The sequence below is a fragment of the Bufo gargarizans genome, chromosome 1, assembly GCF_014858855.1.
Source record: "Bufo gargarizans isolate SCDJY-AF-19 chromosome 1, ASM1485885v1, whole genome shotgun sequence".
Lineage (NCBI taxonomy): Eukaryota > Metazoa > Chordata > Amphibia > Anura > Bufonidae > Bufo > Bufo gargarizans.
In genome coordinates, this window is record NC_058080.1 from 348,955,136 (window position 1) to 349,079,907 (window position 124,772).

Here is a 124,772-nt window from a genome sequence, read left to right on the forward strand (position 1 = left end):
TGCTGGATCCCAGGTGACCCTGACTCCCTCCGTGTCTGGTGTAGGGAGCCGGAGGTCGTGTCCCCTCACTATTGTAGGGTGTTCAGGGGTTATATAGTCGAGGTACGTGGATATGCAACCATCCACCTTTGGGATCTTTGCATAGGCTGAGCAGCCAGGGAAAGTGCCAGGTTTTGTGCAGAGGTCTCCCTTTTGGTTCCTTAGCTTTAGATCCAGTGAGTCATATATGCATGTTGCATTGTCTTGTTTCCTGTACACCGTCCGTGACATTATAGGCCGCCAAAACCGTCTCAAGCATGGATCCGGTTTCACTTTTGGCTGAACGCCTTCAGGGTCTTTCATTGGAGGTAGCTGATCTCCGCAGGACTTTTTCTCAGCTTCAAGTGACCGGTTCAGCTGGCGTTCATGGAGTTTGTTCTGAGCCTAAGATCTCGCTCCCGGATACGTTTTCCGGGGGTAGTGAGAATTTTGTGCGTTTTAGAGAGGCTTGCAAACTCCATTTTCGCCTTCTTCCCCATTCCTCTGGTGATGAGGAACGGAGGGTGGGGATCATTATATTGCTGCTCAGTGGTAACACTCAGTCCTGGGCCTTTTCGCTGCCGGAGGGGGCACGGCCCCTCCATTCAGTGGATGAATTCTTTTTAGCCCTGGGTCAGATATACAGGGAGTGCAGAATTATTAGGCAAGTTGTATTTTTGAGGATTAATTTTATTATTGAACAACAACCATGTTCTCAATGAACCCAAAAAACTCATTAATATCAAAGCTGAATATTTTTGGAAGTAGTTTTTAGTTTGTTTTTAGTTTTAGCTATTTTAGGGGGATATCTGTGTGTGCAGGTGACTATTACTGTACATAATTATTAGGCAACTTAACAAAAAACAAATATATACCCATTTCAATTATTTATTTTTACCAGTGAAACCAATATAACATCTCAACATTCACAAATATACATTTCTGACATTCAAAAACAAAACATAAACAAATCAGTGACCAATATAGCCACCTTTCTTTGCAAGGACACTCAAAAGCCTGCCATCCATGGATTCTGTCAGTGTTTTGATCTGTTCACCATCAACATTGCGTGCAGCAGCAACCACAGCCTCCCAGACACTGTTCAGAGAGGTGTACTGTTTTCCCTCCTTGTAAATCTCACATTTGATGATGGACCACAGGTTCTCAATGGGGTTCAGATCAGGTGAACAAGGAGGCCATGTCATTAGATTTTCTTCTTTTATACCCTTTCTTGCCAGCCACGTTGTGGAGTACTTGGACGCGTGTGATGGAGCATTGTCCTGCATGAAAATCATGTTTTTCTTACCTTTCAGACTTCTTCCTGTACCACTGCTTGAAGAAGGTGTCTTCCAGAAACTGGCAGTAGGACTGGGAGTTGAGCTTGACTCCATCCTCAACCCAAAAAGGCCCCACAAGCTCATCTTTGATGATACCAGCCCAAACCAGTACTCCACCTCCACCTTGCTGGCGTCTGAGTCGGACTGGAGCTCTCTGCCCTTTACCAATCCAGCCATCTGGCCCATCAAGACTCACTCTCATTTCATCAGTCCATAAAACCTTAGAAAAATCAGTCTTGAGATATTTCTTGGCCCAGTCTTGACGTTTCAGCTTGTGTGTCTTGTTCAGTGGTGGTCGTCTTTCAGCCTTTCTTACCTTGGCCATGTCTCTGAGTATTGCACACCTTGTGCTTTTGGGCACTCCAGTGATGTTGCAGCTCTGAAATATGGCCAAACTGGTGGCAAGTGGCATCTTGGCAGCTGCACGCTTGACTTTTCTCAGTTCATGGGCATTTATTTTGCGCCTTGGTTTTTCCACACGCTTCTTGCGACCCTGTTGACTATTTTGAATGAAACACTTGATTGTTCGATGATCACGCTTCAGAAGCTTTGCAATTTTAAGAGTGCTGCATCCCTCTGCAAGATATCTCACTATTTTTGGCTTTTCTGAGCCTGTCAAGTCCTTCTTTTGACCCATTTTGCCAAAGGAAAGGAAGTTGCCTAATAATTATGTACACCTGATATAGGGTGTTGATGTCATTAGACCACACCCCTTCTCATTACAGAGATGCACATCACCTAATATGCTTAATTGGTAGTAGGCTTTCGAGCCTATACAGCTTGGAGTAAGACAACATGCATAAAGAGGATGATGTGGTCAAAATACTCATTTGCCTAATAATTCTGCACGCAGTGTATGATGATCCGGATCATATTGCTCTGGCTATAGACTACGTCTATTATGCCAGGGTAAACAATCCGCAGAGATATACTGCTCAGAATTTCGGAGATGGGCAGCAGATACTGGTTGGAATGATGCTGCACTCCGAAGTCACTTTTGCCATGGTCTTTCAGAGGGATTGAAATATGCATTTGCCTTTCATGAAAGGCCTATTTCCTTGGACTCTGCTATGTCTCAGGCCGTTCGTATTGACAGGCGTCTTAGAGAGAGAGGAGAGATCACTCCTTCCTGTCATACTCAGTCCCAGGACAGTGCAGCGGTCCCATTCTGTGCGCAGGGGTCTCAGTCGCTGTCAGCCCCTTCTGAGCAGGAGCCCATGCAGCTGGGGTTGATTGCTTCTGACAATAGAAGATTCAGCCCGCATGGGAGGGTTTGTTTTTGTTGTGGAGGTATAAATAATTTGGCAAATGTTTGTCCCTCTAGGAGATTCAGGCAGTTTTCTGGGAGTAATAAAGAAACAAAGAGGAAAAAATCTTTTAAAAATGTTCCGTCTGTTACTATTGGCAGGGTTGAGGCGGAAATTGAAGGTTTTCCGTTTGCTTGTAGTTCCCGTTTTGTCCTGCCTGCTAGGGTGGCGCTAGAGAGAAAGAGCATTTTTTGTGAGATTTTTGTGGATAGTGGAGCAGCGGTCAATCTCGTTGATAATCAATTTGCAATAACTCATGGTTTCCAGGTGTGCACTTTGGGAAAGGATATTCCTGTTTTTGCTATTGATTCCGCTCCACTTTCTCAGAAATCATTAAAGTATAAAGGAACAAAAACACGTCCCACGGCGCGAATTACCGTCAGCCAGTCACCAGGATCAAGAAGAAATCTTTTTATTGCAGCGATACAACGCGTTTCGGGGAATCACTCCCCTTCATCAGGTACACAGAGCTGCACAAAGTAACAGCACAAGGCTACACATATTTATACTTACAAACATACCGCCCTTAAAGGGTCACAGGGTCAGAAGGGAGGAGATTTGGGTGTTGCCTAAATGATCAGTGGCAAATATAATGTGCATATCTGCAAGCTCTCATAATGAGCCGCCGATGTGCACATTAGAAACACATTTGTATTATATAAAGCTAGAAAAGCACACTGAAAATAGTCCGTTTTGTAAGTGACCTCAAAACAATACGCCCATATGGGGGCCGACCCTATGAGGTGTGCAATAGCAAACGCATCACAGGTTTCTAATCAAATAAGGCGATTGTAAAGTTCTATCAAGACTCTAGGACCTGTGTCACATGACCGGATCCCAGTCACGTGAGAGCCGTTGCTCGGTCACAAGGTAACAAAAGTGGTGAGGGGGCCGTCCTCTCTAAAGAAGCTAGCTCACGTCACTCAACCTGGTATCACATGGCTCACATCACGTGAGTAAGATCCGATCATGTGAGAGCCGTTACCTAGTTACAGGGACACTTGAATGGTGAGAGAGCCGTCTGACTTGCATTTCTATAACCGCACATCGCATAGTCAGGTAGAAACTTATCAGAGTCGTTTTTATAAACCAGAGGGCGCTCTCACTGGAAATCTACTGTGATTCAACAGAAAAAGAACATTTAGAACATTCACAAAAATAGAGGAGGGGAGGAAAAAGAAAAGCATATATTGTGAAGATCACATACATATAATGTTGCCCTACAGATACAATAACTAGATTCCTGAAAAATAAACAATGTTATTAAACATAAATAGGAAGTGGCATGATACGACCTTAAAAAGATTTAAAAAATTGAAAAATTGATATATATATAAAGGTCTACAGCACCCGCTCTTCCCAGGTGGTCTCCCATCCAAGTACTGGCCGAGCCCAACCCTGCTTTGCTTCTGAGATCGGACGAGATCAGGCGTACCCAGGGTGGCATGGCCAATAAATAAAGGAAGGGAAATATAAAATCTGATACTCCTTTTAAGAAAAGAATTAAATAATTTTAGCCACTTATTAGGTTTCTAATTAAGAAAGTCCTTCTACTAAAAGAATATTAATATTAAGAATTAAAAATATATAAAAAGAATTTTTATGTGATTGGGACGTCATCCAATCAAATCACATAATAAATTGACATTAGTCATGCAGGATTTGGGGGATACAGGTGGGTGCATGCGTGCAGTTGGTAAAAGTACACACGCATGCCACCACTATCCCAAAATACCTGATGATTGACAAACATCACCAATTGGTGGCGTGGTTGTCACCCTATTATTTTATCAGAAAGAAGAAGTTCAAGACAGCAGTAATGTAGTTAAGGGTCTGGATCTAATAGAGAAAAGACAAACATCTATTACTCATATTTTCCCTTTCCAATGATGACAGGGTGTATATATCATCAATTTATAGATTGATTTCAAATGCCTCATTAAGACCCTGGGGGCTCAGGCTATTAAGTTTATAGATCCAGAACATTTCACGTCTTTTGATTGTTTGTGTAATGTTCCGGGTGTCAGCATGAATTTTCTCTATAGGTATTACAAAAATACTTGAAAAAAGACCCTGATGTTTATCCGCAATATGTCTTGATACACTGTGCTGCATAAATTTCTTCTTAGTGTTTGAACGGTGTTTGTTCAACCTATTCCGTAACGTCTGTGTGGTGCGACCGACGTACTGTAATCCACATTGGCATTCCAGCACGTAGATCACATTATTTGACCCACAGTCCATTGGTTGCTTAATATTAAAAATTTCCCCAGTAGTATTACTACGAAAAGAGGTAGAGTTACGTATAGAAAGGCAACATAGACATTTAGATTGTCTACATTTAGTACTGCCCACTGGTCTAGATGGTATAAATGAACTAATGTTCAACCCAGTTGCTTTTTGATGGAATTTACGTAATTTAGTAGGTGCTAACAAATTTTTTAGGGTTTTAGCTCTCCTAAAAGTTAGGGGCGGGTGGCTTGGTAGGGATTTGCCTATGTATGGGTCTTTTTTAATAATATGCCAATATTTGGAAAGGATATTTCTCACGTCCTTATGATTACCACTATAAGTAGTAATAAAGTTGGTACCCCATTTAATATTTTGCTGTTTGTCCTTTGCCTGATCTTTCTGGTTGGCTAATAGGCAATTTTCTTGTGTAAGAGCCTTGGCTCGATTAAAAGCCGCCTCAATAACCCTATGAGGATAACCTTTTTTCTGAAATCTTCTCCGAATGATTTCACTCTGTGAGATGAAATCCCTAGTTAGCGAACAGTTCCTCCTTAATCTCTTAAATTGACTAAAAGGGATATTTGTCTTCCATTTTTTAAAATGGAGACTTGAATACTCAAGATAACTATTGCAATCGACCTTTTTAAAGAACGTACGTGTTATAATTTTGTCACCAACAGCATTCATTTCTAAGTCCAAGAATTCAATTCTTGAACGGTCATGTGTCCCGGATAAAGTGATACCCCAATTAGAGGAATTCAAGTATTGAATAAAGCCCATAATGGAATCAGAATCTCCATCCCATATGAAAAACAAGTCGTCTATATAACGACGATATAATACAATATTATCCGACCACTGGGTGGACTTATAAATGTACTGATCTTCAAACACTCCCATGAAAAGGTTCGCAAAACTGGGCGCGAAACGCGTACCCATTGCAGTACCTTTGCACTGGAGGTATAGTTGTTCACCAAAAGAAAATGTATTATGTGTCAGGATAAATTGAATGGATTTCAATATAAACGACTTTTGATCAACAGGTACAGAAGAATCTTTACCAAGGAAAGAATCAACACATTTTATTCCCAATTCATGATTGATATTTGAATATAGGGCCGCAACATCAAGGGCTATCCACGAATATGTATCTTTCCATGTGATTCCTTGGAGTGTAGTTATTAAAGAAGTGGAATCTTTCAAATAGGAAGGTAACTGAATTACATATTTCTGTAGCAAGATGTCCACATAGTGGGACAAATTGCAAGTCAGAGAGGATATCCCAGATATGATGGGGCGGCCCGGAGGATTCTGGACATCCTTATGGATTTTGGGTAGATGGTACCATCTACCCAAAATCCATAAGGATGTCCAGAATCCTCCGGGCCGCCCCATCATATCTGGGATATCCTCTCTGACTTGCAATTTGTCCCACTATGTGGACATCTTGCTACAGAAATATGTAATTCAGTTACCTTCCTATTTGAAAGATTCCACTTCTTTAATAACTACACTCCAAGGAATCACATGGAAAGATACATATTCGTGGATAGCCCTTGATGTTGCGGCCCTATATTCAAATATCAATCATGAATTGGGAATAAAATGTGTTGATTCTTTCCTTGGTAAAGATTCTTCTGTACCTGTTGATCAAAAGTCGTTTATATTGAAATCCATTCAATTTATCCTGACACATAATACATTTTCTTTTGGTGAACAACTATACCTCCAGTGCAAAGGTACTGCAATGGGTACGCGTTTCGCGCCCAGTTTTGCGAACCTTTTCATGGGAGTGTTTGAAGATCAGTACATTTATAAGTCCACCCAGTGGTCGGATAATATTGTATTATATCGTCGTTATATAGACGACTTGTTTTTCATATGGGATGGAGATTCTGATTCCATTATGGGCTTTATTCAATACTTGAATTCCTCTAATTGGGGTATCACTTTATCCGGGACACATGACCGTTCAAGAATTGAATTCTTGGACTTAGAAATGAATGCTGTTGGTGACAAAATTATAACACGTACGTTCTTTAAAAAGGTCGATTGCAATAGTTATCTTGAGTATTCAAGTCTCCATTTTAAAAAATGGAAGACAAATATCCCTTTTAGTCAATTTAAGAGATTAAGGAGGAACTGTTCGCTAACTAGGGATTTCATCTCACAGAGTGAAATCATTCGGAGAAGATTTCAGAAAAAAGGTTATCCTCATAGGGTTATTGAGGCGGCTTTTAATCGAGCCAAGGCTCTTACACAAGAAAATTGCCTATTAGCCAACCAGAAAGATCAGGCAAAGGACAAACAGCAAAATATTAAATGGGGTACCAACTTTATTACTACTTATAGTGGTAATCATAAGGACGTGAGAAATATCCTTTCCAAATATTGGCATATTATTAAAAAAGACCCATACATAGGCAAATCCCTACCAAGCCACCCGCCCCTAACTTTTAGGAGAGCTAAAACCCTAAAAAATTTGTTAGCACCTACTAAATTACGTAAATTCCATCAAAAAGCAACTGGGTTGAACATTAGTTCATTTATACCATCTAGACCAGTGGGCAGTACTAAATGTAGACAATCTAAATGTCTATGTTGCCTTTCTATACGTAACTCTACCTCTTTTCGTAGTAATACTACTGGGGAAATTTTTAATATTAAGCAACCAATGGACTGTGGGTCAAATAATGTGATCTACGTGCTGGAATGCCAATGTGGATTACAGTACGTCGGTCGCACCACACAGACGTTACGGAATAGGTTGAACAAACACCGTTCAAACACTAAGAAGAAATTTATGCAGCACAGTGTATCAAGACATATTGCGGATAAACATCAGGGTCTTTTTTCAAGTATTTTTGTAATACCTATAGAGAAAATTCATGCTGACACCCGGAACATTACACAAACAATCAAAAGACGTGAAATGTTCTGGATCTATAAACTTAATAGCCTGAGCCCCCAGGGTCTTAATGAGGCATTTGAAATCAATCTATAAATTGATGATATATACACCCTGTCATCATTGGAAAGGGAAAATATGAGTAATAGATGTTTGTCTTTTCTCTATTAGATCCAGACCCTTAACTACATTACTGCTGTCTTGAACTTCTTCTTTCTGATAAAATAATAGGGTGACAACCACGCCACCAATTGGTGATGTTTGTCAATCATCAGGTATTTTGGGATAGTGGTGGCATGCGTGTGTACTTTTACCAACTGCACGCATGCACCCACCTGTATCCCCCAAATCCTGCATGACTAATGTCAATTTATTATGTGATTTGATTGGATGACGTCCCAATCACATAAAAATTCTTTTTATATATTTTTAATTCTTAATATTAATATTCTTTTAGTAGAAGGACTTTCTTAATTAGAAACCTAATAAGTGGCTAAAATTATTTAATTCTTTTCTTAAAAGGAGTATCAGATTTTATATTTCCCTTCCTTTATTTATTGGCCATGCCACCCTGGGTACGCCTGATCTCGTCCGATCTCAGAAGCAAAGCAGGGTTGGGCTCGGCCAGTACTTGGATGGGAGACCACCTGGGAAGAGCGGGTGCTGTAGACCTTTATATATATATCAATTTTTCAATTTTTTAAATCTTTTTAAGGTCGTATCATGCCACTTCCTATTTATGTTTAATAACATTGTTTATTTTTCAGGAATCTAGTTATTGTATCTGTAGGGCAACATTATATGTATGTGATCTTCACAATATATGCTTTTCTTTTTCCTCCCCTCCTCTATTTTTGTGAATGTTCTAAATGTTCTTTTTCTGTTGAATCACAGTAGATTTCCAGTGAGAGCGCCCTCTGGTTTATAAAAACGACTCTGATAAGTTTCTACCTGACTATGCGATGTGCGGTTATAGAAATGCAAGTCAGACGGCTCTCTCACCATTCAAGTGTCCCTGTAACTAGGTAACGGCTCTCACATGATCGGATCTTACTCACGTGATGTGAGCCATGTGATACCAGGTTGAGTGACGTGAGCTAGCTTCTTTAGAGAGGACGGCCCCCTCACCACTTTTGTTACCTTGTGACCGAGCAACGGCTCTCACGTGACTGGGATCCGGTCATGTGACACAGGTCCTAGAGTCTTGATAGAACTTTACAATCGCCTTATTTGATTAGAAACCTGTGATGCGTTTGCTATTGCACACCTCATAGGGTCGGCCCCCATATGGGCGTATTGTTTTGAGGTCACTTACAAAACGGACTATTTTCAGTGTGCTTTTCTAGCTTTATATAATACAAATGTGTTTCTAATGTGCACATCGGCGGCTCATTATGAGAGCTTGCAGATATGCACATTATATTTGCCACTGATCATTTAGGCAACACCCAAATCTCCTCCCTTCTGACCCTGTGACCCTTTAAGGGCGGTATGTTTGTAAGTATAAATATGTGTAGCCTTGTGCTGTTACTTTGTGCAGCTCTGTGTACCTGATGAAGGGGAGTGATTCCCCGAAACGCGTTGTATCGCTGCAATAAAAAGATTTCTTCTTGATCCTGGTGACTGGCTGACGGTAATTCGCGCCGTGGGACGTGTTTTTGTTCCTTTATACTATTATCTTCTTGGGGGCTCCAGGCTTCTCCGTTTGAAGATCTTCTGTGATCCCGTGGCTGCAGACCGCCCTATCCAGACATCCAGGCTTGTTTGATAATACCTACAATAGTGTTGTGCCTATCCTTGCACAACCATATAAGGTGAGCCTTACCATCTCTCTCCATATATCAATATATACCCACAGAATTACCCTATGGTGCGCCCATCTGTGTTTTTTTTACAGATTTTAAACCAGCCTGATATATTACAGAAATCATTAAAGGGCATAGTTCACAATATCCGTTTAATTGTGAGTGATGCTCATGTTGAGGATGTGTCATGTTTCGTCCTTAGCGGTTTGCCTACTCCTCTAGTGTTGGGGCTACCCTGGCTCACTAAACATAACCCCACCATTGATTGGCAAGCGAGGCAAATAAATGGTTGGAGTGACTTTTACAGAGAGAATTGCCTCACGACATCTGTTTCTGAGGTTGCTACTAAGACTGTACCATCTTTTCTCTCTGAATTTTCGGATGTCTTCTCTGAGAGTGGAGTTCAGGATTTGCCCCCGCACAGGGAGTACGATTGCCCTATTAATCTCATCCCAGGCGCCAAGCTGCCTAAATCTCATTTATACAATCTTTCCCAACCTGAAAGGATCGCTATGCGTGCTTATATCTCTGAGAGTCTGAGAAAAGGACACATACGACCCTCGAAGTCACCTGTTGCCGCTGTTTTTTTCTTTGTTAAGAAAAAAGATGGTTCTTTAAGACCATGTCTGGATTTCAGGGAGCTGAATAGTATCACTATTCGTGACCCTTATCCGCTTCCTCTGATCCCGGACCTGTTTAACCAGGTTGTTGGGGCTAAAGTCTTTTCCAAATTAGATCTAAGAGGGGCATACAACCTGGTCAGGGTCAGAGAAGGAGACGAATGGAAGACGGCCTTCAATACCCCTGAGGGCCATTTTGAAAGTTTGGTTATGCCTTTTGGTTTGATGAATGCCCCAGGCGTTTTTCAGCATTTCGTGAACAGCATTTTTTATCATTTGATGGGAAAATTTGTATTAGTGTATTTGGATGACATTTTGATTTTTTCTCCTGATTTCAAAACTCATAAGGAACATTTACGTCAGGTCTTGCTCATCCTGTGGGAGAATAAATTATATGCGAAACTGGAAAAATGTGTGTTTACGGTTCCAGAAATTCAATTTCTGGGGTTTCTTCTCTCCGCTTCTGGTTTTCGCATGGACCCCGAGAAGGTCCGCGCTGTGCTTGAGTGGGAGCTTCCTGAGAATCAGAAGGCGCTGATGCGTTTTTTGGGCTTTGCCAATTATTACAGGAAGTTTATTTTGAATTATTCCTCTATTGTTAAACCACTCACTGATATGACCAGAAAGGGGGTAGATTTTTCTTCTTGGTAGGTAGAGGCGCGTAAGGCTTTTTCTAATATCAAGGAGAGTTTTGCTTCCGCTCCCATCTTGGTGCAACCTGATATTTCTTTACCCTTCATAGTTGAGGTTGATGCTTCTGAGGTGGGTGTGGGTGCGGTCTTGTCTCAGGGTTCCTCTCCTGCCAAATGGCGACCGTGTGCCTTTTTCTCGAAAAAACTCTCCTCCGCAGAGAGAAATTACGATGTGGGAGATAGGGAATTGTTGGCCATCAAGTTGGCTTTTGAGGAATGGCGCCATTGGCTAGAGGGAGCCAGACACCCTATTACCGTGTTTACTGATCTTTGTCCTCCTGGGAGGTTGTTTGTGCCTCTCGCTTTAAGACGCAAGATTTTTAAGGAACACCACGAAACGGTCCTTGCTGGGCACCCGGGGGCAAGAGCCTCACTGGATCTCATCGCTCGGAGATTCTGGTGGCCTGCGCTTCGTAAGTCGGTTGAGGGTTTTGTGGCAGCCTGCGAGACTTGCGCTCATGCCAAAGTCCCTCATTCACGGCCGTCAGGTCCTCTCCTTCCCTTACCCATTCCTTCCCGTCCTTGGACACATCTGTCCATGGACTTCATAACGGACCTGCCTCGTTCCTCGGGGAAGACTGTGATTCTGGTGGTGGTGGACCGTTTTAGCAAAATGGTGCATTTCATCCCTTTTCCTGGTTTGCCCAATGCTAAGACGCTGGCGCAGGCATTTATTGATCACATTGTCAAATTGCACGATATTCCTTCAGACATAGTCTCTGATAGGGGCATGCAGTTTGTTTCCAGATTCTGGAAGGCTTTCTGTTCTCGCTTGGGGGTTCGGTTGTCTTTCTCTTCTGCTTTCCACCCGCAGTCGAATGGCCAGACGGAGCGAGTCAATCAGAATATGGAGACATATCTGCGCTGTTTTGTGGCGGAGAATCAAGAGGATTGGTGTTCTTTTTTGCTTTAAATAACCGTCATCGGGAGTCCTCTGATAAGTCACCATTTTTTGGTGCATATGGGTTTCATCCGCAGTTTGGGACTTTCTCGGGAGAGGGGTCTTCTGGTTTACCTGATGAGGACAGATTCTCCTCGTCTTTGTCATCTATTTGGCAAAAGATTCAGGATAATCTAAAGAGCATGAGTGAGAGATATAAGCGTGTGGCAGATAAGAGACGTGTGCTTGGTCCGGACCTGAATGTTGGTGATCTGGTGTGGTTGTCTACCAAGAATATCAAATTGAAGGTTCCCTCCTGGAAGTTGGGTCCTAGGTTTATCGGGCCTTACAAAATCCTGTCTGTCATCAATCCTGTTGCCTACCGTCTTGATCTTCCTCAGACTTGGAAGATCCATAATGTTTTTCATAAGTCCTTATTGAAACCTTATGTTCAACCCATTGTACCCTCGCCTTTGCCTCCTCCTCCGATTATGGTTGATGGGAATCTTGAATTTCAGGTCTCTAGGATTGTGGATTCTCGTCTTGTCCGCGGTTCTCTCCAGTACCTTGTTCATTGGGAGGTTTATGGTCCTGAGGAGAGGATGTGGGTCCCAGTGACGGACATTAAGGCCTCTCGTCTCATCAGGGCTTTCCATAGGTCCCATCCTGAGAAGGTGGGCTCTGAGTGTCCGGAGTCCACTCGTAGAGGGAGGGGTACTGTCACAACCAGACAGCTGAGAAGCTCTGACAGAAGCCTTTCAGAACCTCCTCCTTGAGTTTTCCTTGTTGTGGTGTTCAGTTCCTCATCTCGTTAGCCTCTCTCAGCTGTCATGTAGTTGGACTGATTACATCCCTTTAAATTCCGCCCCATAATTCATTACTGGGCGGCTTATACTACTTCCTGGAGTGTGTGTGCATGCTGATCCTGTTTCCCAGTCTGCTGCAAAGTTAAGTGCTGTACATTTATCTGTTATTTTCTGTTTGCTGGATCCCAGGTGACCCTGACTCCCTCCGTGTCTGGTTTAGGGAGCCGGTGGTCGTGTCCCCTCACTATTGTAGGGTGTTCAGGGGTTATATAGTCGAGGTACATGGATATGCAACCATCCACCTTTGGGATCTTTGCATAGGCTGAGCAGCCAGGGAAAGTGCCAGGTTTTGTGCAGGGGTCTCCCTTTTGGTTCCTTAGCTTTGAATCCAGTGAGTCATATATGCATGTCGCATTGTCTTGTTTCCTGTACACCGTCCGTGACATCACTACGCTAGCTGCATGCGCCTAACTAACTCACTACCGCTAACAAGTACACGCTACATAAAGGGTACAAATATAACTTTATTTATTAACACCTGACGCACACGATATACAGTAAATACACAGCCTAAACTACACTACACATTCCCAAATTCCACCCATAAACTAACTATACAGTTCACACATACAAGTATATAACAACCCACCCCACCTGACTAATTCTATCCCTAAGGTACGACAAGGGTTAACGGTGGCACTGCAGGGGTGTATGCAGGCCACCGACACAAATACAGTATTGCAGGGCTACACAGTATACCCTGCAAATGTAGTAACCAGGGGTTATCCAGGGGATGCAGGGGTTAACCAGGGGATGCAGGGGTTAACCAGGGGATGCAGGGGGTTAACCAGGGGAATGCAGGGGGTTAACCAGGGGAATGCAGGGGTAACCCAGGGGAATGCAGGGGTTAATCAGGTATAAGGGTTCAGTAGGGGGGTCAGTATAGTGGTAGGGATAAGGGGGTGATACTTAAGGTTTATTTGCTCCAGGGGTCCTGCTCGTTCCTGAGCGCCGATTGCGGGTGGGCCGGCAGGGGTCCTCAGCCGGAGGGGGGGAACCGATCAGGGTGGAGGTCCGGTCAGGCCTCTCTTGTCCGGAGCGCAGGACGCGCTCTGCTTCAAGGTCGGGGGGGGGGGTCCCGATCCTCCTCTCCACGTGTGGGCTCTGACCCTAACCTGAGCGCAGGATGCGCTTTCCTCTAGGTAAGAGGGGGGGTCCAGTCCTAACTAACTTGAGTGCAGGGCCTCCGGATATTTATCCCCGGCGGCCCGCACTCCCGCGCCGCCCTCAAGGGGGAGCGCGCGCCCATTATTCACGTAGGCCGGCGCAGTGATATGACGTCACTGCGCCGGCCCGCATCACATCGGGGATGCGCTTCAGCAGACAGGCGGGAGAAGCCTTTGATCTCCCGCCTGCAGCACCTAGTATTCCGGACAGTGCGATAGTAGTCGCACTGTCGGAATGCGCATAATAGAATGTTTCTCCCCTTCTTCTATCATGCGCAATTATCTCCAGCAGAGCTGGAGGTAATTACAACAAAGGGCTCAGATTCTGTTGAATCTGAGCTCTTTGTATCCATCAGGATGACCGGACCCTTGTCCAGTCATTCTGATGCAATTAGCCAGATTGCATCGGTGTGAATGCTTGGGGCACATTCACACCGATGCACCTGGTTTCAGGTGTAGGGGGGGGGGGGCAACATTGTATAATATACATGTGTATGGATGCTTGGGGCACATCCATACACATGTATACATTAATCATATTCTAAGGGGGATTATAGATGATAAGGGGGCATAGATGACAAGGGGGCACAGTTGACCATATAAGGGGGCACAAGCCCCTACATTATAAGGGGGCACAAGCCCCTACATATTAAAAGGGGTCACATGTATCCCACAGGGGCCTCCATGAGCCCCTGTGGGCCACTAAGGGCAGATGTGCGCAGATGCTGGGAACATCTGCGCACATCCTCCTATAGCGTGATTAATGCATGCATATATATATATCATACATGCATGCACGTGTTTGCATGCATATATGTATATATATGCATGCGTCTCAACCCTTCCTCAACAATCCCCCTGTTGTCGGACTATATAATACGACAATATATTTGGGGAACGGGTTGAGATATACAAACCGGATTCCAAAAAAGTTGGGACACTAAACAAATTGTGAATAAAAACTGAATGCAATGATGTGGAGATGGCAAATGTCAATATTTTATTTGTAATAGAACGTAGATGACAGATCAAACGTTTAATCTGAGTAAATATATAATTTTAAAGGAAAAATACGTTGATTCTAATTTTCACGGTGTCAACAAATCCCCAAAAAGTTGGGACAAGTAGCAATAAGATAATTAAATGAAGTGGCTCACTGCTGATAGTGGGTGGTACGGTGCTGCAAACTCAGTTTGAGGACGCCCCACCTCAATAGAATAAGTAAATGTGGAAATAAAGGAGCGAGCACTCTTTTATGGCACACACTCAGATTTAATGATAAAAATTGCAATAACAAATTAATCAAACAATAAATAACACACTTAAAATACTATAAAATATTACCAATGGTATAAAATAAAATAATGGTCGACCATATATACGCCACTAATTGTAGGCAGCAATACAATGATGTATATATGAGGTCCAATGGTGTCCACAATGAATGTTAGATAAAGTGACAGTGCAATAAAGATTAAACAATAAATATCTGTGCTAATAACATAAGATATTAAATAGCAATATCTTAGTGAACAATAAAGTGATGAATGGGTGCGACAATCTTATGAAAAAATAATCTTATGAAAAAATAGGGGACGCCATATAGGGCCAAGCGCTGGATAATTGTGTGCACTAGTAAACTTGCGTTCCTTCCTGTAGAAATTGAAATTCGGTATATAGTCCGCAATCAACCGCAGTTAACAGTCCAACAGTTGTTTGTATTCGGTTGGTTAATAATATATCCTGAAAACGCAGTCTATAGTAGCTGTATGATTCTCACCTCTGTCTGGAGGTTATTCCTTGCTAGGAGTAAAGTGTCTTACCTCCTATGTTAGCGTGTTGCACGGTCTTTTTCTTGATACGATGCAGGAGTTCAGCTGGAGACGCTGTTACGTCCTCACAGCTCCCAAACTCTGGTAACCTAGCCCAAATCTTGCGGTATTACGGGTGGGACAGCAGTCCGATCTCCGTACTCACTGTGTTCAGGGCAATTGAGTTGTTACAAGGTTGCAGTCGTTACAAGGTTGCAATCTTTAAATCTTTCTGTCTTTAGAGCATGGCCATGCTAGGAGTTCTCTTTATGGAGGTTCCAACAGAGTGTCTGATAGCCCAGACGCGTTTCGGGATAGTACCAATCCCTTCCTCAGTGGTAGGGCTATCAGACACTCTGTTGGAACCTCCATAAAGAGAACTCCTAGCATGGCCATGCTCTAAAGACAGAAAGATTTAAAGATTGCAACCTTGTAACGACTGCAACCTTGTAACAACTCAATTGCCCTGAACACAGTGAGTACGGAGATCGGACTGCTGTCCCACCCGTAATACCGCGAGATTTGGGCTAGGTTACCAGAGTTTGGGAGCTGTGAGGACGTAACAGCGTCTCCAGCTGAACTCCTGCATCGTATCAAGAAAAAGACCGTGCAACACGCTAACATAGGAGGTAAGACACTTTACTCCTAGCAAGGAATAACCTCCAGACAGCGGTGAGAATCATACAGCTACTATAGACTGCGTTTTCAGGATATATTATTAACCAACCGAATACAAACAACTGTTGGACTCTTAACTGCGGTTGATTGCGGACTATATACCGAATTTCAATTTCTACAGGAAGGAACGCAAGTTTACTAGTGCACACAATTATCCAGCGCTTGGCCCTATATGGCGTCCCCTATTTTTTCATAAGATAATTTTTTCATAAGATTGTCGCACCCATTCATCACTTTACTGTTCACTAAGATATTGCTATTTAATATCTTATGTTATTAGCACAGATATTTATTGTTTAATCTTTATTGCACTGTCACTTTATCTAACATTCATTGTGGACGCCATTGGACCTCATATATACATCATTGTATTGCTGCCTACAATTAGTGGCGTATATATGGTCGACCATTATTTTATTTTATACCATTGGTAATATTTTATAGTATTTTAAGTGTGTTATTTATTGTTTGATTAATTTGTTATTGCAATTTTTATCATTAAATCTGAGTGAGTGCCATAGAAGAGTGCTCGCTCATTTATTTCCACAAGTAGCAATAAGAGGCTGGAAAAAGTAAATTTGAGCATAACGAAGAGCTGGAAGACCAATTAACACTAATTAGGTCAATTGGCAACATGATTGGGTATAAAAAGAGCTTCTCAGAGTGGCAGTGTCTCTCAGAAGCCAAGATGGGTAGAGGATCACCAATTCCCACAATGTTGCGCAGAAAGATAGTGGAGCAATATCAGAATGGTGTTACCCAGCGAAAAATTGCAAAGACTTTGCATCTATCATCATCAACTGTGCATAACATCAGCCGAAGATTCAGAGAATCTGGAACAATCTCTGTGCGTAAGGGTCAAGGCCGTAAAACCATACTGGATGCCCGTGATCTCCGGGCCCTTAAACGACACTGCACCACAAACAGGAATGCTACTGTAAAGGAAATCACAGAATGGGCTCAGGAATACTTCCAGAAACCATTGTCAGTGAACACAATCCACCGTGCCATCCGCCGTTGCCAGCTGAAACTCTACAGTGCAAAGAAGAAGCCATTTCTAAGCAAGATCCACAAGCTCGGGCGTTTTCACTGGGCCAGGGATCATTTAAAATGGAGTGTGGCAAAATGGGAGACTGTTCTGTGGTCAGACGAGTCACGATTCAAAGTTCTTTTTGGAAATCTGGGACGCCATGTCATCCGGACCAAAGAGGACAAGGACAACCCAAGTTTTTATCAACGCTCAGTTCAGAAGCCTGCATCTCTGATGGTATGGGGCTGCATGAGTGCGTGTGGCATGGGCAGCTTGCATGTCTGGAAAGGCACCATCAATGCAGAAAAATATATTCTGGTTCTAGAACAACATATGCTCCCATCCAGACGTCATCTCTTTCAGGGAAGACCCTGCATTTTTCAACAAGAAATTGCCAGACCACATTCTGCATCAATCACAACATCATGGCTGCGTAGGAGAAGGATCCAGGGACTGAAATGGCCAGTCTGCAGTCCAGATCTTTCACCTATAGAGAACATTTGGCGCATCATAAAGAGGAAGGTGCAACAAAGAAGGCCCATGACGATTGAACAGTTAGAGGCCTGTATTAGACAAGAATGAGAGAGCATTCCTATTTCTAAACTTGAGAAACTGGTCTCCTCAGTCCCCAGACGTCTGTTGAGTGTTGTAAGAAGAAGGGGAGATGCCACACAGTGGTGAAAATGGCCTTGTCCCAACTTTTTGGGGATTTGTTGACACCATGAAATTCTGATTCAACATATTTTTCCCTTAAAATGGTACATTTTCTCACTTTAAACTTTTGTTCTGTGATTTATGTTCTATTCTGAATAAAATATTAGAAGTTGGCACCTCCACATCATTGCATTCAGTTTTTATTCACGATTTGTATAGTGTCCCAACTTTTTTGGAATCCGGTTTGTATTTGCCCCCCTCCTCAACCCCATCCTGGGTGGAAGTTCAGGAAGAACTGTAGTGCACAATGATCTTTAGGTACTTAGACATCCCTAATCCAGCTTCCTCCGACCTGCCCTTCACCGTAACCTACTCCTCCGTCCACAGGATACACCGTCTTCTTCTCGCTGGAACTTTGATACCACACACCCACAGTCTCTCAGTAGTTCTGCCGATCTTCAGGTATGGCCCGCCTCCAAGGAATCTGGAGCGGGTTCACCCTCGCAGTCTTTATCTGGCCTTTCTTTAACAGTCTTTTAGTGTCGGTCACCCCCACTTTGGAGTGACCACACCCCCACAGTCTCTCGGTAATTCTGCCGATCTTCAGGTATGGCCCGCCTCCAAGGAATCTGGAGCGGGTTCACCCTCACAACCTCAGTCCCAACTTTCTTTAATCACAACTTTCGTCCAACATCTGTTTCCATCTTGACTGGTGCGGTTCTCCCGTGGACAGATTAATAGGTCTTTACAAGGCAGGTCAGACTCTTAAGCGGTGATGTCATAGTACCTAAATTCTACTGCGGAGAACACCTCCGCTACACTACACATCCAGCCCTTCCCTTAAGAACTTCACCGTTCCAGGGTTCAAGGTGGCAAAAGGCAAACAAAGGATGCCTGTCCCTATTGTGACCTAACCTTATCCCCATTCACACAAAATACATGTCCCATCCCTCCCAACACCACCAAATTCCATTATATGTCTGTACCCATAGAGCCTCACGCAACCTGGCATTCCTCTCTACCTCCAAAGACACAGGTAGGTCGTAGACCCCCGTGTCAATGGGAAACGACTATAGGATGCAAATGTGTACAGTCAAATATAGGCTGTCACACATTTGCACCTAGAGTGTCCATGGGTACACAATCGACCGACAAACAAAATCAATAAATACAATGTGCTATGGGGTTTCAGGGTAGTATAGGTTATACGTCCCGAACCCTCATAGGAAACAAAGTGTGTCCATACAATATTTGGCTACAGGAACAATGTTTGAGTTATGTCCTGAGCTTCCTCCTCCAGATAGTTCTGTAAAGTTCTGTCTGGTTCTGGTGTATTTGGTCAATAAGTCCCTTGACCCTCCGATACACAGTCTAATGTAGATGACGATCACCAGAACCAGAAGAAGTTTCACTGGGTGAAACAAGTGATAAGCTCTTCCACCCGAACGTCTCCAAGTCTTCCTCCAGAGTCTGAGATAACGCTCCCGCTGGATTGTGGCACAGTCTTCCATCTCTAGAACACCTCTAGACAGAGGTCGCTTGGTTGCCAAAATCCAGTGGGATCCTCTGGAGCTTCACAAGAGTGTCAGGGGGAATAGCTGGCCTCTTCTGTGGCATCTCCTGGTTTTTTCTTCCGCTCCACATAAAACACACCTATGGCAGAAGAAAATACCAGGCGCTCCCAGGGGAATTTCTCCCCTAACAGTGCTGTTAAATGTACAAAAAATTCTCAGCACCAATACCTTTGACCCATGGGTAGAGAAAGGTATTGGGCTGCCCTTTATCTCACAGGACTCCTCGTTATCCTAACACTGGTGTCTGAACACCCTACCTTGAGAGGATCGCGTCCTCTGCTACACATCCCTCTGCACCAACAGATAAGGATGGCCACCCTACTAGGTTAGGATAACTGGAGTTCTGTGGACAAAGCACCATCTTGTTATTGATGGCACCGCATCCCTGTCCACTCATGTGTACCCAGGCTAATTTCCCCCTGTGATCCCGTCTTGTGGAGGCCCACAGAACCAGTGGTATAGGCATGCCCTGGCTCCCCAGGACCCCACAACACAAGAACACAGTCCACACTCTGCTGCCAAACACTCCGCGTCCAATCCCTATCAGAGCTGTGCTACCTGCTCGGACCAGAATTAAGTGCGCAGCACAACATTACACCAATGTTGTCTGTCCGCCCCAGTCCCTAGCGCAACACAGCCCTAACGAAAACCTTGAGCACAACAGTGTTATCTGTATCGATCTGAAACCCTGGTTGCCCAGAATAATATCACATCATCCTTTGTGTGCTGCATGGAGAAGGTCCTTATGCCTTCTCCCGACCAGCAGGATTTCCCGTGTGAAATTATCTGCTTGCGAACCTATACGTTCTCGATCCACAGTATAACACTGTTCCACTCCAAGGGGACACAGAATGAAACAAAAACAGCAGACAGGACTTACAACACTACATAAATCAGCATTGTGGAACACATTCATAGACAAGGACTACCACCATCAACAAGAACATACAAACAGACAACAAAAACACACAACATGGACATACACAGGGAACAAACTGTACAGGGGTGTCAAATGTTGCCTAGCCTAGCTTGGCCATTCATCCCTCAGCGCCTAATGAGTCATGTGTCGCTGAGAGGTAACGCCTTTATGGCCAAGCTGACTAGACCCCACTGCACAATTTGTTACCTGAATCCCATCACTGGACACATTGCAATTACTTGCACAAGGGCAATTCCTTGCAATGTGTCCTTTGTTCACACACCTGAAGCACCTGATTGGGCTTACTGTCTTGTGTGTTTTGCAGTGTTTTGCTATATGACCCAAGCCACCACACGCAAAACATTTGATGTTTGCCCGGCGTGGCTTGAGTCCGTCCACACTGCAACCGTGCTCCCTGAATTGTTCCATCTTCAGGGAGGCACTTTTCACAATCTTCCTTTTCCCCAAAGTCAGGGAAAAATCTCTGTTAGTCTGGACAGGCTTGGTCTGGTGATTTGGCCTGTCACAGACTACTCTCCCCCCTTTTTGCCCTGCATAGGGCAAAGTTTTGGGAGATTCCGACCCTGACTTTACGGGAAAAGAAAGGGCCGGCATGCCAGTCATTATCTGGGAGCTTACAGCAACCTGAGCCTTCAATTTGGCTACCGTCACATCAGTAGAGGCAGTCTGCTCCTTGAAGGCCTTGACCTCAGTAAAAGACTGAGTCAACTTAGCCTCAATTTCCTCCTTCTGCCTCTGCAGCTCTACTAACTGTGACTCTAACCTAGCCACTTGCGCATCTCGGTCAACAGTAGACTGCACATTCTCCGCCAGCTGTGCCCGCAGTGCCGAAACCTGGTCTGAATTACTGGCACAGCACTGGCAGTGAACGGCCGGAGGATTTGTCTCCGTTGACTGAGACACCAGCGCCACTTCCTTTGGCTTACAGATGCTAGCCTCAAACGTATGAACGAGTTTGGCTAGCATCTGAAGCCATTTGGTGGCCTTGTTCAAGACACTCCTACTAATACAAACCCGGTCATGAGCGTAAGCCTGGTCCAGTAAAGCGGACCACAGCAGCTCAGCGGATTTGTATGTAGTAGGAACAATGGGATTAAAAGTGCTGTTTTTTGTGGAGAAGTTCATACTCACATTTTTCTGAGCCTCCATCTTCTTGCTGGTGCTGTACTTTTCCATCCCTTGCAGCTGCTTGAAAGAAGTCCTTTTCTTCCGGTTCGCTTCTTCCCGACCAGCCGGACTTGTATGTACCTCCAACAAAGAGTTATTCCTTGCTAGGAGTAAAGTGTCTTACCTCCTATGTTAGCGTGTTGCACGGTCTTTTTCTTGATACGATGCAGGAGTTCAGCTGGAGACGCTGTTACGTCCTCACAGCTCCCAAACTCTGGTAACCTAGCCCAAATCTTGCGGTATTACGGGTGGGACAGCAGTCCGATCTCCGTACTCACTGTGTTCAGGGCAATTGAGTTGTTACAAGGTTGCAGTCGTTACAAGGTTGCAATCTTTAAATCTTTCTGTCTTTAGAGCATGGCCATGCTAGGAGTTCTCTTTATGGAGGTTCCAACAGAGTGTCTGATAGCCCAGACGCGTTTCGGGATAGTACCAATCCCTTCCTCAGTGGTAGGGCTATCAGACACTCTGTTGGAACCTCCATAAAGAGAACTCCTAGCATGGCCATGCTCTAAAGACAGAAAGATTTAAAGATTGCAACCTTGTAACGACTGCAACCTTGTAACAACTCAATTGCCCTGAACACAGTGAGTACGGAGATCGGACTGCTGTCCCACCCGTAATACCGCGAGATTTGGGCTAGGTTACCAGAGTTTGGGAGCTGTGAGGACGTAACAGCGTCTCCAGCTGAACTCCTGCATCGTATCAAGAAAAAGACCGTGCAACACGCTAACATAGGAGGTAAGACACTTTACTCCTAGCAAGGAATAACCTCCAGACAGCGGTGAGAATCATACAGCTACTATAGACTGCGTTTTCAGGATATATTATTAACCAACCGAATACAAACAACTGTTGGACTCTTAACTGCGGTTGATTGCGGACTATATACCGAATTTCAATTTCTACAGGAAGGAACGCAAGTTTACTAGTGCACACAATTATCCAGCGCTTGGCCCTATATGGCGTCCCCTATTTTTTCATAAGATAATTTTTTCATAAGATTGTCGCACCCATTCATCACTTTACTGTTCACTAAGATATTGCTATTTAATATCTTATGTTATTAGCACAGATATTTATTGTTTAATCTTTATTGCACTGTCACTTTATCTAACATTCATTGTGGACGCCATTGGACCTCATATATACATCATTGTATTGCTGCCTACAATTAGTGGCGTATATATGGTCGACCATTATTTTATTTTATACCATTGGTAATATTTTATAGTATTTTAAGTGTGTTATTTATTGTTTGATTAATTTGTTATTGCAATTTTTATCATTAAATCTGAGTGAGTGCCATAGAAGAGTGCTCGCTCATTTATTTCCACAAGTAGCAATAAGAGGCTGGAAAAAGTAAATTTGAGCATAACGAAGAGCTGGAAGACCAATTAACACTAATTAGGTCAATTGGCAACATGATTGGGTATAAAAAGAGCTTCTCAGAGTGGCAGTGTCTCTCAGAAGCCAAGATGGGTAGAGGATCACCAATTCCCACAATGTTGCGCAGAAAGATAGTGGAGCAATATCAGAATGGTGTTACCCAGCGAAAAATTGCAAAGACTTTGCATCTATCATCATCAACTGTGCATAACATCAGCCGAAGATTCAGAGAATCTGGAACAATCTCTGTGCGTAAGGGTCAAGGCCGTAAAACCATACTGGATGCCCGTGATCTCCGGGCCCTTAAACGACACTGCACCACAAACAGGAATGCTACTGTAAAGGAAATCACAGAATGGGCTCAGGAATACTTCCAGAAACCATTGTCAGTGAACACAATCCACCGTGCCATCCGCCGTTGCCAGCTGAAACTCTACAGTGCAAAGAAGAAGCCATTTCTAAGCAAGATCCACAAGCTCGGGCGTTTTCACTGGGCCAGGGATCATTTAAAATGGAGTGTGGCAAAATGGGAGACTGTTCTGTGGTCAGACGAGTCACGATTCAAAGTTCTTTTTGGAAATCTGGGACGCCATGTCATCCGGACCAAAGAGGACAAGGACAACCCAAGTTTTTATCAACGCTCAGTTCAGAAGCCTGCATCTCTGATGGTATGGGGCTGCATGAGTGCGTGTGGCATGGGCAGCTTGCATGTCTGGAAAGGCACCATCAATGCAGAAAAATATATTCTGGTTCTAGAACAACATATGCTCCCATCCAGACGTCATCTCTTTCAGGGAAGACCCTGCATTTTTCAACAAGAAATTGCCAGACCACATTCTGCATCAATCACAACATCATGGCTGCGTAGGAGAAGGATCCAGGGACTGAAATGGCCAGTCTGCAGTCCAGATCTTTCACCTATAGAGAACATTTGGCGCATCATAAAGAGGAAGGTGCAACAAAGAAGGCCCATGACGATTGAACAGTTAGAGGCCTGTATTAGACAAGAATGAGAGAGCATTCCTATTTCTAAACTTGAGAAACTGGTCTCCTCAGTCCCCAGACGTCTGTTGAGTGTTGTAAGAAGAAGGGGAGATGCCACACAGTGGTGAAAATGGCCTTGTCCCAACTTTTTGGGGATTTGTTGACACCATGAAATTCTGATTCAACATATTTTTCCCTTAAAATGGTACATTTTCTCACTTTAAACTTTTGTTCTGTGATTTATGTTCTATTCTGAATAAAATATTAGAAGTTGGCACCTCCACATCATTGCATTCAGTTTTTATTCACGATTTGTATAGTGTCCCAACTTTTTTGGAATCCGGTTTGTATTTGCCCCCCTCCTCAACCCCATCCTGGGTGGAAGTTCAGGAAGAACTGTAGTGCACAATGATCTTTAGGTACTTAGACATCCCTAATCCAGCTTCCTCCGACCTGCCCTTCACCGTAACCTACTCCTCCGTCCACAGGATACACCGTCTTCTTCTCGCTGGAACTTTGATACCACACACCCACAGTCTCTCAGTAGTTCTGCCGATCTTCAGGTATGGCCCGCCTCCAAGGAATCTGGAGCGGGTTCACCCTCGCAGTCTTTATCTGGCCTTTCTTTAACAGTCTTTTAGTGTCGGTCACCCCCACTTTGGAGTGACCACACCCCCACAGTCTCTCGGTAATTCTGCCGATCTTCAGGTATGGCCCGCCTCCAAGGAATCTGGAGCGGGTTCACCCTCACAACCTCAGTCCCAACTTTCTTTAATCACAACTTTCGTCCAACATCTGTTTCCATCTTGACTGGTGCGGTTCTCCCGTGGACAGATTAATAGGTCTTTACAAGGCAGGTCAGACTCTTAAGCGGTGATGTCATAGTACCTAAATTCTACTGCGGAGAACACCTCCGCTACACTACACATCCAGCCCTTCCCTTAAGAACTTCACCGTTCCAGGGTTCAAGGTGGCAAAAGGCAAACAAAGGATGCCTGTCCCTATTGTGACCTAACCTTATCCCCATTCACACAAAATACATGTCCCATCCCTCCCAACACCACCAAATTCCATTATATGTCTGTACCCATAGAGCCTCACGCAACCTGGCATTCCTCTCTACCTCCAAAGACACAGGTAGGTCGTAGACCCCCGTGTCAATGGGAAACGACTATAGGATGCAAATGTGTACAGTCAAATATAGGCTGTCACACATTTGCACCTAGAGTGTCCATGGGTACACAATCGACCGACAAACAAAATCAATAAATACAATGTGCTATGGGGTTTCAGGGTAGTATAGGTTATACGTCCCGAACCCTCATAGGAAACAAAGTGTGTCCATACAATATTTGGCTACAGGAACAATGTTTGAGTTATGTCCTGAGCTTCCTCCTCCAGATAGTTCTGTAAAGTTCTGTCTGGTTCTGGTGTATTTGGTCAATAAGTCCCTTGACCCTCCGATACACAGTCTAATGTAGATGACGATCACCAGAACCAGAAGAAGTTTCACTGGGTGAAACAAGTGATAAGCTCTTCCACCCGAACGTCTCCAAGTCTTCCTCCAGAGTCTGAGATAACGCTCCCGCTGGATTGTGGCACAGTCTTCCATCTCTAGAACACCTCTAGACAGAGGTCGCTTGGTTGCCAAAATCCAGTGGGATCCTCTGGAGCTTCACAAGAGTGTCAGGGGGAATAGCTGGCCTCTTCTGTGGCATCTCCTGGTTTTTTCTTCCGCTCCACATAAAACACACCTATGGCAGAAGAAAATACCAGGCGCTCCCAGGGGAATTTCTCCCCTAACAGTGCTGTTAAATGTACAAAAAATTCTCAGCACCAATACCTTTGACCCATGGGTAGAGAAAGGTATTGGGCTGCCCTTTATCTCACAGGACTCCTCGTTATCCTAACACTGGTGTCTGAACACCCTACCTTGAGAGGATCGCGTCCTCTGCTACACATCCCTCTGCACCAACAGATAAGGATGGCCACCCTACTAGGTTAGGATAACTGGAGTTCTGTGGACAAAGCACCATCTTGTTATTGATGGCACCGCATCCCTGTCCACTCATGTGTACCCAGGCTAATTTCCCCCTGTGATCCCGTCTTGTGGAGGCCCACAGAACCAGTGGTATAGGCATGCCCTGGCTCCCCAGGACCCCACAACACAAGAACACAGTCCACACTCTGCTGCCAAACACTCCGCGTCCAATCCCTATCAGAGCTGTGCTACCTGCTCGGACCAGAATTAAGTGCGCAGCACAACATTACACCAATGTTGTCTGTCCGCCCCAGTCCCTAGCGCAACACAGCCCTAACGAAAACCTTGAGCACAACAGTGTTATCTGTATCGATCTGAAACCCTGGTTGCCCAGAATAATATCACATCATCCTTTGTGTGCTGCATGGAGAAGGTCCTTATGCCTTCTCCCGACCAGCAGGATTTCCCGTGTGAAATTATCTGCTTGCGAACCTATACGTTCTCGATCCACAGTATAACACTGTTCCACTCCAAGGGGACACAGAATGAAACAAAAACAGCAGACAGGACTTACAACACTACATAAATCAGCATTGTGGAACACATTCATAGACAAGGACTACCACCATCAACAAGAACATACAAACAGACAACAAAAACACACAACATGGACATACACAGGGAACAAACTGTACAGGGGTGTCAAATGTTGCCTAGCCTAGCTTGGCCATTCATCCCTCAGCGCCTAATGAGTCATGTGTCGCTGAGAGGTAACGCCTTTATGGCCAAGCTGACTAGACCCCACTGCACAATTTGTTACCTGAATCCCATCACTGGACACATTGCAATTACTTGCACAAGGGCAATTCCTTGCAATGTGTCCTTTGTTCACACACCTGAAGCACCTGATTGGGCTTACTGTCTTGTGTGTTTTGCAGTGTTTTGCTATATGACCCAAGCCACCACACGCAAAACATTTGATGTTTGCCCGGCGTGGCTTGAGTCCGTCCACACTGCAACCGTGCTCCCTGAATTGTTCCATCTTCAGGGAGGCACTTTTCACAATCTTCCTTTTCCCCAAAGTCAGGGAAAAATCTCTGTTAGTCTGGACAGGCTTGGTCTGGTGATTTGGCCTGTCACAGACTACTCTCCCCCCTTTTTGCCCTGCATAGGGCAAAGTTTTGGGAGATTCCGACCCTGACTTTACGGGAAAAGAAAGGGCCGGCATGCCAGTCATTATCTGGGAGCTTACAGCAACCTGAGCCTTCAATTTGGCTACCGTCACATCAGTAGAGGCAGTCTGCTCCTTGAAGGCCTTGACCTCAGTAAAAGACTGAGTCAACTTAGCCTCAATTTCCTCCTTCTGCCTCTGCAGCTCTACTAACTGTGACTCTAACCTAGCCACTTGCGCATCTCGGTCAACAGTAGACTGCACATTCTCCGCCAGCTGTGCCCGCAGTGCCGAAACCTGGTCTGAATTACTGGCACAGCACTGGCAGTGAACGGCCGGAGGATTTGTCTCCGTTGACTGAGACACCAGCGCCACTTCCTTTGGCTTACAGATGCTAGCCTCAAACGTATGAACGAGTTTGGCTAGCATCTGAAGCCATTTGGTGGCCTTGTTCAAGACACTCCTACTAATACAAACCCGGTCATGAGCGTAAGCCTGGTCCAGTAAAGCGGACCACAGCAGCTCAGCGGATTTGTATGTAGTAGGAACAATGGGATTAAAAGTGCTGTTTTTTGTGGAGAAGTTCATACTCACATTTTTCTGAGCCTCCATCTTCTTGCTGGTGCTGTACTTTTCCATCCCTTGCAGCTGCTTGAAAGAAGTCCTTTTCTTCCGGTTCGCTTCTTCCCGACCAGCCGGACTTGTATGTACCTCCAACAAAGATGGATCTCTTTCCGTGACGTATCCTTCTTCTCTTACCCCAGCGATGGTGACCGTGTAAAGCAAATACTAAAATATTAGTTCACAGATAGAACATAGATTCTCTGCTAAAGATTTTGATCTGCGTTTGGTACTATATGGAAGAGTCGCGTTACCTGTCCGAATTATCAGGTCCTAGACGCTCAGACCGCTGACCGCGTCTCTCTTGCCTGACAATTCACAGTATAACCGACCTCTAGCCTCAAACACCATAAGGAAGAGTCGCGTTACCTGTCCGAACTATCAGGTCCTAGACGCTCAGACCACTGACCGCGTCTCTCTTGCCTGATAATTTACAGTATAACCGACCTCTAACCTCAAAACCAAACACAGATTTCAAAATCTAAACACTGGGCCTGACTCGCCAATGTAAAGGGGGAATATTAATCACCAATATTTATGTAAATATCGATAATTAATATTCATAAATAGGAGGAGCCGTCTCGTGATGACTCCGCCTATTTATGCCTTTATATAATAACAACACAATACCTTCGCTATACTTTACACTAATCACTACGCTAGCTGCATGCGCCTAACTAACTCACTACCGCTAACAAGTACACGCTACATAAAGTGTACAAATATAACTGTATTTATTAACACCTGACGCACACGATATACAGTAAATACACAGCCTAAACTACACTACACATTCCCAAATTCCACCCATAAACTAACTATACAGTTCACACATACAAGTATATAACAACCCACCTCACCTGACTAATTCTATCCCTAAGGTACGACAAGGGTTAACGGTGGCACTGCAGGGGTGTATGCAGGCCACCGACACAAATACAGTATTGCAGGGCTACACAGTATACCCTGCAAATGTAGTAACCAGGGGTTATCCAGGGGATGCAGGGGTTAACCAGGGGATGCAGGGGTTAACCAGGGGATGCAGGGGTTAACCAGGGAATGCAGGGGGTTAACCAGGGGAATGCAGGCGTAACCCAGGGGAATTCTGGGGTTAATCAGATATAAGGGTTCAGTAGGGGGGTCAGTATAGTGGTAGGGATAAGGGGTGATACTTAAGGTTTATTTGCTCCAGGGGTCCTGCTCGTTCCTGAGCGCCGATTGCGGGTGGGCTGGTAGGGGTCCTCAGCCGGAGGGGGGGAACCGATCAGGGTGGAGGTCCGGTTAGGCCTCTCTTGTCCGGAGAGCAGGACGCGCTCTGCTTCAAGGTGGGGGGGGTCCCGATCCTCCTCTGCACGTGGGGGCCCTGACCCTAACCTGAGCGCAGGATGCGCTCTCCTCTAGGTAAGGGGGGGGGTCTGGTCCTAACTAACTTGAGTGCCGGGCCGCCCATCATTCACGTGGGCCGGCGCAGTGATATTACGTCACTGCGCCGGCCCGCATCACATCGGGGACGCGCTTCAGCAGATAGTAGTCACACTGTCGGAATGCGCATAATAGAAGGAGGGGAGGCTTCTCCCCTTCTTCTATCATGCACAATTATCTCCAGCAGAGCTGGAGGTAATTACAACAAAGGGCTCAGATTCTGTTGAATCTGAGCTCTTTGTATACATCAGGATGACCAGACCCTTGTCCGGTCATTCTGATGCAATTAGCCAGATTGCATCGATGTGAATGCTTGGGGCACAGTCACACCGATGTACCTGGTTTCAGGTGTAGGGGGGGGGGGAACATTGTATAATATACATGTGTATGGATGCTTGGGGCACATCCATACACATGTATACATTAATCATATTCTAAGGGGGATTATAGATGATAAGGGGGCATAGATGACAAGGGGGCACAGTTGACCATATAAGGGGGCACAAGCCCCTACATTATAAGGGGGACACAAGCCCCTACATTTTAAAAGGGGTCACATGTATCCCACAGGGGCCTCCATGAGCCCCTGTGGGCCACTAAGGGCAGATGTGCGCAGATGCTGGGAACATCTGCGCACATCCTCCTATAACGTGATTAATGCATGCATATATATCATACATGCATGCACGTGTTTGCATGCATATATGTATATATATGCATGCGTCTCAACCCTTCCTCAACATGTTCAAAATTATTCAACCCTCACTGAAATTGAGTGTTTTGGCCAGATTGATTTTGATCATTTCAGTCATTTTGTTTACAATTAAATCAAAGAGACACTTGTAAGTCAGACAAATATAACATAACATTTATAATGAAATAACCACAAATGTATTTTCTGTGCTCACATCATTATCAGTTTTATTCAACCCCCAAGTGACATTCAATCTTAGCACTTAGTACAACATCCTTTTCCAGTTATAACAGCTTTTAAACGTGAAGCATAGCTTGACACAAGTGTCTTGCAGCCATCTACGGGTATCTTCGCCCATTCACAATGGGCAAAAGCCTCCAGTTCAGTCACATTCTTAGGCTTGTGCGCTGCAACTGCTTTCTTTAAGTCCCACCAGAGGTTCTCAATCGGATTTAAGTCTGGTGACTGTGATGGCCACTTCAAAATGTTCCAGCCTTTAATCTGCAACCATGCTCTAGTGGACTTGAAGGTATGCTTGGGATCATTGTCCTGTTGAAAGGTCCAACGTCTCCCAAGCCTCAGGTTTATGACGGACTGCATCACATTTTCATCCAATATCTCCTGGTACTGAAGAGAATTCATGGTACCTTGCACATGCTGAAGCTTCCCTGTACCTGTAGAAGCAAAACAGCCCCAAAGCATGATTGACCCCCCGCCATGCTTCACAGTAGGCAAGGTGTTCTTTTCTTCATAGGCCTTGTTCTTCCTTCTCCAAACATATCGTTAATCCATGAGCCCAAACAGTTCTAATTTTGTTTCATCAGTCCACAGAACACTATCCCAAAACTTTTGTGGTTTGTCCACATGACTTTTGGCATACTGCAGTCGACTCTTCTTATTCTTTGGAGACAGCAAGGGGGTGCGCCTGGGAGTTCTGGCATGGAGGCCTTTATTACGCAGTGTGCGCCTTATTGTCTGAGCTGAAACTTCAGTACCCAAATCTGCCAAATCTTTTTTCAGTTCCTCAGCAGTCACACGGGGACTTTTCTCCACTTTGCGCTTCAGGTAGTGCACAGCAGTCGAAGTCAGCATCTTCTTTCTGCCATGACCAGGTAGCGTTTCAACAGTGCCCTTTTCCTTGAATTTGCGAATGATGCTTCCTATGGTGTGACTTGGTATGTTTAACATCTTTGCAATCTTCTTATAGCCATTGCCCTTCCTGTGAAGAGAAATCACCTCTTCTCTTGTCTTCCTGGACCATTCTCTTTACTTCACCATGTTTGTAAACACACCAGTAAATGTCTAGAAGGAGCTGAGTATCACAGTCCTTTTAAATCTGCCTGATTGGTGCTTATTATGCTTGATTGCTGCTCCTTGACATCCACAGGTGTTTTCAATACCTGATCGAAAACACTTGAATGAACCTCTGTTCTTAAGAGTGGTAGTCTTTAAGGGGTTAAATAATTGTGTCAATGAAGAAATCACAAAAAAAACATTTAATACTGTATTACAAAAACAATTGATGTAATTTTAGTTGCATTTGGTTCTTTAAAAAGTCCTTGTAAGGGCTCTTTCACACTTGCGTTCTTTTCTTCCGGCATAGAGTTCCGTCGTCGGGGCTCTATGCCGGAAGAATCCTGATTAGTTTTATCCTAATGCATTCTGAATGGAGAGAAATCCGTTCAGGATGCATCAGGATGTCTTCAGTTCAGGACCGGAACGTTTTTTGGCCGGAGAAAATGCCGCAGCATGCTGCGCTTTTTGCTCCGGCCAAAAATCCTGAACACTTGCCGCAAGGCCGGATCCGGAATTAATGCCCATTGAAAGGCATTAATCCGGATCCGGCCTTAAGCTAAACGTCGTTTTGGCGCATTGCCGGATTCGACGTTTAGCTTTTTCTCAATGGTTACCATGGCTGCCGGGACGCTAAAGTCCTGGCAGCCATGGTAAAGTGTAGTGGGGAGCAGTGGGGCGCTCTGACGTCATTCTGGAGCGACCCCGGGAGCCGCACTACTACTATGGCAACCAGGACTTTAATAGCGCCCTGGCTGCCATAGTAACACTGAACGCATTTTGAAGATGGATCCGTCTTCAAATGCTTTCAGTTCACTTGCGTTTTTCCGGATCCGGCGTGTAATTCCGGCAAGTGGAGTACATGCCGGATCAGGACAATGCAAGTGTGAAAGAGCCCTAAGATTTCATTCTGAACACAATTACAAATGTACACTAAATTCCCTAAAACCCTTTACAGCATTGGGGGTTGAATAATTTTGAACACAACTGTATGCCAAATTGGAGAAATGTGTGTTTTCTGTGCAGGAGCTTCCGTTTCTGGGATATCTGCTTTCTGACTCCGGTTTTCGTATGGATCCCGAAAAGGTCCGGGCGGTTCTGGAATGGGACCGACCGGAGAATCAGAAAGCTTTGATGCGGTTTTTGAGGTTTACTAATTATTATAGAAAATGTATCTTGAACTATTCTACCATTGTGAAGCCTCTGTCCGATATGACTAAGAAGGGCGCCGATATCTCTGTCTGGTCGGAGGAGGTATTGCAGGCCTTTTCGGCTATTGAGGAATGTTTTGCGTCTGCTCCCATTCTGGTGCAGCCTAATGTGTCTCAGCTATTCATGGTGGAGGTTGATGCATTGGTTGGAGCAGTGCTGTCGCAGGGTTCATCTCCTGGCAAATGGGTTCCGTTGCTTTTTTTTCCAAGAAGCTCTCGGTCGCCGAGAGGAATTATGATGTAGGAGATAGAGAATTGCTGGCCATCAAATTGGCCTTTCAGGAATGGCATCACTGGTTGGAGGGGGCGTATCATCCCGTTACAGTATATACGGATCATAAGAATTTGGCGTCTGAACCCAAGACAGGCCAGATGGTCACTGTTCTTTACCAGGTTCAATTTTGTGGTTACTGTTCGCCCGGGGTTAAAAACATCAAGGCTGATGTGTTGTCTCGCAGCTTTCCTGGGGGATGTGATTCAGAGGATCCTGCTCCGATTTTGGCTGGTGGGGTAGTGGTCTCTGCTCTGTATCCCGAATTGGAGATGGAGGTGTTGGGAGCCCAGGAGGGGGCTCCTGTTCTTGTCCCCCAGGGAGGTTGTTTGTTCCTGATGGACTGCGATACAAGGTATTTAAGGAACATCACGATACTGTCCTTGCTGGACATCCTGGTGGTAAGTCCACCTTTGATCTTGTGTCCTGGAGGTTCTGGTGGCCCGGGTTACGTAAGAGGAGGATTACGTAGCAGCTTGTAAAACCTGTGCACGGTCAAAGTTGCTCATACTCAACATGCTGGTTCACTTCTTCCTTTGTCTATTCCGTCTCGTCCTTGGACGCACTTGTCTATGGACTTTATTACGGATCTGCAGAGTTCCTCCGGGAAAACTGTAATTTTGGTGGTTGTTGACCGTTTTAGTAAAATGGCTCACTTTGTATCGTTATGTAGCCAGTCTGCCCAATGCCAAAAATCTTGGTCAGATTTTTGTGGATAATATCCTGAAATTGCATGGCATTCCCTCGGATGTGGTTTCTGATAGGGGCACGCAGTTTGTCTCCAGGTTTTGGAGGGCGTTCTGCTCTCGGCTTGGCATTCCATTTTCGTTCTCTTTGGCTTTTCATCCGCAGTCGAATGGGCAGACAGAGTGTACTAATCAAAACCTGGAGACCTACTTGGGGTGCTTTGTGGCTGAGAATCAGGAGGACTGGTCCTCATTCTTGTCCCTAGCAGAGTTTGCTTTGAATAACCATAGGCAGGATTCCACGGGTAAGTCGCCATTTTTGGGCGCATACGGATTTCATCCTCAGTTTGGTACCTTCTCTGGGACTAGTTCCTCTGGGATGCCAGAGGAGGAGAGATTTTCTTCTGCCTTGTCTTCTATCTGGCGGAGGATCCATGTGAATTTGGAGAAGATGGGTGAGAGGTATAAGCGAATGGCTTATGACTGGTATGACTGGTCTGGACCAGTGTGTGGGTGATCTGGTGTGGTTATCTACTAAAAATATTAAACTGAGAGTACCATCTTGGAAACTAGGTCCAAGATTTATTGGACCTTACAAAATATCTGCGGTGGTCAATCAAGTAGCGTTTCGTCTGGATCTTCCGCAGACTTGGAGGATTCATGATGTGTTCCACAGGTCTTTACTGAAGAGATATGTGAAACCGATGGAACCATCGCCATTGCCTCCTCCCCCTGTTCTGGTTGATGGAAATTTAGAGTTCGAGTTCTCCAGAGTTCTCAACTCAAGAGTTCTTCGGGTTCCCTTCAGTATCTGGTACACTGGAGGGGATACAGCCCTGAGGAGAGGATGTGGGTTCCGGCTGTGGATGTTAGTGCCAGCCGATTGGTGAGGAATTTTCACAGATCCCACCCGGATAAAGTTTGGCCGGGGTGTCGGGAGGTCACCCGTAGAAGGGGGGGTACTGTCATGCCCTGCTCAGGCTATGTGCGGAGGTCTGCCAGATTAGCAGCACATGTGTAGCCTTTTTGTTTTGTTTTGGAGTTGAGCTATATCCGCCTCCCTTCAGGTGCACTGGGTGTGGTTGTTGGTTTGAGTTTAAATTACGCCCACTCCCAGTGTCCTGTGCGGGTTATAGCTTCTGTCTGGCTCTGAGGAAGGAAAGAAGGAAGGAGTTGCTGTTCCTGCTCAGTAAAGATAAGTTGTTTTTTGTTTTCTTGTGGTTGTCGGTCTAGGCTGTTAGAGAGACTTCTGCCCCTCCAGGTTCTGAGGGAGCACGCTGCCTCTTTCCCCCTTTCACCATCTTAGGGATTTTAGGGTATCTTCAGCCCAGGCACAAGGACACGTTATTCCCACCTTAAGGGTCTAAACGTGGGCATAGAAGTCTAGGGAAAGCTGGTAGGGATTTGTCAGGAGCTGACCTGTATCCCCAGCTTCTTGCCTAGACACTTGTTTGTGTATTTTCTGTGTATCTTGTATCCGGTCCGCTGTGACATTGGGGGGCCACGCTATCCCTACGGGGACCCTCACTAATGCCTCAACCCACAGGAACACCCTGATGGTGGATGGCCTGTGGTCTTGTACCTGCCCTACCTTTCCCTCAAATTGCCCTAAAACCTTCCTGTCTGCATCCATTGCTCCATTCTGTGGCCCCGTTTTATGGACAAGAATAGGCATTTCTACAATGGGCCACTTGTTCAGTTCCGCAAATTGCGGAAGGCATACGGGCGGCTTCCGTGCTTTGTGGGTCCGCAAATTGCGGTCCGCAAAAAACTGAACGGTCGTGTGCATGAGGCCTTACTCTGGCTGCAAATAGGGTTGCCACATTTACCAACAAAAAATACCGGTCAAGTTAAGCCACACCCCAACGGGGGTGGGGGTGGGGGGGTTGTGGGTGTGTGGCTCAACACAGGGTGTTATTTAACACCAGGGTGGTATTTAGCATATTGAGTTTTTCACCCCTTTTTGAAAATAAAGCTAATTTTTCACCTGTTTTAAAGTGAATCCGTCACTTTTATTTTGGGCTATTATCTTAAGTAATACATCAGTAGTCCTGCAGATAAGGAGTATTTTTTTTTCCTATTGTAACCCCCCCCCCCTTCATCCGCACAGAAGTACAAAGTCTGGACTGCTATGCTGTGGTAACATAAGGGAGAAGACTAATAACTGCATACACTGCAGTGCTGACAATGTATTTCAATGCAGTTCTTAGCGCTGACAGCAGGGGGCAGGGGGCAGTAGGAAAATCAAAAATAGTGATGTGGGCTCCATATGTGCAATACTAATTATGTATTAATGGTCCAGAATCAAGGTGACAGATTCCCTTTAAAGCGGTTGAGAAGCGGTTTAATATTGATGACCTCTCCCCAGGATCAGCTGGGGTCCATGTCCTATTTTTTGACAAGCTCTACTCCCTGGCTGGTAAAAAAAACACAGCGCTGTGAATAGCCCGATAGACTTTCATTGGTGCTAAAAATGGCCGTGTGCATGTAGCCTTACACAGCCATTCATGTGCATGTAGCCTTAGTCCACGTTCATATCACCGGTTTGTTTTTCCTTCTTCTGATCTGTCAAAAGAACTGAAATATATATTTAAAAAAAAAACATATTCTTTATTTTGAGCATCTGTTTGTCAGTTCTGTAATAATATGAATGCCTCCATTAGTGCCCCCAGTATTAATAATGCCCCCATTAATATTAATGCCTCCATTAGTGCCCCTCAGTAATATTAATGCCTCCATTAGTGTCCCCCATTAATATTAATGCCTCCATTAGTGCCCACCAAAATTTATAATGCCTCCATTTGTGCCTGAGTAATATTAATGCCTCCATTAGTTCCCCCACAATTAATAATACCCCCATTAGTCCCCCCAGGGGCGTAGCTATAGGGGGTGCAGAGGAAGCAGTCGCTACCGGGTCCAGGAGCCTGATGGGGCCCAAAGACCCTTGTACCATAAGAAGACACCCGTATTATAGAAAGTACACACTGGTCAAGTTACACCTCTGGCTGGAGAGAAGGGGTTAGGTCAGGAATTTGGTATGGGGGGGGGGGGGGGCGTTTCAATTTTTGCCTCAGGCCGCATGAAAGCTATGTGCTCCCCTGCCCCTGACCACACAAAGCACTGAGGGAAGGGGGTCCAAGCTGAACTCTTGCACCAGGGCCCATGAGTCTTTAGCTACGCCCCTGAGTCCCCCCAGTACTACTAATACCTTCATTAGTGCCTGCCAGTAATATTAATGCCGCCATTAGTGCCCCTAATGCCTTATTCTCTGCTTGTGCAAAAAAAGGAAAATAACTCACCTTTTCCATTTGATCGTGCCACGGTGAACACTCGCTACTCACTGGAATCTCAGGACAGGACATTTCGCAGGTCCTGCTGCTTCCAGTCAATGCTGTGAAACATCATGGCGCTGGAGTGCAGGTCCTGTTCTGTGCATCCAGTGAGTGCGAGTGTTCACCGTGGCACAATCAAATGGACGAGGTGAGGTTTTGTTTTAAACACAAGCAGAAGAGGGGGGCAAAGGCTGTACTAATGAGCGCTACACAGTGGAAGCGCTCATACATAATAGTAGCAAGTGCACATTGGGAAATACCAGCAATTATTATTGATGGTAGAAAAAAATACCGGCGCCAGAAAGGACATTACCGACCTGGCTGGTGGCAACCCCTAGCTGCAAAACCGGGGTCTGACTCCATATTTATAGCTATGGATTTAGAATGGGATGTCACAAAAGCTCCTGTAGGTGTAATGTATCTCAGTGCTTTTATTACATAGCAGATGGGCCATTATATGAGGAGACACATATGATTATCGGATCAAGCAATGTATTGAATTCATACTCGAGTCTCAATTACACAAGTTTACGCGAGAGCTCAAAAACTGTCAGCAGAAAAAGGGATCTCGCCTACAGTATAGGTAGGTCGTCGGCGCCATTACGGAGTGTGCGCTAGGACCCAGAAGGCGGAAGAAGCTTCCACCAGTACGTGCGCGCTCCCGAGCGAGATGGAAACACACATCTACACCGTCAGGTAACCAACTTTGGCTGTTCACTGCTGTGACCGGACTAAGCAGGCCTCTGAGCCGCGGCCTGGAGTTGCGGCCTTCTAGTCAGCGGATTATGGACGCGGCCTGACACGGAAGTAGAAGCAGCAGCCCGGGTGAGCGCTTTCAGGCATTGCCGTGTAGTAGAGGCACAGATTTCTTCAGCAGGATACGTGCAGTTATCTGTTCTGCCCGGCAGTATGTGGCTGACAGGAATGTGGAAGTGATTACCTCAGCCTAGCACTGGCTGTGTGACCATGTCACTCTTCATTGCCGTCCATTCACATTGTATAGCTCAACAATTGCTGACATATTGTTAGCCTTGGCATGACAACTTGATCCCACACTGTCCCTCTGTAATGCCAATAAAGATTTGCCTAGTGTTCCATTGTGTGCTACCAACTGGGACAACCAATGGTATGGATATTTACAATGATGGGAGTGGTTTTCCCTGTTCTCGTAGTTATGAATCCTGTACGTTGTTGCACCAACATAAGTGCTGTAGTTGTAATAACTTCTGAGAAAAATGTGAGACGAGCCTTACGACTTCTAATAAGAATGACCACAACAGGTTGTGTTGTAACATTGCAGCGTTGCGTCTAATGATTGCCACTGCATCACGACCGCCGCAAAGAATCCAAGACTGTTGGGTCTTCGATGACCACCAGATCCCTATTGAGTATCATGGGATCTGGCCGCTTTCCGGCAGGTTTTAGCCAGATAAGAACCGTTGCATGCAGCAGTTCCTGGTGCGGCTGATAGCGGGAACATCTTGACAGAGTTTTCCAGTCCGATCACAGATCTAAGATAGTCGTGTAACGGCTAGCTGCAGACTCCTCACTAGTGTTGAGCGAACTTGTGGTTTCACGTTCGGATTATCTAAGAACTCTATAACGAATTCCGCTACCATAACTTATGGTCTGTGGTAGCTGAATCCATAATGGAATTCTTAACACTACTCGCCACACGATTTTTTTAAGGTTTGCTGCTGTGCTACACATGTTGCCATGTAGCCAGTCTTAGGGCTCATGCACACAACCGTGTTTTTTTTGTCCGCTTCCGATCGGCAATTTTTGTGGATCGGCTGTGGACCCATTCACTTCAATAGGGCCACAAAAGATTCCGACAGCACACCGTGTGCTTATTCATATGTCGGGCATTCCCTGTTTTGGTCTGTGATGAGGACCAAACATGCCCATTGAAAGTCTAAGGGCCGCTTCACACGAGCGGATGCCGTGCGTGGCATCCGCTCCGTGAAAGAGTGCCAAGACCCGCTGCAGACTGCAGAGGCACGGAGCAGTAACATGACTGATAACGCTCCGTGCCTCTCTGTGATCTCTTTACTACGAAATCACAGTTGTCACTGTGATTTCGTAGTAAAGAGATCACAGAGAGGCACGGAGCATTAACAGTCATGTTACTGCTCCGTGCCTCTGCAGTCTGCAGCGGGTCTTGGCACTCTTTCACGGAGCGGATGCCACGCACGGCATCCGCTCGTGTGAAGCGGCCCTAAGAGTACTTTCACACTTGCGGCAGAGGATTCCGGCAGGCAGTTCCACTTATGCAAACTGATGGATGCGTATGACAAATGCATTGAAATGCCGGATCCGTCTCTCTGGTGTCATCCAGAAAAACGGATCCAGCATTTATTTTTTTTCCACATTTTCTGCGGTCTGAGCATGGGCACACTCGGCATTAATGCATTTCAAGTAGTCTTCTGGCAAGTGTTCCGGAATTTTGGACAAAGATAAAACCACAGTATGCTGCGGTATTATCTCCGTCCTGAAAAGGCAAAAAGACTGAACTCAGGACATCCTGATGCTCTCTATTCAGAATGCATTAGGATAAGGCCTCAGGCACACGGCCGTTCCATTTTTTGCAGTCCGCAAATTGTGGATCTGCAAAACACGGAAGCTGCCCCTGTGCCTTCCACAATTTGTGGTACGGAACAGGCGTCCCATGGTAGAAATGCCAAATCTTGTCCGCAAAACGGACAAGAATAACACGTTATATATTTTTGCAAGGCTACGGAACGGAGTAACGGATGCGGACGACACATCTGTTTTTGATGATCGCAAATTGATATATAATTATTTTTTTCTCCTGCAGAAATGTACTCTCCTTAACCGCAAAACGAACAAGAATAGGACGTTCTATTTTTTTTTTTGCGGGGCAGCGGAATGGGTTTACATGGGTGTGCTGTCCGCATCTTTTGCAGCCCCATTGAAATGAATGTCATCAATATCAAATCGGTGTGGGTCTGACACCCGGCACCCCGCCCATCAGCTGTATGAAGGGAAGGGGCGTTGGGGCTTCTCTTCCTGCTTGCCATAGACAGTGCAGCAGTGAGCAGGAAGAGAGACGGGAGATGGCACCTAACACTTAAACCGGAGCATCTTCTGATGAGAAGGGTTGAAGTAAGTTCACTGCAGTTAGCTGAAGAAGTAGAAAGCCAAATTGGTTGAGTGTTTCCTGTGACACAATATGGTGTACACTGTGGCGGAATGGCATGCATGGGTGTTGCCCACAAAAGAAGCCTCTCCTAAAGCCCATGCACAACTACAATTTACCAGGGTCCATGCTAAAAAAGATGAAGACTACTGGGACTCTATACTCTGGAGTGATGAGACCAAGACAAATATTTGTGGAAGCGGTACAAAGAATAATGCCTGGTGTCTACAGTGATACAAGGTGGTGGCAGGTGGGGTTGCATGAGTGCTGCTGGGGTCATGAATGCACAGATGTACTGCTCTATATTGAGGTAGAAGATGCTACCATCACTCCTTGCCTTTGGTTGTCCTGCACTTGGCCAACATGGCAATGATCCAAAAAGCACATCTAAGGACACTTGCATTTCTGAAGAACAGGGTGAAAATGATTCCATGGCTAAGTATGTCTCCTGATCTGAACCCTATCGAACACCTATGTGGAATTCTGGGGAGACAAGTTGAAGAGCATCACTGTCCATCCAGGGTCTAAGAGGTCATTCTTGAAGAATAGAAAAAGATAGATGTCGCCAACTTGCTCATTCCATGCCTAGAAGACTTGGTGCTGTCCTTACAAATTATGGAGGTCATACAAAATACTAGATGATGTAGTTTTTGATGGGGTGTATTCAATTTTGCATCGGAGTACTGAAAATTTGGAAAGTTATATCATTAACTTAACTTTTATGTAAAGTCTACTTTCACACTGGCGTTTTGGCCAGGGCTGTGGAGTCGGAGTCAATTTTGGGTACCTGGAGTCGGCAAAAAATGAACCGACTCCGACTCCTACTAAATTTAAATTGGAATAAAAAAAAAAAAAAAGCAAGTTTAAATGTCCGAATTCATAAACAGTTATAATTAATGACTTCTCTACTGTAAGAATAAAGGCCAATGCATGCAGTGCCTCACGTAACCGCAAAACAAACGCGTTCAGTGATGTGAAGAAGCATGCTTTTCATATGCTTCACTATATGGCACGCAATGCACAATTTGGAGTGGCAATACATATACTTTCCATTGTGTTGTGTTCTGATGTTACAGGGAACACAATGCCCATGGTTTACCTCGCCTCTCACTGATAAGGGATTAAGTAAATATGTGTTTTGCAGGACTAGAGACACTTGTATAAGTGAAGGGACTGGAGGGTCAATAGTTCAAGACTGAAGCTGTAAACCATTGGAAAAACTGCTGTCATTCAGCTAAGGCCCCATGCACACGGCCGTGGAACCGCGGCCTGGATCCCTCCTGAGAGCAGGAGCGCACGGCGTCACTGGTTGCTATGACGCCGTGCGCTCCCTGCTGCCGGCACAGTACAGTAATACACTGGTATGTTGCTATGACGCCGTGCGCTCCCTGCTGCCGGCACAGTACAGTAATACACTGGTATGATCTATACCAGTGTATTACTGTACTGTGCCGGCAGCAGGGAGCGCACGGCGTCATAGCAACCAGTGACGCCGTGCGCTCCTGCTCTCAGGAGGGATCCAGGCCGCGGTTCCACGGCCCGCACACGGCCGTGTGCATGGGGCCTAAGGCTATAAAACGTGTAAACTCAGAATGTTATCTTAAACTTTAAACTTGACTATGGGATTCTTCTAGGGAAATCATGTTTTAAAATAAATGTCCCTTCCTGGATCCTCCCACTGCCCGATGTTCAGCAGAAGATCAGCACACAAAGGAGAAGGTAGCAGCTTCTGCCCAACTACCTCTCTGTGCTAGAAGAGCTTAGAAGAACTTCTTTCTTTCCTTCAAGGAATGTATAAAATACATTTGCATATTAAATACAGAGGAGTCGGGGAGTCGGAGTCGGAAGTACAAAAAACTGAGGAGTCGGAGTCGGAGCATTTATCTACCGACTCCACAGCCCTGGTTTTGGCTTTCCGTTTGTAAGATCCGTTCAGGCTCTCACAAGCGGTCCAAAACGGATCAGTTTTGCCCTAACGCATTCTGAATGGAAAAGGATCCGCTCAGAATGCATCAGTTTGCCTCTATTCCTTCTCCATTCCTCTCTGGAGGCGGACAGGACACCAAAACGCTGATTGCAGCGTTTTGGTGTCCGTCTGCTGAAACTGAGCCGAACGGATCCGTTCTGACACGCAATGTAAGTCGATGGGGACGGATCCGTTTTCTGTGACATAATATGACGGATGTTCATGACTGATCCGTCTTGGCTATAGAAGACATAATAAAAACAGATCCGTTCATGACGGATGCATGTAATTGTATTGGTGTAACTGATGAGTTTTTGCAGATCCATGACGGATTCGCACTGAACGCGAGTGTGAAAGTAGCCTTATAGAATAAACAAATGTTCTATAAAACTCAGTCATGCTTTTCGAAGGGCGTGTACTCATTAATGCTGAGCGCTGTGTACGCATATGTGACAAGTTGGAATTTCTAATGTCCCTATTTAATATTGTGCCATTGTTTTTTATAGGGTTTTGTTTTTACAAAGTTCCCCATGTGCTAAAACTGACCTGTTCTTTTCATTTTCCAGGCCAATATAATTACTTCAATTCCATATTTATATACAGTAGTTTTTCTAGTTAAAAAAAAAAAACTTAACAAAAATTATGATTTATTTTTTTTGCATCACCATATTCTGACCCTCGCAACTTTTTATTTTTTTCCATTTTGTAATCACTTTTTATTAAATATTTTTTGAGAAGCAATTTTTTGCTTTATTTATTTATTTTTTTCCCCATAAGGCCTCAAGCCCAAGCACATGACCGTAGTTATGGTCCACATTCTAGCCGCAGTTTTCGCGTCTTGGGTGCAGTCCCATTCACTTCACTTCACTTCACTTCAATGGGGCCGCAAAAGATGCGGACAGCACTCCACATGCTCTCCGCATTCGTTGCTCCGTTCCGAGGCCCCGCAAAAAAAAATAGCATGACCTATTGTGGACAAGAATAGGCATGTCTACAACGGGCCGCCTGTTATGTTCCACAAATTGCGGAAGGCACACGGGCGGCTTCCGTTTTTTGCGGATCTGCGGTTTGCGGACTGCAAAAAAAAACAGCACGGTCCTGTGCATGAGGCCTTACGCTGTTGATTTTACTGGATATACATTTTAGATTTCAATAGTACAGTTGTTTTGAGACAGGTGATTAGAATTTATTTATTTTTTCCCCCTCCCATTTACCCAGGATGAAAAGTAAACCAGTATGAGAACGGAATGAATTTTGGAGCGTTCTGTTCAGTTACGTTTTATCCCCATTGACAATGAATAGGGATAAAACGGAAGCGTATTTTTTCCGGTATTGAGACCCTATGATGGATCTCAATACCGGAAAATATTAACGCTAGTGTGAAAGTAGCCTAAGGGGACTTTAAAAAGTAATTGTTAGATTGCTTGCCCCAAATACTGCAATTAATTAACATTCCAGTCTGTGGGAGTTGTGCTGTATTCCTATGGAGCCCTGCCACTGCAGGCCTGGATTGGAACTACTGCTGTAGTAGACTTGGTTCCTTCAGATTGGCTGAGGCTATTACAGGGAACCAATGGCTCCCTGATCGCCACGCAGGGGAGATATTCTGAAAGGTTAAATTTTGCAATTGACGGTATCGCCAATTGCATACATTAACCCCTCCGTGTCTGTTGTGTGAAACTATTGCGCTCTCTTCACTCCGGAGCAGGTTCTTCTTTTAAACGGTTAAAAGGGTTAAATTCAACCCATTAATTTCTATAGGATAAGGTGATACCAATAAAGATCAGAGAGGACATGTTAAAAATAAAATAAAAAAAACACAAACTGGACCTGTGAATACAATCCTTTTTAATGGAGGTTTTTGGGGAGGAAAATAAGAAAAAAAAATATTTTTAACCAAAAGGTGTGCTGTGGGTTTGGAACGGGGGGGTCTGTGGATGACGGACACTGTTATGGGGGGGTCTGTGGATGACGGACACTGTTTATGGGGGGTCTGTGGATGACGGACACTGTTATGGGGGGGTCTGTGGATTGACGGACACTGTTATGGGGGGGTCTGTGGATGACGGACACTGTTATGGGGGGGTCTGTGGATGATGGGGGGTCTGTGGAGACCCTTATGGGGGGTCTGTGATGACGGACACTTATGGGGGGGTCTGTGGATGACGGACACTGTTATGGGGGGGTCTGTGGATGACGGACACTGTTATGGGGGGGTCTGTGGATGACGGACACTGTTATGGGGGGGTCTGTGGATGACGGACACTGTTATGGGGGGGTCTGTGGATGACGGACACTGTTTGTTATACATGTGTCATCCACAGACCCTCCCAGCCCATAACTGTGCCATCCACAGATCCCCCGCCGCTCCAGTATACTAATATAATATGTCTTATTCAATTAATAGTTATTAAATATGCCTCTTTATTCCTAATAGTACCTTAAATCCTAAGCGCTTCAGTACAATGCCGGCAGGCCGGGCGGCCGGCGCGGCGCGTCACTCAGTGACGTCACTTGCCTGCGCCGCCTGCTTCATTCATAAAGTAGGCGGCGCAGGCACGTGACATCAGGGAGTTGCGCTGCCGCCCGCCCGGCCTGCATTGTACGGATGCGCTTAGGATTTAAGGTACTATTAGGCATAAAGGGGCATATTTAATAACCATTAATTGAATATGACATATTTTATTAGTACACCGGAGCAGCGGGGCGGGCCTTTAGTACAGTGACTGCACCGCCCCGCCGCTATTTCCGGCCCCAGCTCCTCCTCCCAGTCCCTCCCCGAGTCCCCGCTCGCTTTACATCGCTGCCAGCAATGTAAAACTGACTGCATTCGCCGTATAAGACGCAGGGACATTTTCCCCCCATTTTGGGGAAGAAAAAGTGCGTTTTATACGGCGAAAAATACGGTAACTAATGTGTCTAACTGCACTCAATTGCTACAGTTTTTTTATTTAGTGAACATCTGGTTAAATTAATGTTAATTCATTTTAATCAACATAAGATCTTTATCTTTGTGAGAAGGGGTTGATCTTTGTTAAAAAAAAATTATACAAATGTATGTTTTCACTTTGTTTTTTGTTAAAATTATAATGTGAGAATTGTTTCTTTACAGGTGGTAAAATGCCAGCTAAAAAGAAACCGATTTTACCTACGCTGACCATAGCACCAACAATAGCTGAAGGACCTTCTCCGACAAATGATGGCTCATCAGAGTAAGTGCGCATAAATTCATGACTTGCAAAAGAAAATTACAAAAGCAAAACTGTTACTTCAGAATATGCTATAGTAACTAACATATTCTGATGTAAATTCTAACATATAATTAAGTATGCAACGATCAGCCTTAACGTTTAAAGTGTTATTCCCATTTGGGACTTTTACGGCACATCCTGTGGATATGCTATAGATGTCCAATAGGTGTGGGTTTCACTTCGGTGACTGTCCCCTGTCTAAACAGTACCCCATCACTCCCTGTGGGGAGTGGAAAGATAGGCGTAGAACTTCTGAAAATACTTCCCCAGTGAATAATAACATCAGGAATGGCAGAAATGTAAATGTATAAATCACACATTTTAATGGATCTTTTCAAACAGATAAGACTATCATTAAAGCGTACAGGCCTCATTACCTGGCCCGATACTCAGTCAGGTTATTGCTAATGAGCCTTCACATGAACGCTTTTTATTGATAATTGGCCATTTAATGCCCCTTGCAGACGAGCATGAGCGGATTAGGTCCGGATGCGTTGCGGATGCGTTCAGTGAAAAATGCACGATTTCGCAAGCAAGTTCATTCAGTTTGGTCTGAGATCGCGTTCAGTTTTTATCGTGCGGGTGCAATGCGATTTAACCACTTACCGCTAAGCTAACGCCGAAAGGCGTCATCTCCGCGGCGCTCCCAGGCTACGCTAACGCCGATTGGCGTCATCTCGCGTGAGCCGAGATTTCCTGTGAACGCGCGCACACAGGAGCGCGCGTTCACAGGAACGCATAGTGCACAAGTTCATCTGCAGCCTGCCGGCCGCGATCATTGGCTGGCAGGCTGTAGATTTTTGAATCGTCCAATGAAATGGTTATGTCAGACGCTATTTTGAAAATAGCGTCTGATATAACTGCTGCCTGGTCTTCTGGTGGTCCCTTTCGCTTGGATCGACCACCAGAGGACACAGGCAGCTCAGTAAGTAGCACCAAACACCACACTACACATTAGATATTACCCTGTCATTTATTAACCCCTTATTTAGCACCTGATCACCCATATTAGACTCCCTGATCACCCCCTTGTCCACCCCCCTGTCATTGATAACCCCCCCTGTAAGGGTCCCTCATCCCTGCCAGGTAGTTAGCTACTTGCTAGGTAGTTTAGCGCCCACCGCACCGCACCGCAGTCATCGCTGTCGCTAATCAGCACTAGTACTATATAGTATCTGTAAGTGATCAATACTGATCGCAATCAGATCTATATGAGTACATTAGGGTCACCTTAGGTTCTACAAAAAACGCAGTGTTCGCCCAATCAGGCCTGATCTTGTGCGCACACTTGCGTTCAGTCCGCCCCGCCGCAGTGACAGAATTTTTTTTTTCTGATCACTGCAAAAACACTGTAAAATCGCTGCGCTGCTATAAAGATCACTTTTGAGCTTTTTGGATCTTTATTAGCGATCGTAGCTTTACTTCGCAAGCACTCCTTTTTACTAGGCAGGTTTGCTCTTTTTCCCGGGTAGTCTCAGAGGAATACCCCCTAAATTTAGTGAACCCAAAATGTCAAACAAGGGGTATTCCGCTGAAGAGGCCTACAGGATTCTGGCCGTGATGGATGAAAGCGATGGGGACGCCTCATCCGCTGAATCCAGTGGTTCAGAATATGAACCTGTAGACTGCAGTGGCACTCTAACGGCTAGTGAGGATGACGAGGTAGAGGTCCCTGCTACGGCCAGACGTACCCGATCCCATGTCAGGGTTCTGCATACCCTGCATGATGATCCTCATTTGCAGCAGAGTGGTGCTAGCGCTGATCTTGTTTATGGTGCGGCATACACCAGCAGCGCAGCACAGCCTGGACCTTCTACCAGCACTGCCGTATTCCCTGGTGAAGTGGCGAGCACCAGAAGGGCAGTTCCAGCTGGTACAGTGGCACGTGCAATAACTCCCCTGTCGCAGCCACCGCGTTCACAGGCCAGTAGAACCCTTAGTCTCCCAGAGGTGCTGGCAAATCCTAATTGGCAATCCCCTGATTCCGCCGCACCCGTATTGCCCCCTTTCACCGCCCAGTCTGGAGTTCGCGTGGAGACGGCTCATTTAGGATCGGCCCTTCAGTTTTTTGAGCTGTTCTTCACCGCGGATCTCTATGACCTAGTTGTGGCAGAAACCAACCGCTACGCCACACAGTTTATTACCGCCAATCCGGAAAGCTTCTATGCCCAGCCTTTCCGGTGGAAACCAGTCACTGTTTCCGAGTTTAATTTTTTTTTGGGCCTTCTCCTCAGCATGGGTCTAACTAAAAAAAATGTATTGCGGTCATATTGGTCTAAAGACCCAATACATTTCATGCCCATGTTCCCTGCTGCAATGTCTAGGGCACGTTTTGAGGCCATCATGTGCTTTATGCATTTTACGGACAATAGCACCTGTCATCCAAGAGGCCACCCTGCTTATGACCGGCTCCATAAAATTCGGCCCCTCATAGACCATTTGTCATCCAGATTTGCAGATGCGTATACCCCTAATCAAAACATCTGCATAGACGAGTCCCTAGTACATTTTACCGGGCGCCTTGGCATAAAACAGTACATCCCCAGCAAGCGCGCCCGGTATGGGGTCAAACTGTATAAGCTCTGTGAAAGGGCCACAGGCTATACATATCGTTTTAGGGTCTATGAGGGAAAAGACTCAAAACTGGAGCCGGTCGGATGTCCTGACTACCTGGGGAGCAGTGGCAAGATTGTCTGGGACTTGGTGTCACCCTTACTCCACAAGGGGTACCACTTATACGTGGACAATTTTTACTCAAGCGTGGCCCTCTTTCGGCACTTACATCTAGTCGGAATTCAATGCTGTGGCACCGCGCGCCCTAGTCGCCGGGGCTTCCCCCAACGGCTCGTTAGTACCCGACTTGCACGGGGGGAGAGGGCTGCCTTGTGTGACCAAGAACTGCTCGCTGTGAAGTGGAGGGACAAGAGGGACGTTTACCTTCTGTCCACCATTCACTCAGACACGACTGTCCAAATTGAACGGGCAACTGGAGTCATTGTGAAACCCCTCTCTGTCCACGACTATAACCTTCACATGGGAGGGGTGGACTTCAATGACCAGATGTTGGCTCCCTATTTAGTTTCCCGCAGAACCAGACGCTGGTATAAGAAGGTGTCTGTTTATTTGATCCAATTGGCGATGTACAATAGTTTTGTTCTCTACAGTAAGGCTGGGAGAACAGGATCCTTCCTAAAATTCCAGGAAGAGATCATTTCGGAAATCCTGTATCCAGGAGGGTCCGTGCCCCAAGGCCCTGATGTATTGAGCTGGCTACATGGCAGACACTTCCCGTCTGTCTATCCTGGTACCCCAACTCAACGTTCCACAAGAAAAAGATGTCGTGTCTGTAGCATGGGTTGAATAAGGCGTGACACCACCTTTTTTTGTCCTGACTGTCCTGACCAGCCTGCCCTATGCATAGGGGAGTGTTTCCGCAAGTTCCACACTCAGGTACACTATTAGCATAGGGATTGCGTACACAGGACAGGCACACAGGGGTCTTAGGGCCCTTTCACACTGAGCTGCCACAAACCTCTCCTTTCACCTGGGACAAAGTGCATAATGTACTTCGCCGCATCTCTGGGCGATTTGCGCTTTGCACATTGTCCCATGGGGAAGGAGAGGTTTGTTCAATAAAGGTAAAAAAAAAAAAAATCACCGGTAAGCAAAAAAGTGTTCTGTTTCAATTCAAAAGTTTATAAAAGTTAATGTTAATAAATTTATTGCGTTGCGGCCTGGTTTTTTTTTTTTTTTTTTTTTTACCTTCTAGGTGGACCAAGCGATCAAGCAGCTGCAGCACTGATGTGCATTCTGACAGAAGCATTGCGCTGCTGTCAGATTACACGCAAGTCGGTGTATGCGGCGCTGCAAGACGGGATTTCTCCTCTGCAGTAACAGATACGTTTGCCAAGGCATACGAGCTGAGGACGAGGCGGCGTTCCTATGCTTTGGCAAACACTTTGGTGGGCAAAGGGGCACACATTCCAAAGAGCACCTTTAGGATTTCACCAGCCATTTTTTACAGATTTTGATTTCACACTACTTCTCACGCATATGGTCCCCTAAATTGCCAGGGCAGTATAACTACCCCACAAGTGACCCCATTTTGGAAAGAAGACACCCCAAGGTATTCCGTGAGGGGCATGGCGAGTTCCTAGAATTTTTATTTTTTGTCACAAGTTAGCGGAAAATGATGATTTTTATTTTTATTTTTTTCCTTACAAAGTCTCATATTCCACTAACTTGCGACAAAAAATAAAAAATTCTAGGAACTCGCCATGCCCCTCATGGAATACCTTGGGGTGTCTTCTTTCCAAAATGGGGTCACTTGTGGCGTAGTTATACTGCCCTGGCAATTTAGGGGCCCATATGCGTGAGAAGTAGTTTGAAATCAAAATCTGTACAAAATGGCTGGTGAAATCCTAAAGGTGCTCTTTGGAATGTGTGCCCCTTTGCCCACCTAGGCTGCCAAAAAGTGTGACACATCTGGTATCGCCGTACTCAGGAGAAGTTGGGGAATGTGTTTTGGGGTGTCATTTTACATATACCCATGCTGGGTGAGAGAAATATCTTGGCAAAAGACAACATTTCCCATTTTTTTATACAAAGTTGGCATTTGACCAAGATATAAATATCTTGGTCAAATGCCAACTTTGTATAAAAAAATGGGAAATGTTGTCTTTTGCCAAGATATTTCTCTCACCCAGCATGGGTATATGTAAAATGACACACCAAAACACATTCCCCAACTTCTCCCGAGTACGGCGATACCAGATGTGTGACACTTTTTTGCAGCCTAGGTGGGCAAAGGGGCACACATTCCAAAGTGCACCTTTCGGATTTCGCAGGCCATTTTTTACACATTTTGATTTCACACTACTTCTCACGCATATGGTCCCCTAAATTGCCAGGGCAGTATAACTACGCTACAAGTGGCCCCATTTTGGAAAGAAGACACCCCAAGGTATTTCGTGAGGGGCATGGCGAGTTCCTAGGATTTTTTATTTTTTGTCACAAGTTAGTGGAATATGAGACTTTGTAAGAAAAAAATAAAATAAAAAATAATCATTTTCCGCTAACTTGTGACAAAAAATAAAAACTTCTATGAGCTCACTATGCCCATCAGCGAATACCTTAGGGTGTCTACTTTCCGAAATGGGGTTATTTGTGGGGTTTTTATACTGTTTGGGCATTGTAGAACCTCAGGAAACATGACAGGTGCTCAGAAAGTCAGAGCTGTTTCAAAAAGCGGAAATTCACATTTTTGTACCATAGTTTGTAAACGCTATAACTTTTACCCAAACCATTTTTTTTTTTTTTACCCAAACATTTTTTTTATCAAAGACATGTAGAACAATAAATTTTGTGAAAAATTTATATATGGATGTTGTTTTTTTTGCAAAATTTTACAACTGAAAGTGAAAAATGTCATTTTTTTGCAAAAAAATCGTTAAATTTCAATTAATAACAAAAAAAGTAAAAATGTCAGCAGCAATGAAATACCACCAAATGAAAGCTCTATTAGTGAGAAGAAAAGGAGGTAAAATTCATTTGGGTGGTAAGTTGCATGACTGAGCAATAAACTGCTTAAGTTGTGGAGTGCCGATTTTGTAAAAAAGGGCCTGGTCACTAGGGGGGTATAAACCTGTGGTCCTTAAGTGGTTAATGCACACGCGTGATTAAAAAAAACTGAATGTTTACAAACATCTCAGCAACCTTCGGTGAAAATCGCATCCTTGCTTGCGGATGCAATGCTATTTTCACGCAGCCCTATTCACTTCTATGGGGCCAGCGTTGCGTGAAAATAGCAGAATATAGAACATGCAGCGATTTTCAAGCAACGCACAAGTGATGCGTGAAAACCAACTCTCATGTACACAGACCTGTTAAAATGAATGGGTCCTGATTCCGTGCGGGCACAATGCGTTTGCATCACACATTGCACCTGCACGAAATACTCGCTTGTGTGAAAGGGGCCTAAAGGTGCTGCCGAATACCCGATGAACGAACTAAACAGAATAGATCATTCGTGTGAGCAGCAGATCGTGTTGTTTAACCTCTAGGATACCAGTGCCCACTCAGTCAGCGTTGCTGACAGCCGAGTCCCTGCTGGATACGCCAGCATCGGTAAATACACAAATGCTGGCGTGTTAACCCCTTGTAGGCCGCGGTCAATGTTTACCACGGCATGCACGGGGCTTGCGGCGGATATGGGCACTCTCCAAAAACATCTGGTCCCCATGCAATGCATTGTACAGGGGAACAGACCGCAAAAGTTGAAGTCCCAAAGTGTGACAAACATAAAAAGTTTGTTTTTCATATATTATTTTTTTTTCCAAAAAGTCCCTTTCTTGTAATAGACAAAATTGTGAAAAAGAGGAAAAAGAAAATAGAAAAACGCACATATTAGGTATTGCCATGTCCGTAACGACTGGCTCTATAAAAATATTACGTATTTCACCCCATCAGGTGAACACCGTGAGAAAAAGAAACTGTGCCAAAACAGCCATTTTTTTTGTCACCTTGTCTCACAAAAAGTGTAATACCGAGTGATCAAAACGTTTTATGTACCCCAAAATGGTACCAATCAATCACCTCATCCCACAAAAAACAAGCCTCTTCATAAGACAATCGCCCCAAAATATCGCTTTCAAAAAATGACAACACATAATATATTTTTTCAAAAATTACATATTGGGTATAGCTGCGTCCATAACGACCTGATCTACCCACTTCTGTTAAAAAAAATAAAAATCCAAAATTGACATTTTATGGTCAACTTGCCCTAAAAAGGTGTAAAATTTAATTAAAAAAAATCATATATACCCAAGAATACTAAAAAAAAAAGTCAACTCTTCCTTTAAAACACAAGTCCCTAGACAATAGCATAATATTGAGCAATCAAAAATCATATGTGTACCAAAATAGTAACAATAAAACTGTCAACTTATCCCATAGCTTCCAAAATGGGGTAATTTTTTGGTAGTTTCTACGGCATCATAGGCAACATGGCAAATTTAAATTATCCCAGTGAAATCTGCCCTCTAAAATCCATATGTTGCTCCTTCTTCTCTGCACCTTGCCGTGTGCCCATACAGCAGTTTTCAACCACTTATGGGTTTTTTCTGTAAACTGCAGAATCGGGGTAATAAATATTGAGTTTTGTTTGGCTGTTAACCCTTTGTGTTATAGGAAAAAAATGGATTATAATTAGAGTTAAGCAAAGTGAGCTTCTGATGCTTAAAGGGGTATTCCCATCAGACAATGGGAGCATATCCTAGCGATATGCCCCCATTGTCTGATAGGTGTTGGTCCCACCTCTTTGACCTGCTCCTACAAGAACGGACTGGGGAGAGCTGTGGCTAGAGGACCCCGGATTTCCCAGGGTCCATTCACCACCAAGCGCTGTTCCCCCGCTGCATAGAAGTGAATGGGAGCGCACGGGCGGCCCCTGCTCCTGTTCGTTTCTATGGGGCAGACGGAAATAGCCGAGCCATTGCTCGACTATTTTCGGAGGCCCCATAGAAATGAATGGCGGGCTGCTGTGCAGTGCGCCCTCCGTTCATTTCCCCGCTCCGTTCTCATTGTAGGTGCGGTCCCAGAGGTGGGACCCGCACCTATAAGACAATGGGGGCATATCCTAGCGATATGCCCCCATTGTCTGTGATGGGAATACCCCTTTAATCCGAAGTCGCGCCGTTCATAACTTTGAAATAATACTGTGCAGAGATTCGCCTCCGTACAGTATTAGAATGTATGGGCTCCGATGAGCCAAAATAAGGTCATGGGGTATTTTTATAGAGGAGATTACCGACACTGCAATACCTAATTTTATTTTATTTACAATTATTTTTATATTTTTTGGGTGTCAAGTCTGAGAACCATTTTTTTTTTTTTTTATCTGATTGTCAGTGGCTAAATTGGAGTATAAATTTATATCCCATGGAAATGTGGTACTCCCTGAAGCAACCGTCAATGCAGAGGCCCGGATGATCGGGGCACGTGTCGCACTGGGTAGTGGTGTCCTTCCGTATCCCCCTCCTGCGACACACTGTACTTTTTTGGGGTTCGTCCCTTCTTTCCAGTGTGGGGGGACCACACCTGTAAAGTGTTGGCCAGGGACTATCCGGGCGCCTCCAGTTCCCGAGGTACTCCGGCCTGCTCTTTCCCGGTCAGAAAAGATCAGGGCCTTGAGGACTGCCTCATAGAACTGAAGGAATGTCCCTGTGTTGCCTGTGCTCCGGGACAGCACAAGAGTACAAGGCAACCTGTACCAAATAGATGGCAACTTTTTTGTACCATGCCCAAGGTGTTAACCACTTCAGCCCCACTAGCTGAAACCCCCTTCATGACCAGAGCACTTTTTACACTTCGGCACTACACTCCTTTCACCGTTTATCGCTCGGTCATGCAACTTACCACCCAAATGAATTTTACCTCCCTTTCTTCTCACTAATAGAGCTTTCATTTGGTGGTATTTTATTGCTGCTGACATTTTTACTTTTTTTGTTATTAATCAAAATGTAACGATTTGTCACTTTCAGCTGTAAAATTTTGCAAAAAAACGACATCCATATATACATTTTTCGCCAAATTTATTGTTCTACAGGTCTGATACAAAAAAAATTGTTTGGGTAAAAGTTATAGCGTTTACACACTATGGTACAAAAATGTGAATTTCCGCTTTTTGAAGCAGCTCTGACTTTCTGAGCACCTGTCATGATTCCTGAGGTTCTACAATGCCCAGACAGTAGAAAAAACCCACAAATGACCCCATTTCGGAAAGTAGACACCCTAAGGTATTCGCTGATGGGCATAGTGAGTTCATAGAACTTTTTATTTTTTGTCACAAGTAAGCGGAAAATGATTTTTTTTTTTTTTTTTTTTTTCTTACAAAGTCTCATATTCCACTAACTTGCGACAAAAAATAAAAAATTCTAGGAACTCGCCATGCCCCTCACAGAATACCTTGGGGTGTCTTCTTTCCAAAATGGGGTCACTTGTGGGGTAGTTATACTGCCCTGGCAATTTAGGGGTGCACTTTGGAATATGTGCCCCTTTGCCCACCTTGGCAGCAAAAAAGTGTCACACATCTGGTATCACCGTACTCCGGAGAAGTTGAGGAATGTGTTTTGGGGTGTCATTTTACATATACCCATGCTGGGTGAGAAAAATATCTTGGCAAAAGACAACTTGACAACTTTTCCCTTTGTATATAAAAAAATAAAAATAAAAAAAAATAAAAATAAAAATAAAAAGGGAAAAGTTGCCAAGAGATTTCTCTCATCCAGCATGGGTATATGTAAAATGACACCCCAAAACACATTCCCCAACTTCTCCTGAGTACGGCGATACCAGATGTGTGACACTTTTTTGCAGCCTAGATGCGCAAAGGTGCCCAAATTCCTTTTAGGAGGGCATTTTTAGACATTTGGATCCCAGACTTCTTCTCACGCTTTAGGGCCCCTAAAAAGCCAGGGCAGTATAAATACCCCACATGTGACCCCACATTGGAAAGAAGACACCCCAAGGTAGCCAATGAGGGGCCTGGCAAGTTCATAGAAATTATTTTTTTCCGCATAAGTTAGCGGAAATTTATTTTTATTTGTTTTTTATTTTTTTTTCTCACAAAGTCTCACTTTCCGCTAACTTAGGACAAAAATTTCAATCTTTCATGGACTCAATATGCCCCTCAGCAAATACCTTGGGGTGTCTTCTTTCCAAAATGGGGTCAGTTGTGGGGTGTTTGTACTGCCCTGGCATTTGAGGGTCTCCGCAATCATTACATGTATGGCCAGCATTAGGAGTTTTAGCTATTCTCCTTATATTGAGCATACAGGTAATGAGATTTTTTTTTCCGTTCAGCCTCTGAGCTGAAAGAAAAAAATGAACGGCACAGTTTTCTTCATTCGCATCGATCAATGTGGATGAAAAAATCTCTGCCAAAAAGTGTTTGCCAAAGCATAGGAACGCCGCCGCCTCCTCAGCTCGTATGCCTTGGCAAACGTATCTGTTACTGCAGAGTAGAAATCTCGTCTTGCAGCGCCGCATACACTGACTTGCGTGTAATCTGACAGCAGCGCAATGCTTCTGTCAGAATGCACATCAGTGCTGCAGCTAATCGATCGGTTGGTCCACCTGGAAGGTAAAAAAAAAAAAAGAGAAAACCAGGCCGCAACGCAATAATTTTATTAACTTTGCAACAGAACATATAAACTTTAACTTTTTTAACTGAACATTAACCTTTTTGCTTACTGGTATTATTTATTTTTTTATTTTTTTTTTATGCACTTTGTCCCATGTGAAAGGAGACGTTTGCAGCAGCTGTGTGAGTGAATGGGCCCTAATAGCCCTGTGTGCCTGTCCTGGTGAGATAATCCCTATGCTAATAGTGTACCTGTGAGTGGTACTTCCGGAAACACTCTCCAAAGCATAGGGCAGGGTGGTCAGGACAGAAATAGCGGGTGTCACGCCTTATTCCACTCCTGCTACAGACACGACATCTTTTTCGGGGTGACGGTTGGGTTGAGGTACCAGGAACGACATTGGGGAAATGTCGCTCGTGTAGACGGCTAACTACACTGGTGGATGGGGCCACGGAACCTCCTAGATACAGGAGGTTCTCGATGATCTCTTCCTGAAATTTGAGGAAGGATCCAGTTCTCCCAGCCTTACTGTAGAGAACAAAACTATTATACAGAGCCAATTGAATTAAATATACAGACACCTTCTTATACCAGCGTCTGGTTCTGCGGGAAACTAAATACGGAGACAACATCTGGTCATTGAAGTCCACCCCTCCCATGTGAAGGTTATAGTCGTGGACTGAGAGGGGCTTTTCAATGACACGGGTTGCTCGCTCAATTTGTATTGTCGTGTCTGCGTGAATGGAGGAGAGCATGTAAACGTCACGCTTGTCTCTCCATTTCACCGCGAGCAGTTCTTCGTTACACAGTGCGGCCCTCTGCCCCCTTGCAAGACGGGTGGTAACGAGCCGTTGGGGGAAGCCCGTGCGACTAGTTCGCGCGGTACCACAGGCGCCAATCCGTTCTAGAAACAAATGCCTAAAGAGGGCCACACTTGTGTAAAAATTGTCCACATAAAGATGGTACCCCTTGCCGAATAAGGGTGACACCAAGTCCCAAACTGTCCCAGGTAGTCAGGGCAACCGACCGGCTCCAGGGTCTGATCTTTTCCCTCATAGGTCCGAAATTTGTGGGTATAGCCTGTGGCCCTTTCACAGAGCTTATACAATTTGACCCCATACCGGGCGCTCTTGCTTGGGATGTATTGTTTGAAGCCAAGGCGCCCGGTAAAATGTATCAGGGACTCGTCTACGCAGATGTTTTGCTCTGGGGTATACAAATCTGCAAATTTCTGGTTGAAATGGTCTATGAGGGGCCGAATTTTGTGGAGCCGGTCAAAAGCAGGGTGGCCTCTGGGACGGGAGGTGCTGTTATCACTAAAGTGCAGGAAACGCAGGATGGTCTCAAATCGTGTCCTGGACATAGCAGCAGAGAACATGGGCATGTGATGAATCGGGTTCGTGGACCAATATGACCGCAATTCATGCTTTTTAGTTAGACCCATGTTGAGGAGGAGGCGGCCCAGAAAAGTTTTAATTTCGGAAACTTGGACTGGTTTCCACCGGAAAGGCTGGGCATAATAGCTTCCCGGGTTAGCGGTTATAAATTGTGTGGCATACCTGTTTCGGCCACAACTATGTCTAAGAGCTCAGCAGTCAAGAACAGCTCAAAAAATCCCTGGGCCGAACCGATCTGAGCGGTCTCAACCCGAACTCCAGACTGGGCAGTGAAAGGGAAAACTACAGGTGCGGCTGAAGTTGGGGACTGCCAGCACCTCTGGGATTCTAGGGGCTCTACGGGCACGTCTTTGCGGTGGCTGCGACGGGGTCACTACTGCACATGCCACCGTACCAGCTTCAACTGCCCTTCTGGTGCTCGCTACTTCACCAGGTTGTACGGCAGTGCTGGTACTAGGTCCAGGAAGGGCCGGGCTGCTGGTGTATGCCTCACCACGTAATCCGACAGCACCAGCCCCACTCTGCTGCTCTTGAAGCGGATCCTGCGCAACCTGCGGTCTAGCGACACGGGGCCGGGTACGCCTGGTGGTATCAGGGACCTCAGCCTTCTCGTCCGAACTTTGGGTCAGAGAGCCACTGCTTTCTACAGGTTCGTATTCTGACCCGCTGGATTCATCAGATGAGGGTTCCCACTCCTCATCTGACTGGGTCAGAAGCCTGTAGGCCTCTTCAGAGGAATACCCCCTGTTTGACATGTGGGCAACTAAATTTCGGGGTATTCCCTGAGACTACCCAAGAAAAAACGCAAGCCTGTCTTACAAAGGGGAGGCTAGCGAAGTACCGGAGGCCGCTGCGGTTGATAAAAAATATCAAAACAGATTTATTTTTTTTTATCGCTGCAGTGCGTGTAAAGTGAATGTGCAGCGATCAAAAAATAATAATTTTTTTTGTCACTGCGGTGGGGCGGGCGTGGGCGAACGCACGTGTGGGCGACCGATCAGGCCTGATCGGGCAAACACTGCGTTTTGGGTGGAGGGAGAACTAAAATGACACTAATACAATTATAGATCTGACCGTGATCAGTTTTGATCACTTCCAGATATTATAAAAGTACAAATGCTGATTAGCGATACGCTAATCAGCGAATAACGGACTGCGGTGCGGTGGGCTGGGCGCTAACTGATCCCTAAACTACCTAACCAAGGGGCCTAAACTATACCTAAAACCTAACGGTCAATACCAGTGGAAAAAAAAAAGTGACAGTTTGCACTGATCACTTTTTTTCCCTTTCACTAGTGATTGACAGGGGTGATCAAATGGTTAATTGGGGTTCAGGGGGGGTGATCTGGACCTATGTGTAGTGTTGGTGGGTACTCACTGTGTAGCCTGCTCCTCTGCTGGATCCAACCGACGAAAAGAACCAGCAGAGGAGCAGGCAGCCATATAACAGATCATATTTACAAATATGATCTGTTATCTGGTGCTCTGATTGGATTTTTTAAAAATCATCAGCTTGCCAGCCACGATCATTGGCTGGCAAGCTGATGACTATTTACTCCCTGATGAAATGCCAGCCCGAACTGCGCGTCATCTCGCGTCTCGCGAGATGACGCGTATATGCGTGACTCTGCGCAGCGATGCCGCCTCTGGACCGCACATCTGCGTTAGGTGGTCCGGAGGTGGTTAAAGGGAATCTGTCACCAACCTAACCGGTTTTAAACCGATCACATAGTTCAGTGGGACACAAAGACATGACACAGATGGTACCTGTGTTTTTGTTTTTCAGATCATCCAAAAAGTCATTTTTATGATATGCTAATGAGCCGTCTCAAGTGCCCAGGGGCGAAGAGTTTGCTTAAAGTGCCCAAGTTCCCCTGCCTCACTCGTGCCGCCCTTCAGTAGACTTCGGCAAGCTCTGTGACTACATCATATTTCCCTATAGGCCGTTCTCACATTGCTGCATGTGCCCGGCAGCGGCCGGCCTGTAGGGAAATACAATGTCACAGAGCCACATGGCTGGCTGGAGTTTACTGAAGGACTGAGTTGGGCGTGAGTGAGGCAGGGGAACTTGGGCACTTTCAGAAAACTCTCCGCCCCTGGGCACTTGTGACAGTTCATTAGCATACCAAAAACAATTTTTTGGGCAATTTGGATGATCTGAACAATGAAACAAAGGTAACATCTTTGTCATGTCTTTGTGTCCCACTGAACTATGTGATCGGTTTAAAACCGGTCAGGTTGGTGACAGATTCCCTTTTAATGTCCTAAAAAATAAAATGACTTTACAAAATGATGCAAAGATAAAGTAGACATATGGGGAATGTTAAGTAATAACTATTTTATGAGGTATCACTATCTGCCTTAAAAGCTGTTTTTAGAAATTTTCTGTAAAATTTGGATGATTTTTATTTTTTTATATATAAATAAAGGTAAACTATATCGACTCAAATTTATCACTAACATAAAGTACAATGTGTCACGAGAAAACATTCTCAGAATGGCTTGGATAAGTAAGTGTTAATTAATGACCTAGAGGATGATAATAGTGCTGTTTCTATTTTTGCAGATGACACCAAACTTTGTAATACAGTCTATGGAAGATGTTAATAAGTTACAAGCTGACTTGGACAAACTTACTGTTTGGGCCTCCACTTGTAAAATGAGGTTCAATATACAGTCGTGGCCAAAAGTTTTGAGAATGACACAAATATTAGTTTTCAAAGTTTGCTGCTAAACTGCCTTTTATATCTTTGTTTCAGTTGTTTCTGTGATGTAGTGAAATATAATTACACGCACTTCATACGTTTCAAAGGCTTTTATCGACAATTACATGACATTTATGCAAAGAGTCAGTATTTGCAGTGTTGGCCCTTCTTTTTCAGGACCTCTGCAATTCGACTGGGCATGCTCTCAATCAACTTCTGGGCCAATTCCTGACTGATAGCAACCCATTCTTTCATAATCACTTCTTGGAGTTTGTCAGAATTAGTGGGTTTTTGTTTGTCCACCTGCCTCTTGAGGATTGACCAAGTTCTCAATGGGATTAAGATCTGGGGAGTTTCCAGGCCATGGACCCAAAATGTCAACGTTTTGGTCCCTGAGCCACTTAGTTAGCACTTTTGCCATATGGCACGGTGCTCCATTGTGCTGGAAAATGCATTGTTCTTCACCAAACTGTTGGATTGTTTGAAGAAGTTGTTGTTGGAGGGTGTTTTGGTACCATTCTTTATTCATGGCTGTGTTTTTGGGCAAAATTGTGAGTGAGCCCACTCCCTTGGTTGAGAAGCAACCCCACACATGAATGGTCTCAGGATGCTTTACTGTTGGCATGAAACAGGACTGATGGCGGCGCTCACCTTTTCTTCTCCGGACAAGCCTTTTTCCTGATGCCCCAAACAATCGGAAAGAGGCTTCATCGGAGAATATGACTTTGCCCCAGTCCTCAGCAGTCCATTAACCATATTTTCCGCAGAAGATCAATCTGTCCCTGATGTTTTTTTTTTTTTTTGGAGAGAAGTGGCTTCTTTGCTGCCCTTCTTGACACCAGACCATCTTTCAAAAGTCTTCGCCTCACTGTGCGTGCAGATGCGCTCACACCTGCCTGCTGCCATTCCTGAGCAAGCTCTGCACTGGTGGCACTCCGATCCCGCAGCTGAATCCTCTTTAGGAGACTATCCTGGCGCTTGCTGGACTTTCGAGGTCGCCCTGAAGCCTTCTTAACAAGAATTGAACCTCTTTCCTTGAAGTTCTTGATGATCCTATAAATTGTTGATTGAGGTGCAATCTTAGTAGCCACAATATCCTTGCCTGTGAAGCCATTTTTATGCAACACAATGATGGCTGCACGTGTTTCTTTGCATGTCACCATGGTTTAACAATGGAAGAACAATTATTTTAAGCATCCCCCTCCTTTTAACAGGTCAAGTCTGCCATTTTAACCTAATCAGCCTGACAAAATGATCTCCAGCCTTGTGCTCGTCAACATTCTCATTTAAGTTAACAAGACTATTACTGAAATGATCTCAGCAGGTCCTTTAATGACAGCAATGAAATGCAGTGGAAAGGTTTTTTGAGGATTAAGTTAATTTTCATGGCAAAGAAGGACTATGCAATTCATCTGATCACTCTTCATAACATTCTGGAGTATATGCAAATTGCTATTATAAAAACTTAAGCAGCAACTTTTCCAATTTCCAATATTTGTCATTCTCAAAACTTTTGGCCACGACTGTATATAAATGTAAAGTTATGCACTTGGGGGCTAATAATCTGCATGCAGCATGCGTCCTATGGGGCAGTAAAACTGAGAGTCACTCGTTGAGAAGGATCTGGGTGTATTAGTAGATCGTAGACTAAATAACCGCAAGCAATGCCAGTCCGTTGCCTCGAAGGCCAACTGAATCTTGTCTTGTGTTAAGTAGTATGGACTCGCGGGACAGGGATGTAATCGGAGGTCGCAATAACGCCTGTACAAGCGTCATAGACGCCTGTTCAGGCCATTGTACTCCCTGGAAAAAGTCTAAGGCGTACCAATGCTACTTTCACATTAGAGTTCGGGGCTCCGCTTGTGAGTTCCGTTTGAAGGCTCTCACAAGCGGCCCGACTGGATCCATCCAGCCCTAATGCATTCTGAGTGTATGCGGATCCGCTCAGAATGCATCAGTCTGGCACAGTCTGTGCTCCGCTCAGCAGGCGGGGTGTCCGCCTGGCCATGCGGAGGCAAACGGATCTGTCCAGAGTTACAATAGAAGTCAATGGGGGCAAATCCGTTCGAAGGTGACACAATATGGTGCATTTTTCAAATGGATTCGCCCCCCATTGACTTTCAATGTAAAGTTTGGACGCATCCATCTGAATAAAATTGTACTTAGACTTTTTTAGTAAAATATAATGAAGACGTCTCTGAACGGATACCATCATTTGCATTATAGGAGAGGTATCGGTCTGTACAAATAATTCGCTCTAAACGCAAGTGTAAAAGTAGCCTTAGACTTTTCCCTGTCATTTATCAGTGCAGCTAGCGCTGTGAACTGCACGGGCAGCATGTCCGGTTAATGAGCGAATCGTTCTTTGGAATTGATTCAGTTCACTGAACCAGAGGCGTCGATTCCTCTGACTGAACTGATCCGTGTGAAGCCGCTCAGTCAGATAGCAGAGAGACGCTGTCAGCAGGGAGGAGCGTAATCTGATCCTAGAGTGGAAGCCAGCCCCCTCCCCTCCCCACCCACCCTGGCCTGCAACCAATCAGAGCTCAGGCAAGCAGCTCTGAGTCACACACTGTACAGGAGGGAGTCTAAGAATCGAATGACTCTAAGAGTTAAAAGAATCTAAAGATCCGACTTAGGCTACTTTCACACTAGCGGTTGATCGGATCCGATCATATTAACCACCTCCCGACCGCTGTACGCACCGATGCGTCCGGGAGGTGGTTGATTAGTTCCTCCTGGACGCATCGGCACGTCTTCTCGCGAGACGCGAGATTACGTCACAGCCGGCCCGCGCATGCGCATCGCGGGCCGGCATTTCGCAGAAGAGTATTTCGTCAGCAGCCTGCTGGCCACGATCATTGGCTGGCAGGCTGCTGATTTTCAAAAAAAACAATCAGCAGCCATTTAACCCCACATATTAGTAAATATGATGGGGTTATATGGCTGCTGTGCTCCTCTGCTCCTTCTTTTGGTCGGTTGGTTCCAGCAGAGGAGCACATCATTACTGTGAGTACCCACCACACCACACTTAGCCCCCAGATCACCCCAATTAACCCTTTGATCACCCCTTTTATCCCCCCTGTCAATCACTAGTGAAAGGGAAAAAAGTGATCAGTGCAAACTGTCACTTTTTTTTTTTTCCACTGGTATTGACCGTTAGGTTTCAGTATAGTTTAGGCCCCTTGGTTAGGTAGTTTAGGGATCAGTTAGCGCCCAGCCCACCGCACCGCAGTCCGTTATTCGCTGATTAGCGTATCGCTAATCAGCATTTGTACTTTTATAGTATCTGGAAGTGATCAAAACTGATCACGGTCAGATCTATAATTGTACTAGTGTCACTTTAGTTCGCCCTCCACCCAAAATGCAGTGTTTGCCCGATCAGGCCTGATCGGTCGCCCACACGTGCGTACACCCACGCCCGCCCCACCGCAGTGACAAAAAAAATTTTTTTTTTTTTTGATCGCTGCACATTCACTTTACACGCACTGCGGCGATAAAAAAATCAGTTTTGATATTTTTTATCAACCGCAGCAGCCTCCGGTACTTCGCTAGCCTCCCATTTGTAAGACAGGCTTGCTTTTTTTTTCTTGGGTAGTCTCAGGGAATACCCCGAAATTTAGTTGCCCACATGTCTAACAGGGGGTATTCTTCTGAAGAGGCCTACAGGCTTCTGACCCAGTCGGATGAGGAGTGGGAACCCTCATCTGATGAATCCAGCGGGTCAGAATACAAACCTGTAGAAAGCAGTGGCTCTCTGACCCAAAGTTCGGACGAGGAGGCTGAGGTCCCTGATGGCACCAGGCGTACCCGGCCCCGTGTCGCTAGACCGCAGGTTGCGCAGGATCCGCTTCAAGAGCAGCAGAGTGGGGCTGGTGCTGTCGGATTACGTGGTGAGGCATACACCAGCAGCCCGGCCCTTCCTGGACCTAGTACCAGCACTGCCGTACAACCTGGTGAAGTAGCGAGCACCAGAAGGGCAGTTGAAGCTGGTACGGTGGCACGTGCAGTAGTGACCCCGTCGCAGCCACCGCAAAGACGTGCCCGTAGAGCCCCTAGAATCCCAGAGGTGCTGGCAAACCCTGATTGGCAGTCCCCAACTTCAGCCGCACCCATAGTTTTCCCTTTCACCGCCCAGTCTGGAGTTCGGGTTGAGACAGCTCAGATCGATTCGGCCCTGGGATTTTTTGAGCTGTTCTTGACTGCGGAGCTTTTAGACTTAGTCGTGGCAGAGACAAACGGGTATGCCACACAATTTATCACCGCTAACCCGGAAAGCTTTTATGCCCAGCCTTTCCGGTGGAAACCAGTCCAAGTTTCCGAATTTAAAACTTTTCTGGGCCTCCTCCTCAACATGGGCCTGACAAAAAAGCATGACTTGCGGTCATATTGGTCCACGAACCCAATTCATCACATGCCCATGTTCTCTGCTGCTATGTCCAGGACACGATTTGAGGTCATCCTGCGTTTCCTGCACTTTAGCGACAACACCGCCTCCCGTCCCAGGGGCCACCCTGCTTTTGACCGGCTCCACAAAATTCGGCCCCTCATAGACCATTTCAACCAGAAATTTGCAGATTTGTAAAGGGCTAAACATCTGCATAGACGAGTCCCTGATACATTTTACCGGGCGCCTTGGCTTCAAACAATACATCCCAAGCAAGCGCGCCCGGTATGGGGTCAAATTGTATAAGCTCTGTGAAAGGGCCACAGGCTATACCCACAAATTTCGGGTCTATGAGGGAAAAGATCAGACCCTGGAGCCGGTCGGTTGCCCTGACTACCTGGGGAGCAGTGGGAAGACAGTTTGGGACTTGGTGTCACCCTTATTCGGCAAGGGGTACCATCTTTATGTGGACAATTTCTACACAAGTGTGGCCCTCTTTAGGCATTTGTTTCTAGAACGGATTGGCGCCTGTGGTACCGCGCGAACTAGTCGCGCGGGCTTCCCCCAACGGCTCGTTAGCACCCGTCTTGCAAGGGGGCAGAGGGCCGCACTGTGTAACGAAGAACTGCTCGCGGTGAAATGGAGAGACAAGCGTGACGTTTACATGCTCTCCTCCATTCACGCAGACACGACAATACAAATTGAGCGAGCAACCCGTGTCATTGAAAAGCCCCTCTCAGTCCACGACTATAACCTCCACAAGGGAGGGGTCGACTTCAATGACCAGATGTTGGCTCCGTATTTAGTTTCCCGACGCACCAGACGCTGGTATAAGAAGGTGTCTGTATATTTAATTCAATTGGCTCTGTACAATAGTTTTGTTCTCTACAGTAAGGCTGGGAGAACTGGATCCTTCCTCAAATTTCAGGAAGAGATCATCGCGAACCTCCTGTATCCAGGAGGTTCCGTGGCCCCATCCACCAGTGTAGTTAGCCGTCTACACGAGCGACACTTCCCCAGTGTCGTTGCTGGTACCTCAAACCGACCGCCACCCCGAAAAAAATGTTGTGTCTGTAGCAGGAGTGGAATAAGGCGTGACACCCGCTATTTCTGTCCTGACTGTCCCGACCACCCTGCCCTATGCTTAGGGGAGTGTTTCCGAAAGTACCACACACAGGTACACCTAGCATAGGGATCACATCTCGCCAGGATAGGCACACAGGGCTATTAGGGCCCATTCACTCACAGCTGCTGCAAACGTCTCCTTTCACATGGGACAAAGTGCATAACGCACTTCGCCACATCTTTGAGCGATTTGCGCTTTGCACATTGACCCATGGGGAAGGAGAGGTTTGTTCTATAAAGGTAAAAAAAAAAAAAACAGGTAAGCAAACAGGTTAATGTTTAGTTCCAAAAGTTAAAGTTACATGTTCTGTTCCAAAGTTAATAAAATGATTGCGTTGTGGCCTGGTTTTTTATATATATTTTTTTGTCTTTTTACCTTCCAGGTGGACCAACCGATCTACTAGCTGCAGCACCGATGTGCATTCTGACAGAAGCATTGCGCTGCTGTCAGATTACACGCAAGTCGGTGTATGCGGCGCTGCAAGACGGGATTTTCTCCTCTGCAGTGACAGATACGTTTGCCGAGGCATACGAGCTGAGGAGGAGGCGGCGTTCCTATGCTTTGGCAAGCACTGTGTGTGTGTGTGTGTGTGTATGTGTGTGTATATATATATATATATATATATATATATATATATATATATATATATATATATATATATATATATATATATATATAAAAAATAAAAATCCCGGCAATGATTTATTCATCCACATCGATTGATGCGAATGGAGAAATCTGGTTTGCCAGGGCATACGAGCAAAGTGGGTATGGATGTAGGGCGGAGCTCCTATGTCCTGGCAGACGCCTTTCCCCTCCATTTTTTTTTTTTGGCAGAGATTTTTTCATCCACATTGATCGATGTGAATGAAGAAATCTGTGCCGTTCATTTTTTTCTTTCAGCCCAGAGGCTGAACGGAAAAAAAAATCTCATTACCTGTATGCTCAATAGAAGGAGAATAGCAGAAACTCATAATGCTGGCCATACATGTAATAATTGCGGAGACCCTCAAATGCCAGGGCAGTACAAACACCCCACAACTGACCCCATTTTGGAAAGAAGACACCCCAAGGTATTTGCTGAGGGGCATATTGAGTCCATGAAAGATTGAAATTTTTGTCCTAAGTTAGCGGAAAGTGAGACTTTGTGAGAAAAAACTAAAAAAAATCAATTTCCGCTAACTTATGCGAAAAAAAAAATAATTTCTATGAACTTGCCAGGCCCCTCATTGGATACCTTGGGGTGTCTTCTTTCCAAAGTGGGGTCACATGTGGGGTATTTATACTGCCCTGGCTTTTTAGAGGCCCTAAAGCGTGAGAAGAAGTCTGGGATCCAAATGTCTAAAAATGCCCTCCTAAAAGGAATTTGGGCACCTTTGCGCATCTAGGCTGCAAAAAAGTGTGACACATCTGGTATCGCCGTACTCAAAAGAAGTTGGGGAATGTGTTTTGGGGTGTCATTTTACATATACCCATGCTGGGTGAGATAAATATCTTGGTCAAATGCCAACTTTGTATAAAAAAAATGGGAAAAGTTGTCTTTTGCCAACATATTTCTCTCACCCAGCATGGGTATATGTAAAATGGCACCCCAAAACACATTCCCCAACTTCTCCTGAGTACGGCGATACCACATGTTTGACACTTTTTTGCTGCCAAGGTGGGCAAAGGGGCGCATATTCCAAAGTGCACCTTTCGGATTTCACCGGTCATTTTTTACACATTTTGATTGCAAAGTTCTACTCACACATTTGGGCCCCTAAATTGCCAGGGCAGTATAACTACCCCACAAGTGACCCCATTTTGGAAAGAAGACACCCCAAGGTATTCTGTGAGGGGCTATGGCGAGTTCCTAGAATTTTTTATTTTTTGTCGCAAGTTAGTGCAATATGAGACTTTGTAAGAAAAAAAAGAAAAAATAAATCATCATCATTTTCCGCTAACTTGTGACAAAAAATAAAAAGTTCTATGAACTCACTATGCCCATCAGCGAATACCTTAGGGTGTCTACTTTCCGAAATGGGGTCATTTGTGGGGTAGTTATACTGTTTGGGCATTGTAGAACCTCAGGAAACATGACAGGTGCTCAGAAAATCAGAGCCGTTTCAAAAAGCGGAAATTCACATTTTTGTACCATAGTTTGTAAATGCTATAACTTTTACCCAAACCATTTTTTTTTGCCCAAACATTTTTTTTTATCAAAGACATGTAGAACTATAAATTTAGCAAAAAATTTATATATGGATGTCGTTTTTTTTGCAAAATTTCACAGCTGAAAGTGAAAAATGTCATTTTTTTGCAAAAAAATCGTTGCATTTTGATTAATAACAAAAAGTAAAAATGTCAGCAGCAAAAAAATACCACCAAATGAAAGCTCCATTAGTGAGAAGAAAAGGAGGTAAAATTCATTTGGGTGGTAAGTTGCATGACCGAGCGATAAACGGTGAAAGGAGTGTAGTGCCGAAGTGTAAAAAGTGGCCTGGTCATGAAGGGGGTTTCACCTAGCGGGGCTGAAGTGGTTAATGCAGACGGAGGCTCCGTTCAGTACGGATACGTCTGCATTAATAACTTAGAAAAAAATCTAAGTGTGAAAGCAGCCTGAGCGGATCCGTTCAGACTTTCAATGGGGGACGGATCCGCTTGAAGATTTAGCCATATGGCGACCTCTTCAAGCGGATCCGTTCCCATTGACTTACATTGTAAGTCTGAACGGGTCCGCCTGTCCGTGCGGAGGCGAGCGGAGCGGAGGCTGAACGCCGCCAGACTGATGCAGTCTGAGCGGATTCGCTCCATTCAGACTGCATCAGGGCTGGATGGAGGCGTTCGGGTCCGCTCGTGAGCTCCTTCAAACGGAGCTCACGAGCGGACCGACGAACGCTAGTGTGAAAGGAGCCTTAGAGACTCATTTGATTCTTTGAGTTAAAAGAATTGTGAGTCACTCAAACCGTTTACACTGAGGCTAATGACCAGGCTGCAGCAGTGATAAGGTTAAGGGACAGAGCAGTCAGCAGAGAGATGAGAGAAGTGACAGGACACACAGTTTAGATTACAGGTTGAATTAATCCTTTAGGGTCAAATTGGCTTCTCAAGGAGATATATATGTTAAAGGCATCCCTTCTTCTGTCTCATTCAGTAGCTATATAACTATTGAGAGATATTATTATTATTATTCATTTACACATTTAACCCTCCATTTTAATTATATTATTTACCCCAGTGTTAAATTCACCCCCCCCCCCCCCCCTTATGTGAAAGTTTCGAACTTCCCATCTCGACAGCGCTGCGATGTGGCTGCTGCCTGAAACAACCAATTACAAAGCTGATTACAGTAAGGAGCTTGGTGATTGGTCAGTTTGAGTGGGCTGCCGGAGCTTAAGGCACACCGCTCTGAAGTAAAAGGAAAGAGGTGCACGCGATCGTCACTGGCGGGGTAAGTGGCCTTGCTGCAGCGCCTTGTTTTAACTTGTTCAGCCTCACATGCTGTATGAGCCTAATCTGGCTATGAACACACAGATATGTGAGCTATAGCGGTGCTCGTCTGCGGTGTGCGCCCTGTCAGGGACCAGCCCTGCTAGTAGTAACTGTTCGGTAACGCCACATTTCGCACAGGTTACCCATAATTGACGGCTGGCAGCATGGTGAGTGTTGTCACCGACAACGTTCGTTTCCCGCCCTTATCTGTAGTGTACAGCTCCTAATGTGCAGGCAGCGTGTATCATGAGGACTGGAGTACAGTACAGCTGTTACCTATAGCAAACGGAGACAGCCTGTTCTGTTATTAGAGGAAACAGCCACAGTCTTCTATTCATAAGTCATAACCCCATCAGCCACATTACCCCCAGAACAGGACAAACCCTTTTAAACCTCATAAAATCACTGTAACACTGTGCCGACCCCCTTCATCGAGCAGTGTAAAGGGATCTTAAAAGAGTTGTCCAGGCTCACAGGTGAACCCGGACATGACCTTTTCTTCACTCCTTTTACCATGAGTGGAACATAGGAGCATTTCTTTCTCAGATGCTCCCCCTTGCCCTGCACTGCAATGAGGGCAAGGGGAAGCATTGAAGAAAGAAATGCTCCACTCAGACATGCCAAATGAGTGAAGAAGAGGTTATGTTCAGGTTCGCAAAAATTGATCAGAGCACTGAATCAATGCAGGCTTTGAAAACACTCCGAAGTAATGGGCCCCTATCCAGAGGAAGGGGGGAGTATACTTATTTAAAATATAACTTTTTATGTATTCTAGAAGTAACAGATTAAAAAGACTCACTAAACGGTAAAGACATACAGACACGGAAAGGACCAACTTAGGCTACTTTCACACTAGCGTTCAGAGCGGATCCGTCTGAGGCGGATCCGCTCATATAATGCAGACGGTGGCTCCGTTCAGAACGGATCCGCCTGCATTATATTGTAAAAAAAATTCTAAGTGTGAAAGTAGCCTGAACGGATCCGTCCAGACTTTTACATTGAAAGTCAATAGGAGACGGATCCGTTTGAAGATTGAGCCATAGTGTGTCATCTTCAAACTGATCCGTCCCCATTCACTTACATTGTAAGTCTGGACGGATCCGTCCGCCTGCTGAGCGGAGGCTGAACGCTGCCAGACTGATGCATTCTGAGCAGATCCGCGTCCACTCAAAATGCATTAGTGCTGGACGGATGCGTTCGGAGCCGCTTGTGGGCCCCTTCAAACGGAGCTCACAAGCGGACACCCGAACGCTAGTGTGAAAGTAGCCTTAATGGTACCCTGCTGGTTTAGATAAAAAAAATCCTGCTCCGTCAGTGAAGACGCAAACTGTCTTACCAGACCCTTGGTAGATGATGGGTGAGGTTCATTGATGACAGGAGGCAGGAAACACTGGGTGTATGCCAGGCGGGAAAGAGGTGCTTCTGCTGTGTAGTCGGGTAGATCAGACAGTAGGAATGGTCCTATATAACCTTATCAAGGTGAAGGGGCTATAATGCTACTACCTGTCTACACAGAGCCCTCGCCTTGGAAAAGGCGACCCTGTCCGGTAGCCTGTCCCTATAGTGGACCTGTATCCTAGAGCTACAAAGAATATACCAGTGATAGATGGATGATGATACTTCCAGTGGTGGGCGGGAAAATGGTGATCACTCAGCCAATATTTAAGTGGTCTGGTGATCACATGGGATGCAAAGTTTATGCGTCTCCTTGGTAACTTAGAAGATAACAATGAAGCCTAGAAACGGCTAGTGGCATTTGATGCAGAGTTGACTGGTGCAGAACGGGATGCAGATAATGCTAGAGATCTTGTTAGCTGGGCCACACGAAGTCAGATATATATGTGGGGGTGCGCTTGTATAGTGAACAGGGATACCAAGTAGGATTAACTAGGGATCTCTGTGAGGATGCACTATATGGCGCAACCCCAGTATAGCATGGTCTGTAGTCAAATAACTGCACCAACCCCAGGGGAATTGTGCCCAGAGTGGCACATGTATATATTCAGACTCAGACATATATGCAAATACAGGAGGGGCGAGGGGAAGGTTTTGCACTATGTGCACTGCGCACAGGCGATTTGGAGGGCATAGCCATCAGTGCACGTGCAAGTGCGACACACCTCCCCAGGGGACCATCAGGGAAAGCACGATTATAAACCCGGCATTATGATGGATGTAAATGTCAGTTTCTTTTTCCCCCCCTTTGTTTAAAGGAAGCAGGCAAAGTTTAGCCTTTCGTTCATGCCGACTGGTGCTGCAGTTTTCAGATTAAAAATCCAGCGTGCTTCACATTGGAGTAGGCTCTTATCCCAGTCCCCCCCTCTTGGTGGTGTCACGGCTGTTTGAGAGTAACAAGAGCATACACAGTAAAAAGAGCTACTGACCGGACCCAAACTAGGGAAGAGAAAGGGTGACCCCTGTCAGACCCTCAAAGCTCTCCCTATGCTGCTAAAGCACATGCCCGGATCCAAATGGTGGAACGAGGCATGCCCGCGTACCTAAGACTGATGACCACTGTAACCCCTACAATAGTGGAAGGGGCACGGCCACCGGTGCCCTACTCAGTATATGGAGGGAACCGTGGCCACCTCAGATCCAGTCAGAAAATAACCAGGTACACAACAATGTCTGCACACTTAGCTGAAGGAGCTGCAGCCGCAGAGAAGATGGATCCAAGGACAGCTGGCAATATCCGGAGTGCTTGCTGCAGCAGAACACAGGTCCAGTGAACTGATAGCTTACAAGTGAAGATGCTCAAGCCAGAGCTACAACTGAAATGAGAAATATAATCCACGCCCTGCAATAGGAGGAGGGGTGATTTAAAGGCAGGGAAATCAAACGCTGGAGGAACAGATGGGAGTAAAGACCTCATCACAGGGGCGGAGAAACAGAACAGTGAGAACACCTCCAAGCTCTAAGTGACATCATCACAGGGGTGGAGACACAGAGCTGTCAGAACGTCTCAAAGCTCTGGTAGTGACAGGTGGGGGTTTCACAAGGTTGATGCCCATGAACTTTAACCGGGCCTTGCCATTATGATTGGTGTGCACATGTTTGGACACAGGGGTGTCCCTCTTATGTGTGACATCTCCCATGTGCTCACCAATCCTCCTCCGAAATTCCCTTATGGTTTTGCCGACTTACTCCAAACCACACTCACATAGGATGCGGTATTTCACACCTCTGGATTTACAGTTAATGAAGTGTGGAATGGAATACGTCTTGCCCGTGACCGATCTAGTGAAGGTTTTAGTGGTCAAGATATGTTTGCAGTCAACACGCCTACCGCATTTGTGACTGCCGTTCGGGACACGAACGACTCAAAACGAGAGGGGCTGCCATTCCAGGTGATGAAAATGTCATCAATATAACGCGCCCACAGCCCAATTCTGGATAGATCATCCGGATTCCTTTCCCCGAATACCAGGGTCTCCTCCCACCAGCGCAGGAATAAATTGGCGTACAACGGGGCACATGGGCTCCCTATCGCGGTACCCCTGAGCTGGTGGTAGATTTTGTTATCAAAGGAGAAAAAATTCCTGTTGAGGGTAAATTCCAGGATCCGGATGATGAATTGGCTGTGGGCGCGGTATTGACACATCTTGATTTCAGGAAAAACTCAACTGCCGCCAATCCTAACTGGTGTAGTATAGAGGAATATAAGGCCTCTACGTCAGTGCTTGATAACAAGCATTCATTCTCAAGGCATAGACCCTCCAATTGTTTGAGGAGGTCTGTAGTATCCCTGAGATGAGACGGTAACGTAGAGACAAAAGGCGCTAGGACACGGTCGATGTAGATCCCCAGATTTTGATTCAAATTGTCTACCCCTGACACTATTGGCCTCCCTCTTAAAGGGGATGTCCCCTTGTGAACCTTGGGGAGACAGTAGAATGTGGATCTACGGGGGAATTGAGGTAATAGAAACGCGTACTCATCCATCGAGATGACTCTGGAGCCTTTGGCCTCATCAAGGATGGATTTTAGTTCACGTTTGTATACGTCAGTGGGGTCCCTTTCCAAGATCTCGTAGGTCTTGTCAGCCGGTTTGATGACGATTTGGGGGTCATTGGCGAGGGAGGAAATTGCGGTGGTCATGGACTCTGTGCAATTGGAGTGGTGTGAGGAGATCTGAAGATTTTCTAGGTCATTGGGGGGGGGGGGGGAGAGAGACACACGACATTTACATCTATCATAATGCCGGGTCTATAATCGTGCTTTCCCTGATGGTCCCTTGGGGAGGTGTGTCGCACTTGCACGTGCACTGATGGCTATGCCCTCCAAATCGCCTGTGCGCAGTGCACATGCACATAGTGCAAAACCTTCCCCTCGCCCCTCCTGTATTTGCATATATGTCTGAATATATACATGTGCCACTCTAGGCACAATTCCCCTGGGGTTGGTGCAGTTATTTGACTACAGACCATGCTGTACTGGGGTTGCGCCATATAGTGCATCCTTACAGAGATCCCTAGTTAATCCTACTTGGTATCCCTGTTCACTATACAAGCGCACCCCCACATATATATCTGACTTCGTGTGGCCCAGCTAACAAGATCTCTAGCATTATCTGCATCCCGTTCTGCACCAGTCAACTCTGCATCAAATGCCACTAGCCGTTTCTAGGCTTCATTGTTATCTTCTAAGTTACCAAGGAGACGCATAAACTTTGCATCCCATGTGATCACCAGACCACTTAAATATTGGCTGAGTGATCACCATTTTCCCGCCCACCCCCTGCCGCGATCCCGCCCTTCCCACATGGTGTCGCCGGCGTATGGCGTCACTGGCTGCGTCCTCCCTCTGCACTGTGTGCGGTGACTAGCTTCAGGTTTTCCTGGTGCTTGGGTCACGTGACCGGGCGGACGGCGGCGCTCCTGGGTGGCGTCGCGCGTCGATTACATCACTGGGAGGGAGGGGCGACGGAGATGGAGCGGGTCCATTTAAACTCACTACTGAGGCACACAATTGCGGCTGGTCTACTATACTGTTACCCCCAACTATAAGGGTTCCATGTGTTTGGGATTACTATATCCCCCAGACCGTCTTGCACAGGACTACCCCTCCTGCGCCACACTGCATCCCATCCTGGGTTAAGCAGAATACAGGCCTTTACAGCTTGTTCCTTTTCCCCAGTGTCCAATTAGCCTTAGGTCAGAAACCTGCGGCTACACTGTTACCTCCTGCAGTCGTTCCCCTGAAGAAGTCACGGACAGAAACGTGCCACGTCGGGAGACCACTGGAAGTATCATCATCCATCTATCTCCGGTATATTCTTTGTAGCTCTAGGATACAGGTCCACTATAGGGACAGGCTACCGGACAGGTTCGCCTTTTCCAAGGCGAGTGCTCTGTGTAGACAGGTAGTAGCATTATAGCCCCTTCACCTTGATAGGGTTATATAGGACCATTCCTACTGTCTGATCTACCCGACTACACAGCAGAAGCACCTCTTTCCCGCCTGGCATACACCCAGTGTTTCCTGTCATCAATGAACCTCACCCATCTACCAAGGGTCTGGTAAGACTGTTCGCGTCTTCACTGATGGAGCAGAATTTTTTATCTAAACCAGCACGGTACCATTAAGTTGGCCCTTTCAGTGTCTGTATGTCTTTACCGTTTAGTGAGTCTTTTTAATCTGTTACTTCTAGAGTACATTAAAAGTTATATTTTAAATAAGTATGTCCGGGTTCAGCTAAGAATCCGGACAACCCCTTTAAAGGGGTTGTCCAAGTTATATTTATTGATGACCTATCCCCAGGATAGGTCATCAATATCAGATCGGAGGGGGTCCGACACCCGGCACCCCCTCCGATCAGCTGTTTGAAGAGAAGGCGTGCGCGGTGTCATCGATGCCTCCTCTTCACTGTTTACCTTCTAGCCGTTGCATCTGCAGTGGTGAGCAGGTGTAATTACACCCAAGCCTTCCTATTGAAATGAATGGGAAGGCTTGGGTGTAATTACACCTGCTCACCACTGCAGATGCAACAGGCTGGAAGGTAAACAGTGAAGAGGAGGCAGAGCTGACACCGTGCGAGTCTCCTCTTTAACCGCCTCCGGACCGCCTAACGCAGATGTGCGGTCCGGAGGCGGCAGTGCTGCGCACAACGACGCATATACGCGTCATCTCGCGAGACGGGCCGGCATTTCGAAGAGGACCATTTCGTCATCAGCTTGCCAGCCAATGATCGTGGCTGGCAAGCTGATGATTTTCAAAAAAATCCAATCACAGAGCCAGATAACAGATCATATTTGTAAATATGATCTGTTATATGGCTGCCTGCTCCTCTGCTGGTTCTTTTCGTCGGTTGGATCCAGCAGAGGAGCAGGCTACACAGTGAGTACACCAAACAGCACACTTTAGCCCCAGATCACCCCCCTGAACCCCAATTAACCCTTTGATCACCCCTTTGTCAATCACTAGTGAAAGGAAAAAAGTGATCAGTGTAAACTGTCACTTTTTTTTTTTTTTTCACTGGTATTGACCGTTAGGTTTTAGGTATACAGGTCATTCTCAAAAAATTAGCATATTGTGATAAAGTTCATTATTTTCTGTAATGTACTGATAAACATTAGACTTTCATATATTTTAGATTCATTACACACCAACTGAAGTAGTTCAAGCCTTTTATTGTTTTAATATTGATGATTTTGGCATACAGCTCATGAAAACCCAAAATTCCTATCTCAAAAAATTAGCATATCATGAAAAGATTCTCTAAACGAGCTATTAACCTAATCATCTGAATCAACTAATTAACTCTAAACACCTGCAAAAGATTCCTGAGGCTTTTAAAAACTCCCAGCCTGGTTCATTACTCAAAACCGCAATCATGGGTAAGACTGCCGACCTGACTGCTGTCCAGAAGGCCATCATTGACACCCTCAAGCAAGAGGGTAAGACACAGAAAGACATTTCTGAACGAATAGGCTGTTCCCAGAGTGCTGTATCAAGGCACCTCAGTGGGAAGTCTGTGGGAATGAAAGTGTGGCAGAAAACGCTGCACAACGAGAAGAGGTGACCGGACCCTGAGGAAGATTGTGGAGAAGGACCGATTCCAGACCTTAGGGGACCTGCGGAAGCAGTAGACTGAGTCTGGAGTAGAAACATCCAGAGCCACCGTGTACAGGCGTGTGCAGGAAATGGGCTACAGGTGCCGCATTCCCCAGGTCAAGCCACTTTTGAACCAGAAACAGCGGCAGAAGCGCCTGACCTGGGCTACAGAGAAGCAGCACTGGACTGTTGCATGTCATTCGGAAATCAAGGTGCCAGAATCTGGAGGAAGACTGGGGAGAGGGAAATGCCAAAATGCCTGAAGTCCAGTGTCAAGTACCCACAGTCAGTGATGGTCTGGGGTGCCATGTCAGCTGCTGGTGTTGGTCCACTGTGTTTTATCAAGGGCAGGGTCAATGCAGCTAGCTATCAGGAGATTTTGGAGCACTTCATGCTTCCATCTGCTGAAAAGCTTTATGGAGATGAAGATTTCATTTTTCAGCACGACCTGGCACCTGCTCACAGTGCCAAAACCACTGGTAAATGGTTTACTGACCATGGTATTACTGTGCTCAATTGGCCTGCCAACTCTCCTGACCTGAACCCCATAGAGAATCTGTGGGATATTGGGAAGAGAAAGTTGAGAGACGCAAGACCCAACACTCTGGATGAGCTTAAGGCCGCTATCGAAGCATCCTGGGCCTCCATAACACCTCAGCAGTGCCACAGGCTGATTGCCTCCATGCCACGCCGCATTGAAGCAGTCATTTCTGCAAAAGGATTCCCGACCAAGTATTGAGTGCATAACTGAACATAATTATTTGAAGGTTGACTTTTTTTGTATTAAAAACACTTTTCTTTTATTGGTCGGATGAAATATGCTAATTTTTTGAGATAGGAAATTTGGGTTTTCATGAGCTGTATGCCAAAATCATCAATATTTAAACAATAAAAGGCTTGAACTACTTCAGTTGGTGTGTAATGAATATAAAATATATTAAAGTCTAATGTTTATCAGTACATTACAGAAAATAATGAACTTTATCACAATATGCTAATTTTTTGAGAAGGACCTGTAGTTTAGGCCCCTTGGTTAGGTAGTTAGCGCCCAGCCCACCGCACCGCAGTCCGTTATTCGCTGATTAGCGTATCGCTAATCAACATTTGTACTTTTATAGTATCTGGAAGTGATCAAAACTGATCACGGTCAGATCTATAATTGTATTAGTGTCACTTTAGTTCTCCCTCCACCCAAAACGCAGTGTTTGCCCGATCAGGCCTGATCGGTCGCCCACACGTGCGTTTACCCACGCCCGCCCCACCGCAGTGACAAAAAATAAAAAATAAATTGTTTTGATCACTGCACAATCACTTTACACGCACTGCGGCGATAAAAAAAAATCAGTTTTGATATTTTTCATCAACCGCAGCGGCCTCCGGTACTTCGCTAGCCTCCCCTTTGTAAGACAGGCTTGCTTTTTTTTTTCTTGGGTAGTCTCAGGGAATACCCCTAAATTTAGTTGCCCAAAATGTCAAACAGGGGGTATTCTTCTGAAGAGGCCTACAGGCTTCTGACCCAGTCGGATGAGAAGTGGGAACCCTCATCTGATGAATCCAGCGGGTCAGAATAGGAACCTGTAGAAAGCAGTGGCTCTCTGACCCAAAGTTCGGACGAGGAGGCTGAGGTCCCTGATACCACCAGACGTACCCGGCCCCGTGTCGATGGACCACAGGTTGCGCAGGATCCGCTTCAAGAGCAGCAGAGTGGGGCTGGTGCTGTCGGATTACGTGGTGAGGCATACACCAGCAGCCCAGCCCTCCCTGGACCTAGTACCAGCACTGCCGTACAACCTGGTGAAGTAGCGAGCACCAGAAGGGCAGTTGAAGCTGGTACGGTGGCATGTGCAGTAGTGACCCCGTTGCAGCCACCGCAAAGACGTGCCCGTAGAGCCCCTAGAATCCCTGAGGTGCTGGCAAACCCTGATTGGCAGTCCCCAACTTCAGCCGCACCAGTAGTTTTCCCTTTCACTGCCCAGTCTGGAGTTCGGGTTGAGACAGCTCAGATCGGTTCGGCCCTGGGATTTTTTGAGCTGTTCTAGACTGCTGAGCTCTTAGACATAGTTGTGGCCGAAACAAACAGGTATGCCACACAATTTATCACCGCTAACCCGGGAAGCTTTTATGCCCAGCCTTTCCGGTGGAAACCAGTCCAAGTTTCCGAAATTTAAAACTTTTCTGGGCCTGACAAAAAAGCATGAATTGCGGTCATATTGGTCCACAAACCCAATTCATCACATGCCCATGTTCTCTGCTGCTATGTCCAGGGCACGTTTTGAGGCCATCCTGCGTTTCCTGCACTTTAGTGACAACACCGCCCCCCGTCCCAGAGGCCACCCTGCTTTTGACTGGCTCCACAAAATTCGGCCCCTCATAGACCATTTCAACCAGAAATTTGCAGATTTGTATACCCCAGAGCAAAACATCTGCGTAGACGAGTCCCTGATACATTTTACCCGGCGCATTGGCTTCAAACAATACATCCCAAGCAAGCGCGCCCGGTATGGGGTCAAATTGTATAAGCTCTGTGAAAGGGCCACAGGCTATACCCACAAATATCGGATCTATGAGGGGAAAGATCAGGCCCTGGAGTCGGTCGGTTGCCCTGACTACCTGGGGAGCAGTGGGAAGACAGTTTGGGACTTGGTGTCACCCTTATTTGGCAAGGGGTACCATCTTTATGTGGACAATTTTTACACAAGTGTGGCCCTCTTTAGGCATTTGTTTCTAGAACGGATTGGCGCCTGTGGTACCGCGCGAACTAGTCGCGCGGGCTTCCCCCAACGGCTCGTTACCACCCGTCTTGCAAGGGGGCAGAGGACTGCCTTGTGTAACGAAGAACTGCTCGTGGTGAAATGGAGAGACAAGTGTGACGTTTACATGCTCTCCTCCATTCATGCAGACACGACAATACAAATTGAGCGAGCAACCCGTGTCATTGAAAAGCCCCTCTCAGTCCACGACTATAACCTTCACATGGGAGGGGTGGACTTCAATGACCAGATGTTGTCTCCGTATTTAGTTTCCCGCAGAACCAGACGCTGGTATAAGAAGGTGTCTGTATATTTAATTCAATTGGCTCTGTATAATAGTTTTGTTCTCTACAGTAAGGCTGGGAGAACTGGATCCTTCCTCAAATTTCAGGAAGAGATCATCGAGAACCTCCTGTACCCAGGAGGTTCCGTGGCCCCATCCACCAGTGTAGTTAGCCGTCTACACGAGCGACATTTCCCCAATGTCGTTCCTGGTACCTCAACCCAACAGTCACCCCGAAAAAGATGTTGTGTCTGTAGCAGGAGTGGAATAAGGCGTGACACCCGCTATTTCTGTCCTGACTGTCCTGACCACCCTGCTCTATGCTTTGGAGAGTGTTTCCGGAAGTACCACTCACAGGTACACTATTAGCATAGGGATCATCTCACCAGGACAGGCACACAGGGCTATTAGGGCCCATTCACTCACACAGCTGCTGCAAACGTCTCCTTTCACATGGGACAAAGTGCATAACGCACTTTGCCACATCTTTGGGCGATTTGCGCTTTGCACATTGACCCATGGGGAAGGAGAGGTTTGTTCTATAAAGGTAAAAAAAACAATAAAAAAACACCAGTAAGCAAAAAGGTTAATGTTCAGTTAAAAAAGTTAAAGTTTATATGTTCTGTTGCAAAGTTAATAAAATTATTGCGCTGCTGTCAGATTACACGCAAGTCAGTGTATGCGGCGCTGCAAGACGAGATTTTCTCCTCTGCAGTAACAGATACGTTTGCCGAGGCATACGAGCTGAGGAGGAGGCGGCGGCGTTCCTATGCTTTGGCAAACACTGTGTATATATAGAAAAATAAATAAATCCCGGCAATGATTTATTCATCCACATCGATTGATGTGAATGGAGAAATCTGGTTTGCCAGGGCATACGAGCTAAGTGGGTATGGATGTAGGGCGGAGCTCCTATGTCCTGGCAGACTCCTTTCCCCTCTCTTTTTTTTTTTGGCAGAAATTTTTTCATCCACATTGATCGATGCGAATGAAGAAATCTGGGCCGTTCATTTTTTTTCTTTCAGCCCAGAGGCTGAACAGAAAAAAAAATCTCATTACCTGTATGCTCAATATAAGGAGAATAGCAGAAACTCCTAATGCTGGCCATACATGTAATGATTGCGGAGACCCTCAAATGCCAGGGCAGTACAAACACCCCACAACTGACCCCATTTTGGAAAGAAGACACCCCAAGGTATTTGCTGAGGGGCATATTGAGTCCATGAAAGATTTACATTTTTGTCCTAAGTTAGCGGAAAGTGAGACTTTGTGAGAAAAAACAATCAAAAAAAAAAATCGATTTCCGCTAACTTACGTGAAAAAAAAAAAAATTCTATGAACTTGCCAGGCCCCTCATTGGATACCTTGGGGTGTCTTCTTTCCAATGTGGGGTCACATGTGGGGTATTTATACTGCCCTGGCTTTTTAGGGGCCCTAAAGCGTGAGAAGAAGTCTGGGATCCAAATGTCTAAAAATGCCCTCCTAAAAGGAATTTGGGCACCTTTGCGCATCTAGGCTGCAAAAAAGTGTGACACATCTGGTATCGCCGTACTCAGGAGAAGTTGGGGAATGTGTTTTGGGGTGTCATTTTACATATACCCATGCTGGGTGAGAAACATATCTTGGTCAAATGCCAACTTTGTATAAAAAAATGGGAAAAGTTGTTGTCTCTTGCCAAGATATTTCTCTCACCCAGCATGGGTATATGTAAAATGACACCCCAAAACACATTCCCCAACTTCTCCTGAGTACGCCGATACCAGATGTGTGACACTTTTTTGCTGCCAAGGTGGGCAAAGGGGCACATATTCCAAAGTGCACCTTTCGGATTTCACCAGTCATTTTTTTTTACACATTTTGATTGCAAAGTTCTTCTCACACATTTGGGCCTCTAAATTGCCAGGGCAGTATAACTACCCCACAAGTGACCCCATTTTGGAAAGAAGACACCCCAAGGTATTCTGTGAGGGGCATGGTGAGTTCCTAGAATTTTTTATTTTTTGTCGCAAGTTAGTGGAATATGAGACTTTGTAAGAAAAAAATAAAAATAAAAAATCATCATCATTTTCCGCTAACTTGTGACAAAAAATAAAAAGTTCTATGAACTCACTATGCCCATCAGCGAATACCTTAGGGTGTCTACTTTCCGAAATGGGGTCATTTGTGGGGTTTTTCTACTGCTTGGGCATTGTAGAACCTCAGGAATCATGACAGGTGCTCAGAAAGTCAGAGCTGCTTCAAAAAGCGGAAATTCACATTTGTGTACATAGTGTGTAAACGCTATAACTTTTACCCAAACCATTTTTTTTTTTTATCAAAGACATGTAGAACAATAAATTTGGCGAAAAATTTATATATGGATGTCGTTTTTTTTGCAAAATTTTACAGCTGAAAGTGAAAAATGTCATTTTTTTGCAAAAAAAATCGTTACATTTTGATTAATAACAAAAAAAGTTAAAATGTCAGCAGCAATAAAATACCACCAAATGAAAGCTCTATTAGTGAGAAGAAAAGGAGGTAAAATTCATTTGGGTGGTAAGTTGCATGACCGAGCGATAAACGGTGAAAGGAGTGTAGTGCCGAAGTGTAAAAAGTGCTCTGGTCATGAAGGGGGTTTCAGCTAGCAGGGCTGAAGTGGTTAAACAGCTGATCGGAGGGGGTGCCGGGTGTTGGACCCCCTCCGATATGATATTGATGACCGATCCTGAGGGCAGGTCATCAATAAATATAACTTGGACAACCCCTTTAACTGCAATTTTATTTTATTTTTTCTTGTGTAATGCACCTGTCGGCACTGATGGTGTAGAGATTGCAGCCAGGCAGGGAACAATATAGCCAGTTTTGGAGGCAGTGAGGGCAGCAGCAGTTAGCCTGGAGCACTTCTCCACAGTTCAGTAAATAGAAGCGCTGCTAGTGCTAAAGGACAATATGGAAAACTTCAGAGCTATTTTTGTAACTGACATGTACAAATTTACTAAAGTATATTACAAAAATGTTCTTTATCACCATCCCTACACTACAAAAATTTTTTACTTTAACAGTTATTGTATATGGATTAGGGTTTGTTCTAGCATATGGAACAAAGGCCTCCATTCACTCTACAGGGGCCTGTTCTACATATGTTAGAACAGAATACAATTGGTAAAGCATTTTTTTAACTTGACTTTCAAATAATGCAATCTGCTATGCTATTGCATACAAGGGAATCCAACACAGTTTTATCCCCCAATGGAAGCGTGTGGGTGACAGATGTCTGTACAGTATATGACATGTATCTACAGTAGAAACTATGAAAGAGACTATACCAAAAGAATCATGGCAAACTGTGAAAATGTGTTCTTTGGTTGTTTCAGACATATTTTGAATTGTTTGGTTATAATGTACTATTGTGAGGTAGATTCAGCAGACAGGGGAGTTCAGTCAGTCAGACTCGCACTGATCTGATGTTGACTTATCCTGAGGACAGGTCATCAATATCTGTAGCCTGGCGAACCCCTTTGCTTGTTCCTTTGGTCACCTCTGGAATCAGTTTTTTTTTTTTTCCTACAGTAAGAGGACATATTGATGATTTGCTTGCAATTTCAAATTGTAACCTTTTTTTTTTATCCTGATGTAGGGCAAATCTGGTAGATCTCCAAAAAAAATTAGAGGAGTTGGATTTAGATGATCAACAAAAAAAGCGGTTAGAAGCGTTTCTTACACAAAAAGCAAAGGTTGGAGAACTAAAAGATGATGACTTTGAACGAATATGTGAGCTTGGGGCAGGAAATGGAGGTGTGGTGACAAAAGTTCGTCATAGGCCATCTGGACTCATCATGGCACGCAAGGTAAAGACACTGTGCATTTAAGGATGTTTTTCCCATTTAAAGGAAATGTGTAATCAGAAAATGACCTATTGTTTAAATCACATTTTTTATGTTTAACATATTTTTTTTTAAGTTATATTTTAAATTTTCCATGTCTGTGTATATGTACAGTTGCAAGAAAAAGTATGTGAACCCTTTGGAATGATATGGATTTCTGCACAAATTGGTCATAAAATGTCATCTGATCTTCATCTAAGTCACAACAATAGATAGACAGTCTGCTTAAACGAATAACACACACAGAATTAAATGTTACCATGTTTTTATTGAACACACCATGTAAACATTCAGAGTGCAGGTGGAAAAAGTATGTGAACCCCTAGACTAATGACATCTCCAAGAGCTAATTGGAGTGAGGTGTCAGCCAACTAGTCCAATCAATAAGATGAGATTGGAGGTGTTGGTTACAGCTGTCCTGCCCTATAAAAAACACACACCAGTTCTGGGTTTGCTTTTCACAAGAAGCATTCCCTGATGTGAATGATGCCTTGCACAAAAGAGCTCTCAGAAGACCTATGATTAAGAATTGTTGATTTGCATGAAGCTGGAAAGGGTTATAAAAGTATCTCCAAAAGCCTTGCTGTTCATCAGTCCACGGTAAGACAAATTGTCTATAAATGGAGAACGTTCAGCACTGCTGCTACTCTCTCTGAGTGGCCGTCCTGTAAAGATGACTGCAAGAGCACAGCACAGACTGCTCAATGAGGTGAAGAAGAATCCCAGAGTGTCAGCTAAAGACTTACAAAAGTCTCTGGCATATGCTAACATCCCTGTTAGCGAATCTACGATACGTAAAACACTAAACAAGAATGGATTTCATGGGAGGATACCACAGAGGAAGCCACTGCTGTCCAAAAAAAAACATTTCTGCATGTTTACAGTTTGCACAGTAGCACCTGGATGTTCCACAGCAGTACTGGCAAAATATTGTGTGGACAGATGAAACCAAAGTTGAGTTGTTTGGAAGAAACACGCAACACTATGTGTGGAGAAAGAGGCACAGCACACAAACATCAGAACCTCATCCCAACTGTGAAGTATAGTGGTGGGGGCATCATGGTTTGGGGCTGCTTTGCTGCGTCAGGGCCTGGACAGATTGCTATCATCGAAGGAAAAATTAATTCCCAAGTTTATCGAGACATTTTGCAGGAGAACTTGGGGCCATCTGTCTACTAGCTGAAGCTCAACAGAAGATCGGTGTTGCAACAGGACAACGACCCAAAGCATAGAAGTAAATAAACAGAATGGCTTAAACAGAAGAAAATATGCCTTCCGGAGTGGCCCACTGACCTCAACCCGATTGAGTCCTGACCTCAACCCGATTGAGATGCTGTGGCATGACCTCAAAGTGATTTCATACCACACATCCCAAGAATATTGCTGAACTGAAACAGTTCTGTAAAGAGGAATGGTCAAGAATTACTCCTGATTGTTGTGCCGTCTGATCTGCAACTACAGGAAACGTTTGGTTGAAGTTATTGCTGCCAAAGGAGGTTCAACCAGTTATTAAATCCAAGGGTTCACATACTTTTTCCACCTGCACTGTGAATGTTTACATGGTGTGCAATAAAAACATGGTAACATTTAATTCTTTGTGTTATTAGTTTAGGCAGACTGTGATTGTCTATTGTCCATTTTATAGACAATTTGTCTTACCGTGGACTGATGAACAGCAAGGCTTTTGGAGATACTTTTATAACCCTTTCCAGCTTCATGCAAATCAACAATTCTTAATCATAGGTCTTCTGAGAGCTCTTTTGTGCAAGGCATCATTCACATCAGGGAATGCTTCTTGTGAAAAGCAAACCCAGAACTGGTGTGTGTTTTTTATAGGGCAGGACAGCTGTAACCAACACCTCCAATCTCATCTTATTGATTGGACTAGTTGGCTGACACCTCACTCCAATTAGCTCTTGGAGATGTCATTAGTCTAGAGGTTCACATACTTTTTCCACCTGCACTCTGAATGTTTACATGGTGTGTTCAATAAAAACATGGTAACATTTAATTCTGTGTGTGTTATTCGTTTAAGCAGACTGTCTATCTATTGTTGTGACTTAGATGAAGATCAGATGACATTTTATGACCAATTTGTGCAGAAATCCATATCATTCCAAAGGGTTCACATACTTTTTCTTGCAACTGTGTGTGTGTGTGTGTATATATGTGTGTGTGTATGTATATGTATGTATGTATGTGTATATATATATATATATATATATATATATATATATATATATATATATATATATATATATATATATATATTTATTATTTTGCAGTGGCCACTAAGCCTAAAAATCACTTTACTGCAGTTCCCTGCTTATCAATACACAGACGTGATGTAATTACAGGTAGGATTAGAATGACAGATAAGACAGGATCCACCATTCTCAATAGGCGATTGTCACAGCTGATCTATTCTTTCATTGTACAATGACTTCTGCACAGGTCACAGAACATGCCTAGAAAACCCCCGAAATGCCCAGGCCCCTCGCACAGTTTATACTTGCCTCGCTCCCCGACACCCGCACCTCTTCTGATGCCTGCACGGCCACAGCTACATCTCCCTGTTGCGCGGATCAAAACATTCGGCGATGTTGGGTTTAGCCAGTAGCGTTGCCGAGATGCTAGGGAGGTTCGTTCCCATCGCAGCCTGCTATTGGCTACTCCCTGCCTGTAGCAGTACTACATCATGTCTTGGTGTAGAAGCACATCTAACATTGTTCCTCCACTGCCTGCACCCTCATCATGTTGATTGACAGGGCCAGGCAGTGTGCACACCATCCTGCCTGGCCCTGTCAGTCAGCATGATGAGGGAGAACAGGGGCAACACCCCCATTGCTCTTAGAGGTTAATTTGCATACAATAAAAGTTTTTTCTTCACAAAAACAGAACCACAGAGACTATTAGCTTCAGCTGACATTAGTACATGTCTAAAGTCAGCCAGTTTAATAACCAATAAACCTTCAAATGTACTTTATTAACCCTTTCAGCCTCAGATTTTTATGTTTGTTTTTCACTTCCTGTCTTTCCAGGGACATAACTTTTTTTTTATTTTGACATTTACATAGCCATATGAGGGCTTGTTTTTTGCAGGGCAAGTTGCACATTCTAATTCAATCATTTAATCTTGCATACAGTGCAGGAGGAGCTGGGAAAAAAATCTGCGAACTGGACTCCTGTCCATCGCTGTGTACTGTATAGATTCCGCTGTGGCGGGACTGAGCGCTGTACGGACCGGAGCATTGCTGCTCCTGCCTGTGCCAGCACTGCTCATCTTGCTCGGTCCACTCTAATTGCATGCAGAGTGGGGTGAGTGCAGGGCACATTGCTGCTCTTCCTGTGCCTGCTCCACTAAAGCTGCAAATGCTATTGATTTTTACCAGGGAGCCAACCAGACACTTCTATGCTAGGCTTGAGAAGAGCAGCGCTGGTAAAACTATGTACGCTCTGGCCTGTACAGCACTCAGTGCAGAAGTACAGGTTGCAAAGTACAGTATGTGCCTGAACTTCAGGGCAGCATAAATTTGCTGACCTGACTGAGGGCAGCATAAATTAGTGACAGAAATGCTGATTTCAGTGGTGTGTTACTCATGAGCTAAAAGTAAGTGGTTGCTGAGAACCAGCATCATAATCATTACAGCCCAGGCCTTGAAAAGAGTCAAATCTACCTGAGAAGAGTCATGGTTATTCATAATCTCCTGCACTCTCACCCATCCGATGATGATTGGCAGTTGTCTCCCAGACAGAACGAGAGAAAACTAGGTAGAAGACTGTCTATCATCAGCAGGTGCACAGGAAGAGCAGGAATTCATGAATAACCATGACTCTTCTCAGGTGGCCATGACTTTTTTCCAGGACCAGTCTGCAATGATTGTGATTAGTGATGAGCGAACTTCTGTTTTAAGTTCGGCGTCTAAAGTTCGGCTTCCGGTTAGCGGAGAATCCCGATATGGTTCCCGATATGGATTCCGAATTCTGTTGTGGTCCGTGGTAGCGGAATCAATAATGGCCGATTATTGATTCCGCTACCACGGACCACAACGGAAGTCGGGAACCATATCGGGATTCTCCGCTAACCGGAAGCCGAACTTTAGACGCCGAACTTAAAACAGAAGTTCGCTCATCACTAATTGTGATGTTGGTTCTCGGCAACTACTTACTTTTAACTTTCAAATGACAGACCGCTGTAATAAACTCGCCTATCTCTACTTTAGACCCCTTTCCCACGGGTGAGAATTCTGTGCGGGTGCAATGCGTGAGGTGAACGCATTGCACCCGCACTGAATCCGGACCTATTCACTTCAGTTGGGCTGTCTAGATGAGCAGTGATTTTTCACGCATCACTTGTGCGTTGCGTGAAAATCGCAGCATGGTCTATATTCTGCATTTTTCACACAAAGCAATACCCATAGAAATGAATGGGGATGTGTGAAAATCGCAAGCATCCGCAAGCCAGTGCGGATGCAAAGTGATTTTCACGCATGGTTGCTAAGGAGACGAGGGAGTTATCCGGCACCCCATTTACTTTATTTTCTGAAAAAATAATGGCATTCTTAATACAGATACAGAATGCTAAGTAAAAGGTCCATTGTGAGGTTAAAAAAATTGAAATAAGGACTATCGGTGACGTGGTGAGCGCGAAGATGTCAGACGGCCCTTTTCTAGCCAGGTCCTGCAAGAAGAAGAAAGACGACGAGCCTGGCTGCGCGATCAAGTGGATGAGACGAGTTACTTAATTTTTTAATTTTTAATTTTTTTTTACCCTACAATGGACCTTTCAGAATTAGAGATATTATTTTCCATTATAACCATGTTATAATAGAAAATAATAAAATATACAGAACACCAATCCCAACCCTGAACTTCAGTGAAGTCTGGGTTCGGGTCTGGGTACCAGTTTTTTTTTTTTTTTTTTTCTCTTGCGCATGCAAAACGCACGATAAAAGCCAAACATCGGAACGCAATCGCAGTCAAAACTGGCTGCAATTGCGTACCTACTCCCTGATCGCAGATGCAATACATCCGGACGCGCTCGTCTGCAAGGGGCCTTATTCTGCTGTTAGTATGGGCAGCATAAAGTTGATGACGGGTTCCCTTTAAGAGCAGATTTTAATAAAGTGTATGTGAAGGTTTAGGAAGGTAATTGACTGGTTGGAGCTAGGCCTGGGTATGCTGCTCAGAATCTGCTTTGTTCATTACAGTTAGGCCCCTTTCACACAAGCAAGTTTTCCACGCATGTGCAATTCGTGACGTGAACGCATAGCACCCGCACTGAATCCTGACCCATTCATTTCAATGGGTCTCTGTACATGAGCTTTTTTTTTTTTTTTCACGCATCACTTCTTCGTTGCGTGAAAAACGCAGCATGTTCTATATTCTACGTTTTTCACGCAGCCCTGGCCCCATAGAAGTGAATGGGGCTTCAGTGAAAAACGCATTGCATCTGCAAGCAAGTGCAGATACAATGCGTTTTTCACTGATGGTTGCTAAGAGATGTTGTTTGTAAACCTTCAGGTTTTTTATCTCGCGCGTGAAAAACGCATCAAAATGCATTGCACCCACGCAGAAACAACTGAACGCAATCGCAGACAAAACTGACTAAACTTGCTTGCAAAATGGTGCGAGTTTCACTGAACGCATCCGGACCTAATCCGTCACGCTCATGTGAAAGGGGCCTTAGAACTAGGGTTGTTACGATACCAAAATTTTGATTCTGTTTCAATACCATAAAAAAGTATTGCGATACTCTATGCCATACGGAAAAAATAAAACGCCAAAAAAGCCGCATACATTCCCCATTTTATGGAGCGTCTGGCCCATAATCTCTCTATCTGTGTGTGTGTGTGTGTGTATGTATGTATATATTTTTTATATTTTAATAGTTCGCACAGTTTTTTGGGCGTGGCGATATGTAATATTTTTATTCATTTATTTTTAAATTTTATATGTAAAATTAGGAAAGGGGGTGATTTAAACTTAATATTTTGATGTTTGTTTTTTATTTTATTCTTTTACTTTTTATTTAATAACTATTAGCCCCCTTAGGGGCTAGAACCTGGGATCTTTTCATCCCTTGTCCTATTTACCCTAATAGAGCTCTATTAGGGTAAATAGGACTTCACACACTCCCTGCTGCCCTGTGCATAGTACAAACAGCAGCAGGGAGATTACCACGGCAGCCAGGGCTTCAGTAGTGTCCTGGCTGCCATGGTAACTGATCAGAGCCCCAGGATTACACTGCTGGGGCTCCGATCAGAAGCTGCCACTGCACCACCAATGAGGAGGAGAGGGGACCCTGTGACCACTGCCACTAATGTTTTTAGTACTGGGGGAAGGGGTGCTGCGATCCGTGGTTAACTAGGGTTGTAGCGGGTATTGAATTATCAATACTTTTGTCCTGGTATCGGTTCGAGACCGGGATTTGCCATTCACTGATAGTAGGCTGCGCAGCCATGTTCCCTCAGCAGCACAGGGGAGAAAGTACTTTTTTTTTTTTTTTTTTTTTTTCTCTCGCTGATACCCGCTACAACCTTAGTTAGAACTGGTTTATGGCGCTCCCCATTTGGAGACACACATTCAAGTCAGTCGTTGACACGTTTAAAAAAATATCTTTTTTTCATGCATGTTCCAGTAAAGTGTTATACCTTCTTCGTTTCCAACAGCTGATTCACCTAGAAATCAAACCTGCAATCCGAAATCAGATCATTAGAGAGCTACAAGTCCTGCATGAGTGTAACTCTCCGTATATTGTTGGCTTCTATGGTGCTTTTTACAGTGATGGAGAGATCAGCATCTGCATGGAGCACATGGTAAAAGAAGTTGCATGTCAAAAGTGATGCACCTTAATGATCTTTGTGCCTTGAACATTTTTAGCTGCTATTAAACGAAACCTGTCACCAGGATTTTTTTTCATAGAGCTGGGGACATGGGCTGCTAGATGGCCACTAGCACATCTGCAGTACCCAGGTCCCCATAGCTCTCTGTGCCTTTATTGTGCTAAAAAAAGTTTCGATCGATATGCAAATTAACCTGATATGTGTCCTGTATCCGGAGAGGAGTCCAGCGGAAAGGAGCCCAGCACCGCCCCGCGTCCTCTGAATCTCCTCCTTGCTGGCTGACGTCACAGAGCTGGAGCGCCGAAATCTCACGATGCGCGAGTTAGCGCATGCGCAGCGTCGGCATCATGTTCATTCCCTGTGCTGGCATCAGCACAGGGAACAAACTACGCATGCGCTAGCTTGCGCATCGCGAGATTTCGGCGCTCCAGCTCTGACATCAGCCAGCAAGGAGGAGATTCAGAGGACGTGGAGCGTGCTGGGCTCCTTTCCGCTGGACTCCTCTCCGGATACAGGACACATATCGGGTCATTTGCATATCGATCAGAACTGTTTTTAGCACAATAAAAGCACAGAGAGCTATGGGACCTGGGTACTGCAGATGTGCTGGTGGCCATCTAGCAGCCCATGTCCCCAGCTCTATGCAAAAAATCCTGGTGACAGGTTCCCTTTAACTAAATGACACTATTGTTTTGGTCAGGGCAGCATAGTTTAGTAACAGACCCGCATTAAATTTACCTCTACATTTTTTTGCTATAATTGTATAACATGAATAATGTCCCTTTTAAAAGGGTTATTCCCATCTTAAACATTGGGGTTATATGGCTAGGATATGTTCCCAATGTCTGATAGGTGTGGGTCCCACCTCTGGTACCTGCACCTATGCTTCGAATAGAGCCTGCAAAGTCCCGGAGAGCGCACCGCTCATGCACTGCCACCCTCTATTCATTCCTATGAGAGCGCTGAAAATAGCAGGCTATTTCGGTCAGCCCCATATAAGTGAATGGAGCGGTGGTCACTCCCATTCATTTCAGTGGGACTTATGAAACTAGCGTGCCGCTCTTCTATTTTCAGAGCTCCCATAGGAATGAACTGAGGGCGGCCGTGCATGCGTGGTGTGCCCTCCGGGACTTTGCAGGTTCAGTTCTAAGTATATGTGTGGGTGCTAGAGGTGGGACCTGCACCTGTCAGACATTGAGGGCATATCCTAGCGATATGCCCCCAGTGTCTGAGATGGGGGGGGGGGGGGGAACATTTTAAGGGAACCTGTCATCAACTTTATGCTGACCTCACTAAGGGCAGCATAAAATAGTGACAGAAATGCTGATTTCAGCGGTGTGTCGCTCATGAGCTAAAAGTCAGTGGTTGCAGAGAACCAGCATTATAATCGTTGCAGAACATCCCTTGAAAAGAGTCAAATCTACTTGAGAAGTCATGGTTATTCAGAATCTCTTGCTCTCCCCACCCATCTGGGAGAGGGAGAAAACTAGGTAGAAGACTGTCTATCATCAGCAGGTGGGCAGGGAGAGCAGGAATTCATGAACAACCATGCGTCTTCTCAGGTGGCCATGACTCTTTTTAAGGCCTAGTCTGCAAAGGTTGTGATGTTGGTTCTTAGCAACCACTTACTTTTAGCTTATAAAAGAGATCACTGAAATCATCTCGCCTGTCATCAACTTTATGCTGCCCATACTAACAGCAGTATAAAGTTGATGACAGGTTCCCTTTTAAGAAATGTGGTAATGCTGCAAATCACTTGGCCTCCGTTATGAAAGTTTTTGCAGACTTTTGTTATGTCCACATGGGACTGATATGCTATGGATTTACTTCAGCAAAAAATCAGCAAATTGTGAAATCTACCCCGAAAACCCACGCCATAAATTAAGATGTTATGTATTTAAAATCTGTACCACTGGTCAGCTTATGCAGATTCATCTGTGGAGTCTCCGGTTTTGGTCAGAACTCTTACCTACTTTGCTAATACTGTAAAATGCTGTGGATTTTCCATATGCGATTACGCAGCAGATTTACATGACATGCATATACATCTTGTGTGGACATACCCAATTAAGTGGAGGACTTGCTCTTGCGACAATGCAGATAATTTTCCTATCCGCACTGTATCATCTGCTGACTTGGTTCTGGTATGGTATAAATAAAACTTGAATGCGTCCTAGGTAACTTGATGCACATATCTTCTATTTTAATCATGCAGACCATATAACTGTGAAACATACTGTGCCTCTTGTGCATGTGCGAACATAAACTGTAGGGACCTTTTTAGCACAACCGGATTCCAGTGATTTTATTTATTTTTCTAGCATTGTTAGAAAATGATAAAATAGGAAGGACTTCACCAGTCTTGGTTTGTACTAGCTTCCATGAAAATAGCTTGTTTGTCTGCTGTAACACTAAAGTGTGTGCCAACAGGATGGAGGATCTCTGGACCAAGTTCTTAAAGAAGCCCACCGTATACCAGAAGAAATTCTAGGAAAAGTCAGCATTGCAGTTCTTCGGGGGCTGGCTTACCTGAGAGAAAAACACCAGATCATGCACAGAGGTAATGAGATGCTTAAAAAAGCACTCCACGGTTTTCTTTGCCTATATAGCGCAGATGCTTTGTCACTGCCTGGCTCTGTCTTATCAAAGCAGCCAGGGAGGGGCTTTCCACAGAAAGAAGTAGAGCTTGGGTGCAACAAAAGCAGCAGTTAAGCCCTCATTGCCTATTTTGCATATTATGAAAAATTTACTCAGGAATGGAGCCTTGGATCAGCAAAAGAAACAATGTTTTAATCAGGTGAACCACAGCTATGTGTCTATGCTAACAGTTTGATAGGGAGGTCGCTGGTGACAAGTTCCCTTTTAATAAGTTGAATACAGTTTTCTTTGTGTTTTAGATGTGAAGCCCTCTAACATACTAGTGAATTCTCGAGGAGAGATAAAACTGTGTGACTTTGGTGTTAGTGGGCAACTCATTGACTCCATGGCCAACTCCTTTGTGGGAACCAGGTCCTATATGTCTGTAAGTATGTCTTTCTTTCAAAATTAGACCTTGTTTGTGCAGACAGAACTCTGTTTGCATTATAGGCCATTAGAATTTCTGTAATGGAGTCAGCATATTCGTATATATTGCTTTTTTCCCCCTAATCAGCCAGAACGCTTGCAGGGCACTCATTATTCTGTACAGTCAGATATCTGGAGTATGGGTCTGTCACTGGTAGAACTTTCAATAGGAAGATACCCTATACCACCACCAGATGGTAAAGAGCTGGAAGCCATATTTGGACGCCCTGTAGTGGATGGAGCTGATGGAGAATCTCAGAGCATTTCCCCTCGTCCAAGGCCTCCTGGCAGACCCATTAGTGGTAGGTTGGCTTATGCAAGCCGCAATTCTCGGTCTCGTGTACTCTTACTATTATCTTTAAAAAAAAAAAAAAAAAGTAATTTCTCTAACGTGGCCCTTTATCTCCCTTTTTATAGGTCCTTGTATGGACAGCCGACCAGCTATGGCTATATTTGAACTATTGGACTATATTGTAAATGAGGCAAGTGTCCTTGGCATGTATATGCATAATGTAAATGCTCATCCCTATAGAAAAATATTGTAGCACATGCTTAGCTATTTTATCTGATATTTTGATTGAATATACCATGGAGATACCAAATGTAGCCTCTAACACAGTAATTTAAGGACAATGCAAATTTTCTGTTTTGTGTTTTTATTTTCTCATCCCTCCTTTCCAATAACCATAACTTTACTTTTCTGTTCACATTTGTTTTTTATTTTTTTTTCCATTATGGTATGCACTGTGAAGTGATACATATTTTAAGTTAGACATTTTCGGATGCAGTGTTACCAGTTACGGTAATTTGTTTAATTATTATATGTAGAGTTGCACTGGGGATCAAAGTTTCAATACCCAGTCAATACTTTTAGACCTGGATCAATATGATACCGGGTCTTACTATTCAACTATACTAGGCTGTGCTGCCTGGTTTCTGTTGGAGAACATGGCACGTGCTGCTCTCAGCGCATGCCATGTTCTCCTGAGCAGCACAGTGGAGGAGGGAGTCCCTCCCCCCCCCCCCCCCCCGTGCCACCAATGGGAGTTTAGTACTGCGGAGGGGGGGGGTTGGGGGGGCTGTGGCCACAGCGCCACCAATTAATATAATTAACACATTAGTAGTTTAAGTGTAGGCAGCGGGTGCCGGCGGCGATGTCACATACCCGGTGGCCTCACTCTGACGGGGTGCTGCGATCCCTGGAGGGGTTAATTGCCGGGGATCGCAGTGTCATGTTATAAGAGGGCGGGTGCCGGTCATGTGATACCGCCGCCGGCTCCCGCTGCCTACACTTAAATTAATGTGTTAATTATAATCATTAGTGGCGCAGTGGCCACAGATGCCCCCCCCCATTGTTATATTCATTGGTGGAAGTGGCCACAGGGTCCCCTCTTCTAAACTGGTGGTGCAGTGGTAGTTCTGATCGGAGCCCCAGCAGTGTAATCGCGGGGCTCTGATCCCTCTACTGAAGCCCTGGCTGCCATGGTTAGTTCCCTGCTGCCATGTGCGCAAAGCCCAGGCAGCAGGGACAGTGTAAGATCATATTCACCCTAATAGAGCTCTATTAGGGCCGCTTCACACGAGCGGATGCCTTGCGTGGCATCCGCTCCGTGACAGAGTGCCAAGACCCGCTGCAGACTGCAGAGGCACGGGGCAGTAACATGACTGTTAATGCTCCGTGCCTCTCTGTGATCTCTTTACTACGAAATCACAGTTGTCACTGTGATTTCGTAGTAAAGAGATCACAGAGAGGCACGGAGCATTAACAGTCATGTTACTGCCCCGTGCCTCTGCAGTCTGCAGCGGGTCTTGGCACTCTGTCACGGAGCGGATGCCACGCAAGGCATCCGCTCGTGTGAAGCGGCCCTTAGGGTGAATAGGACAAGGGATTAGGTTCCCAGGTTCTAGCCTCTAAGGGGCCTAATAGTTAGTAAGTAAAAAGTAAAAAAAATGAACACCAAAATACTAAAAGTTTCAATTGCCCCCTTTCCCAATTTTACATATAAAAAATTAAATGTATTGTATATCACCACGCCCAAAAAAGTGTGAACTATTAAAATATTAAATATCTCTTATGTGGTGAACAGTTTTTTTTGGTGTTAATTTTTTTCACGTGGTATTGAGTATCAACTTTTTTTTATGGTATCAAAATAGAATCAAAATGTTAGTATTGTGACAACCCTAAATATATGTTAACTTCACAAAAGGGGAGGGGACTGATTTGAATAAAAATAAAAAAAAAATATTATATTGTGCTTTTATAAAATAGATAGATCTCTATATCTATCCCTTGTTGCTTATAACATAGTCTTCAATTGTATACTTTTGCAATCTTTGGAAGTTTTACTGCCTGCCTGTGACCGAGCTTTTATAGGCAGTTTGCTATTTCTCAGGGCTTAAACCGACACTGTGCTTTTAAATCACTTTGCAAAAATTAATAGTGTAAGGGAATAGAAACAATTTTTATTCTATTAGTGAAAAATTGCTCTTTTTCTCCTCAACGAAATTGGTGTTAGATGCAGAATACAAGTCAGACAGTGTTGGGGGGGAATTTATACGACGAAGGGCCCTTTCACACCTGCGTTATAGTCTTCCGGCATAGAGTTCCGTCGTCGGGGCTCTATGCCGGAAGAATACTGATCAGGATTATCCTAATGCATTCTGAATGGACAGTCCGTCCTTCAGGATGCATCAGGATGTCTTCCATTCCGGAACGGAACGTTTTTTGGCCGCAGCAAATAGCGCAGCATGCTGCGCTTTTTGCTCCGGCCAAAAATCCGGAACACTTGCCGCAAGGCCGGATCCGGAATTAATGCCCATTGAAAGGCATTGATCCGGATCCGGCCTTAAGCTAAACGTCGTTTCGGCGCATTGCCGGATGCGACGTTTAGCTTTTTCTCAATGGTTACCATGGCTGCCGGGACGCTAAAGTCCTTGCAGCCATGGTAAACTGTAGTGGGGAGCGGGGAGCAGCATACTTACCGTCCGTGCGGCTCCCGGGGCGCTCCAGAGTGACGTCAGGGCGCCCCAGGCGCATGGATGACGTGATCGCATGGATCACATGATCCATGCGCATGGGGCGCTCTGACGTCATTCTGGAGCGCCCCGGGAGCCGCACGGACTGTAAGTATGCTGCTCCCCGCTCCCCACTACTACTATGGCAACCAGGACTTTAATAGCGTCCTGGGTGCCATAGTAACACTGAAAGCATTTTGAAGACGGATCCGTCTTCAAATGCTTTCAGTACACTTGCGTTTTTCCGGATCCGGCGTGTAATTCCGGCAAGTGGAGTACACGCCGGATCCGGACAACGCAAGTGTGAAAGAGGCCTAAGTGTTTTGGGGTCTGCAAACAGCGGATACTGTCCACGTGCATGCAGTGTGGTCCCATTGACTACAATGGTTCCGTGGTCCACATGTTGCGGCGAACTATAGGACATGACCTATCTTTTGTGTTGCGGCCACAGATAGCAGATAGCAATTTTTTTGTTTTTTCGTTTCCTACTATTCCTGTTCTCCCACTGTCAATGCTCAAAGCTACGCTAAAATGCATTGTTGGTACTGCTGTGTATGCTCTCCATTATTTTAGCACAACGCAGCAGTCTATAGAAAGTATTTCAGCACATCTTTGAGTGCTGACAGTGGGGGAACAGGGGGCAATAGTAACATAAAAAATAGTGACCTAGACTCATATATATATATATATATATATATATATAAATGTATGCCTAAATTACTTGTGTGTTTATCTTGTTTGTCTTTTTCATATGTAGCCCCCTCCTAAGCTCCCTTCTGGAGTGTTTACAGCAGATTTTCAAGACTTTGTACATAAATGGTAAGTAAAGTACACAATATGTTTTTAAGAGACTCCTGTGGATGGAACACTGAAAAACATTACTTCCAAACATTGCATAGACCATGGATCAGCAACCTCCAGTGCACTAGCTGTTTTCAAATTATGACTCCCAGAACCCTCCTTTCATTTTCATGAAGAACAAAGTGTGCATGCTGGGAGTTGTAGTTTCACAGCAGCTGGCGTGCTGAAGGTTGCTGATTCCTGGCATAGACATTTAAAGGGGTATTTCCATCACAGACAATGGGGGCATATCGCTAGGATATGCCCCCATTGTCTGATAGGTGCAGGTTCCTCACCTACAATGAAAACGGAGCAGGGAAATGAACGGAGGGTGCACTGCACATGCACAACCGCCCTCTATTCTTTTCTTTGGGGCCACCTAAAATAGCAGAGCGCTGGCTCGGCTATTTCAGTCTGCCCCATAGAATTGAATGGGAGCAGGGGCCGCGCGTGCGTGGTGCGCTCCCATTCACTTCCAGGGGAGCAGCGCTTGGTGGTGGACGGACTCCGGGAAATCCAGGGTCCTCCAGCCATAGCTCTCCCTGCTCCGTTCTTGTTGTAGGTGAGGGTCCCAGAGGTAGGACCTGCACCTATCGGACAATGGGGGCATATCCTAGCGATATGCCCCCATTGTCTGTGATAGGAATACCCCTTTAATGATGCAATACATCACACAAAACTTAAATTCTCAACAATCATTTCTATTGTCACTTGTGTTAAGCTAATCGAACTGGAATTCGATCCGAAGTTTAGGAAAAATTTGATTCACCACTAATCCAAATTTCCTCACGCTTCGCGGTAACTAAAGATGAGCGAAGCGAGCTTCAGATGCTACATTCGAAGCTGCTTCGCAAAAAAAATTGTTATTCTATACGAAGATTCAGCTCGGTACAGTATTAGAATGTATGGGATCTGATGAGCCGAAGTAAGTTATTCACGAAGTCGCACGAGATTTTGTTGAATAACTTCAGTCATTGATTATTACAGTGAAAAACTACTCCAAAACATGGAACCGAACTCTGTTTCGGTTCCGAGTGGTACCTTGGAACTGAAGCTGAGTTCGGTTCCAAAGTTTTTCACTGTAATAATTAACAAAGTTATTCAATGAAGTCTCATGCGACTTTGTGAATTTCTTACTTTGGTTCACTAGAGCTCTTGCATTCTAATACTGTACTGAGTCGAATCTCTGTACAGTATTATGATGAATTTTTTTGCGAAGCGACTTCGCTTATGTCTAACGAAATAGTGTTTTGTTTTGTTTTTCTAAAATGGCGGCTACACTTGTTACAAAGTAAAAATAAGAAGTCTGGGAAAGCAAGATCACACATAATGCCATGCAGCCAGCCAATCCGCAGATAGCCATCCCCTGTGATGTCACAGCCTTATAAAAGCCCTATTCTCCGCAGTCTCTGCTATTTCACTGGGAGCTTAGGGAGAGCCATGACAAGCACTCATACGCTAGGGACAGTGTGGCTACAAAAATAATATTGGAGAAAGCTTGTTCACCTACTGCACCATTCATACTTAATCTGTTCGGATATACATAGTCACACTTGCTGTGCGTCAGACTTGGTCTCAGCAGGCGGTCTAATATGTTGCCATGATTATCTTGTTCACCTGCTGCAGCATTCATACTTAATTGTATGTAGAAAAACGGGCAGCACTCCATGAAGTAAAATGAAAAAGAATTTAATAAAAAAAAAAAAAAATTGGGCTCAGGTCCGGTGACTGTGGAGGCCAGGTCATCTGGCACAGCACCCCATCACTCTCCTTCATGGTCAAATAGCCCTTACACAGCCTGGACGTGTGTCTGGGGTCATTGTCCTCTTGAAAAATAAATGATGGTCCAGCTAAACGCAAACCGGATGGAATAGCATGCCGCTGCAAGATGCTGTGGTAGCCATGCTGGCTCAGTATGCCTTCAATTTTGAATAAATCCCCAACAGTGTCACCAGCAAAGCACCCCCACACCATCATACCTCCTCCTCCATGCTTCACGGTGGGAACCAGGCATGTAGAGTCCATCCGTTCGCCTTTTCTGCGTCGCACAAAGACACAGTGGTTGGAACCAAAGATCTCAAATTTGGACTCATCAGACCAAAGCACAGATTTCCACTGGTCTAATGTCCATTCCTTGTGGTGTTTAGCCCAAACAAGTCTCTTCTGCTTGTTGCCTGTCCTTAGCAGTGGTTTCCTAACAGATATTCTACCATGAAGGCCTGATTCACACAGTCTCCTCTTAACAGTTGTTCTAGAGATGTGTCTGCTGCTAGAGCTCTGTGTGGCATTGACCTGGTCTCTAATCTGAGCTGCTGTTAACCTGCGATTTCTGAGGCTGGTGACTCAGATGAACTTATCCTCCACAGCAGAGGTGACTCTTGGTCTTCCTTTCCTGGGGTGGTCCGCATGTGAGCCAGTTTCTTTGTAGCGCTTGATGGTTTTTGTGACTGCACTTGGGGACACTTTAAAAGTTTTCCCAATTTTTCAGACTGACTGACCGACCCTCATTTCTTAAAGTAATGATGGCCAGTTTATTCAGTAGGACTATCAGCTTTGTATCCACCTGACTTCTCCACAACGCAACTGATGGTCCCAATCCCATTTATAAGGCAAGAAATCCCACTTATTAAACCTGACAGGGCACACCTGTGAAGTGAAAACCATTTCAGGTGACTACCTCTTGAAGCTCATCAAGAGAATGCCAAGAGTGTGCAAAGCAGTAATCAAAGCAAAAGGTGGCTACTTTGAAGAACCTAGAATATGACATATTTTCAGTTGTTTCACAGTTTTTTGTTATGTATATAATTCCACATGTGTTAATTCATAGTTTTGATGCCTTCAGTGTGAATCTACAATTTTCATAGTCATGAAAATAAAGAAAACTCTTTGAATGAGAAGGTGTGTCCAAACTTTTGGTCTGTACTGTGTGTATGTATGTGTATATATATATATATATATATATATATATATATATATATATATATATATATATATATATATATAATCTTATACTGTCCGTTTTTCTACATACAATTAAGTATGAATGCTGCAGCAGGTGAACAAGATAATCATGGCAACATATTAGACCGCCTGCTGAGACCAAGTCTGACGCACAGCAAGTGTGACTATGTATATCAGAACAGATTAAGTATGAATGGTGCAGTAGGTGAACAAGCTTTCTCCAATATTCTTTTTGTAGCCACACTGTCCCTAGCGCATGAGTGCTTGTCATGGCTCTCCCTATGCTCCCAGTGAAATAGCAGAGACTGCGGAGAATAAGGCTTTTATAAGGCTGTGGCATCACAGGGGATGGCTATCTGCGGATTGGCTGGCTGCATGGCATTATGTGTGATCTTGCGTTCCCGGACTTTTTACTTTGTAACACTACTCGCAAAAAGTTAGGGATACTTGGCTCGTTTTCAAATTCCATGATGAACTTAATGTGGCCTTCTCTCAACTTGAATGCACAAGTCCAACTGTTCAATGTTTCAGAACTTTTTGCACAACTTGCTGTTCTCTAACAAGGAGCTTAACAGCAAAATTCACAACGGGTGTTTGATCCATGAATCGCCCAATAAATTTCCTGGTTCACTGGTATTTAAACAGTCCTCCTTATTATGCTGCTCAGATTTCGACATCATGAGATCAAGACGATGCCTAACAATTAATCTATACCTCGCCACTGTGAGGCTTCAAGATGGATGTTCTCAAACGGGTGTGGCCTCTGAGCTTAGAGTGTCATTAGCAGGTTGCAACAGAGGTGCAGAGAAACTGGAAGAGTCACAGAAAGGCACAGAAGTGGACGTCCTTTGGACGCATCCCACACTGATGACGGCTTCTTTGTGAACAATTCCCTTTAGAACTGGATGATGAATGCCACACAACTCCAGGCACATTTTAAGGGAGGTGAGAGGCACCCAAGTGTTATGTCAGACCATTCTAAACAATTAACATTAGTGTGGTCTGTGTGCTAGATGGCCTGCAAGGGTGCCTGACCATACCACCAAGCATAGGTGTCATTATCTTGCATGGGGCAGGGAGAATCTTCGCTGGATGAGGAACCAGTGGGCCTCAGTGCTGTTCACTGATGAAATTTGATTCGCGTAGAGCAGAAATGATTGCTGCCTGTTAACACTGTTGGAGACTTCAAGGAGAGCACTATGTATCAGCCACTCTTGTCCCCAGACGAGCCTTTGGTGCTGGTGATGTTACAGGTGGGCAGAACTGCTCTACACTTTGTGAATGGCACAATGGCAAGCCTATACTACTTGAAGAGCATCATTAATCCAGTGATTGCATGAACAACACAGGCCTAATTTAATCTTCATGGATGACAATGCACCAGCTCATCGAGGTCTCATCATTAGGGAATGGCTGCTAGATACTGGGGTACCTCAAATAGAGTGGCCTGCACTTTCTTCAGATCCAAATCCCATTGAAAACCTATGGGATTAGCTGAGTCGCCATGTAGAGTCTCGTAACGCTGTGCCTCAGTGGCCTGGGGGGCTGCCCTTGAAGAGTGGGATGCAATGCCTCGGCAGACAATATATAGACTTGTGAACAGCATGATATGTCATTGTCAAGCTGTAATTGATGCTCAAGGCCACTTGACAAGTTTTGTGTGTGTATACACACACTGCTCCCAAAAAATAAAGGCAACACTTAACCCTTTCGCTAGAGTGTTGTTTTTTTTTTTGTTGTTTTTTTTTTTTCATAATTATACTTCCATTCACATAGTTGTATGAGGGCTTATTTTTTTGTGAGACAAGGTCTAATGCCACCATTTAATATGGCATACAATGTTGTGGGACGCGGGAATAAAATTCCATATGCAGTGTAATTGGGGGGGGGAAAAAAATGCAATTCCTCCACCATTTTATGGGTTTTGTTCCCACAGCGTTCTCTTTATGGCAAAACTGACCTGTGCCCTTCATTCTCTGGGTCAGTATGACTACAACGATACTACATATGTATATGTTTTTTATGTCTAGTGTAAAAATGAGCAGAAAAAAAAAGTTATGGTGGCTCACCTTTTGCGGGACAATCTGTAGTTTTTATTGATACCATTTTGGAGCGTGTGACTCTGATCACATTTTTATTTTTTGGGGGTAAGGGAAGCAATGGAAAATGGCAAATCTGTCATTTTGACCCTTTTTTAAGTTGCGCTATTTGCCGTATTGTTTTTTTTTATATTTTAATAGTATGGGCGTTTTCCGTCGCGGTGATACCCATGATGTTTGTTTATATTGTTATTTAGGTATCTTTCAATTATACGCAAATTGAAAGATTTGTGCGATCAGGGATTTTTTTTAATGAGTTTTGTCCTGCAGATTGGTCATTTCTTATCCTGGCCTGCCATCTGGTGGCCAAAATAAGAATTGTAGCATGAACACTATAAGCCTCGTCAGTGAGACTAACAGTGTTCAGCGTAACTACCAATGCCCACATTGGCTGCACGGGGCATCAGTAGAAAGACAGGAAGCGTGAGCACTTGATCACGGCATCTAAAGGCTTTAATTACAGCGATCGGCATTATTGCCGGTCACGGTAATAGCCCACAGGTCTTTGTTGTGTGAAACAGCAGAGACCTGCTGGCCATGGCGCCTGCTTCTTGTGCGAACGGGCACCATATTTACACATTGCTCTAGCGCTGTACTTTTACGGCGCTGGTAGCGAAAAGGTTAAACAACACAATGTTACTCCAAGTTAAAGGGCTTCTGTCACTCCACTAAACTCATTATTTTATTTTTTTTTTGGTCTCCCTACAATCCTTATGCTGCGATTTCTCAATATATATAGCTATTACACTGTTTGGTTCAGTAGTACTATCAAAAAACTGACTTTTATATAATGCAAATTACCTCTCTAGCAGCAGGTAGGGCGGCTACCTGCTGCTAGCAGCCGCATCTTCCATTCATAATGATGCCCCCTCCTCATGTTGATTGACGGGGCCAGCGGACGCGCTCGTCCTCTGACTGGCCCTGTCTGCGTTTTAAATCTCGCGCCGGTCTTCAGTTGGCGCACTCAGAGGAGGACGCTCGCTCGGTCGCTCCATCCTCAGTGCGCCTGCACCGATGACGTCACATGTACACCCGGCGCAGACGCTCTGAGGATGGAGCGGCCGAGCGAGCATCCTCCTCTGAGTGCGCCTGCGCCAACTGAAGACCGGCACGAGACTTAAAACGCAGACCGGGCCAGTCAGAGGACGAGCGTGTCCGCTGGCCCTGTCAATCAACATGAGGAGGGGGCGTCATTATGAATGGAGGATGCGGCTGCTAGCAGCAGGTAGCCGCCCTACCTGCTGCTAGAGAGGTAATTTGCATAATATAAAAGTCCGTTTTTTGATAGTACTACTGAACCAAACAGTGTAATAGCTATATATATTGAGAAATCGCAGCATAAGGATTTTAGGGAGACCAAAAAAAACAAGTTTAGTGGAGTGACAGAAGCCCTTTAATCACACTTCTGAGAAATCAACCTATCCAGCTATGAAGCAACATTGACTGACTGTGAATCAATTTGCTGCTGTGCAAATTTAACAGACAACAGGTAGAACTGATAAGCCATTAGCAAGACAACCCCTATAAAGGATTGGTTCTGCAGGTGGTGACCACAGACCATTTCTCTGTTCTCATCCTTTTTGGCTGTTTTAGTAACTTTTGCATTTTGTCATTGCTCTCACCACTAAAGGTAGCATGCGGCGGTGTCTACAACCCACAGAAGTTGCTCAGGTAGTGCAACTCATCCTGGATGGCACATCAATACCACTAGATGAGTCTCAAGCACTGGATCCTAATGCTACACAAATGGAAACATAGACAAAAAAAATATTATCCATATGGAAATCTCAGAATAGGTGAGACCCCATACACCAGACCTTCAAATGAAGGCTGTAAGCAGAACTCATCTATACGTATCTGATGGAGAGTTACAACATACCATAAGACATGATGGAGGGCAGGCACAGGACTGCTGCATCTCCCACCGGCCTGCAACCCCCTCTCCAGCATTAAAGGGACACTGACAGGGCCAATAAGCATATTGAGGTATATATATGGCAGTACAGGTCTTATAATGGGTATTACAATCATCTAAGTATCCCCCCTGTCCACATTATACATACAGTAAACTTAAGTTTTATAACCTGCTCCAACGGTCTTCAATCTGCCCAAGGGGCGGCGTTTCACCTCTCTTGCGCCCAGCCAGCCTCCCCCAACTGCCGCTTTGAAGCGCCGCCCAGCTCATGAATATTCAGTTTGCTGGGCGGCTTCTGCGGTCCCCGCTCTGAAGCACTGCGCTGAACAGTGCCCTGCGCATGCGCCGGATCTTGTGAAGTCGGGGACAGTAAGCGCCGCCCAGCGAAGTGAATATTGATGAGCTGGGCGGCACTTACTGTACCGGACTTACCGTTAAAAAAAAGACATAAGTCCATCAAGTTCAACCAAGGGATAGGTGGGGATTGAATTCCCAAAAGGAAGGGAGACTCAGATTTCTACACGTTTTTATAAGCATTAATGTCATTTCCTTTCAATAATTCATCTAAACCCTTTTTAAAACTTTTATATATTTAAAGAATTTTGGGGGGATTTGTTTTGCTCTTTTGCCACCTGCTGTTTGTTTGGTATTTTTGCTAATTTTATCTCCTTTTTACAGATTCTAGTAAGGCCTTTGTAATCTTCAAATGCTACAGCTGACCCCTCAGATTTGTATTTTTCAAATGCCCTTTTTTTCTTTTATTGCCTTTTTTACAGTAGCTGTAAACCATGGGGTTTAATTTTTGCCGTTTTTATACTTGTTACCTAAAGGAATACATTTTGGTGCAATAACTCAATGTGGATTTAAACTCTCCCATTTATCCTCAGTATTATGTGACAGTAGCTGCTCCCAGTGTCTTTGCTCTGCCTGACAGTTTGCTTTTTATAGTTTAGGGGGAATGCAGTTATATTGTGGTAACTATTACCTAGTGTTTCTCGAAGAGTAACATTTCCAACAAGCTCTGCATCATTAGAAATGACCAGATCCAAAAGAGCATTGCCCCTAGTGTGATCTTCTACAAACTGGCCCATAAAGTGGTCCTGCAGCAAGTTGAGGAATTTGCTCCCCTTTGCGGTTGAGGCAGAATCATGACCCCAGTCAATGTCTGGGAAGCTTAAATCTATATGGTTATACAGTTGCGTTTCTATCTCTATAGATTACACAAAGTATTTTTTTACTGTTTATATTCCTTTGAACTTCCACCCATAAGGTTTCCACATCCTCACCCACAATTGCCTCTTTCACCCCTCTTTCAATCCAACTATGGCTCAGCCACACCAACTATATCTGTGTTCTTCTAGTACCATAACCTCCAGCTCCCCATTTTGCTAGCTAGACTTCTGGCCTGCGCCGTCCCGTTTAGTATTCGGCGCAGTGAGTGAAGGACGCTCTCCTGCTGCCGGCTTCCTCACTGCACCTCCGCTGAAGGAAGGAGCTGGGCATGCCAAAAGGATGAGTAGACCGAGCCTCTGAAGCAACGCCCTACTCGCACCTAGAGGCTCATTAGCATATTTTAAAAGTCTATTTTAAGAGACTGGCAGCAGGCAGGGAGTTATAAAGCATACTATTATGTACTGCTGATATTAGCACATCGCTAGTGTCAGTCAGCTACATAACGTTTTTTCTCATGACAGAAACCCTTTAACTCTGTAACCTTGCGTTGTCATTCTGGTGCTGCTCGTGGCACTAGTAGGGTTTCTGAAAATACTACCTTGGAGGTCCTGGACTTGAGCTCCTCTCCTAGTTCCTTTAAAATAATTTTTAAGGACCTTCCATCTCCCCCAGACTTTGTCATTGGTGCCAATGTGTACCATGACCGCTGGGTCTTCCCCAGCCCCACGCAGCAATCTGTCTATCCGGTCCGCAATATGCCGAACCAGAGCACCCTGAGGACGACACACTGTTCGTCATTCACTGTTTTGGCGACAGATGACCCTGTCTGTCCTCCTAATAAGAGTCCCCTACCACCAGCATCTGTCTAACCTTTGCTGCACTCCTTTACCCATCCTTCCTGCAGGGGGCATCCTCCTGGTTGCTCGGCGAAACCCCAGCTGTAGGCGTATTTACTAGGGCGTTCCAGCTCAGGACTAGCCTCCCTGGTACTTTTCCCTCTACCCCCTTCTTTCTACATTAACCCAACTGCTGACCTGATGGTCCTGATGTTGCCCTCCGTTTCCCACCTCCATTTCACTGACCCCAGTCATTGCCTGCACAGTAAGATCTAAGCCTCTCTCCAGGTTTGCAATGCCCCTAAGTATTTCAAGCTGCTTATTTAGATCCAATATCTGGGCTTCCAAATATGCAACATGATTGCATCTAGTGCAAATGTATTCATCCTCAAATGGTTCTTCAAGGCACGCATACATTGCACAGGACACACACTTAGTAGCATTGTCCATGGAGTACATGTTTAAATTGGGATGAACAGGTGGGCCAGTCCTTGGGTCTCTCAATGTCTAGTAGAGATCATGCCAGCGCTGACGTATGGAGTTACAACTGTGGTCAAGAACAATATATGTCGTTCATAGGTAAATGTGGTTTCGGAATAGGCACACCAGCAACATGGCCAGGTGACGGCAATTCTGCCTCTGCTGAGATTTCTGTGCCACTGTCCTCATCTTCCATCTTGTCCTCATTCTCCAATGTAGGAACAGTTCACAGTGGTCCTCCAGCATATCACCAATGCAAAGCTAGGTGTTGTCATGTGGTTCTGCATGATACAGGCGGTTTGCTCAGGCCCTTTGAGGAGGCCACTTTGTCCACCAGCAGAACCACTTCTTCAGGTCTTGGAGGGGTTGCTGACCAATCTGATTCGTGAGGGGACTGAAAATGTGGCACCTATCTCTTTAATGCCACCTGAGCCCTGAGGAGGAGGACATAAACGTCCAGGAATTCTATACACAACTAGTTGGTTTATCTGCCCAATGAACAGGAGAGGAGCAGAAGGCACTGGAGGAGGTAGGCTACACAAATGACCCTGATCGACTGTGGCAGTTTGCAGTGGAGTTGGAGGATGGAACGACCTCTGAGTCCCTTAAGCAAATTGCCAGATGCATGCTTTCTTGTATGCTTACTGAAAGCCGCATTGTCAGGATTCGGAAGAGGGATAACTACTGCCTATCCAGATTGTTAAACCCTCACTACTAGTCAAAAAGGGGGCATTTTTACACCTTCTGAGAGGGATGCAAAATTGGACTACTACAGAGACTTGCTGTGTAGTCTCTCGTCCTCACAAAGGTCTGATCAGGGGGCCACTTTGTGCTCACTCTCCATCCACTGCCATGACTGATTACTGGTTGGGGCAGGAGCAACACCAACTCCATATTCAGCAACTTCAGTCTGGAGTATATGATGAGCAGTTTTCTTCAGCCACCTACTGAAGAAACCACCCAGAAGCAGGATATGCAGCAGAACCTCAACCAGCAGGTGGTGGCATACTTGGACTGTACCCAGTCACCCATGATCCAAGATCCCTTGGACTACTGGGCATCCAAACTTGAATTGTAACATAGTAACATAGTACATAAGGCCGAAAAAAGACATTTGTCCATCCGGTTCAGCCTGTTGAATTGTGGCTGCAACTGGCTCAGTTAGCCATGGGCATGCTATCCTGCTACTACTGTCACTGGAACTGCCACTGCTGCCACCCTCCCCACTTTGGGGCCACTATTGTCACTTTTGCTGCAGTCACCCTCCCCACTCTGTCATGGGGCCACTATTTGAATCTTGGGGCACTGCACGGTTAAGTCCACAGTGATAAATTAGACCTGATGCTAGCATTGACCTGTAATACTGACACACATTCAACAAGTGATATAAACTGCGATAAATTACAACTGTCTGTAATACTGATGACACAGTACCTACAGAACAAATTAAGGGCCCTTGCATACTACCGTATGCCCTGGAGCAGCATTGATCGTGTGCAGGGGAGCACACAGCATCATAGGTTACTCTAATGGTGTGCACGTCGGGCCTATTGAGTGCATGACAATAGCACCACGGGCAGCCCGATGTGCATCACATCATTGTAATCTATGATGCTACAGCATAATTGTAATCTATGATGCTGTGTGCTCCAATGCGCACGATCAGTGCTACTCTGGGACATATGGCCTGCTCACGGAGGTCATATGGTCATGTGTAAGGGCCCTTGGTTCAGCGAATAGTCCGACTCTAATTTTTCAAAACCTCGTTAATCTCTAGTTGTCACCTTTTAAAGACTATGAACACCTTTTTGGAGGATTTTTCTTTTATTGCATTGTACTCATTTCGAGCTTAACTCATTTTTATTATTTGATCTTTATTAAAAATTGAGCCCCTTTCTCAGTACAGCCTTGATATTTTCTAGTAGCATATTTCTAGTAGCAAAATGAGTAAAATAAAATATTGCCCCCAAAGGTGTACATAGCCTTTAAGTACCAGTGGAATATATTGTTTTTACATCCCCGCATTTAGAGACCTATTACTAAGCCGCCCCCTCATCCCCCGTCGATCTAACTGTGGGGAATACTGCAATTTCATCATTGTTTGTTTTTTGCATCTTAGTTTTAACCGCTGTTAAGGCCTCATGCACATGACCGTTGCGTGTTTTGCTGTCTGAAAATTTCGAATCCGCAAAACATGGACAGCCATTGATATAACTGCCTATTCTTGTCCAGACAAGAATAGGACAGGTTATATACAGACGTGGACAAAATTGTTGGTACCCTTTGGTCAATGAAAGAAAAAGTCACAATGGTCACAGAAATAACTTTAATCTGACAAAAGTAATAATAAATTAAAATTCTATAAATGTTAACCAATGAAAGTCAGACATTGTTTTTCAACCATGCTTCAACAGAATTATGTAAAAAAATAAACTCATGAAACAGGCATGGACAAAAATGATGGTACCCCTAGAAAACACAGAACATAATGTGACCAAAGGGACATGTTAATTCAAGGTGTGTCCACTAATTAGCATCACAGGTGTCTACAACCTTGTAATCAGCCATTGGGCCTATATATATGGCTCCAGGTAATCACTGTGTTGTTTGGTGATATGGTGTGTACCACACTCGACATGGACCAGAGGAAGCAAAGGAAAGAGCTGTCTCAAGAGATCAGAAAGAAAATTATAGACAAGCATGTTAAAGGTAAAGGCTATAAGACCATCTCCAAGCAACTAGATGTTCCTGTGAGTACAGTTGCACATATTATTCATAAGTTTAAGATCCATGGGACTGTAGCCAACCTCCCTGGACGTGGCCGCAGGAGGAAAATTGATGACAAATCTAAGAGACGGATAATCCGAATGGTAACAAAAGAGCCTAGAAAGACTTCTAAAGAGATTCAAGGTGAACTTCATGCTCAAGGAACATCAGTGTCAGATCGCACCATCCGTCGTTGTTTGAGCCAAAGTGGACTACATGGGAGACGACCAAGGAGGACACCATTGTTGAAAACGAATCATAAAAAAGCAAGACTGGAATATGCCAAACTACATGTTGACAAGCCACAAAGCTTCTGGGAGAATGTCCTGTGGACAGATGAGACAAAAATCGAAGTTTTTGCCAAGGCACATCAGCTGTATGTTCACAGACGAAAAAATGAAGCATATCAAGAAAAGAACACTGTCCCTACTGTGAAACATGGAGGAGGCTCTGTTATGTTCTGGGGCTGCTTTGCTGCGTCTGGCACAGGGTGTCTTGAATCTGTGCAGGGTACAATGAAATCTCAAGACTATCAAGGAATTCTAGAGAGAAATGTACTAGCCAGTGTCAGAAAGCTTGGTCTCAGTCGCAGGTCATGGGTCTTGCAACAGGACAATGACCCAAAACACACCGCTAAAAACACCCAAGAATGGCTAAGAGGAAAAAATTGGACTATTCTAAAGTGGCCTTCTATGAGCCCTGACCTCAATCCTATTGAGCATCTTTGGAAGGAGCTGAAACATGCAGTCTGGAAAAGGCACCCTTCAAACCGGACACAACTGGAGCAGTTTGCTCATGAGGAGTGGGCCAAAATACCTGCTGAGAGGTGCAGATGTCTCATTGACAGTTACAGGAAGCGTTTGATTGCAGTGATTGCCTCAAAAGGTTGCGCAACAAAATATTAAGTTAGGGGTACCATCATTTTTGTCCATGCCTGTTTCATGAGTTTATTTTTTTACATAATTCTGTTGAAGCATGGTTGAAAAACAATGTCTGACTTTCATTGGTTAACATTTATAGAATTTTAATTTATTATTACTTTTGTCAGATTAAAGTTATTTCTGTGACCATTGTGACTTTTTCTTTCATTGACCAAAGGGTACCAACAATTTTGTCCACGTCTGTATATATATATATATATATATATATATATATATATATATATATATATATATATATATATATATATATATATATATATATATATATATAATATAATTTTTTTTTTTTTTTTTTTTTTTTTTTTTTTTTTTTGTTGACTACGGAATGGAGCAACGGATGAGAGAACAGCACACTGAGTGCTGTCCGCATCTTTTGCGGCCCCATTGAAGTGAATGGGTCTGCATCCAAGCCGCAAAAACTGTGAGCAGGCAACTATGTCTGTCTAATAATTTGCACCACTTCTTAGTTTATACAGCTCTCTTTACAGCAGTTAACTCATTCTAAGGCTCCGTTCAAACATCCGCAATTCCATTCCGCATTTTGCGGAACGGAATTGCGGACCCATACATTTCTATGGGGCCGCACAACGTGCGGTCCCGATCCGGAATGGCAGACCCGCACTTCCGGGTCCTCCATTCCGATCCTAAAAAAAAAATAGAACACATTCTCTTAGTGCCAGCAATGTGCAGTCCGCAAAATGCGGAACGCACATTGCCACTGTCCGTATTTTGCAGATCTGCAAAACACACACGGATCTGTGAATGGACCCTAATCCTGACTATAATGATATCACCTGAGTATAGATAAGACAGGATCCGCCATTCACAATAGGTGATTGTACAAGGAAGGAATAGATAAGATTTAACAATGACCTCTGTACAGGTCACAGAGCATGCCTAGAAAACTTTCCTATTTAAAGGGGTTATCCGAGTTAATAAATAAAAAAAATATAACCTCTTAAAACCCATCTGGATATACATATAATTTGGTTAAGCTAGATTTCATCAAGTTAAAACCCATATGTACACTGTTTCATGGTTCTTTCATTGCTTTGTTTACATGCTGAGGGGGCGTATAACAACAAAGCCTGAGCCCTGCCTCATGAATATTTGTGGGCGTGAACAACCTGACCTTCCCCCTCACCCTGCTCTGCACATCCTAACTTTGCATAAACCAGTCACATGATCATCTCCTAGCTCACACAGACAGATCATCCTGTCACATTGCAGAAACGCATTCTCTGTGTATCTAAGCTCGATGGCAGCTCTGTGTATCTAAGCTCGATGTATCGAATATACCTTAGATAGATATAGGTGTCATATATGACACCTATATCTATCTAAGCTATATTACAGCCATATCTATGTTGACTATATACTATGTATTTACGGTTGTCGTCCCCCCCCCCCCCCCCATACACAATGCCGTGTCCCCCACCCCTCCATACACACAATACAGGGTCCCCCTCCCCTACCCCATACACACAATACAGGGACCCCCTCCCCTACCCCATACACACAATACAGGGTACCCCTCCCCTACCCCATACACACAATGCAGGGTCCCCCTCCCCTACCCCATACACACAATGCAGGGTCCCCCTCCCCTACCCCATACACACAATGCAGGGTCCCCCTCCCCTACCCCATACACACAATGCAGGGTCCCCCTCCCCTACCCCATACACACAATGCAGGGTCCCCCTCCCCTACCCCATACACACAGTGCAGTGTCCCCCTCCCCTACCCCATACACACAGTGCAGTGTCGCCCACCCCTACCCCATACACACAGTGCAGTGTCCCCCACCCTCCTCTCCCTGGGAAACCTAAGAGCCCAGGCAGAAGCACATGTCTTTAGTCTCCAGTGTAAACAGCAGGGAGGGCGGGTCTTTCATCTGATTGGCTGTCCTGACTTGCCTTCTCCCTTTTTATTGGCTGAGCTGCTTGTCCTTCATTGCTGCTCCTGGATCACAGCAATACAGCGACTGGCAGCACCTGGGTAACCCTTTCCTAATCAGAGCTCTCCTGTACACTTTCAGTGCAACACAGGAGCTTCTGTTTTGCACAGTACTGTCAGCCCTGTGTATGGTAATTACAGCCCTGCTGCTCTATTGATATGCTAATGAGATCGCGGCAGCCGGAGAGAGGGGGCGGGCACCAAAGGCTCTGACGTCTCGTTTACAGAGCTGGGCCACTCCCTCAAGCAGAGAGAAGCTTGTAAACGAGACGTCAATGCTAGAGAAGGGTTGATGACGTCGAGTGTGGAAACGGCGCAAAATCAATAAAGTGAGTACATTAGAAATGTATCTTTAAGGCCCCATGCACACGGCCGTGTTTCACAGCTCCCTGCTGCCGGCACAGTACAGTAATACACTGGTATAGATCATACCAGTGTATTACTGTATTGCGGCGGCAGCAGGGAGCGCACGGCGTCATAGCAACCAGTGACGCCGTGCGCTCCTGCTCTCAGGAGGGATCCAGGCCGCGGATCCACGGCCCGCACACGGCTGTGAAACACGGCCGTGTGCATGGGGCCTAATGATGTATAAAGCAGCCCTAACACGGATAACCCCTTTAAGTCAATTTGTTACATCTGAGTATGCATTTTGGTCCTATTATTATTATTATTATTATTATTATTATTATTATTATTATTATTATTATTATTATTATTTGCCAATGTGATTCCCTGATCATTTATCGAATTCTTTGTTGTACTCTGTATACCAAAGCATTAGTGCTTTTAGGCATATAGCCATTGCAGACCTTGGGTGGCCTTTGTTAGGTTGCCAAGGTGGCCGGGAGCCTATCATTATATCGTACCAATGCAGTGTCCAGCCGGTTAGAAGCAGCAGACAATGGAGTCTTAATCTGCCAGGACCAGATTTCTCTCCAGTCTCTGCCACTGCATGAGTGTGCCAGCTATATTGTACAGCTGATACCTGCTGCAGAAAATGACAACCGTTGTATTACTATTTTTATTTTATTTTTTCCTTTTGTAAAATCTTTTATACCGTGGTCAGGGCTTAGTTATGAATAGAGACCAACTTTTTTTTTTTTTTTTTTTTTTTTTTTTTTATTTATGATACAAAAAATAAATATCAATATAGCCTTAGTAGTGTTATAAATCCTAAAGTCCGTAAATTTCTGATTTATAAGCATAATTAGTACCAATTACATACAAATAACCATACTTATGGAGATAGAACAAATCAAACTTTTTTTTTTTTTTTTTTTTAACAGATATAAAATAGTCCATAAAACCCCACCCTATAAGTTGTGTTTATATACTGATCTTCTGTGCTTTTCTTCAGTCTTATAAAGAATCCAGCTGAACGAGCAGACCTGAAGATGCTAATGGTAAGTGATCTTTGAGTCTATTAAATACAGAAAATTACATAATGGAACCTACACAGCAATTTGACAGCATTCATGTGATTGTTGTGATACCAGGCTGTGGTATTTTACTAACAAAACATGAAGTATAGATGATTCTACTGCAAAATAAACAGTGGGTGGGTACTGCATAAAAAAAAACACTGTTCATTAAACACCTATGTAAAGTACAGTATACGGACACGAAAAGCTCAGCATTTGCATAGTGCAGGGTGGATGGTCATATGTAATAATCTCAAACCCCCCCCCCCCCCCCCCATAGTAATCATGAGTGTTTGTGAGGTTCCACATAGAGGCCATCACGATATGCCCCCATTGTCTGAGATGAGACAACCCCTTTAATTTCCCTCACGCTTTCCTAACGGCACTGACAGAAGCCCCAAATAAATGACTCCTCCTCCCCTGCTTCAGTTTTTGTTTCCTGTCCCTTGGGACGCGTGGAAGCCTTGATCCAGCAGTATCGCTCAGCCTACACCTGCCTTCCCCTTCACTGGGAGACTGAGCAGGGAGCAGAGGGTCTGGGACGGGCCAGTTTACTAATGGGAGATGTATATTTTGTCTTAGGCTAGAAAGGCTATCTTTTCAAAATTCTTAAAACAAATGTGCCGTTTGCAGAAAACAGTTATCTCTTACCTATAACAAACTGCTATGGAAAATTTAAGAACCCTGATTAAGGATGAAGTAAACTTTGCCATAGATTAAGGGAGGAGTCCACCATCTCCTCACCCTCCAGTGTCAAAATCTTCAGATCCCTTCCTTTAATTGCTTTAATTAGGTAAGGATGAAGTATTCTCTGAGGAAGAGTAAGGCCTCTTTCACACCGGCGTCCTGGATTTGCTCCGGAAGCGTCGCGTGTGCATTGCGGGAAACCCACGCTAGTAGGCACGCAATTGCATTCAGTTTTGACTGCGCTTGCGTTCAGTTTTTTCTGCGCGAGTGCAATGCCTTTGCACACACGTGAGAAAAAACTGAATGTGGTACCCGAACCCGGACTTCTTCACTGAAGTTTGGGTTTGGGTTAGGTGTTCTGTTCATTTTAATTTTTTTCCTTTATAACATGGTTATAAGGGGGAATGGCATTCTTAATACAGAATGCTTACTAAAATGTGGCTTGAGGGGTTAAAAATAAATAAATAAACTCTCCTTCAGGACCTGCAAAAGGACCATTTGATGACTTAATCGCACTCGCCACGTGGTGAGAGCAGTGACGTCAGCGCAGGACCTGCTGAATGAAGATGGAAGGATCTTCTATCTTCATTCAGCAGGACCTGCGCTGACGTCAGGCTCACCACGTGGTGAGCGCGATTACGCCATAATAAACTTTAAAATATCTGAACCGTTTCATTCTTTAAAAAAAATATCAAAATGGAAACTATCGAGTCAACAACGAACCTGGATCAGAATTGTTTTTTGGTAACCCTCCTATGTACCCATATAGGGAATTCCAGAAGTTTTTAAAGGGGTTATCAGGGTTACGTATCGTAGATTCGCTAACAGGGATGTTAGCATATGCCAGAGACTTTTGTAAGTCTTTAGCTGACACTCTAGGATTCTTCTTCACCTAATTGAGCAGTCTGCGCTGTGCTCTTGCAGTCATCTTTACAGGACAGCCACTCCTAGGGAGAGTAGCAGCAGTGCTGAACTTCCTCCATTTATAGACCATTTGTCTTACCGTGGACTGATGAACAGCAAGGCTTTTGCAGATACTTTTATAACCCTTTCCAGCTTGTTGTGAAAAGCAAACCCAGAACTGGTGTGTGTTTTTGTTATAGGGCAAGACAGCTGTAACCAACACCTCCAATCTCATCTCATCGATTGGACTTTAGTTTGCTGACCCCTCACTCCAATTAGCTCTTGGAGATGTCATTAGTCTAGGGGTTCACATACTTTTTCCACCTGCACTGTGAATGTTTACATGGCGTGTTCAATAAAAACATGGTTACATTTAATTCTTTGTGTTATTAGTTTAACCCCTTAACCCCGGCGTTGTGACAGGATGCCCGCTGAATGATTTCAGCGGGCATCCTGTTCCGATTAACCCCTGCAGCTCCGCAATCTCGTTTTTAAACTCCTGACATACCGGTACGTCATGGGTCCTTAATGACTCGGGAAACATGCCATACCGGTAAGTCATGCGTCCCTAAGGGGTTAAGGACTGAGAGCTATTTCACCTTAAGGACTTGGCCAGTTTTTGCAAATCTGACCAGTGTCACTTTAAGTGCTGATAACTTTAAAACGCTTTGACTTATCCAGGCCATTCTAAGATGGTTTTTTCGTCACATATTGTACTTCATGACACTGCTAAAATTGGGTCAAAAAAGTTTAATTTTTTGTCATAAAAAAACATATTTACCAAAAATTTTGAAAAATTTGCAAATTTCAAAGTTTCAGTTTCTCTACTTCTGTAATACATAGTAATACCCCCCAAAATTGTGATGACTTTACGTTCCCCATATGTCTACTTCATGTTTGTAGCATTTTGGGAATGATATTTTATTTTTTGGGGATGTTACAAGGCTTAGAAGTTTAGAAGCAAATTTTGACATTTTTCAGAAATCTTCAAAATCCCACTTTTTATGGACCAGTTCAGGTTTGAAGTCATATTGTGATGCTTAGATAATAGAAACCTCCCAAAAATGACCCCATTCTAGAAACTACACCCCTCAAGGTATTCAAAACTGTTTTTTCAAACTTTACTAACCCTTTAGGTCTTCCACAAGAGTTAATGGCAGATTGAGAAACAATTTCGAAATTTCAATTTTTTTGAAAATTTTCCAGTATAATCCATTTTTTCCAGGAATAAAACAAGGGTTAACTGCCAAACAAAACTCAAAATGGGTTGCCCTGATTCTGTAGTTTGCAGAAACACCCCATATGTGGTCGTAAACTACTGTTTGGCCGAGCGGGAGGACATAGGAGGGGAACGTCATATGGTTTTTGGAAGGCAGATTTTGCTGGACTGGTTTATTTACACCATGTACCCTTTCAAGCCCCCTGATGCACCCCTAGAGTAGAAACTCCATAAAAGTGACCCCATCTAGAAAACTACGGGATAAGGTGGTTGTTGTTTTGGGACTATTTTAGGGGTAAATATGATTTTTGGTTGCTCTATATTACTCTCTTTTTGAGGCAATGTAACAAAAAAATTAAATTCTAAAATTGTTTCTACATTCGCTAAGGACTCGGGGAAATAGGGCGTACCGGTACGCCCTGCGTCCTTAAGGGGTTAAGGACCAGGCTCATTTTCACCTTCAGGACTATGGGGTGATGCTGGCACCGATGGACGACACGTGCAGGCAGCTCCTCTATCCTCCTAAGGAGGAGGAGAGGAGCGCTTGCATCATTTGAATCTGCTGCCGGCCCGCCCACAGACCAATCAGAGGCGATCCTGAGATCACCACTCAGGATCGCTGGATGGTGATTGGTGGGGTGAAATCACACCACCATCCTGTTCCGGGTTATCGGGTCTTCAGAGACCCGGAAACGCAGAAAACCGCAGGTCTGAATTGACCTGTGGTTTTCTGCGATCGCCGACATGGGGGGGTCACGGGACCCCCCGGGTACGTCATGTCTCCTTAACCCCTTAAGGACACAGCCCTATTTCACCTTAAGGACCAGGCCATTTTTTGCAAATCTGACCAGAGTCACTTTAAGTGCTGATAACTTTAAAACGCTTTGACTTATCCAGGCCATTCTGAGATTGTTTTTTCGTCACATATTGTACTTCATGACACTGGTAAAATAAAGTCAAAAAAAATATTTTTTTTGCACCAAAAAATACCAAATTTAACAAAAATTTGGAAAAATTTGCAAATTTCAAAGTTCCAGTTTCTCTACTTCTGTAATACATAGTAATACCCCCAAAAATTTGGATGACTTTACATTCCCCATATGTCTACTTCATGTTTGAATTATTTTGGGAATGATATTTTATTTTTTGGGGATGTTATAAGGCTTAGAAGTTTAGAAGCAAATCTTGAAATTTTTCAGAAATTTACAAAAACTCAATTTTTAGGGACCAGTTCAGGTCTCAAGTCACTTTGCGAGGCTTACATAATAGAAACCACCCAAAAATGACCCCATCTAAGAAACTACACCCCTCAAGGTATTCAAAACTGATTTTGAATACGTTGTTAACCCTTTAGGTGTTGCACAAGAGTTATTGGCAAATGGGGAGGAAATTTGAGAATTTAATTTTTTTGTCTAATTTTTCATTTTAACCCATTTTTTCCACTAACAAAGCAAGGGTTAACAGCCAAACAAGACGGTATCTTTATTGCCCTGACTCTGCCGTTTACAGAAACACCCAATATGTGGCCGTAAACTACTGTACGGCCACACAGCGGGGCGTAGAGTGAAAGGTGCGCCGTTTGGTTTTTGGAAGGCTGATTTTTATGGACTGGTTTATTTACACCATGTCCCATTTGAAGCCCCCTGATGCACCCCTAGAGGAGAAACTCCCTAAAAGTGACCCCATCTAAGAAACTACACCCCTCAAGGTATTCAAAACTGATTTTACATACGTCGTTAACCCTTTAGGTGTTGCACAAGAGTTATTGGCAAATGGCGATGAAATTTGAGAATTTCATTTTTTTGCCTAATTTTCCATTTTAACCCATTTTTTCCACTAACAAAGCAAGGGTTAACAGCCAAACAAGACTGTATCTTTATTTCCCTGACTCTGCTGTTTACAGAAACACCCCATATGTGGCCGTAAACTACTGTACGGCCACACAGCGGGGCGTAGAGGGAAAGGTGCGCCGTTTGTTTTTTGGAGGGCTGATTTTTATGGACCGGTTTTTTGACACCAAGTCCCATTTGAAGCCCCCCTGATGCACCCCCAGATTATAAACTCCATAAAAGTGACCCCATCTAAGAAACTACACCCCTCAAGGTATTCAAAACGGATTTTACAAACTTTGTTAACCCTTTAGGTGTTGCACAAGATTTAATGGAAAATAGAGATACAATTTCAAAATTTCACTTTTTTGGCAGATTTTCCATTTTAATTTTTTTTTCCAGTTACAAAGCAAGGGTTAACAGCAAAACAAAACTCATTATTTATGGCCCTGATTCTGTAGTTTACAGAAACACCCCATATGTGGTCGTAAACCGCTGTACGGGCACACGGCAGGGCGCAGAAGGAAAGGAATGCCATACGGTTTTTGGAAGGCAGGTTTTGCTGGACTGTTTTTTTTTACACCATGTCCCATTTGAAGCCCCCCTGATGCACCCCTAGAGTAGAAACTCCAAAAAAGTGACCCCATTTTAGTAACTACGGGATAGGGTGGCAGTTTTATTGGTACTAGTTTAGGGTACATATGATTTATGGTTGCTCTATATTACACTTTTTGTGCGGCAAGGTAACAAGAAATAGCAGCGTTTTTTATTTTTTTATTTACAACATTCATCTGACAGGTTAGATCATGTGGTAATTTTATAGAGCAGGTTGTCACGGACGCGGCGATACCTAATATGTATACAATTTTTTTTATTTATGTACGTTTTACACAATGATTTCATTTTTAAAACAAAAAAATGTTTTAGTGTCTCCATAGTCTAAGAGCCATTGTTTTTTCAGTTTTTGGGTGATTATCTTAAGTAGGGTCTCATTTTTTGCGGGATGAGATGACGGTTTGATTGGCACTATTTTGGGGTGCATATGACTTTTTGATCGCTTGCTATTACACTTTTTGTGACGTAAGATGACAAAAAATGGCTTTTTTTACACCGTTTTTATTTTTATTTTTTTACGGTGGTCACCTGAGGGGTTAGGTCATGTGATATTTTTATAGAGCCGGTCGATACGGACGCGGCGATACCTAATATGTATACTTTTTTTTTATTTATGCAAGTTTTACACAATGATTTCATTTTTGAAACAAAAAAAATGATGTTTTAGTGTTTCCATAGTCTAAGAGCCATAGTTTTTTCAGTTTTTGGGCGATTATCTTAAGTAGGGTCTCATTTTTTGCGGGATGAGATGACGGTTTGATTGTTACAATTTTGGCGTACATGCGACTTTTTTGATCACTTTTATTACCTTTTTTTGGGAAGTAAGGTGGACAAAATTTCAATTTCATCATAGTTTTTTATTTTTTATTTTTATGGCGTTCACCGTTCGGGTAAAGTAACATGACCGTTTTATAGATCAGTTCGTTACGGACGCGGCGATACCAAACATGTGTAGGGAATTTTATTTTTTTAATTTTTAATCAGTGATAAATGTGTTTTTTTGATTTTTACCTTTTTTTCACTTTTTTTTTGACCCAGACCCACTTGGTTCTTGAAGATCCAGTGGGTCTGATGTCTGTATAATACAGTACAGTACAATATATATTGCACTGTACTATATTTTACTTACACTGAACAGATCTATGCTTTCAGCACAGATCTGTTCAGCACCATGGACAGCAGGACGCCTGAGAGGCGTCCTGTTGCCATGGGAACCTTCCCCGTCTGCTCAGTTATGGTCAGAACTGCGCAGACGGGGAAGGGTAAGGACGGGGCTCTGGGGGGGCTGTCTGGGGGCTCTCTCCCTCTCCATCGGGGGGCTGCAAAGGCACTGCAGCCCCCCGATCGGAGAGGGAGGGAGCTCCCTCTTACTGTTAACTTTTTCCATACAGCGGTCCGTACGGACCGCTGTATGGAAAGGGTTAAACGGCTGACATCGCATCACCGATGTCAGCCGTTTATACCAGGGTGCCAGCAATGTGCTGGCACCCTGGTATACCCACTGTACACCAACGATTACGCAATAGGAGGCGGGCGGGGGATCGCGATCCCGCCTGCCGCACCGCCCGCCTCCCGCACCGCCCCCACCGACCGCAACACCCCCCCTGCACCTCCCACCGGGCTAAAATCATTCAGAGGTGCAGGGGGGGTGATAAATATATATTTTCGCCACACTAACGTTTCTGATCGCCGCGGTCAGGGACCACAGCGATCAGAAACTGCAGAAAGCGCAACAAACCGCAGGTCTGAATTGACCTGCGTTTTGTTGCGATCGCGGACATGGGGGGGTCACGGGACCCCCCCGCGCATTTAGCCGAGGTGCCTGCTCAATGATTTGAGCAGGCACCTTGTTCCGATCACAGCCGGCTGCACGGCAGTGATCGGAACAACACATGACGTACCGGTACGTCATGTGTCCTTAAGGACTCGGGAAACATGCCGTACCGATACGTCATGTGTCCTTAAGGGGTTAAGTACCAGGACATAATGACGTTACCGCTACGTCATGTGCCCTTAAGAGGTTAAGTGACTGAAGTGACTTTGTGAAGCTTACATTAGAAACCACCCAAAAATGACCCCATTCTAGAATGCCTCAAAAGCATCCATAGCCCGCTGGATAAAGTTAACCATTTCTCTCTGTTACTAGGAAAAGCAAGTTCTTTCCCCAGTTGGATGTTAAGCACATTCCACAAGGGCCATCTCTACCTCCTGGGCTGAAAACTCTTAAGCCTGGGAACACCAGATTTGTAAATCCGCAACTTTTTCTAACCCAATGACGTTTTATAAACATTATAAAATGTGATGGCAAATCAGGACTTAACTTTTAGATGTAAGGTCCTCTGTTGTAGCCCCCCCCCCCCCCTAAATTAATTAATTCTACTCTGAAATTCTTCCTGTCAGTGCCGCTGGGGTCGCTACATATTATGTTAATTTTAAAAATATAAATAGAATTGTGTGAAGCATATCTGTTTTCTCTGTCATTAACTAGAGGAGGGGGTCATTTTTATTTGGGTATTCTGCATAGTTTCCTGTCCTCGGGAGGTAGGATCAACCTGTCAGTGGCATTGTGGAGGCTATGGATACATTTCATCTTTCATTAGCAATCTGCAGTGATCGGTGGCTTTTGGCTTTATCTCGACCTCTATGTGGGTGTAACCCTAATAAGAATATTCATAGTCAATATATTTGAATAATACATGATTACAAGTGACCCTATTCTATTTAAAAAAAAAGGAATTGATATGAAAAAAAATGTATAAACAACTTTGAGATTGTAGATTAACAGCAGAAATGTTTTCTCTCATACTCATAGCACTTGTCTTAAAAGATCTGCATAATTTTGCATTGTATATGCATTAGTTAATGTATTTTCTTTTTTTTTTTTTTCTTCTTCTCCTAGACCCATACATTTATAAAGCGTGCTGAAATCCAAGAAGTTGATTTTGCTGGCTGGCTGTGCAAAACTTTGGGTCTGCGTCAGCCAAGTACTCCAACTCGCACCACCATTTAATTTTTTATTTTTTTCTTGTTACACACACACACACACACACACACTTACTTTGCCCTTTCTTTAGGGAATATGAAGCATGGAACATCTTTTTGAACACATTGTTCTGCTTTTATCAACCAGGCTCTGTATGCTTGTGTGCATTTCTCTTTCCACAGCAATCTGCCAGTCACTGCCACTTTGAACTCCATGCTCATGAGGAGTTGAGCTCCGTTTAAAGTGGTCAGTGGCAAGATCACATAGGTCCACAAATTAGCTTTAAGGCTGCTTTATTGTATTTCTCAAACAAAAGATGGCTACTTTCAGCATAGTGGACCTTATCCACAAGGAGGATTTCATGGGTTTCGTTAACAGTACAAATAGAATGTTTCATTTGCAAAGTACATTAAAGTGTACAAATCTATCCCCTTAAATCCAGGTACTTATCACAATTGTCCACTGACTGTCTAAATAACAAATAAAGTTAATGATTATAATAATTGTTGTTTGATTATTGATGGGTTTAACTGTTAGATAGGCATATGGCATATTCTGAAAACCAGGACACTTGGCATTACTACATTTCAGAAGAATCGTTTTGCCTAATTGCAAAAATTATAGTCTGTACCTCAAATGCACATTATAGCATCCTACACGATTTGTTTTCCAATTTAACCACTTCCAGACCAACATTGTACATGTACAGCTCAGCTGGAAGGCCGGCTACCCTGGCAACCCATCGGCATATCGCACCAATGCAGTGTCCAGCCAGTTAGATGCAGCAGTCAATGGAGTCTTAATCAGCCAGGACAATAATTCTCTCCAGTCTCTGCCACTGCAGCAGAGTGTCAGCTATATTGTACAACTGATACCTGCTGTGGATGATGGCTATACCCCCTCCAGCCTGGAGAGAGCATATCAGTTTTAAGCTTAGTGTTGTAGGAGGCAGACCTCCCTGCTTGCAGGGCGGCTTTTTGTTATTTTTTTTATTTTTTTCCCTTTTAGGTAGGGGAAACAGTGGCGCCTCGGCCACTGCATTAGGATGGAAGCCTTCCATCCTTTTTTTTTCTCAAGGGGGCACTGGGGAACATCCCTGGGAGGTCTCCCTCTTTCTTCTTGGGCCCTATTTTGCTATCCAGCCGGCCATCCCCTAACTTTAGCCCCCGGCCTCGTTTTGGGCCTACCTGTTTTCCAGGCTCCGGTCCATACTTCTTGCTTCCACCCAGCAAGGGGGGAACAAGCGACGCATCTTGCTCCCCATTCGCAGCTCCCTCCGGTCGGCCACATATAGCAAATTTAGGCCCCGGCTTCTAGGGTGCCGTGAAGGGGCGGGGCTAAGTTTCCTGCTGCGGCTCTGAGCACTCTGCAGGACTGCATGCTCGTAGGATGGTTCATCCTCCATCCCCCCCAGCAGTGAGACCGCTAGTTTACAGCAATGTCCAACCCCACTAGTGACCCCCGTATACCTACGGCCGCCACTTATGCCCGTGTAAAATGCAAAATGAAGTTCTCGCGCGGCCCGCACAGGTTCTGCCCCCTCAAACCACACAGATGCCTGACCGGGCGAAACTGGACTGGGCCCGTGCCTTATCTCGGGCAGTGGAAGACCTCTCTAAGATATCCCAATCCACCCTCACTCTCATGGGTTGCTTGGTTGATTAAATCCCCACCTGCACAGTCCTCGCCCTCCTTTGCAGAGTGCCTTAGGGGAAGACCTTCGCACAAACTGCCCAGAGCAGGACGTCAATCCTTCTCGGACGCCTCAGCATCCCCCCCCCCCCCCCCCCAATGGGTCATGCTCGGATGCGTCCTCCCTACCAGTGGAAGTTTTTTGTCAGATGGAGAGATCCATATCAGAGTCTGAATCATCAATCTTCCAAGGTTGCTTCCATGGTGGACAGCTTAGTTTCGGCTATCAGTGACACCTTTCAGGTGCAGGATGACTCCCCCTCCACTAGTCACCAGGGAGTGTCCTTTCTCCGTACTAGGGAGACTCCTAAAGCCTTCCCCTTGCATGACTACTTTTCAGTTGTCGTGGCTAAGGCATGGGACCATCCAGATCCTTGTTTAACCATGTCAAAGCGGCTTGATCTGCTTTATCCCTTTCCAGCGGATTGGGTGGCTAAATGGTCTTAACCCCCTAAGGTGGGGCCTCTGGCTCAGCCCTTCAGGACCTGGTGGATCGCCGCTAGTGGCACAGCGCTCTGACCCATTTTCGCCTCTGCTTGGGTGGCTAAGGCGGTCTCTGAGTGGGCACTCCGGTTAATCCAGAATTTGGCGGCAGATATTCCACTCGCTGAGCTCCAGTCCTTGGTTCTGCAGATCTCGCGGGTGGGGAAGTACCTCAGCGAAGCGTCCTTAGAAACAGAAACAGTCTCTCTTGTCGCCCGCTCATTGGCTCTCGTGATTACCTTGAGGCCGGAGCTCTAGCTGAAAGTTTGGGCAGCAGACGCCTCGTCAAAGCGTTCCCTTACCAGTCTTCCGTTTGCCGGCTCCCAATTGGGGCCTGGTTAAACAAAATTATCTCCGAGGCTACGGGTGGTAAGGGTATCCACCTTCCACAGGGCAAATCCAAACGCACATTTCGCGCTAAGTGGACAAGTGCCTGGGCGCAGTCCTTTCGTCGCTTCTCCAGCACACGTCAGGCAGCAGCAACTCCCCCAGGTCCTGCACACACGACCAGCGGAAAAAGCCATTCTTCAGGCATCAACCTGCCTGGCATCCGAGGACACAGCCTGCCCATCCTTCATCCATCAAGCAGTCCTCCGCATGAAGATCGGGTTACAAGATCGAGTTTGCGTCCCCTCCTCCACACTGTTTCTTCTCCTCTCAACCACCCAGGGATCCAGGTCGGACGGCAGCCTTTTTCCAGGCAATCCAGTCTTCTCGCGCAAGGTGTGATTTCCACGGCTCCTGGCAAAGCAATTCACGGGTTTCTGTTGCAACCTGTTTGTCGTCCCCAAAAAAGAAGGGTCAGTTTGCCCGGTTCTGGACCTCCAAGTTGCTGAACCGGTTCCTCCGGGTTCAGAATGGAGTACCTTCGCTCCGTGATTGCTTCACTGGACCAAGGCAGATTTCTCTCTTCTATAGACATTCGAGACGCGTACTTACACGCCCCAATTGCCCCAGCACATTAGCGGTTCCTCCGCTTTTGCAGTGGGGCACCACCACTATCAGTTCGTTGGCCTGGCGATGGTGCCATGAGTTTTTACAAAGGTACTTGCCCCTGGTTCGAAGAAACTCCATGAGGAGCATCACCCTGATCCCCTATCTGGACGACATCCTAGTCAAAGCGGCGACCTTTGGACCGAACGAGGACAGCCTGCATATCACTCTGGATACCATGTCACGGTTCGGGTGGTTGGTGAACTTCCAAAAATCTTCACTGCGTCCTGCCAGACGGATCATTTTTTATTTTATTTTTTTATTTATTTTTTTAGGTATGATCCTCAACTGCGGCGGTGGTGTCTCCTTCTGGACAAGCGGCTAACACTTTGTCGGTCAATCTGTCTTCTCCTCCAGCGCAGTGACTCTTCCATTCGGTTCTGCATGAAAGTCTTGGGGGCAATGGTCGCTTCTTTCTAAGCGATTGTTTGCTCAATTTCACACCCGCTCATTCAGCGGACAATATCGTAGTCGTGGGACAAGTCGCCGGATTCCCTGAACCGTCACGTTGTCCTACACACAAAGGTGTGGTCGTCACTCAGGTGGTGGCTTTTGACCCTCCCCCCCCCCCCCCCCAACCCTGGTGTCAGGGAAATCCTTTCTCCCAATTTCATGGACGGTCATCGCTACTGACACCAGTCTCCAAGGTTGGGGTGTAGTCTTCCCACCCAGGACCGTTCAAGGTGTATGGTCTCGGTCGGAGTCCAAGCTACCCATCAACATACTGGATTTCCGGGCCATTCACCTGTCCCTTCTA

The 124,772-nt window shown here is 44.9% G+C and overlaps 1 protein-coding gene and 2 pseudogenes across 2 annotated transcripts; 2 read left to right on the forward strand and 1 right to left on the reverse strand.

Annotated features, from left to right (window-relative positions):
• Positions 1-4,000: 4,000 nt before the first annotated feature.
• On the reverse strand, positions 4,001-4,119 carry LOC122925205 (annotated as a pseudogene).
• A 4,236-nt stretch (positions 4,120-8,355) lies between these two features.
• LOC122925216 lies at positions 8,356-8,474 on the forward strand (annotated as a pseudogene).
• Positions 8,475-37,374: 28,900 nt separating this feature from the next.
• MAP2K2 (mitogen-activated protein kinase kinase 2) lies at positions 37,375-121,350 on the forward strand. 2 transcript variants are annotated; one of them, XM_044282612.1, is made up of 11 exons: positions 37,375-37,436; positions 44,979-45,078; positions 82,051-82,261; positions 88,969-89,115; positions 91,573-91,702; positions 92,040-92,164; positions 92,294-92,507; positions 92,623-92,687; positions 95,978-96,039; positions 112,548-112,593; positions 120,764-121,350. In XM_044282612.1, exons 2-11 carry the CDS (start codon positions 44,987-44,989, stop codon positions 120,872-120,874), a joined length of 1,203 nt encoding a protein of 400 aa, XP_044138547.1. In that variant the 5' UTR covers positions 37,375-37,436; positions 44,979-44,986; the 3' UTR covers positions 120,875-121,350. The 2 variants fall into 2 exon arrangements, with proteins under 2 accessions (XP_044138547.1, XP_044138539.1); XM_044282604.1 differs by having other exon boundaries at positions 37,394-37,565.
• The last annotated feature ends 3,422 nt before the right edge of the window (positions 121,351-124,772 follow it).

Coding starts and splice junctions, on each gene's coding strand:
- MAP2K2 (XM_044282612.1), top strand. CDS start 44,987: ATGCCAGCTAAAAAGAAACCGATTTTACCTACGCTGACCATAGCACCA. Junction 82,262..88,968: donor GACTCATCATGGCACGCAAG/GTAAAGACACTG, acceptor CGTTTCCAACAG/CTGATTCACCTAGAAATCAA. Junction 92,508..92,622: donor TCCTGGCAGACCCATTAGTG/GTAGGTTGGCTT, acceptor CCCTTTTTATAG/GTCCTTGTATGGACAGCCGA.